Source organism: Hemicordylus capensis, chromosome 15 (genome assembly GCF_027244095.1).
Source record: "Hemicordylus capensis ecotype Gifberg chromosome 15, rHemCap1.1.pri, whole genome shotgun sequence".
NCBI classification, from domain to species: Eukaryota; Metazoa; Chordata; class Lepidosauria; order Squamata; family Cordylidae; genus Hemicordylus; species Hemicordylus capensis.
The window spans coordinates 15,389,961-15,532,220 of NC_069671.1; the positions used below are offsets into that span (position 1 = coordinate 15,389,961).

The 142,260-nt window shown below is 49.8% G+C and overlaps 4 protein-coding genes across 15 annotated transcripts in view; 1 reads left to right on the forward strand and 3 right to left on the reverse strand.

Moving 5' to 3' along the window:
- Nucleotides 1–9,912: 9,912 nt before the first annotated feature.
- SELPLG (selectin P ligand) lies at nucleotides 9,913–18,503 on the reverse strand. Its single transcript, XM_053279905.1, has 2 exons — nucleotides 17,191–18,503; nucleotides 9,913–11,878 (listed from the first exon to the last, which is right to left on the reverse strand). Exon 2 carries the CDS (start codon nucleotides 11,871–11,873, stop codon nucleotides 10,575–10,577), a length of 1,299 nt encoding a protein of 432 aa, XP_053135880.1. The 5' UTR covers nucleotides 11,874–11,878; nucleotides 17,191–18,503; the 3' UTR covers nucleotides 9,913–10,574.
- Nucleotides 18,504–22,353: 3,850 nt separating this feature from the next.
- On the reverse strand, nucleotides 22,354–85,006 carry CORO1C (coronin 1C). 5 transcript variants are annotated; one of them, XM_053279906.1, is made up of 11 exons: nucleotides 84,985–85,006; nucleotides 54,422–54,621; nucleotides 43,706–43,828; nucleotides 37,812–37,941; nucleotides 36,477–36,658; nucleotides 35,315–35,434; nucleotides 33,189–33,293; nucleotides 29,105–29,250; nucleotides 27,996–28,053; nucleotides 27,651–27,896; nucleotides 22,354–25,725 (listed from the first exon to the last, which is right to left on the reverse strand). In XM_053279906.1, the coding sequence occupies exons 2-11, from the start codon at nucleotides 54,614–54,616 to the stop codon at nucleotides 25,606–25,608; spliced, it is 1,425 nt and encodes a 474-aa protein (XP_053135881.1). In that variant the 5' UTR covers nucleotides 54,617–54,621; nucleotides 84,985–85,006; the 3' UTR covers nucleotides 22,354–25,605. The 5 variants fall into 5 exon arrangements, with proteins under 5 accessions (XP_053135881.1, XP_053135884.1, XP_053135885.1 ...); XM_053279909.1 differs by lacking the exon at nucleotides 84,985–85,006 and adding an exon at nucleotides 79,468–79,626; XM_053279910.1 differs by lacking the exon at nucleotides 84,985–85,006 and adding an exon at nucleotides 79,478–79,513.
- A 10,635-nt stretch (nucleotides 85,007–95,641) lies between these two features.
- Nucleotides 95,642–133,566, reverse strand: SSH1 (slingshot protein phosphatase 1). 2 transcript variants are annotated; one of them, XM_053280005.1, is made up of 15 exons: nucleotides 133,350–133,566; nucleotides 127,762–127,802; nucleotides 113,141–113,244; nucleotides 112,513–112,577; nucleotides 110,881–111,002; nucleotides 109,927–109,995; nucleotides 109,575–109,640; nucleotides 108,870–109,064; nucleotides 108,589–108,682; nucleotides 107,216–107,344; nucleotides 107,067–107,113; nucleotides 105,971–106,117; nucleotides 104,571–104,771; nucleotides 103,316–103,859; nucleotides 95,642–101,786 (listed from the first exon to the last, which is right to left on the reverse strand). In XM_053280005.1, exons 1-15 carry the CDS (start codon nucleotides 133,416–133,418, stop codon nucleotides 100,509–100,511), a joined length of 3,171 nt encoding a protein of 1,056 aa, XP_053135980.1. In that variant the 5' UTR covers nucleotides 133,419–133,566; the 3' UTR covers nucleotides 95,642–100,508. The 2 variants fall into 2 exon arrangements, with proteins under 2 accessions (XP_053135980.1, XP_053135981.1); XM_053280006.1 differs by lacking the exons at nucleotides 127,762–127,802; nucleotides 133,350–133,566 and adding an exon at nucleotides 116,710–116,990.
- An 856-nt stretch (nucleotides 133,567–134,422) lies between these two features.
- The window catches only part of DAO (D-amino acid oxidase), a 27,465-nt gene continuing 19,627 nt past the window's right edge, over nucleotides 134,423–142,260 (forward strand). The window contains exons 1-4 of one of the 7 annotated variants that reach the window (XR_008312508.1): nucleotides 134,423–135,497; nucleotides 139,677–139,978; nucleotides 140,068–140,268; nucleotides 142,047–142,260. The exon at nucleotides 142,047–142,260 is cut by the window's right edge and continues 1 nt beyond it. Coding sequence is in view for 6 of the 7 variants with exons in the window: in XM_053280030.1 (XP_053136005.1) it covers nucleotides 140,092–140,268; nucleotides 142,047–142,260 (391 nt within the window). In the remaining variant the exon portion in view is untranslated. The other 6 variants (XM_053280030.1, XM_053280033.1, XM_053280034.1 and 3 more) reach the window with 6 other exon arrangements.

Here is a 142,260-nt window from a genome sequence, read left to right on the forward strand (position 1 = left end):
CTGACAGCAAGGTGCCGTTCACATTTCCGCTGCCTTCTTTCGGATTCTCTCTTTGCGTTATAGCGCTACAACGTTGCACGTGCGTCACAACAAAAATTGCTGCATTTCCCCGTTGTAGGAGTTTGAGATTCGGGGGATCGTTTTCGATACGATCCTGCCAAGCCGAAGCAATCTACTGCTGTTGTGGCGGCAAATCTGGAAAGCGCCCAGTTCAGGTTTATCAACGCGTGTTTTGAACGCTCCAGTTCAGACATGAACTTTCAGACGTGATTTGATACGTGATTTGATAAGCGTCTTCAGTTCAGACACTTCAACCCAGCCTCAAACCACTTCCGATGGACTTTGGGCAGAATCGTAGCAAACCTTTGAGCCTGCAGCGGAACCCTGAGGAATGAATACAGCAATTAGTTCACTCGAAGAAAATGTGTTGCTTATTAAGTGTGTGTTTTTGAAAGCTGTAAACGTGGGTTGTTGTTTTTTACAAACAACACAGACAAAAGGATTGAAAGCAAAGATGACTCAGACAAGGCCATGCTGAGGGCTTGATCTAAAACAGTCCACACTTTCTGTGTTGAGGGGTGTTGATGTGTGAGCACTGTAGGAGATTCCCCTCAGGGGATGGAGCCGCTCTGGGAAGAGCAGAAGGTTCCCAGTTCCCTCCCTGGCAGCATCTCCAAGATAGGACAAGAGTTTTTTAATAGGACAAGATTTTTTAATTGAACCAACAAACTACCAAAGCATACAGTACGTTGCCAAAGCACAATTATCTCCAAGAGAGGGCTGAGAGAGATTCCTGCCTGCAGCCTTGGAGAAGCCGCTGCCAGTCTGGGTAGACAATACTGAGCTAGATGGACCGATGGTCTGACTCCGTATAGGGCAGCTTCCTATGTTCCAATGTTCTAATTCCAGCTAACCCAGCAAAGCTCTCTTCAGGGAGCTTTTGAGATTGCACGCTACCACAGGGTCATGGTGTATCCCTTAAATGACCTTCCATACTGCCTGTGTCTTGACTATGCAGTCCCTGTGCAGTAAACACGGTGCCATTCACATTTCTGACACCTTCTTTCAGATTTTATTGCTGCGTTACAACCCTATAACGTTACATCTGCGTTGCAAAAGGGGGGGGGATTTAGGTCCAAGAAGCGGAAGTACTTTTTCACACAACGCATAATCCACTTGTGGAATTCTCTGCCACAAGATGTGGTGACAGCCAATAACCTGGATGGCTTTCAGAGGGGTTTCGATAACTTCACTGAGGAGAGGTCTATCAATGGCTACTAGCTGGAGGGCTAATGACCACCTCCAGCCTCAAAGGCAGGATGCCTCTGAGTACCAGTTGCAGGGGAGCAACAGCAGGAGAGAGGGCAGGCCCTCATCTCCTGCCTGTGGGCTTCTCAAGGGCATCAAGTGGGCTACTGTGTGAAACAGCATGCTGGACTAGATGGGTCTTGGGCCTGATCCAGCAGGGCTGCTCTTATGTTCATGCTTAGAAGATTCCAAGGGCTTGATTCTGCGGGAGATTTTTCTGGGAGTGGGGAATCTCCAGAGGCAGCTTCATTCAGAATGGACAACCCTCCTTCTTTCTCTTGGGAGTTGCTGTCCAATACCAACGGGGGAGATCCAAGGTTAGAAACCCCTGACTTAATATTATGAGTGCAGGACACTTTCTGTGCCACGCAAGGGGGAGGCCAAAGGAAGCAATGCCTTTTTATTCATTTCATTTCATGACGTGTTGGTTGTAATATTGCAGAAAATCAACATGCAAATGTAATAATTTCTTTTCTTTTTTTACAGATCTGTAAAAATTCAGTGACTTTTTATTTATATTGATCGATAGTTGAATTTATATACCGCCTTGCATTAAAATAATCCCAAAACTGTTTCCAGTATAATTAAAACAATACAAAATAACTTTTTAATCTCCATTTTGCATGTATACAGGCTCTTTGCAGCTAAGGATTTTTTCCTTAAACACCGGGTGTGCCTTATGAGCGTGTTAAAGGAGGCACAATCTATGCACCTTTGCTCCAGTTTAAGAAGGTTTTATGTGACAAAAGGCCAGCCTAAAATCTCACAACTTCTCTTGCCTTAAAAAAAGAAAGAAAGAAAGAAAGAAAGAAAAGCCAACTCTCTGTACCATTGATGGAGGCTGAGTTTGGGCTCTCACTACAAACATCTGGTTTGAATCGCAAGACTGGAATAAATCGGCAGCAGAAAATGTAACAAGATCTGCGCTCCCAAACACAGGCCAAGTTAACGCACAGGATATTACGTGGCAAGAGGAGATCTCTTTCGATAAGAGGCAAAGCTCTGAACTCAGCGCTCAACATCCTGATAATCATAAATATTAGGCACTGGGTCTAGCTCTCTCCTCGCAAGCCACCCTCCCTGTCAGAATTCTCGATTTCAGATCTTTCAAAAGTGTTCCCCAGTGGATGCGGTACTCCCCATCTCCTAGATCACCAGGGAGTGATTCTCACCTGGCTTCATGCTGCGGGGTGAATGTTGAACAAAGCCACTTCGGATCCCACTCGTGGCATCGAGGGAAGCAGCCCCTCCCCTCTGCTCTTGGGTTTTGTTTTGATGCAAGTTCACATGGCCTACCTCCAGGTTTCCCTTCTAACCAATGTGCGGAGGGGGAGAGAGTTCTAAAGAGCTACATCAGCATCTCTAAAGAGGGTATCCCTCTTACCATGCTAATGCTTCTACGTCAGTGTCTCTCCCTATTTGCCCTGGTGTTTTCAGAAAAAGTCGCTTAAAACCAGCGTTTTAAAAACCTGGAAATACACCGAGATAAACTGGAATTCACAAGACAAAGCCCGATTGGTGTGTGGAGTGGGTCCAAGGATCTCGGAGTGACTTCGGAGCAAGTTTGGCTGGTGTGTGAACACACACACCCTCTTCCGGAGGAGATTCGAGGTAGAAGTCCTGTCCGTGAAGCCCGAAGCCGCCTGGGCATTTTTCACACAGCAGGATTTACTGCGAGTTTACTGCAAGTTCGAAGTTGCCCCCCAAAAACAATGCAAAAAGTGGGTTGGGGTTTTTTTGGTTGGATATAAAATCGGGCTACACTCCAACATGCAATGAAAAACCCAAGTTGTGTGTGAAGTGCTCCCGGATAGTTTGCAAGGACTTCAGAGTAAATCTGGCCAATTTAGGAACACACCCCCTCCATTCCAGAGGAGATGCGAGCTAAAAGCCCTGTGTGAAAAACGCCCATGTCCATGTTAATCTGGAAGGCGCATCTGCTTTTCCTCCCCTTGAATATGTGGGCCCCCTGCTGGGTGGTTGGGGGGAGCGTGACAGACACCGCTTTTACCACGGCAAATCCTAATTCTCAGCTCAGACCTATTTGCATGCCTAGCAACCAACTCGCTTACTAAGATGGGGACCAAAGCCTGCTATACTTCACAGAAGCAATCAGCCCAGAGGCACATGTTACTATACAGAGGCAGAGCAAAAACCAGTAGCCATTTCACGAATCATGGCTGCATGCGTGCACCCATTCCAGCACTGAACTACAATGTGCTCCACAGTGTCTGGGGCAGAGCCCTGGAGAAGATGATCAGGCCCCTAGGTTTGCTAAATGCCCAAGGCAGGGTGATGCAAGGCAACCTATCACAACTGAGGACTATGGGCAGAACAAGTCAGTGAGCTGGCAACAAAGTAAGAACATGCAGTGCCATGAACTTTGGTAAGCATCTGGAAAATACAAGCAGGTTTTAGGAAGCTTGCCCTGTGGGCGAAAATACAGCGTGAGCGCACATTTATTAGGAACATAAGAAGCGGCTTTCTACCAAGTCAGACCCTTGGTCCATCTAGCTCAGGATTGTCTACACAGACTGGCAGCGTCTTCTCCAAGGTTGCAGGCAGGAGTCATTCTCAGCCCTATCTCGGAGATGCTGCCAGGGAGGGAACTTGGAACCTAGATGCTCTTCCCAGAGCGGCCCCATCCCTTACGGGGAATATCTTCCAGTGCTCACACATGGAGTCTCCCATTCAAATGCAAGCCAGGGTGGATCCTGCTTAGCAAAGAGGACAATGCATGCTCGCTAACACAAGACCAGCTCTCCGGCTCTGGGGTCACGGGGTATTTATTCTTGTAATTGTTGATTGGTTTTAATTATTTTTGTTTTATTTGTAAACCACCCTGAGCCAATTCTGGAAGGGTGGTATAAAAATTGAATGAATGAATGAATGAATAACCCAGGCAGGTGGCAGCCTCACCGGTAGTAGCGACTGGTCCTAACGAGCCAGGGGGGCACCCAAGGAGGCAGTCCAGGTTGCTCCTCTCTCTCCCACCTGGCCAGTGACCCGCATGGCCTGCAGGGTGGCCATTCATCAGGTGGAGTGCACGGTGCACAGCTCTACCTGATGAATGGCCAGCCTGCAGGCCGTGTGACTCTCGGGCGGGGCAGGAGAGAGAGGAGCAACCCAAGGGGCTTCCTTGGGCACCTTCCTGGCTCCTTAGGACCAGTCGCAACTGCTCACAGGGGTAGAAAACCAGACTCCCCCGAATGTATCTCGACAGGCCAAAAGCGAGAAGCAGGCAGCAGATCAATGCAGCTTTTTGAACACAGTCAGCCTAACGAAGGGTGATTCACCCACCACAATCGGGGCAGTGGAAACAAACCCTTTGGCACCGTTACTCATGAGACCAAAGAACGAAATGGAGTTTGTTTGTTTTTCATTACTAGGCAGTAACAGATGCTGCTTTAAGGAGAGAGAGAAAAGCAGGAGCATCGATCCTGTGGATCTAAAATTCTACGCCACACGGTGGGGGAGGTTCTGGAGCAGTGCGGAAATTTTGCAGAAAATCCGTTAGCCCCAGATACCAGCTAGGCACTTCGCCTGTAGTTTGTTCTGCACCACGAATGCAACAAATATCTATACACGACAAATATTTATAGACCGCTTTTCAACAAAAGTTCGTCAAGCGGTTTGCATAGAGGAATAATAAATAAAGACACGAAATGGCCCCCTGTCTCCAAAGGGTTCACCATCTAAAAAAGAAATATAGGATAGACACCAGCAACAGCCACTGGAGGGATGCTGTGCTGGGGACGGATAGGTTCAATTGCTCTCCCCCTGCTAAATATAAAGCATCACCACTTTTAAAAGGTGCCTCTTTGCTCAGTTAGCAGTTTGTGAGCACCCTCTTGTGGCCAGAAGCATCACTTTTTATAAAAGAGAACCTCTTTAAAGAATTAAACTCTGTTCTCGCATGCCGGGGTCACAAAGGACTCAGTCAAGCTGCTGTCCAAAGACAGAGAGAATGCAACCTAGAATGGGTTGTTTTGTTTGGGAGGGAGGGTGGGCTTTCAGACTAATTGCCAGGAGCTTTTTCAGACAGAAGGCTTTACCAGGAGGCTTTACTGTGAGTTCGGGGCATAACGGGCACTCTGATGCAAAAAGAGGATTTTTATTTATTTTTAACCTTGGATATTAATCAGGCTAGGTTCCAGTATGGAGTGGGAAGCCCAAAATGTGTGCGAAGCACTCTCAGAAATGTCGCATGGACTTCAGAGTAAATCTGGCTGATATGTGAACACACACACACACCCTCCCCAAGTGAACTCGTGGTAAAGTTTTTGTCCTAGAAAGCTCCAGGAAATAAAGGCCCTGTTAACAACAGCATCTTAAACACAAAGCAGCTCGTTGTGGCAGAAGCTCTCGTGGACTGCAGCCCACAGAGTAACATCGGCAGCTTGTGTGTGCATGCGGACGGGTAGAAAGAGATTGCCACCCTTCTATGGGTTTGCGGCTAGGACTGGCCCATCCACTAGGCAAACTAGGCAGGAGCCTTGGGCGCTAAGCGAGGCGGGGCGCTGATGGCCCGAATCACATCCCCCGGTAAGCAAACGCCGGTGCCTCTGGCCCCGCAGGTGGGCACACTTCCCTTCATCCGAGTGGGAAGGCGGGTAGCCAAATGGATGCTCCTTGTTGCCTGCCCGACCCCCCACTTGCTGTCCTTGCTGCCTCTGCCTGCTGCCGCTCCTGCTTCAGAGCATGATGATCACATTGCCAGGCTGCGTGGTGATGTCATCAGCATGCGCCATGGCAGGCTGGTGGGAGGGAGGGCGTACGGACCGCCGCCCACCCAGATGGTAGGGATGGCCTGCCAGTGCCCACCAGACCAGCCGCTCAGATGATAAGAGGTGCCTGTCCGTGCGGGCGAAGAGGGTATCCGGGGCGCCAAAGCCAGGCTTCACCTGGGGCCCCAACATTCCTTGGGCTGGCCCTGTTTGCTGCCCAATTTATTGCAGCAGGGGGTGATGGGAGTTGTAGTCCAACCACAGGTGGAGTGTCTCAGGTTGGCCACTGCCACCTGTCATAGAAAAAGCAGTATATAAATGTTAAGAAAAGCGGTATATAAACATTTGTCATCTTCATATTTGTATAGAAGGTGTTTAGAGCTCACCACTGTGTTTGAGTTCAGGAGGGGAAACTTCACTCGCCATTTCCTTGGGGGGGGGGGTGTTTTAGGTGCACATGAGTCAACCTGAAAGAGCCTTTACATGAAACGGAAGGTTTTAGATCTAGGATAGGGTTTTCTACCGGCTAACCATGTGCCTATCACGACTGGTGGGGTGTGTGTGGATAGACTTTGTGTATGGAAGAGATCTGGAGGCGGAAGCAGGGAGATGGCATGGCAGAGCTCTGTGTGGACAGACACTTTGTGGGTTCTCGCCCCGGATATAAATCGGGCGACACTAACGCCCGACAAAAAACCCGAATTGTGTGTGAAGGGCTCCCCAGTAGCTCTCAGGGGCTTCAGGGGAGGGGTGTGCACAAAACTGCTCCTGGCATCTTTGCTTTTGTGCCCCCAAACGAGAACCCTGTCTCGACTCGAGTTCAGCCCAATTCAGGGTACTAAACCTCAAAAAACCATTTTATTTTTTCCGACTTACCCACAGGTCCGACAGCCTCCAGGGAGCGCTGCCACAGTCATGATCCGGCCACTCAAATGGCCAAGGCACATGTGTGGCAACCTCCAAAAAGGCCACCACGACAACTGAGAGGATCAAAATGGCCCCCAAATGGGCCAAACGGGCCCATAGAAGACCAAGGGGTCGGCGGAGGGGGAACCTCTGGAAACCAACCCCACGGCTGCAGCAGCACCCTCTGGAGGCCCGGCCCCTGAACCGGTTCAGAGCGGAGCCGTCTTGAGGTTGAGCCGAACCGGGCCTCAAGCCGGGCCTCGAGTCGGTTTGCACACCCCTACTTCGGGGTAAATTTGGCCGATAAGTGAACACACACCTCCATTCCAGGGGCTGCCGGGTGTGAAAAGCTAACTCCCTGCTGTTGGAGCATCCCCCAAAACTCTGTGCAAAGACTTCTAGGAACAAAGGAAACATAGGAAACTGCCATATACTGAATCAGACCATTGGTCTATCTAGCTCAGTATTGTCTTCACAGACTGGCAGCGGCTCCTCCAAGACTGCAGGCAGGAATCTCTCTCAGCCCTATCTTGGAGATGCTGCCAGGAAGGGAACTTGGAACTTTCTGCTCTTCCCAGAGCAGCTTCATCCCCTGAGGGGAATATCTTGCAGTGCTCACACATCAAGTCTCCCATTCAGATGCAACCAGGGCAGACCCTGCTTAGCTATGGGGACAGGTCATGCTTGCTACCACAAGACCAGCTCTCCTCCCTGACATTATGACTCATGGTGTTGGCAAAATGTTCTTTGCACAGGTTTTTTGTACATGCATCCACCGGGTACAAGCCTAGAGGCACACTTCCCTGGGAGTGGAGTAAGCTGCACGGAACACAGTGAGGCTTGCTTCAAAGTAAGCTTGTGGAGGATCATGCTGCAGTTTGCAGGGCAAGGCGGCTTCTGCAAGCCCTAGCCTCTTGTCCGTGGTGACCTTCCTGATAAAGGCAACAGAGATACGGCTGCTCAGAAAGGGTGGGGTTCGCCACAGGATGGATCTGGGCCCTCGCTCAGCCACAAGCTTAGGAGACTTTCTTGCATTATGCTGTGCTGTGCAACTGGTTTCCTCTGCAGTTTCTCATCAGTTAGCCAAGCCTGTGACTCATCTCGCTTCTGGGGCAGCCTCCCGGAAAACCTCTCTCCCAGGTTGGTTCTACCGAACTGCAAATGCGAAAGAAAGAAAGAAAGAAAGAGATGCAACAATGTTTATTCCTGCAAGTGGGTAAATTGCCAGGAAAAAGGTTGTCATTCTTCTGTTGTCAGAAAAATGACGATCTCCCTAAGATGCTCTGGAGAGTTTGAGACCCATGGTCGGATGCTTTGGTGGGCATGTGTGAACTCATCCTAGCCACCTCATGGCCTCCCTGGGATGAAAGATTGCCATAGAGACACGAGATGCCTGGAGCTTCCATGTACAGGAGTAGTCTGCCTGCAAAGCCCACTTCCTCTGGGCCAAGAGCGGGGGCAGGTGGACAATGGCCTTCATGCCTATTTGTGGACATCTGGCTGGCCATTGAAAGCAGGGAGTTCGACTAGAGCGGGGTTGGCCATCTAAGGCACTCCAGGCTGTTGTGGGACTACAACTTCCATCATCCACAACCATAATAAATGTCAGCTGGGATGATGGGAGTTTTAGTCCAACAGCAGTGCCCCCCCCCACTGGAACGTAGGAAGCTGCCTTCTACTGAGTCCAGCCCTTGGGCCATCTTGCTCAGTGCTGTCTACACTGACTGGCAGCAGCTCTCTCCGGTTTCAGGCTGAGAGGTCTTTCCCAGCTGGCCTGGAGCTTTTCCGGACAGCAGGCTTTAGCACATCAGACCAGGTTTTCTGCGAGGCTTTACTGCGAGTTCAAAGCTCCTCCCCACACCAAAAAAAGATGCAAAAAGTGGATTTTTTAAACCCCGGATATAAATCGGGCTACACTCTAACGCATTATGAAAAACCCAAATTGTGTGTGAAGTGCTCCCCGATCGCTTGCAGGGATTTCGGGGTTAAGCCCACCCTCCATTCCGGAAGAGCCGCAAACTAAGGTGTGCAAAACGTCCTGGAGATGCTGCCAGCCTGGAAAGGAACCTGTGACCTCTGGCATGCAAGCCGATGCTCTGCCACTGAGCTATGGCCCCATCCCCTAAGGGGAATATCACACGCCGTCGCCCCTCCAAATGCAAACCACAGCAAACCCTGCTTAGCAGAGGACGGCCAATGCCTACACCACAAGCCTGGCTCTCCATGCCGTGCCGGGGGCGACACGGACTCCCAGCCTTCGCAAAGACCAGGGAGGTCCTAGGAAGCCACAAGGATTTTCACCGCTGACGTCTTCAAGAGAGGCCGAAACCCACGGGAGGAAGGAGGGGAGAAAGCAGGTGACAAAAAGGAGGAGGCAGGGAAGGGAAGAAGGGGACCAGAGAGGAGCAAGAAAGGAGGCCGGCAGAAGAAGGCCGAGATCCTGGAAAAGAGGCCAAAGCCCACAGAGATGGAGGAGGGAGACAAGACCACTTCTGCTCCCGGTCTGACAACACGGGGGCTTTTTCGTTTCTGCTGCGAGGTGCCCTGCGGTCAGGACTTCTGTGTGCCAAGCAACTTCTTCCCCTTCATACACTTTCCGTTTTAATCAACTTTTAATTGTTATGTATGAGGAGGTCTTTGTAGCCAATCCATCTTGAATCCCTCGAACCGGTGGGATTTGCGTTACATTTACGGTACGTTTTCCCCTCCAGAGTGTCGGCAAGGACACAAAGCCCTTGGCGGTCTACATGGAAATCCTGTGCAGCTCTTGCTATTCCAGACATTTATTGCCATTCTTCTGGTCTTAGGAACATAGGGAACTGCGGCCTGAGTCCGACCCTTGGTCCATCTAGTTCAGTATTGTCTGCACTGACTGGCAGCGGCTTCTCCCAGGTTGCAGGCAGGAGTGTTTCCCAGCCCATCCCACACACCCCTAAAATAATTCAGTAATAAAACTCCCGTACAATAGATGCAGCAGCCAGAGATATTTTTTTTCCTTTTAAAATCTAGAATGCTTCCCTTTTAGGGAAGAGCTACAATGACATGGTGTGATCTAGAGGCTGATATACAGAATTTTGCGACATTATACGAAAAGTGACTAGATTTGTCTGCTAAAAGAACCCGGATATAGAATGCATCAGATCGGCCTGGGAGATCCTTTCGTATGGGCAGATTTCATTTATGGCACAAATTGCAATTAAAAACACAACAAAGAAGAAGGTGGCCAACTGTTTCAATCTCCCCTGATCAACCGCCAGGGCAGAAACATCCCAGAATCGGTATGTTTTTTATATCTGACGGGAGGGCATTAAAAGAGGCCCTAGAAAAGTCCCACCGAGTTGCTTTTAACACACAGTCTAGCGAGGGTTGCCAACTCTGAATGAAGCTGTTCCTGGAGATCTTTTCCCCAATTCCCCACCCCAAAACTTTCTCACAATATCCGGCTCTTAAAACCTACTGGGTTGCTTTCAAGAGATTGATGCTGATGCCTAGAGACTCCGGATCAGTCTTGAGGGTTGGCAACCCTACCTAGAGTGAGTTGATCATCCCGGAAGATGTTTTGAATTACAAGTTCTAGAAAGATGACATCGACAACGGCACCCAGGATATTCGCCAGTACCATCGGCATGGGTGCTAATGGTCGGGCAGGAAACTATTTAGAGTCAGGCGGTCCATCTCCACCTCGGATCCATTCTCTCCCGGCAACTTCAGCCTCCGGACCCGGCGAGGCTGCCCTCCCGCCTCGTCCGCCTCTTCAGCGGCCAGCAAGGACGAGATGCACACCATCTCCCTCGGGTTGTGCAGGTTCAGTCTGTAGGCCCGTCTCTGGCGCCAGAGCAGAGTGGCAAGGACAGCGGTTGAAACAATGAAGATGGCGGCAACAAGGGCCAAGAGAAAAATGGCCAGTAAGCATTTCCCAACCAAGATGGCAGCAGGGCCAGTGGAAGATGTCTCTGGGGATGGTTTCACCCATTTCATTCCAACAGTGCTGACTGTTGGGACCCCGGGGTTGGCTGTTGTTGATTTTTCTCCCTTTGCTTTAAAGCCATGGACAAAGTCTCCTCCAAAAGTTGCTGTGGCAGCAGTTGAAGTGTCAGTTTCAACTGACCCTGGTTCGGTTGTCTCGTCCAGCTCGTGCAGCGTCGGCTCAGTCGTCTCGTCCAGCTCGTGCAGCGTCGGCTCAGTCGTCTCGTCCAGCTCGTGCAGCGTCGGCTCAGTCGGCTCGTCCAGCTCGTGCAGCGTCGGCTCAGTCGTCTCGTCCAGCTCGTGCAGCGTCGGCTCAGTCGTCTCGTCCAGCTCGTGCAGCGTCGGCTCAGTCGTCTCGTCCAGCTCGTGCAGCGTCGGCTCAGTCGTCTCGTCCAGCTCGTGCAGCGTCGGCTCAGTTGTTTCGTCCAGCTCGTGCAGCGTCGGCTCAGTCGTTTCATTCACTGTCCACAGCGTCGGCTCAGTCGTTTCATTCACTTCATGCAGCGTTGGCTCAGTCGTTTTGTTCACCATCCACCGTGTCGGCTCCGTCGTTTCGTTCACCTCGTGCGGCATTAGTTTAGTCGTTTCATTCACTGTCCACAGCGTTGGCTTGGCCGTTTCGCTCACCACACGCAGTTCTTCAGTAACAGAGTCATTCCTGAGCAGCTGAGTGAAGGCTGTCTTGAGCTGTTCCACAATGGTCTGTGATGTAATCACCATCCGATCATCCCTCTTTCTGCGGGGCAATAATGGAGAGAACTCACGACCTGTGTCTTCTCCAGTCTTCCACTCCCACTGTCCAGGGGTAGCCAAGCGGTTCTCCGAATGGACCCCAAGACGATGTGCCTCCACATTCTCTCCAGAGGCGCCATCTTGGGAAAGGAGTTTTAAGGTTGGGAACTGGTATCCATCAGTGAGGAGAAGGTCGGAAAGAAGCATCAACAGGCAGGGCAAGAGAGGTGCCATTTTGCCTGAAATGGGTGGGAAAGAAGGCCAAGCAGACACATTAATGCTTGTTCACACACTTCCTCCTGCATCTCAAAATGGCTGCTATGAGTGAGAAGCCTTCACAGCCCCTCAAATTTCCACATGTGTTCTCACTAACGAACAGACACAAAGTGGCGTGCCTGTTTCCCATCAACCCCCATGTTACCCTCAAAACAACCCTGTGAGGCGGGCTAGGCCAAGAGAGACTGCCCAAGGTCACCTGGAGTGCTTCATGCATGAACGAATCCATGGTCCAAGTCTGAAACTCTAACCATTACACACCACACTATTGTTTAATTGTACCTTAGAAATGGTGGGGCAAACTGTAACACACCCTGCATGTTCCTGTTTTCCCAGCATTAATTTCTCCTAGGCGGCCAACCTGAGGCTGTCCAGCTGTTGGACTACAACTCCCATCATCCACAGTCACGGCTCTGCAGCTGGGAATGACGGGCACTATAGTCTAACAGCTGGAGCATCATCATCAATCATCATCTTTATTATAGCCACCGGCCAGCAAGAACTTAACACCACATAACATACCAAGTATTGATTGATTGATTGATTGATTGATTGATTGATTAAGTGCCGTCAAGTTGGTGTCAACTCTTAGCGACCACATAGATAGATTCTCTCCAGGATACAAAGTAAATACAACCATTGTTAAGTTACTTCCTCCTAAGGGCTTCTGTAAAATAATATACATACCATACCAAGACTTGTATTACTTTGGAAATTAATTCGTGATTAATTTTGCCCGCTACAAAATTTAGCTACTTTATGTGAAATATCAGAGTCCTGGTCAGAAAGAAGAAAACATACATAATATTCGTCAGATAGGCCTGGCCCGATTAAAAAGGGAGCAAGGAGAGAATTACAAAGATCTCTCTAACACAATATATATAATAGGATGTGGGTTATTGGTTCTGCTGTACCTACACTGCAAGGGCAAAGCCATACACACACACACACACACACACACACACACACACACACACACACAATATACAGATACACACACATATGGTAAAAATATGTAATATATATATATGCATATATGTATATTCAATATACATATATGTATGTATGTGTGTGTATATATACACACACACACAGATAGAAACTAAAAATATGTTATTCTATATACATACAGGGGGAAAAACTAAATTAGCCATTTCTGACCCACAAAGTGTGGATCTAAGTTGCAGCTGTACAGAATCTGGCTAGCTGATGCGAAACATCAGTGTGATTATCAGAAAGAAGTAAGTCTATATAGAACTCATCAGAATTATTTGGATATCTAAAAACAAAAGGAGTAATCTCTAAATCGTAAGTCACAATTAAAAAAGAGAGAGAGAGAAATACAAGAGCATATGGCCTGCGAAAATGGGATTCCCATAATCCAGGTGGGATCATGTAATAATCTCAAACTGATTTGGGGTTTATTCTGTGGCTGTGGAATGCGTCCCTGGTTGAAATAAGAGCCTCCCCATCTCTGACAACTTTTTAAAAGGCAGTCAAGATGCATTTATCCACCCAGGCTTTTAATTAGATACTGTTTTAATTGTTTATTTTAATAGCTTTAACATTGTTTTAAATTTTAGAATTATTCTGTTTTTTAATCTTTTTATTTGTTGTAATTTGTATTGTTTTATTGTAAAGCGCCCAGAGACTTAAGTTTTGGCCGGTATACAAATATGTTAAATACAAATAAATAAATAAGATTCTCCCTCGAACGACCAAAATCTAGAGGCATTTTTCCCCGCCCACCTACAAGCCTGTATCGGCAGCTGCCAGGACTCTTTCACTGGGGTGTTCCAGCAGAAACGGTATCAAGATCTTGGCACACCTTCAAGATCTGGTTTCTTGCCAGAAGCCTCTAGAAAGCGGTACCCCATCCTGGTTGTTTCCGTGGCCCCACATTTCAAGAGCAGAAACACCAGTATTGATGCATGCCTAGAGCTGGACAAGAGACACACCTTCTGGGGTAAGGCCTCTGGGAGCTTCCTGTGAAGAGAGCGTCTTTCTTGGGTCGGAAACGGCAGAAAAAGATGTTGACAGGATAGGCAGGCCAGCTAACCACAGACAGGTACTTATCTTCACTGAACGCAACCCAAGATAAGATTGTTTCCCCCCCCCCCTTCACCAAACAGATTCCGGAGAGCAAGTTCTCTTGTGCACCGTGGCACTTGGTGAGAGGGAGAGGTCCCTGCCCGCAAGCAGTTTCCAGTCTAACACTGTCCATGATCACAAAGGTGGTGGGGGAAAGCAAGGCAAGGGAGAAGAGGAGGAAATCAGTGACATCTTCCAAGAATGGGGAAGAAACATGGAAGTACTTAAATTTACTTAAATTTAAAGGGATGTGAAAGGAGAAGAGAGGTGAGGAGGGGGGTGAGTTTGATGAAGGGAGGGCAGCAAAGGAGTCTTCTGGGGGTTCCTATGAGACCTTTGAGTGTCAGGTAAAAGGTAAGGTGTGCTATCATGTCGATTTCGACGCCTGGTGCCCACAGAGCCCTGTGGTTATCTTTGGTAGAATACAGGAAGGGTTTACCATTGCCTCCTCCCACACAGTATTAGATGATGCCTTTCAGCATCTTCAGCGTGGTGTAGTGGTTAGAGTGCTGGACTAGGACTGGGGAGACCCGAGTTCAAATCCCCATTCAGCCTCATGATACTTGCTGGGTGACTCTGGGCCACTCACTTCTCTCTCAGCCTAACCTACTTCACAGGGTTGTTGTGAGGAGAAACTTAAGTATGTAGTACACCACCCTGGACTCCTTGGAGGAAGAACAGGATATAAAATGTAAATTTTTTTAAAAAAATTAAATATCACTGCGGCCCGATATAGGAGTTTCCCATAGTCTGGGAAACATACCAGCGGGGATTCGAACCGGCAACTTCTGGCTTGCTAGTCAAGCATTTCCCCACTGCACCACTCAAGGTGTCAGAGAAGGGCAGATGTGGAAGAAAGCTGTGAGGATTGCTGCAGCTACTACTGTGAATATATACTGCTCTCCCATAAAAGTGCTCAAAGCAGTTCACCTAGAAAAATAATAAATATGGTAGTGCCCTGTCTGAGCCATTTTTGGAAGGGTGGTATATAAATCAAATAAATAAATAAAATAAAGATATCATTTGATGGATGAACCCAATCTAAAAGAGAGAGTGGACCGGGAGAGTCCCCCCCCCCACTCTCACAACACCCGATGTAGTGGTCATCCCATGAAACCCAGGAAATTTAATGTCCATAAAAGGAAGTACCTTTCCACAAAATTATCTGAGCCACAGGATGTGGTGATGGCCACCAGCTTGGTTGGCTTGATTTGGTCTCGGACAGATTCATGGAGGACAGATCTATCAATGGCTACTAGTCTGGTGGCTGTGGGCCAGCTCCAGCCTCAGAGGCAGGATGCCTCACAATCCCAGTTGCAGGGGAGCAACAGTAGGAGAGAGGGCATGTACATAACTCTTGCCTGTGGGCTCCCCAGGGGCATCTGGTGGGCCACTGTGTGAAACAGGATGCTGGACTTAGATGGGCCTTGGGCCTGATCTTCAGGGGCGTATCTAGGGTAGGGCAGGCAGGGCACGTGCCCCGGGCGCCACTTGAAGGGGGGCTCCATTTTGTAAAATTAAAAAAAAAAAGGCTGCCGAAAACAAAATGGCCACTGTGCATGCTCAAATGGCCTCTGTGAGGCCCTAGGTCATGCCAGGCCTTGCAGAGGCCATCTGAGCATGTGCAGTGGCCATTTTGTTTTCAGTGGCCTTTAAAAAAAAAAAAAGATTATTTTTAAAAATGGCTACCGCACATGCTCAAATGGTCCCTGGGAGGCCCTAGAGGCCAGTGGGGTGAGGGGGAACCTTTGCAAAAAACCCCAGCCTTTAGGAAGCCCCCCAAAGGGGCTACAGGTAAAAATAATATAATTAATATAATATAATATAATATAATATAATATAATATAATATAAGACACTGTACATGTATTCTGATTGGCACTATGTACAGAGAATCAGGGCCTGTGAATACTGAGCTGACGCTTATGAGCTAGGATTGTATTCATTTGCTCTTACTTTGCTTCTTGTGATAAGTGAGTTGAATGTAATGTCTTAATAATATGGCTATTAATGGTGAGTTTGTCTTTGAATCAGTGTGAAATCCTTAATATTAAGGCCCATTGGGAGTTTCTTGCTCTCTTTCTCTCATTTTAACTGTCTTTCTGAAAGACTAGAATATATTCCAAGCAGTGATACAGTTTACTCTGCATATCCTTTAATTATTTTCAGAGTATCTGGGAAAAGCCAAATTCTTGATTTATTTCTAAAGCTTATGTAATAGTGATGCTACAATGCATAGTAGAGAATTAGACAGGCACTTCTGTTTAGTTTTCCAAGTACACCTCCACATAGTATTTGGGTATTTCATGAGTCCCTGCATACTGAAAATTGGAGTTTTCCAGCATTTTTTGGTCTGGCTAAGTCCACTGCTAAATAGTTTTTGAAATATTAAAAGATTAACAAGCTTGACTTGTATTTTTCAGCTGATATGATGGTAAAGTTATCTGAAAGATGGGTGTCAGATGCTTGGACAGGGGGTGCAATTTCAGTGTTTGCCCTAGGCGCTATTTCCCCTAGATACGCCTCTGCTGATCTTATGTTCTTAAAATAGAAGATAGACTAGGGTTGCCACAAAGTCACCTTAAGTAGCGCAGCGGGGAAATGCTTGACTAACAAAAAGAAGGTTGGCAGTTCGGCTCTGTGGGCGCCAGGAGTCGAAATAGACTTGATGGCACATTTCACCTTTTTAGGGTTGCCATATTCTGGCTTTCCAAATCCGGGTGCCTAATTTGCATATAATGTAAAAGGGCTTGAAAATAATGTTTGAGCAGAATAGTGACTGCATGTTTTGCTCCATAACTCCGCTTCTACAAGGTAGTAGTAGTAGTGTTGTTGTGCGGAATGAAAGCTGAAATCCAGGCAAATCTGGGAGGGCTAAGCAATCTGGGTGAGATGCTTAAAATCCAGGTGAAACCCGAAATTCTGGGGAGGCGTGGCTGGGAACTCTAAGGTGACCCCAGCAACAGCCACAGGAGGATGCTGTGCTGGGGTCGGATAGGGAAAGTTGCTCTCCCCCCGATAAAAACAAGAGTATCAACACTTTGAAAGGTGCCTCTTTTTTTTTAGTAGTATTTCTTTTGAGGGTGCTGCTACCCAAACCTTAAAGCCCATCTGGATCAGCACAGGCACACACACAGACACTCACACACAAGCTGCAGACCCTTCCCATCCTGAAAGCTACATACCCAGGTCGCAGGAGAGTCCAGCACAGACACGAATGGCCCTCCGTCGCAGGCACAGGCTGGCAGCCACACAGGAAGCAGACTGGGTGGGACAGACACAGCGCTCAGTGCACGCCACTCGGACCACAGTTTCTCCAGAAAAGAGAAGCAGCGCCCACACGCAGATGCAGCCTCTCCCCAGTTTCTCATCTTACCTGCTACAGGACAGAAGAGGAAGCCCACAGCTGCTGGGCCACATAAGGAGGAAAGGCAATGTCGGAAGGGGAGCCGTGTGTGGTTTTGGAGAATGTGCATGATGCAGCTTCCTCTTGAGGCAGAGGGGGGCGGAATAAAGTGTGTGTGAGAGTGTCAACGCAGAGAGGAGTGGCCACCACGGGGCCCTAAGGAGGCTTTGCCCAGGATCCTTCGAGCATGCCTGGCCTGAGGCTGGCCCGCATTTTTAAAAGGGGTTCTGAATTTGCCATCACAAAATAAGGGAACACCATTAGGGTGCTTTCCAGGTTAACCCTTACCCCAGTGTCACTACAGATATGCTCAGTGTGAGTCTGTATGTCCAGTGTTGTGATTACAGATCTGCTCAGTGTGATTCCATGCGTCCTGTGTCGTGACTACGGATCTGCTCAGAGTGATTCCATACTTCCAGGATTATGACTACAGATCTGCTCAGTGTGATTCCGCACTTCCAGTGTTGTGACTACAGAGCTGCTCAGTGTGATTCCGTGATTCCTGTGTCATGACACCGTAGTCCCTGTGCTGACAGCAAGGGGCCGTTCACATTTCCGATGCCTTACTTCAGATTTGATCTTTGCAATTTAGTGCTACCACGCTGCAATTCCGCTGTGGAAAAATAGCTGTATCTCCCTGTTGTAGGAGTTTGAGATTCTGGGGCTTGTTTTCAATACCATCCTGCCAAGCTGAAGCATCTTACTGCTCTTCTAGGGTGTACTCTGGAGAGCACCCAGGACTTGTTTATAGTTATTAATTTGAATGCCTGCAGACTGGAAGGAAATGGCCCTTGATTGCCAGGAAGTTTTTCTCACCCGGCTTTTAGCTCACTTCTCCTTCAGAACGGAGGGGGTGCGTTCATGTATCAGCCAAATTTACCCCAAAGTCCCTGCGAGCGCTGAAGCCTGCTGTCTGGGAAAGCCGCCAGGGGTTGAACCTGGCGTCTTCTGAATGCAAAGCAGATACTCTACCACGGATCTATTGCCCTGATGTCTTACAGCAGAAGGGGCCCACATGCAGTCACCCATCCAAATGCAGATCAATGCAAGCCCTGCTTAGCAAAGGGGGCAATTCATGCCTGCTGCCACAAGACTGGCTCTTGCACCAGAGACCTTGTTGACAGATCCCCACCTGGCAGCCCTCTGGACTTGACCCCCTTCCTAGGACCACAGCTTCGAAATGACAAATCCAAGCCACATATGGGTCTTCTGGCCAAACCAAGCATTTTGACACTGATGCAGAACTTCAATGCTGAACAGGCTTCATTGCAAGATCCAGCTGACAACCTTTTCTCTGAATGGGCTTTGCAGAGAGCACCGAGGGCTTGGAGGAGGAGCCGGGGGCGGGGGGCGTTGCATTTAATTTCATGTGGGACGTATCCAGTCACTCCGTTGCAGAAGCAAGAGAGGAAGTGGCTGCGAAAAACGTTGCGAAACAGATTCTTGTCTGTGACTGTGTCGGTCGACAGTCCAGAGGTGGTTGCTCTGGAAACTGGTATCTTGGTGGGTGACGGAAAAGACCAGGGCAGAACAAAATGTTCTTTTTCCTGGGGAGGTGGAGGATTTCTCAGAGAGAGATCTAAGCCAGTTTCCCAATGCTTAGGGGCGGGCTGCATCATTCATACTAAGGAGGAGCTGAGGGCAACTTCAGGATGACGGCAGCAAGATGCCGTTCATACCACCAGAGGCATTAATTCACCTTTTCTTGGCTCTTAAGGCATCCCTATCTGCATCATAAAATGGTAGCACTTTTAAAAATGCTTTGGTGGGATACTCTGTTGTTCCTAATAGGCATTCCAAGGATTTCCCCAATCCCTTAACAAAAAAAAATTATTTGGGAATCCCTTGGAAAGCCTATTAGGAATAACGGAGTATCTCACAGAGGTGGCGGCGGGGAAGTAGGGGGTGGTGGCAGCAGCAATGCGAACGGCCCAGATTTACTTTGATATTGGCTTTTTAAAGTTTATATGCCCATTAAGGTGCTTTATATAAGTTAAGCTGCTTGCCACTGAAGTAAAGCTGGCAGTCTGGAAAAGCTCAAGGGTGATCCAGTACGTACCCCCTTGTTTCCTAACATTGCAGCTGGGGATGATGGGAGTTGTAGTCCAACAACTAGTGGTTGTTTGTGCAAACGAGCCGGGGGGGGGAGGACATCAAAGGAAGCATCTCGGGTTGCTCTTCTCTCTCCCACCCCGCCCGAGAGCTGCGCTGCCTGCAGGCTGGCCATTCATCAGGTAGAGCTGGCTCTACCTGATGAGTAGCCAGCCTGCAGGCAGTGCAGCTCTCGGACAGGGTGGGAGAGAGAAGAGCAACCCCAGCTGCCTGGTTTGGGCCCCACTGGCTCATTAATGCGAGCCGTTACTCCCAAAAACCACTGGAGAATTGCAGACTGTCCAGAGTATACCATCAAGACATACAAAGCATAAGGCACCCCAAGGATCTTATCTTCCTGTAGACTGGCCCGATCGCCTGACAGCATTTTCAGTTGGCACCTGGCACTCTCTCTGCCAGTCTCTTAATCTACACCAGTATTCCCTAAAATGTGCGCATGTGTGCACATGCACACACATTTTTTGATGTCTGCTCATTTAATTTTAGGTCCCCCTCAGGTTGAATCATGAAGCCCGCACTCTGAATGCAAATGTGCACACAAAACCTTGATATTGCCACCCAGAATAAAACTCATTCCGTACGCAGATGAATTAGAGGGAACATTAATCTCTGCACCCCAGAAAGTAAGCTCATTTTGGAGCCAAGATGCGTCTGGGTCAATATAACATTGCTTTGTACGGTGCTGGCCCTCATTGGGCGGTCTCCTTGGGGTCGTCATGGAATTGTTGCTAATTGGGCCTTATCTATTTTTCTTTCTATCATCTCCTCTTCCTAGACTTCCTTTTAGCTTCCCTGGAGCTTTCTCGGTCAGCCGGTTTATTGCCAGGCTTTACAGCGAGTTCGAAGTTGCCCCAAAACACCGACGCAAAAAGTGGATTTTTTTCCTACCTCGGACATAAATCGGACCACACTCTTAACGTGCAATTTTAAAACCCGAATCATGTGTGGAGTGCTTGCCGATCGTTCACAGGGACTTCGGGGACAATCTGGCCGATACATGAATGCACACATATCCGGAGGAGATGCAAACTAAAAGCTGGGTGTGAAAAACATCCCGGTAAGGCTGGGAAAGACCCCGGCCTGAAACCTTGGAGAGAAGCCCGAATGTGATGTCGGAGAGTGAAGAGGACTGAATTCAGTGGACCATGGGTCTGACCCAGGAGGTGGCAGCTTCAGACGCTCATCTTCAGCTACTGAGCAGCAGTTTCCTGACAATGCAGTACTGCCATCCAGAGCAACAGCCCAACCCAACCCAACCGGCTCCTTCCCTCCCTTTCCTCTGCCCTCTTCCCTGGGGCAGGTTGGAGACTGCAAGTCCTTCAGGGCGAGGAAGGACCTGCCACTTTACAAGGATGAGGTCCCCCTGCTTCCAAGCAAACGTGGGAGGCGCGGCGGCTTCCCAGGCCCTGGACCCAAACGTGTGTGTTTCCTGATGGAGAATAAAGACAACCACAATGCAGCATGGTTTCGGGGTGCGCTTTTTTTTTTTTTTTTGGTAATCAATGATTTTGCTTTTAATCTCTGAAACTGGAAGCAAATATCTGGACAGAACACCACGACCGCTCTATAAGAGCGCGTCTCTTTGCGTACATGTGCGCGCGGCTGGATCTTGTGGGGACGTCACAGCGAGCAAGAATCAGCGGGCACTGACTCCTCGGCGTGAGTCTGGTTAGGCATCGCCAGTCCTTTTAAATAAAACACAAGCACAGAGCCGGCATCCAAGGCGGCCTCTCCCACCCTCCTCCCTTTAAAACGAAACACCGTTTCCCCAAAGGACAAAACACAAAAACCCACCACGCTAATGAAAGCCAGTGCTGTTTGGGCAGGGCAACGAGGCAGCTGTTGGGGAGTTATTGGATCTGGAATTTCAAAAGGGGGGGGGGAATTCCCCTACTGATTTAAAACACAGAGGACTCCAGAACATAATACTGAAGCACATGTAAATTGAAACAGTAATGGGGGGGGGGGGAGGACAGGGCCTAGGAACTTAGGAAGCTGCCATATACTGAGTCAGACCATTGGTCTCTCTAGCTCAGTACTGTCTTCACAGACTGGCAGCAGCTTCTCCAAGGTTGCAGGCAGGAATCTCTCTCAGCCCTGTCTTGGAGATGCTGCCAGGGAGGGAACTGGGAACCTTCTGCTCTTCCCAGAGCAGCTCCATCCCCTAAGGAGAATCTCTTGCAATGCTCACACTTCTAGTCTCCCATTCATATGCAACCAAGGTGGACCCTGCTTAGCTAAGGGGACAAGTCATGCTTGCTACCACAAGACCAGCTCTCCGCCTGGGACGGAGCACTCATTCCGTCCGAAAGAGCTCCGTGCCTCTTTTCTGGCCACCTAGTGAAACCGATACACCAAACAGCCAGGTACCCCAACCCAGAACCTGCTCTGACTCCTGATTCTCCCGCCAGGCCAGAATTCACCCACAGTGGGCCTGGCACTGCTTTCCCACTCACAGCTTATAGAAGCGACTGCTTCTGGACTCTCTGATCTTGTTCTCCGATGTGCACATACACACGTCCCTCCAGCAACATTCTCAGCAAGACTCCTCCTATCGGTCCCCCGCCATCTAATTTCCCCTCCTGCACGGCACGGAATCCTGACTGCAAAGTTTTGGACATGCAATCGAAAGAGAAAAACAAAAACCGATCACCTTAGAAATCCAAGTTCCTGGAGCAAAAGACGACAGCATGGTTTTTAAAACAAAACCCAAAACCCAAATGAAGCAGCATCAAATCGCCGCATTCAAAAGCAAGGCCGTTGGGGCTTTTTTTAGACATCCGAAGAAGGCGTGTGTATGTGTAAAACAGAGAAAGAAAAAGAACCAAAATATGTACACTTTTTGTATTTCCTATAACCAAGAGCCTTTCAACCTCATCAGCTGTCCCAATGTTAAGGGTTCTTCCAGACTCAGGATTTCCCCAGGTGTCCTTTCCAATTTGATGGCTCGGCGATCTTTGCAAACTGCCGGGGGAGGACGATATAGGACCCCCAGGGCCCGTTCCTGCTAGTCATGGATTGTATGCCATCCCCAGTACAGCCTCCTTCTCCACAAACAGCAAGTGCTTCACCCTCAACTGGCACCCGAGAAAGGGGAGAGGTGATCTCTGGGTACAGTCTGACTGGAAAAGACTGGTACGTACTAGCATGGTGTGTGGAATTTGGCAAGAAAACCTGGCTTTGGGGTTAGAATGTGTCTTTCTGGCCCGGAGAAGCCTCATGTCTGCATTACAGAGTAATGCAGCAAGAAGAAAAGGAAGAGACAGCCCTCACCTCTCCAAGCCAAAAAGAGCTCCTTTGGATTCTCACAGACTTCAGAGAGTGAGCTTATGAAAAGCCTCTTCTGCTATAGCACCCATCCTAAACTGTTGGCAATTTGGCACGGAGGAAGTGGGCATTTTCCTGATTTTTATCCATTGTGTACTAAAGGTAAGAAACTCCTTTGAGGGGCAGGTAAGAATCTTGCCGCTCTTGTAAGCTCAAGGGCGGGTGCAGCTTATTTTCATTAAAGTTCTTTTCTCGCCAGAAGTGGAATTCTGCTGGGGCTGCAAGAGAGATTGTGGCTGATCTTAGTGTAAGATATCAGAGGTCCAGATGTGGAATTCTGGGTAGAGCGACCCAGGTGTCTTACTGCCTTTGGTGACTTGCTCTTGGCCTGATGCCTCTACAGTGCCACCACTGAAAATGGCCAGAGGGCGGTACTACAGCAAACAGTTTAGCAGGGATCGAGTCATTCAAGGAGCCAGACATCTGGCTCTCTAAAGTTGGTTACCCTAGTCCAACTTCTCTAATCTGTACTGGGATCAGTGCCTTTTAATTTATTCATACATTATCTAGAGGATGGGGTGAGCAGGGAGGTGGCCAAACTTGCAGATGACACCCAAACGGTTTAGGATAGTGAAATCCAAAACAGATTGCGAGGAGGTCCAAAAGGATCTCTCCAAACTGGGGAGTGGGCGACAAAATGGCAGATGCGGTTCAGTGTTGGCAAGTGTAAAGTGATGCACATTGGGGCAAAACACACCAACTTCACATATACGCTGATGGGGTCTGAGCTGTCGGTGATTGACCAGGAGATCTTGGGGCTGTGGTGGACATCTCAAAGTGTCGACTCAGTACGTGGCAGCTGTGAAAAAGGCAAATGCCATGCTAGGGATCATTAGGAAGAGGCCTGAAAATAAAAATGCTCATATTATAATGCCCCTTTACTATGGTGCGAACATATTTGGAATACTGGTCACCATACCTCAAAAAGGACATTATAGAATTGGAGAAGGTGCAGAAGAAGGCAACCAAGATGACCAGGGGCATAGAGCACCTTTCTTATTAGGCAAGGCTACGACACTTGGGGCTTTTTACTTTAGAAAAAAGAAGACTGCGGGGAGACATGATAGAGGTCTATAAAATCCTGCACGGTGTGGAGAGAGTGGATAGAAAGTTAGTTTGCTCCCTTTCACATACAAACAGGGGTCATCCCATGAAACCGAATGCCAGAAATTTAGGACCGACCCAACAAAAAACCACTTTTTCAAACAACGCATAATCAACCTATGGAATTCTCTGCCACAAGATGTGGTGACAGCCAACAGCATGGATGGCTTTAAGGGCTTAAATTCATGGAGGACAAGTCTATCAATGGCTCCTAGTCTGAGGGCTATCGGCCACCTCCAGCCTCAGAGGTACACTGCCTCTAAATAAGGGAGCAACAGCAGGAGAGAAGGCATGCCCTCAGGTCTTGCCTGTGGGCTTCTTGGAGGCATCTGGGGGGACACTGTGTGAGACAGGATGCTGGACTAGATAGGCCTCCTTGGGCCTGATCCAGCATGGCTGTTATGTTCTCAGTCCAAGCAAGTTCTCTCTCAAATGCAGACTGAGCATCATCATCAAAGATTTGTTGCCTGCATTCAAAATCCGACACACATCCCTCAGCTCTTGCTTTGATAGTTGACCTGTAACTGGGAATTTCTCAAGCAACGGAAGAGGTCCTTTTCCAAACTCCTTATTTAATGCCCAAGATGAGGAATCCCAGGTTTATGGATAAAATCACAGCTGTGAGCTCTATACCAATGGGAAGAAATGTGGAGAATAATCCCACCGTGTTTCCAAGCATTGTGTAAAATCTGGTGGCCGGACATGTGCCCTGAATGCTTCAGACCCTCCAAACCTGACATCTGGGTGATAAATAGAACTAGCCTCTGCAAAAATCAAAAAAATCAAAACAAAACCCCGACACACAGACCCAGAAATCGGCAACCACCACATGCCAATTGTTGACAAGATTCAGCCGAAGCACAACATGTTTGAATAATGGGAACACTGACTTCCAATAGATGGCTCTGGAGAAAGAAGAAAGCACTTGATCCCTATAACGGCAGGGTGTGGGGGAGTGATTGGACCACTTCTCTCTGAACCCTTGAAGGTGAGGGAACTGGCAGGCATGGAGAAAAGGTCAGCCAGCTTCACACGGCAGTGGGATGATGACCCCAGCTGTTCCAAGATACAAGGCGTATACAAAACAGTTGTTCTTTAAACAGCACAAATACACACAGGATGATGTTCCTTTCAGTTATGGAAACAAAATACTGCAAAATGGTAAAAAGGGAGTGGGAAAGAGGAACCACCCCCCTACGTTTTGATTTTGGCAACTTCAAAGTGTTTTTGTTTCGCTTGTTTTAAAAAGGAAGTTTGAAAAGGCAAAATGTCATTTTGGTCCCGAATCCTAGGAGGCTCAACAGATACCTGGGCTCTTCACTGGAATGGTTGGCTTTTTAAAACCGATTTAATAACACGTGGAAACAGGTTGCAAAAGCAGCAGGTTCGAAACAGCCACAAGGTCACGTTAAAACATCAGGAAATAAAATCTTTTGCTAAAAAGGCTTGGCTTCAAATGGTCATCGGTGTCTGCTGATGCCCGGGAATTTAGGAGGAGAACGAAAGTCCCGGCTGGACCTGGCGTCAAGTGGTCAAGAGGCGGTGCTGAGCCGGCGTCGGCGCGGGGGGGAGGACTATCTTCTAGAACAGCAGTGCCCCCCTCCAGCCCCACAGCTTGAGTTCTGCTTCCTCCCCCTCCCCTGCTCGGTTCTCAGACGGCAATCTTCGCCATCTGGTGTTCTAACTTGGAAATGCGCTCGTCTTGATGGGTGATTGTGTCTTTTAGAGATTTCAGCTCTTTCAAAATTTCATCCAATTTGACTTCGTTTTGCTGGAACAGAAGAGAGAGAGAGAGAGACGGTGAATGCAGAAACAATGGAAAGAAAGAATCCTGCTCAGAAAAAACCCCAACCAAAAGCATGCCACGTAACCTTGTTCCCCAAAGTATGACAGCGGGGTGGCAAAAAGCTCTCTGTCCAACCGCTTATGAATATTCATTCATACACACACACACTCACTCTTAAACCAAAGTTTTCAAAGTGGGTTACATAGAAAAATAATAAGATGGTTGCCTGATGCCAAAGAGCTCACAATCTAAAAAGAAACATCTATCTATCTATCTATCTATCTATCTATCTATCTATCTATCTATCTATCTATCTATCTATCTATCTAATAACTGGAGGGATGCTGTGCTGGGGTTGGATAGGGTCAGTTGCTCTCCCCTTGCTAAATGTAAGGGAATCCCACATTTTTAAAGGTGCCTCTTTGCTCCTCAGGGAGTCCAGCCTTACCAGAAGGAGCTGCATTCTCAACCCAGAAGGGAAACCGGGCCGCATTGCCACAGAGATCACCTCTGCTGCTAAATGTCAATCACAAGAAATGCGTTTGTAGAGCATGCCTTGCAATGAGCAAGCGAAGATGGCCCAGGGCTGCAATTCCTGCTCAGAGTACAAGCGGCTGGGGGTTCACACTTCCAAGGACCCTGTGCCACTCTAGACGCTCTGAGATGCAGGTACCCTAGGGATGGATCTACTCCCATATGAACGTGTCCAAAAGTGAAGATCATTGTTGGAGGCCCATTTCTGGGTACCTGATGTCTTTGAAAGGAAGGCAAGAGGCAAGCAGAAAAGGAGAGCTTTATCAACTGTGGCATCCTGACTGCTGCCCCAGTAAGAGATTCCCCTCAGGGGATGGAGCTGCTCTGGGAAGAGCATCTAGGTTCCCAGTTCCCTCCCTGGCAGCATCTCCAAGACAGGGCTGAGAGAGATTCCTGCCTGCAACTTTGGAGATGCCACTGCCAGTCTGTGAAGACAATACTGAGCTAGATAGACCAATGGTCTGACTCAGTATATGGCAGCTTCCTCTGTTCCAATGTATTTTATTTTTTAATTTACCCAGGAAGTTTTTCAGACAGGGCTTTTAAAGCCCTTTAACTCGCATCTCCTCCAGAATAGAGGGGGTCAGTGTTCCCTCTAACAGGGATTCCCAGCTGTTGTGGACTACACCTCCCAAAATCCCCAGCTGCAATGGATTTTGCTTGGGGATTCTGGGAGTTGTCGTCCACAACAGCTGAGAACCCCTATTAGAGGGAACACTGGAATGGGTGTGTTCACATGTCGGCCAGATTACCCCAAAGTCCCTGCAAGTTATCGGGGAGCAGTTCACACACAATTTGGGTTTTTCACTGCACTTTAGAGTGTAGCCCATTTAGATCCGGGGTAAAAGAAAATCCACTTTTTGCGTCAGTTTTTTGGGGACAACTTTGAGTTCACAGTAAAACCTCCCAGGAAACTTGCAGTAAAGCCTGCTGTATGTAGAAGTCCCCGGTAAATAAAAACATAAGAACAGCCCTGCTGGATCAGGCTCTTCCCTGCTCTTCCCAGAGTGGCTCCATCCCCTTGAGAGGAATCTCTTCCAGTGCTCACACTTCTAGTCTCCCATTCAAATGCAACCAGGGTGGACCCTGCTTAGCTAAGGGGACCAGTCATGTTGACTACCACAAGACCAGCTCTCCTCTCCTAGCCATTTACTCCCATATGAATCTAGTTAGAAGTTGCTACTGTATAGTTTGTGTGTTTGACTGGATCTTTATTTATTTTATACTTCCCACTCGCTATATTTCCAACTGTTCTCAAACATGGTTGAAAGTCACTCTCAAAGCTGCTTCTGAAGGTTGGGCATTCTATGCTCTAGGCACCCACTAGGGGAGATGCGTTCATGGTAGACCCCAGCCACTGAGTGCTAGTTACTCACAGGATTTGAGGTCTCTGCTGCTTTCTTTGGGGCACTAATGAGATCGCTCTTCTTGTTCGCTGCCAGCTTGTTGTCCAAGATGTTCTTCTTCACCACCTTGAGATCCCTGTTTTTCCCGGGAATGTATCCGTGCTTCAAGGAGATGACGATGGGGTCGGCATTCTTTCCCTCAAACCACTCCTCCGCCTCCAGGGCAGCTTCCGGTCCGGCCGTATCCGGATACAGATCGTCTTGGAAGAGGTCAGACTGCAAGGAAAGACACCAGGCCCAAAGTGGTGAGAGGACTCAACAGCGGAAAGCAAGACACGCAGCTATCACGGGTTTAAAAAGGTGTCTGACACTCACCTTCCGAGGGACGGTCATGATGATGGGCTCACACTTTCGCTCGTGAAGTTTGAAGAATCTTTGGAGAGAGAGAACGAAACAAAGAACTTGGCACGTTTAACTCAAAGTCTTGGGTTAATTTCTTATCCCCCTAGAGATCTCAAAACAACTAGATCAAGGAGCAGAGAAACGAGCTGGAACTGAAGGCTACTGTTGGTGTCTCCCTCCACAAGGTATGATACAGACGTCAAGACCTTCACTGCATCATCACCTCTCCACACAAGAGCTTGACTAATGACTCATGAGATCACAAGAGCATCAGTGTGTGGGCCTAAGATGAAGTGAGAGGCAATACCAGGCTCCATGATCTGACCATGAAGAAGCTTCGCTTCATTCTCCCATCTGCCCAGAGATTCAGCTTAGGAACATAGGAAACTGCCATATACTGAGTCAGACCATTGGTCTGTCTCACTCAGTATTGTCTTCACAGACTGGCAGCGGCTTCTCCAAGGCTGCAGGCAGGAATCTCTCTCAGCCCTATCTGGGAGAAGCCGCCAGGGAGGGAACTTGGAACCTTCTGCTCTTCCCAGAGCGGCTCCATCCCCTGAGGGGAATCTCTTCCAGTGCTCACACTGCTAGTCTCGCTTTCATATGCAACCAGGGCAGACCCTGCTTAGCTAACAGGACAAGTCATGCTTGCTACCACAAGACCAGCTCTCTTCTCTCTCCGCAAACGCAGGAAGTGACTTGGCGAAGCTTGCAAGCACAGTTTCATGCATCCCCAAACGGACTCCATGGCGGCCTAAAACAGAATTCTCCCAAGGCAATTTCGTGCTATGTAAAAGCAGCAAATGGGACGAAAAGGTGGTTGGAAAAAGACAGAAGTGAAGAGGTTTTAAGGAAGGGGTTGGGGGAGAGGTCTAGGTGGGGATAGAAAAAAAGCATCAAGGGCTTGGGGAAAGATTAGGAAATGCGGTCACTGTGACGCGTCACAGCAGAAGCAGGGGACCCGTGGGGGAAATGTTGCAACGTTAAGAGCAAGCAGGCTTCGGAACTCAGGGTCCTAAGATGCCAAGCGGCCGGTCTGTATGACCACAGACTGAGCCGTGCCCACGGGGGTCCCCCATTACCTGGCGATCTCACACTTGTTCACATCCAGGCCCCTCTTTGGCATGAAGCCCATCCCTCTCTGCGGCTCTTTGCTGCTGAAGGTGTTGAGGTAGTGCACGTACGGAGACTCGTCCGTGATCTCAAAGTAGCGGATGCTGCTGTCCCCCTGGAAGAAACAACGTGGGGCAGGGGAAGGCATCCTGTTGACTGATGCATGGGTCAGGCCCCAAACCCATCCAGCCCAGCATCCTCTTTCACACACTGGCCCGCCAGATACACCGCCCCCAAACCTACGTCTCTGGGCGGTTTACAAGAAGATTAAAAAGTAAAACATTAATTAAAAAACAAAACCAAAAACTTTTAACTTTTTAACTTTTAATTTTTTTAACTTTTGATTGTTTATTATTTGTTTTAAATTGTTGTGAACCGCCCTGAGACCTTGGGTTAGGGCGGTATAAAAATGTGCTAAATAAATAAATAAATAATAAAAAACAAAAAGCAAAAACAAAACAAAAAACTTAAAAGCAAGAAATTCAAAACACAATTTAAAATTTTAACAATATGCTAAAAAACAACGTTAAAACAATCAAAACACTATCAGTTAAAAGCCTGGGTGAAGAAATGCGTCTTTAAGGACTTTAAAAAAAGATATCAGAGATGGGGAGGCTCTTTATTTCACTAGGGAGCTGCATTCCAAAGCCTCGGGGCAGCAACGGAGAAGGCCCCGTCCGAGTAGCCACCAGACGAGCTGGTGACAACTGCAGACGGACCTCCCCTGATTATCTCAATGGGCGGTGGGGTTCATAATGAAGAAGACGTTCTCTTAGATGCCTCAGAGAAGCCCACAGGCAAGAGGTGAGGGCATGCCCTCTCTCCTGCTGTTGCTCCCCTGCCACGGGGACCCATATGGATGGAAGGGCCACACAAATTTAACCAGGCAGGTTTTCAGGGGCCACGTGAATCCAGTCTTGGTGCCCTCCATTTACTAACAGCAGTTTCCCATGTCTGGCACCTTTATGAAAGCCTCAGGGCCAACAGCCTTGCGCTGAGCGCACTAGAAATGTGAAGAGCTTCCCATTGGGACCAGACCAGAGGATTGTCTCAGCCAGACGCCTCCAGGAAGCCAACAAGCGGGGCCTGAAGCCAGGAGTCGTCTCCCTCTTCTGCCCGCCAGAAACTAGCCTGCAGCGGTATACTGCCTCTGAACAGGGAGGCTCCTCACCGCCTTTACTCTTTTGTCCGAGGTTCTTTTTAAAGCCCACGGCCGCCGCCACACCCAGCGGCAGCTGATCCTGGAAGTTAAATGATGCATCGGGCGGAGGAGGATTTTCTTGGGTCTGCCCAGGAGCCACTGCCGGGCAATTTCATTGGGCAACCCAGAGTCCGAGAGAGACAGAAACACGTCCCCCTCTCGGCTGAAACCTCCCACTGACAGTCACTCACATGGTCCCAACCCAAGGGAAGCCAGCTCTCTCCCCTCCTGGAGCTCGACCTTCAATAAGCATCACATAAAAGGATCGGAGCACCGAGCATCCCAACCCGCTTGGGTAATGGCACATTTGATAGTTCATTTCCCCCGACAAAGCGTGCCATTGATCAAGCTCTCAAGAGGCCTGCTCTAGGACTGCTCCAAAGCAGCCCTGCAAATGGCATGGCCAGGCGATTTAAGCACGGCCCTGGGAGGCACATCGGGTTATGTGGGGCACGACCCAGCACCAGCCCCACTGAAAAGAAAGACATGTGGAGGTGAGGAAAAGAACGATTTGCAAACCAAATGCAAATTGTAACAGCAACAGTTTAACAGGGATTGCTTGATTGAGAGAGAGAGAGAGAGAGAGTGAGAGAGAGTGCAAAACCCATTTGGCATTCCTGGGTGCTAGCAGGCTTTTTTAGGGCCCAGGCAACCCAAACCCTGGCAGGAGTCCAGCTACGGATTAATGCCATTCAGGCCTGGGACACGGAAATTTCCCGTGTTTCACACAGCAGCAAAGGACGCTGTCTCAACAATAGCAGCACAAAACCACCAGAACCTTCTCCTGCACAAAGAGCACATTGGAGAGAATATTATCTGCAAACCGGGGTGTGTGTGTGTGTGTGTGTGTTGAGTTTGGCCTGCTTGTTCTGCCCATCTGGTGTGAGATTCTCATCTCTCGTTTGTTTTCATCCATACATATAAGTGAACACACACACACACACCTCCACCAAAGACAAGGCTGCATGGCTCAGGTATTACTTTCATAAGATGAGGCTGTGGAATATAAGTTTAAGAAACATGCAACGTGGTGGGTTCTCTGATCTTTAATAGGTTCCATATCAAATGCCATTTGTTATATCACCTCCTCCCCTTTCTTGAAATAAACGCAGCCCTTCATCAAGAGGGCTGTGCAATATCTGGCACGGCTGGGAAATCTCAACTTCATTTGGATGTACTGCTCACTTTCTGCTCCTGGCTGCCAGACCCTCATGATTTTGGCTACTCTTCACAGGTGATGTCTGGGCACGTGGGGCTGAAAAGTGCAGTGCTGGGGTGGGATTTAAGAGGTCCACCACAGGGTGGAGGCACCACCAACAAAAACTGGGACCTACCAGTGTTCCATGATTACTGGATATTTCTTAGGAACATAGAAAGCTGCCTTCTACCGAGTCAGACCCTTGGTCCATCTAACACAGTATTGTCTACACTGACTGGCAGCGGCTTCTCCAAGCCTGCAGGCAGGAGTCTCTCTCAGCCCTACCTGGGGATGCTGCAGGGGATCAAATCTGGGACCTTCACCTTCTGCATGCAAGTGATCTATCCTATCTTACAATGCTCACATGTAATCACCCACCAAAATGCAAACTAAGGCAGACCCTGCTTAGCAAAAGGGACCATTCAAGCTAAGACCAGCCTCTTCTTGAACCAACCTTTAAAACCACTATGTGTGTTGACATCTTTGCCCTCAACTCACCCTTGAATCCAGCCAGCCCCAAGTTAATTATGCATTGGGCAAAGGAGCATTTTCTTTTGCCTAGCCCAAATCCTGAAGGAGAACAGCTCCTTCTGTGCTGTCCTTTTAGAAGAGAGAGCCTGGAACCTTTACTTGGTCATCATCTGCCCCATAGCGACATACATCATACCTTTTTGTAGATTTTAGTTTTTAGCTATTTTAGGGATCAACCTTGGTTGAAGAGCTGTATATTATAATACATATAATCTATGTATTAAGTTAAATGATCCCTTTGCAGCTCCTGACCAACATTAGAAGCTATACAGGAGAACCTCGTTACTTGCTGGGGGTTCCGTTCCTCGCCTATTACCGTGAGTAACGGAACCGTGAGTAACGAGTAATTAGGGCTGGGGGGGGGGGTTTAGGCTACACAATGGAGGAAAAAAGTCCACAAACAGCCCCAAACCTACTGTGCGGTGCTCTGTGGGTCCCCTCTATGCCCACACATGATCCCTAAAGGGCAAAATGGCCCCCAAAACCACGAAAAATCATGGGGGGAAATCTGGTTTTTTACCCCCCTGGAAATGAGCCACAAAATGGCTCCTGCTGTCTTTGACTCTCTCTTTTAGACAAAATGGCGGCCAAAAGTGACCTCCACAGTCACTTGTGGCCGTCTAGGAACCACGGGTCCGTGGGTTTTAACCCATTAGTACTCACAGAAGACACCTGTGGATATGCAGAGCCACGAACAGCGGTTCTGCAAATAACGAGGTTCTCCTGTATTCTACTTCTGTCAATCTTGGTCTTAAAAGACAGCCCTAAAAGCCATTCCTCTCCTCAAACATAACCTTAACTTTATGCAAAACAGATGTAGTGTACTAAATTACTGGTCCGAATAACCTACGTAGATGTCAATGACCATACAGAAGTCCTGTGAGTCCTGCAAATAAAGGTGCAAATGAAGAAGACATGGATGTTTACTGCTGTTTTCTCTGGATGTTCCCTGTTCCTTCCTGCGTTTGTTTTCACCACGTACAACTTATGACATGAAGCTCTGTGTTCTTGTTTTCCATACGAAGGCCGGGGCCGGGGGCACTTGATTGAATACAATTATTCCTTGGGAAACCAGGAGACAATACATGATTCCAAGCAAATCTTCATGGTGGCTGCCACCTACCTTGCCACATAAGTAGATAATGCTGGTGTCCGGGTCGTAGAAGGGTAGCAAGACCCCATTGCTGGTGTCCATCTCATGGAGAGCTATGGCTTCCTCCATATTTTTCTGCAAAGCAAGAGTGGAATCTGATCTCAGAGAGCGACACAGTGATCCAGCTAGTCTAGAATCCCTATCCGTTCTGTTAAAACAGGAGGAAGATGTTTGTCTTGAACCAGTTTAACCAAATGCTGATCTTCTAAACCAGGATTACTCAACAAGCTTAACAAATACGAATACGAGGAATATTTATATACCACTTTTCAACAGAAGTTCCCAAAGCGGTTTACACAGATATAAATGATCAAACAAATAAATAAAAATGGCTCCCTGTCCCCCAAGGGCTCACAATCTAAAAAAGGGAAGCACCAGCAACAGCCACTGGAGGGATGTTGTGCTGGGGATGGAGAGGGCCAGTTGCTCCCCACCCTGTTAAATAAAGGGAATTGCCACTTTAGAAAAAAATCACCACTGAGCCTCTTTGTTCAGTTAGCAGGGGGTGTATATCAAATGTATATCAAAATTCTTTCCAAAAGTTAAAGAACAAATACAAAGGCTAAGATTTAGGGCAGCACTGAAGTATGAGTTATCTGAACCTACCCTACCCTGTTCTTGAGAATGCAGTGTATGCAACAGATTGAGTATATATTCTTCATTCACTAATTAAAAAAAGAACAGAAACATGAGGAAGAATGTGCGCAATACTAAAAACAAACATGAATGCAGTGTGCACTACATCAGTCTCACACCAAAAAAGTGAAATACTACAATTACACACAAATATCACCATCATCAGGCATATTTGCAGTGCTTATAATACAGAACATAATATAACGGTAAGATAAACATTATTTTAAAATCTGTCATTCCCAAAATGGATGAACTTCCCCTTTCTACAAAGTTGTCTCCATTTGTTTCTTCCGATGCTCTTTTGTAATATATTGCTTGTCATCAAAGCAATACCCCATATTCTGTTTGTAATACAGGAGACCTTTGTTATCCTCAGTTTCGCGGATCACGGTTTCATATATCCGTGGGTGGGTCTTAGAGACCCAGTACCTTTATGAAAATATATATTTGCATTAAATATAGGCATCTTCTGCCTATCCACAGTTCTTGAGTGGCTTCCCAGAAATGGCTTCCGATGTCATTTCTGGCCACCATTTTGAAGTGCAGAGCCATTTCGTGGCTATTTTTTGTTGTGTTTGAATTTAAATGAAAAATAAGAGGGATTGGGGAGGCATTCCTAGAGACCCGGAGAACAAGATAGTATGCTTTCCTACCCTTATTTCTGCCCCTTCCTTGCTCTTTGAGCATTTTTTTAAAGCTCAAGGAACCTAACCCCTCAATCCCCATAAGGTGACGGTCTCTTTATTCATGATTTTGTTATACATGGAAATTGGTGGGAATGGAACCCCGGAGAATAATAAGGACCACCTTTAATCCTCTTGACCTACTTCTAGGATTTGATTGCACTCAAAATATTCTTTGATAACCAGCCATCACCCCTTGGTTCTTATAGCAAAACTGAATCCAGTATCCACTGTTTACAAGCACAACTATCACAGAGTTTCCACGTAAGAATCTGAATCTTGTGGGGATTCTCTTTATTTAGCAGGGGGGAGCAACTGGCCCTCTCCACCCCCAGCACAGCATCCCTCCAGTGGCTGTTGTTGGTGTCTATCTTGTGTTCCTTTTTGGATTGTGAGCCCATTGGGGGACAGGGATCCATCTAATTTATGTATTATTTCCCTATGTAAACCGTTTTGCACACTTTTGTTGAAAAGCAGTATATAAACTGTTGTCGTTGTTGAGATATGGTCTGCATAGGTCATGCTAATTTCCATTACATCAGCCATGACCCCTGGGATAACGAGAAAGAAATCAGTTTTGGCATAAGAGTTATGAGGATACAAATAAGATGTATAGTCTGTAGGGTTCCTCCATAAATCCGACACAATCTCCTCCATAAATCTGACACAATCTCATTCCCAGAGCCTTCCCACCAAATGGCTCAGATGGTGCTCCGGTGGGGACTTTCCCGCCGGACTTCTCCAAGGCAGAAACGCATGGGTGGGGGAAGCACTTACGGGATTCCAGAGGGCAAGCTGCCTTTCGCTCATGCGGCTAAAGCCGGTCGTGAAGACATTGCCGTCCGAGAGGAAGATGGCTCGCATCGGCCGGGCTCCCTCATGCGCCTTCTCTTTCTCCTGGGTGGGGAAAACAGATCATCAGTCTCCAGGTTGCTCGAGCACAAGAGAAACGGAAGAAGCGTTCATGAGATACCTTTCCCTCTACTTCCTTGACAAACCTCGCACAATTAACGCAGGGATACTTGTTAAGCATGGATGCATGGATACTCGTTATGGATACGATTTAAAGCCCGCAAGCACACATGCAGAATGGAGCTCTGCTACGTCAGACTCAAGGTCCATCTAGTTCAGCATCTGACCTCTCACAATGGGAAGGTTCCCCAGATGCCCTCACAAGCAAGGCTCAGAGACCGCTGCTGAAGTTGCTGCACAGCAACTGGTATTCAGGCGGATGCTGTCTTTGAACATGGAGAACCCACACAGCTGCTGCGTCCACTGATGGCCCTCCCGTCTTCCAGGCATTTTTTCCCAGCCCCCCTTTAAAGTCTTCTTAGCCATAGGAAACTGCCATCTACCGAGTCAGAACCTTGGTCCATCTAGTTCAGTATTGTCTACCCAGACTGGCAGCGGCTTCTCCAAGGTTGCAGGCAGGAGTCTCTTTCAGCGCTATCTGGAGATGCTGCCAGAGAGGTGGCCCGCGGAGACACCAGGAAGGTTCCCAAAGTCCCAAATGGTACCAAAAAGACCCCAAAGGTCATGGATTTTTTCCATTTAAAAAAAATTTTCTTGACGAAATGAGCCACAAAATGGCTCCTGCGGACAAAATGGCAGCCGGAAAGGACCTCTGTGGTCCTTTCTGACCTTCTAGGAAGCACACATATGTGGGTTTTAACCCTTTCATATATGCAGATAAGCAGGCCAGGTGTCTATTTGACACCCGCGGATATGCAAAACCGCGAATAGCAGTTCTGCGTATAATGTGTTTTGCCTGTAGAGAATTTAGGACCCCAAACCTGATGAAGTCACAACTGACATGAAGTCGCAGTTACACTCTCACACCTTCCAACGGCTTCAGTTTTAAGCCCAACAGGACAAAGGCTTTCCAAAGACATCAGCGGTAAAGAAATCCGACGGACTTAGCCGTATAGCACAGACTCACAGCAACGATTTCTTGTTTCCTGGGGTCAATCACTCGGACTTTCTTGTCTTTGGAAGCTGTGCAGATGAGGCTGCCATTCCGGTTCCAACTCACGTTGTAGATCATGTCCTGATGCATGTCGTCCAGGTTGATAAGGGGCTCGCCCGTCCCCACATTCCAGATGATGATGGCGTTGTCACAACCTGGAAAAGGATTAAAAATTAACACGGAGTGTTCAGTGATCGCGTGCCGTGTGTGCATGTGTGCTTTCCCCGGCCAACAAAATCCCTCTCCAAAGGGACCACAGAGAATGGAATACAAGCTTTCCGGTTTCAGCCTTGCTACCCGGAAACAAGAGGATACGATGCCACTCTTTTGCCCTGGAGATGCCAGGCAAGAACGGTTATTCGGCTACGCTTCTATGCTTCTGCTATAGGCAACAGCACAGGGGGTCTCAACTTTGGGTCCCCAGAGGATGATGGGAATTGCAGCTCAACATCCTCTGGGGACCCAGAGTTGAGAACCCTCGCCATAACTCGTTCTTGTTCTCCCTTTTTGTATATTCTAGTTGGCTTCGGTCATGCTGTGCTGAATTATTTTGTTCGATTCCTTTTTAATGCCTCACTGTCAGCTGCCATTGGGGGCAGGGTGGATTTGATTTAAATCAAATCGATTTAAATCACTAGTCAGAAAGGCTAGATTTAAATCATGTTTTTTTACATAAAGTCTCATTCTTGCTGGTATAATCTTAATATTTACAACCAGGTGAAGGTTTCATCTTTGGTCCTCTTCTACATAGAAAAATTGCCCAAAATAATCTTATAGAAACCTCTGGAAGAGCATGACATTGTGAGTGGATTAACGGAATTCATTTACCCAAAAAATTCGTGAACCCTGTCGATAATCTGGAGTGGTCTGGTTATGGTTGTTGCCAGCTCGTTTGGTGGCGGCTGGGGACAGGGCCTTCTCTGTGGCTGCCCCAGGGCTCTGGCATACACTCCCTGTTGAAATAAGAGCATCTCCTTCTCTGCTTGCTTTTAGGAAGACCCTCAAGACGCACCTGTTTTTCCAGGCTTTTAACTGAAATCTAAATGTTAATGTTTTTATTTACGGAGTGTTTTGATCGGTTTTATGGATTTTAACTGTTTTATATTCTTTTTACATTTTTTATGTTCTAAGTTTGTACACCGCCTAGAGATGTCTATATCAGGCAATATAGAAATATGATGGTACCAGTACCCCAAAGCGATGCCAGGCGACGCTAGATACAGGCAGGGGTGACGTCTCACTCTGCTCATGTGACCGGCTAACCTGCATGGACAACGGGCCAGAGCCTTGGGGGCCCGTAGGGCCTACCTGCACTGAGCAGCACGTTGCGTGCCGTGGGGTGCCAGGCCACGATGCCCACTCTCTTCGAATGGCCTTCCAAGACGACCACGGGGTCCGTCAGGGAGAGCGTGAGCCCGTTCTCTGGGATCTGCCAGACCTGCAAGGAGGAAGCGGGGAGACATGGTTACCGGGATGCCATCCGTCGGCAAAAAGTTTTTAAGTTTTCGTTTATGTTTTTAACTTGTTTTATGCTATTGTTAACCGCCCAGAGACGAAAGTTTGGGGGCGGTGTACATATATATATATTTTTTTTAAGCACAGGAGGCACTTCCTGTTGGGGATCAGCCTCTCGAGCCACTGGAGATGGGACAGGCCTAAGGGACAGCAGCCCCACGGGGCACAGGTATGTTCCGGGTTTTCTATTCTGCAGCAAGGGCTGTCCCAGTGGCACGGCTGCCTGGGAAACATCTGGACCAAGTAACGTCTCCAGAGAAGCTGCTCCGTGGGGGTCATTTGCTGAGCTGCACCAGGGAGGGGAAAAGCTCCAGTTCTGCAGCGAGACCAAGAAGGGATTCTCGCCTTCTCTACATTTGCCCAGCCTGGGCTACTTTGCATCTGCCTTCTTGCATGGCCCGGATCTTTAATGGCCCCCAGCGACTCAGCCAGGGCCCAGACACCCTGTTTCTGCTGCTGCTGCTGCTACTGGGGAGTACTGACACTGTGCCAAACACCTGGGGGGTCACAGCATGGGGGGTCACGGTGGGGGGACAAGTTGCCCGGCAACACGCCAGAGTGCTTGGGTTTCCTTTCTGAGTCTAAGAGGGCAGAGAGGTGTGCTGGGGCAAAGGACACAAGAGGGGTGCATAAGAACCAAAGCACAGCCCAGCTGGATCCGGCCCAAGGCCCATCTAAGTCCAGCATCCCGCTTCACACAGTGGCCCACCAGATGCCTCCGAGAAGCCCACAGGCAAGAAGCGAGGCCATGCCCTCTCTCCTGCTGTTGCTCCCCTGCAACTGGGATCGAGAGGCAACTTGCCTCTGAGGCTGGAGGTGGCGTCGTTTGATGTCTACCATTCAAGGTCGAGCCATCGCTGAGGGCATTTGGTGTTTCGGGAGGCAAAAGCAATCGGCAACCTGCACTGCCCTTAACCGGTGTGGATGGCCAACTTGGAGCATCTGCCTTGTACCACCTCCCTCCTCCCTCCCCCCAAGAAAAACCAGCCTCTTAACACCGGCATTTGCAAGGATGGCGAGGCTAATAAAAAGGTGCCTCCTGCGAAGCCTCTCCGTGAGTCATCACTGGCCAATCACCGGGAACCAGAAGTGACCGAAACGGGGGGGGGGGAGCTGAACGCCGAGGAAGCGCAAAGAACCACCAGCAGATGGCATCATCAAAACGACAAAGTGCGTCTCCACGCACCAGAATTTCGCCACTCAAGGCAAACTGGAGGCCACATCATAGGAACATAGGAAGCTGCCATATCCTGAGTCAGACCCTTGGTCTATCTAGCTCAGTATTGTCTACCCAGACTGGCAGCAGCTTCTCCAAGGTTGCAGGCAGGGATCTCTCTCTCAGCCCTGTCTTGGAGATGCTGCCAGGGAGGGAACTTGAAACCTTCTGCTCTTCCCAGAGTGGCTCCGTCCCCTGCGGGGAATATCTTACAGGGCTCACACATGAAGTCTCCCACTCATACACAACCAGGGTGGACCCTGCTTAGCTAAGGGGACAAGTCATGCTTGCTACCACCAGACCAGCTCTCCTGTCCAATCTGTCCTTTGCAGAGCATGAGCCGCGATTCAAAGCTTGAATTGACCCAGCTAAGATCGCAAAGGGCCCACCTGATGATGCAGCCACGGAAATCAACCCTGCTCGGTAGAATGCCCAGAGCACTGGCAGCAAAGGAGCTACAGCCTGGGAAAGGTGAAAGATCAAGGGCGATCCTTCTCATCCATCGCAGACAGCACCCCACGGCTCCTCTGGGGGAGTGGGGGCATGAACTGTCCCCTTTGCTAAGCAGGGTCCACCCTGGTTTGCATGCAAATGGGAGACTACATGTGTGAGCACTGTGAGATACCCCCTTAGGGCAGGAATCGGTTCCCATGCTGGCGGCCACCAGGTGTGGCTGAACGACATCAGCCCCCGCTACAAATTATTGTGGCTGGGGATGATGGGAGTTGTAGTCCAGCCACCTCTGGAGGCCCCCAAGCTGGGAACCACTGCCTTAGTGGTTAGTGGAAACACTGATTTCCAGGGTTTTTAGCTGTTTAATTGGTTTTATTGTGTTTTAAAAGTTTGATTTTAATTGTTAATTTGTTTTAATTGTTTTTATCAAGCTGTAAACCGCCCTGAGCCCTTTTGGAAGGGTGGTATACAAACCCGATAAATAAATAAATAGATAGATAGACAGACAGGGAGCGCACCTGTCTGCTTGCATGCAGAAGGTTCCATGTTCCCTCGCTGGCAGCATCTCCAAGATAGGGCTGAGAGAGATTCCTGCCTGCAACCTCGGAGAAGCCGCTGCCAGCCTGGGCAGACAATCCTGAGCTAGATGGACCAACTCAATACATGGCAACTTCCTGTGTTCCTATTATTTTCGAGCAGCCAGAATTCTCACTTAGGCCAAGGGTGACCAAGCCAGCTCAAACCCAAGGCAAGGAGCCCTACCATCACCCAATTCCGAGGGGGAAGCCCCTGTTTCCACAGCCACCCTTTTAGCTTCCTAATCTGGAGTGAGAGAGCATGGGACACCTTCTGGAAGTCAACGAGCTGCACTAAAACGACAGCTGTTTGAAGCGTAGGCCCCACCCAGTTCTGGAACAGGTCCTTCCTGTTAAGATCAAGTCGTCTTATGCATTGCACCACAAATGCGAGATCACTCTTCCTGCAAAACGTCCCTCCCAAACACCATCCAACACAGGAGTGACTACGCTGAGACAGCCATATGGCCCGCCGGAGGAAACGCAAGGCTTTCATATGAGCAGAGCTGTTTAATTGGATTGAAGCCAGACAGGGAGAAAGCGGGCGCTACAGGCAGGCTTCCCCAGGTAACAGGTGGAGGGAAGATACAGAAGGGGTCAGACAGCACCCCAAGTCATCAATATTTTCTAGACGGTGTCTTCTAAAGCAGTATGTTGCGTGGGTGATTTCAAGATGCTGCATCAACATCTGGCAGAGCATCTTCGAAAGAAAGTTTTGCAGCCGGGAAGCCAGCCACATGGGGAAGATCGTTCAAGCCGTTAATTTCCACAGAGACAAGTTCCGGGGCTGTAGTGATGCCTCATCCTCTGAGCTGAAAGGCTGGTCCCAAATCCCAGTTACGCAGGAAGAGGCAAGGAAAACAGAAGGACGTCTGGCTAAGCCACGGTGCGTCCCGTCTCACACTCAGCCTTGGAGAAACTTCCCTCCCCTCAGTTCTGCTTTCCTCATCTCTTCTCTGGCTTCCGCAATCTTTCAAAAAGGGAGCACGGCGTTTGCTTCAATGCTTTTACCAGCTACACCTCCTTTCTGGGACTTGGGTCACAAGAGAAAATAGTTTCCAGGCTCACGAGGGGTGGAGGTTCCGCTTTCCACTCCGATGGAGACGCAGACCACACCCAACCATCGGCAGGTCATCAAGGTTCTGAGATGACCCTCGTGGGCCATCTACTTTAAGGGCTTCTTTGGAACAGCAGCAGTGATCTGTGTGCATGCGCGTCTGGCAAATCGAGTGCTTACTTCGCAGACCAGGGCCAAGAGGTTGCCTGAGACGGCTGCCAGCCCAAAGCTCGGCTTTTCGGAGCTCTTCGATTGGCAAGCAAAACAGCAGTCCACCTCCTTCCACATACAGACTGACTGGCTCAGGCTGAAATTAATTTCTCCCATCTGAGAAGAGCCACTTGGCAGCCCCACAAAACCCTTATATAACCCAGCGTTCTCCAGCCCAAGAAGAAGAAACCTGCAGTACATTACTGACATTCAAAGAGAGTGCGGAAGAATCCGCACTTAAGCAATTCCTTATTTGCTGGCATGAGAAAACTGCTCTTCAAAGTGAGCATCCAGACGAGGAGGCCACATCCTGAGGCCGCATGGCCATCTTTTACAGCAAGCCTTTCTGGGAGTTGAGCAAGAAAAACCAATGGGGTGGACTGCTCACTTCTATCTTGTGAAAAAGCTCTGTGTGTGTGTGTGTGTGTGTGTGTGTGTGTGTGTGTGTGTGTGTGTGTGTGTGTTTCAAATTATAAGAGACTTGCAAGGCTCATCTCGATTAAAGATGAGGCACTAAACATCAAACACACTAAAATAAACCACAGCACAATCCAGTGAATGTAGTCGGCTGAAACTAAGTGGGTGTGCGGACCTGTTCAGAAATCTGGCTGGGAAGTTGCCCCCCTGCCCCCCAAAGACACAAAAAGTGGATTTTTACACCACAGATATAAATCGGGCTATACACGGATGCACGATGAAAAACCCGAACCGTGTGTGAAGTGTTCCCTGGTAGCTCGAAGGGACTTCAGGGTAAATTTGGCCAATATATGAAGGCACACCCTCCATTCCAAAGGAGATGCAGACTAAAAGCCGGGTGAAGAAAACATCCTGGTGGACATGCCTTCCAAATGCTTACCTCCACCAAGGAGAGGAAATTGAACAGGGCCCCCCGTCTCCTCCTTGCCACAGTTTCAAATGGCTCAGACTTTCCTTTCTTTCTTTTTAAGCCAATGTGTATGGAAAACAAAAACTACCTACTGTTGGATTTTGAGAGCACCCTTTCCCAGGGGATTTGCCATGCATTTGTATACAGAATACTTTAGTACTCTGATCAGCCACTAACTTTATGGAGGAACCATTTGAGGAGACAGCATAAAGTGAAGTGGGTCAGAGCCACCCCACCTCACCCCCAAGTTAGCAGCCCCCAATATCTCCCACCCAGACTTCTGCCTCTGAACTGGCAACCAGGATGGGATGTACACCTGGAGATTTAGCCACGGGGCTGCCAAGTCCCGATCCCCAACTTTAAACATTTCCCCCCATAAGTATCCATACATTCCCTGGCAGTACAATGCACAGAGACTCAGTTCTTCTGGTTTGGGTTTAGAAGTCAGCCCCTATAAGCATCACACCCCTTTCCCCATGCAGCTCGGATCAGAGGGAAGTACATCCCTCTGTCGAAAAAGCTCTGGAGTTCAGCTCTGCCAACACCCCTGATGTTTATGTGTCAGACAGCATTCGTTCCATTTCACGTGCCTTCTGAATTATGGTTTCTTACAGAACATTCCAGCATCCTTTCGGCACACAATTCAGTTTAGCGGTGGAACTTTGAAAACCCAAATTTGTTTCTTTTTAGAAGGATACTGTACATTTGGTTAACATCTTAAAAAAATCTCAAGGGCTCTGAGATCCCAGGAGATGGTGTGGGTAAGGCTCCGCGGGCCAGCCGGGAAATCCCCAGGTCATTACAGAATAACAGATGCGATGCCAAAAGAATGATCTCCTTTGACTTGGCATGGAATACAACTTTGACAGTGCACACACACACACACGGACACAGAAAGATCTCATTTAAAAGCATTTTAGGGACAATCTGTGTTATGTTTTTCTAGGGCCAGACAGAATTCAGCCTTTCTGATCCAGGCTATCTGCAGTTGCTCAATTCAAACGGATGAAGTGAAATATGGAAACCAAAAACATTTAGAACAGGACGTGAAACAAAAGTGCTCTTAGCTTGTCAGCGTGACTCTTCAACTATGTCGATCGAGGTCGGAAATCAACTAGGAATTTTAGAAGTGTGTGTGTGTGGGGGGGGGTGTGTGTGGAGAGAGATGAATTTAAAGCTAAAGCAAGGATTTCTGGCTGTCAGGGAAAAGGTTTCCCACCACATATCCGCGGCTTCCAAAAGATGAAAGTGAGAAACCAATTTGGCAAAGGGCTTCTTGCAGCCACTTACCATAACAGTGCAGTCTTCTGAGCCACTGGCAATGACTTGGTCGTTGTGCGGACACCAGTCGATGTCGAGCACCGGTCCCGTGTGGCCACATACTGTGGGGTAAGATTTGTCAATTCTACCTGTCTGAAGAAGGGGAGAAGAGAGTGCTGTAACACACAGGGCCAAAGACCGCACACCGGTGAGCATTCCGCAGCCTCGTCATTCTCCACAATAGACAACGTGCAGGGCGCACATCGATGCATCTTGCACCAGGAACAGCCCTGACGGCAGTGTTTCACCAAGGGGTCCTAAATGCTATGCTATACCGGAAGGATTTAGGACTGACTAAAGGAAATACTTTTCCCCACAAGGCACAACCAACCTATGGAATTCTCAGACACAAGATGCAGTGACAGCCAACAGCCTGGCTGGGTTTAAGAGGGGTTTAGATAAATTCACGGAGGACAGGTCTAACAGTGGCTACTAGTCTGGTGGCTGTGGGCCACCTCCAGCCTCAGAGGCAGGATGTCTCTTAATCCCAGTTGCAGGGGAGCAACCGCAGGAGAGAGGGCACGCCCTCAGCACTTGCCGGTGGGCTTCTCAGAGGCATCTGGTGGGCCACTGTGGGGAACAAGATGCTGGAGGAGGAGAGCTGGCCTTGTGTTAGAAAGCATAGCTTGTCCTCTTTGCTAAGCAGGGTCTGCCCTGGTTTGCATTTGAATAGGATATGCACGAACCAGTTCGGAGGCCCTTTTATGGGCCTCCGAACCGGTTCAGACCCTGGCTGGCTCGAGGGTTCGACGGCGGTGGGGTACGGCTTTAAGGGCGGGGGAGGATGCACTTACACACACACACCACGTTTCCCCCGCCAGCACATGATTCCCTAAAAGCCTGTCGGGTGCGCACAACACGTGCACTCACAGCTACTTCCAGACATCGGAACGGAGCAATAGGGAGGTACTCTGCTGCTCCGATGGGCTTTTAGGGAATTGTGTGCTGGCGGGGGAAACACGGTGGCGGCGGCAGGGAGTGCATCCTTCCCCACCCTTAAAGCCATCCCCCCCACTGCCGAACCGGCCCCCGCTGGTTCCATGCACATCCCTAGAGACTACATGCATGAGCACTGGAAGATATTCCCCTTAGGAAAATGGAGCCGCTCTGGGAAGAGCAGAAGGTTCCAAGTTCCCTCCCTGGCAGAATCTCCAAAATAGGGCTGGGAGAAATTCCTGCCTGAAACCTTGGAGCAGCCGCTGCCAGTCTGTGAAGATAATATTGAGTTAGATAGACCAAGGGTCTGACTCAGTAGATGGCAGCTTCCTATGTTCCTATGTTCTACTCGAGGGGCTTTGGGCCTGATCTTCTTAAGGATCGTCTTCTTCCTCATGAAGAGGAAGACTGTATTTTTGTAAGTCACCCGGCGAATCTTGAGTTGAAAGCAGGTGAGAAATCAGCAGGTTGTTCCAACTAACTTTTCCCTAAGGAGTTTGCTGGTTCATCCAGGTCATTCCTGGGCAACAGCTGTTACAACAGCCCCCCTCCCACAGCCTCCCAACCCCTCCCACCCACTCCATTATTCCTTGTTGCGTGATGGCAGGCACACCTTCCACTCCATCCCTGCCCACCCAAAGAGACTATTAATAATAATAATTATTATCATCATCATCATCATCATCATCGTCATCATCATTATTTATATTTATAAACCACCCCATCCAGAGGCTCTCGGCGGCTTACAACTAGTAAAAAAAACAACAACATAAAAAACAAACATTTAAAACACACTACTTAAAACAATATAAAAAACAATGCTAACACAATTTGAAACAAATTAAAATACTTAAAAACAATTTAAAAACCTTGGAAGACCAGGCCAAACAAGCAAGTGTTTATGCTAAAGTATGCCATCAGGTCAATTTCGACTCCTGGTGCCAACAGAGCCCTGTGGTTGTCTTTGGTATAATACAGGAGGGGTTTACCATTGCCTCCTCCTCATTAATTAATTATTATTATTATTATTTATTATTATTATTATTACTACATTTCTATCCCGCTCTTCCTCCAAGGAGCCCAGAGCAGTGTACTACATACTTAAGTTTCTCTTTCACAACAACCCTGTGAAGTAGGTGAGGCTGAGAGAGAAGCGACTGGCCCAGAGAGTCATCCAGCTAGTTTCATGGCTGAATGGGGATTTGAACTCGGGTCTCCCCAGTCCTAGTCCAGCGCTCTAACCACTACACCACGTTGGTGTAGCGCTTTTCAGCATGATGCCTTTCAGCATCTTCCTATATCGCCTCTGCCCAATATAGTACCAGTGGGGATTCGAACCAGCAACCTTCTGCTTGTTAGTCAAGCATTTCCCCACTGCACCCTTTAGGGCTTTCTTAAAGGCCAGCAGCAAGCCTAAACTGCGGATATCTGCCAGGAGTGCATTCCATTGGCCAGGAGCAGCTACAGAAAAGGCCCTGTTCCGAGTCGCCAGCAGATGTACCTGGAGACGGACCTCTCCAGGTGACCTCAATGTGCGATGAGGATCATACCGAAGAAGGCGCTGAAAGGCATGTTTTTAACTTGTTTTATGCTATTGTTAACTGCCCAGAGACAAAAGTTTGGGGTGGTGTACAAATTTGATAAACAAACAAACAAACTTCCCTCCCTGGCATCTCTGAGATCGGGCTGAGAGAGACTGCTGCCTGCAACCTCGGAGAAGCTGCTGCCAGTCTGTGAAGACAATACTGAGCTAGATGGACCAATGGTCGGACTCGGTATATGGCAGCTTCCTATGTTCCTAAGGTATAGCAGGCCTGATACAATAACATGTGAGTTGAGGAACAGGGCTCAAGGGATTTTGCATGTCAGTTTACGTGGATGGGATGGAACTGCCCCTTAACCAAATGAGGATTAAATCAAGGTAGGTTGAGTACCAGGACAATTCCAATATTTTTTTTTTAAACATGCAGAGACAACATGCCTTCATGTCAGTCAGGATTTTTATTGCAAGTTTAATATATTAAAATTGCAAATGTCTCCCATGTGTATGATCAAGATAAATGGGGGGAAACCCTAGTTTGCCAACCACGGAGTATTACATTTAACTCCGCATTTTGCGCAAAATGACGGAAATAATTTTTCCCTCCAAGTTATTTTTGTGGCAATTCATTTGCTAAGTCACGAACCTGCAATTGTCTCTCTTTTGGTATCATTACCTCACAGCCCTTTTGTACTCCAAAAGGAAAACCAAATAAAACCGCATGGGCATTTGTCCTAGTTGTCGCTCTGTTTGGGATGCACCCAACAGAGTCTGTTCCATTTACATATAATAACCACTTACTGCACGCTTGGTAAACAACCTGGGAATCCGAGTGGAGTTTTTCCTGCTTGATGAGCAGTTCCAGTCACAAATGGGCACGGCTCTCTTTGAGCTGTTATCTCTGGTCACTGACTTCCAATTAAACCCTCTACAGGCTCATCGGGATGGGAGAAATGGGAATGACAGGTACACAGAAGCTAGCAACCTGGCAACCGCCTTTGTGGCCAACAATATTTGGGGGATTCAGGCTGGAGAACCGCTGGACTAAGGGTGGAAGCATGATTTAAAATGAACTTGGTGGTAGCCCTGAAGCAACGATCAACCCCGTTAAAAACCCCTTCACGTTTCGAAATGAGCAACAACCACCAGCATAGATCGTGAGATTGCAAACGGATGTTGTGGATTTGTGGCAGATGCTCGAGAACTTGGCCCAGGTAGGCCGATTTCAAGTGTGGAGGAGGAAGCGTGCTGCACAAACCCTTTTGCGTCAGAGCGTTTCGGCTCGCCCATTAAGACCACTGCACACTTTCAGAGAGGCCAAGACAGGTCTCTATGTGGAAGTCCTGACGGGGGGCAACGGAAAACCCATGCCATTTTTAAAATCACGACTGACCCTGCCTCTTTTCTAGGAAGAGGCCACTGATCACAGCACAACACTTTTAGATTACTACGTGCCAAAGCCTGCTTCCTTCAGACGATAACCCAGCAGCTAAAAATGAAAACGCAAATTGACCATTCTGCTATGTGGATGCTGAAGAAGGGAACATAGGAAGCTGCCATATACTGAGTCAGACCCTTGGTCCACCTAGCTCAGGATTGTCTACCCAGACTGGCAGCGGCTTCTCCAAGATTCTCTCTCAGCCCTATCTTGGAGATGCTGCCCGGGAGGGAACTTGGAACCTTCTGCTCTTCCCAGAGCGGCCCCATTATCCCCTGTGGGGAATCTCTTGCAGTGCTCACACTTCTAGTCTCCCATTCATATGCAACCAGGGTGGACCCTGCTTAGCTAAGGGGACCAGTCAGGCTTGCTTCCACAAGACCAGCTCTCCTCTAGGGTTGAGGAGAGCAGAGGGGAAGAGGGAGCAGAGGGAAGAAACTGGACTGCCGAACATGGACCGGAAATGCAAACTCGGCTCTCGACAAGCACTGGTTTTTCTTTCTCTCGGGCCTGACATCTCCACCCTGGCCCCGGCCCCACTTCAAAACCCGGCTCCTGCTTATCATTTAACAAGGACGGCTGCATCCACAGAGCATCCCCACACCAGATGGTTCATACCCCAGGCACTGGGCTCAGGGGAGGAGTGCCCTGCTGATGGAGACCATGACAAAGGAGTCATTAGTCACCCAGCAAGCTGGCCAGGCTCTCTATGACTAACCCTTGTTAAGATAAGGAGGGAGAGATCACAGCAACACTCCCAGCACCAAAAGCCACTGACGTCCTACTGGGGAGATGAAGCCGGCCTCTGGGACAGCAACGGGTCTTAGGCGGTGTGAGTCGGATAACTCTGGAAGCACGATACGCGGCCTGCAATGGTCATGGTGGAAAATTGAGCGTCTTCTTCAGGGGGGCAGTGCGGAGATAATAGGAGAGAGAGAGAGAGATCTGGGGAAGGGGAGGGAGATGTGCAGATGGAACATTCTTTATGGGAAAGTGTGTTCTTGTCTTTATCTTGTTTGCTTATCGAGAGCCGCTTGGATTTGTTCCGTCTTAAAACAAAATAAAGCGCGGCTCTCTCTAGCGGATCCTACGGGAACAGAAAAGAGGGGAGCGGGGTTGCGGATTCGAGGAGACAGTAAAAGGGAACAAAATTATGCATCCCCCCCCAAACGAACTCATTCTGATTGGCCAACTGCAGGCTGCAGTTCAACAGGAGCTTGATATTTAGCAAGGGGAGAGCAACTGGCCCTCTCCAACCCCAGCACAGCACCCCTCTTGTGGCTGGTGTCTGACTTATGCTTCTTTCTAGATTGTGAGCCCTTTGGGGACAGGTGATCATCTTATTTATGTATTATTTATTTTTCTATGTAAACTGCTTTGAGAACATTGGTTGAAGAGTGGTACATAAATATCTGTAGCCGTCCTCCAATTGGAATAAAGGGAATCTACAGAATTCTTTAAAGTCCTGTACGCTTTAGGTCCGGATTACCGTAGAGCGCACCTTTTTCAGCATGATTCCCACCACACGTTAAGGTCATCTGAGGAGGTCCGTTTCCAGTTACCACCGGTCCGTCTGGTGGCGACTCAGAGGCGGGGCCTTCTCTGTAGCTGCTCCTGGCCTGTGGTATGCCCTCCCGGCAGAAATCCATAATCTGAATTCATTATTGGCCTGGCCTTCCAAGGTTTTAAATGATTGACTAATCGTTTTAAATTGCTGCCCTGATTTCCAGGGTTTTTAGCTGTTTAATTGGTTTTATTGTGTTTTAATAGTTTGTTTATTGTTTATTGGCATTTAGGAGAGCCCTAAAGACCTACCTGTTTGGCTTGGCCTTCTAGGGGTTTTTTAATTGTTGTATAGGTTTTTAAATCAGCTGTAACCTGGCTTTCCAAGGTTTTAAAAACAGTGTTGGATGTTTTAACTGTAAATTGTTTTATGGTGTTTTACAGTCTCTGTTTTTAACTGTTAAGTGATTTTAATTGTTTTGTTTTAATGGAAACCACCCTGAGCCATTTTTGGAAGGGCGATATAGAAAATGAATGAATGAATGAATGAATGATCACTCAGCACTACGGTTCGAGGTTCTTGGGGAAACCTAAGGATCACCTCCAGGCTTGTGGAGTTTGCAGCCATAACAAGGCTTGCGTCTCATCCCAACGAGAGACCAGAAACAGCAGCCAAATGACTTAATGCCCGGCATTTCCAGCTGAACAGAGAGAAGAACTGGGTGCAGCCACAAAAGGCTTTGTGACAGCCACCGTCTCCATGGAATATCTGCCCTGGAAAATTTACAGCAATGCACAGAAACCCACCGCAAAAATCAGCCACGACAGCCACGAGGCAGACAGAGGGGAAGAGACGGCCAACTGCTTTGCCAGAGCAAAACTGAGCGGCTGCCACATTTCCGCTACGGAACAGCAGCGTATTGCTACTACTTGCAGTGTCGCCTCAAACAGGGATTCCCAGATGCTGTGGACTACAGCTCCCATAACCCCCAAGCAAAAGCCACTGCAGCTGGGGATTCTGGGAACTGTAGTCGACAACAGCTGGGAACCCCTGTTGAAAGGAACACTGTACTATTCTATACTGCTGCAAAGCAAGCTGGCATTCGCAGGATGTTACGAACTGAACTTTCCCCCCCACCAGTAGGTCACTAGTTTCACACACACACTCTCTCTCTCTCTCTCTCACACACACACACACACACACACACACCAACATCTGGACTATGGCTTGATCAACAGAATGTCACTTCTGTGGATGGTGCGACTGCAGGGCCTTCTTCCGCTAGCGAGATCCCCTCTGCTCTCAAAAATGACGCGCTGCTGGTGACCCCTCTGCCTGGATGTCGGTCAGCGGACCAGGGCTTATTGAGGACAGAAACTTGGGATGCCTTTAAGGACATACCGGCAATATTCCGCCATGAAAAGTGGGGGGAAAGGCTGAGGAATTAATTGCTGTTACGTTCCACAAGAAGTGGTCACGTCTGGGCGCGGAGGAAGGGTTACGTTGCAGCAGAGAATTTCTAAAAGCCACGATACTAGCTGGGTGACTCTGGGCCAGTCACTTCTCTCTCCGCCTCACCTACTTCACAGGGTTGTTGTGAGGAGAAACTGAAGTATGTAGCACACTGCTCTGGGCTCCTTGGAGGAAGAGCGGGATATTAAAAAAAATATTTTTTTAAAGTGTCCATAGACTGGTAGAAACAATTCCTCTTGTCTCGGCCCAACGGACCTTTCATATTTACTTAACGTTTGCATTTCTATCCTGCTCTTCCTCCACAGCACCCAGAGCGGTGTACATGGTTGTGTACAACAACCCTGTGAGGTAGGTTAGGCGGAGAGAGACGTGACTGGCCCAGGGTCACCCAGTGAGTTTCATGGCTGAAGGGGGAGTTGAACTCCAGTCTCTTTGGTCCTCGTCCAACACTCTAACCACTACACCACACTTCTTAACACTCTGAAGAAACCCAAGCCTCGCAGTTGCTTCCAGCAAAAACAAATATTTATATACTGCTTTTCAACAAAAGTTTCCAAAGAGGTTTACCTAGAGAAATAATAAATAAATAAATAAGATGGGTCCCTGGACCCAAAGGGCTCACAAACTAAAAAAGGAAACATAAGATAGGCACCAGCAGCACCAGTCACTGGAGGTCCTGTGCTGGGGCTGGAGAAGGCCAGTTACTCTCCCCCTGCTAAATAAAGAGAATCACCATGCTAAAAAGGTCTTTGTCCAGTTAGCATTTCCATGCTGCTCCTGTGTCATAAGTACATAGGAAGAGCCTTGCTGGATCAGGCCCAAGAAGGCCCATCTCGTCCAGCATCCTGTTTCACACAGTGGCCCACCAGATGCCGCTGGAAGCCACAGGCAGATGAGAGCATGCCCTCTTTCCTGCTGTTACTCCCCTGCAACTGGCACTCAGAGGCATCCTGCCTTTGAGGCTGGAGGTGGCCTGTAGCCCTTCTTCTAGTAGCCGTTGATAGACCTTTCCTCCATGAAGTTATCCAAACCCTTCTTAAAGCCATCCAGGTTGTGGGCTGTCACCACATCTTGTGGCAGAGAATTCCACAAGTTGATGATGCATTGTGTGCAAAAGTATTTCCGTGTGCTGGTCCTAAATTTCCTGGCAATCAATTCCATTGGGATGACTCCCGGTTCTAGTGTGATGGGAGAGGGAGAAGAATTTCTCTCTCTCCACTTTCTCCACACCATGCATGATTTTATAGACCTCGATCATGTCTCCCCGCAGTCGTCTTTCTCCTAAACGTGTTGTCGCGACACATTTGGCTGGTCTCCATGGAGGTTCTGCGAGGAGCGAGCGAGCGAGCAAAAGAGGCCGTCTCGAATGCTGGGCTCTTCCCAGCCAAACAAGAAACTGCAGCAGCTCCGAAGGAAGCGAGGTTTCTCCTCCCAAGCTACCAATTTACAGGCCACGTTTCCGACCAAAACCAACATTTTCACAGGCACGGCTGACGCTGGAAGTGCTGACAGCCGTTCTGCAGAAGCAAAGTTAGGTGAGGCTTTCTGTTAGCGGTAGAGAAGACTGTCAAGGGATGACTGTCAAAGCTGCTGGTGTATATACACACACACACACACACACACCAACCAGTTCAAAGGGATGCCCCCCCAGGAATTAGGTGCCAGAAAGATGGATGGAAAGGGGCTGAAGTTTCACACAGCCTCTACCTGCCACCGCCCAGAGATTTCCCTTACGTTTGCCGGCCTCCGGAGAGAAGCCCGTCTCAAATTTACAGATTCGGCACCCGACCGTCCAGAAAGAACCATTCCCGGGTCTCCTGCTTTCTGCTTGCACACGCTTCCTGTGGAAACACTGGCTGGGCCCTTTGACAACGGGCCACACAAAACCTGAGCAGGCAAGGAAGCAAATGAAGCTTTCCTGGGAAAGGGGCGGAGGGCAGGGAGAAATTGGCCACAGCAACACCCAGGGGAGAAAAGCAGGCCTCGCGTTCTCGGGGGAAAGACCGAGGCGGCCTTCGTTTGGAAAAACCGCGCGTGCCACACGGTCTCGCTCATTGCTTTTTGAAAAAGGCCAACGCTGGGGACAGCAGAGGGAGAGCATCCTGACACCCGAGAGAGGTAATGAAGCTCCCGAAGGAAGCAGCCCTTCGATACGGCCACAGCAGCGGAAGGGGAGAGGAGAACTGACTTCCCCACTACCTCATTTTCGTCACTAACGGCCCAGCTATTGCTTTTATTTGCTACTTCCCTATCCCGCTCTGCCTCCAAGGAGAACAGAGCAGTGTGCATGGTTAGTTTCATCCTCACAACAACCCTGCGAGGTAGGCTAGGCGGAGAGATACAGGTCTCGTTGACTGGCCCGGCGTGTTGGGTTTCTTCTTCCCTTTAAAAAGGAACGGCCCTGGCAGGGTGGGTTTTACCGCCCGGAAGAGCTGGGAGGCCGAAAGGGATCAAAAACAGGAGGGAAGCAGCCACGCACACCTGCGGCCCAACTGGCTGGGGGCGGTTTTTGCTGGTACCCAGACACGGACAGTGGCTTCGAGACGCCAAAAATATCGCGTTGCCGGGGAACTGCGATTCTCCGGGGCTCTCTCAGCACTCACTGAATATTGGGGCTTACCCCCGAGGACAAATCCCCCAAAGTTCTCTTTCCGCCCGCAGGCCAGCTTCCTCGTGGACGGACACCACAAGGACTTGTGAAAAATGCTGCGCGCACGAACAAGACGGAAAGAAAACGGCAGCGCGGATGACTGGAAGAGCCAGCTCTCCCTGCGTGCTGCCATCGGGCACATCCCTCCCTTCCTGTCCAGGGGGCTGAGCCAAGAACCAAGCCCCGCTGCTTTTTCCAGTGCCTTCCATTCCGCGCAGAGCGCATGACGGCCACGGCTGCCGAGAGCCGCGCACGGGATCTCTCCCCAGGTGACAGCCAGCCCAGGGTGATCTGCAGCCACCCGCTTGCCCAGGCAATCCGGAAAACGGGGACGGCCAGGGGGTCTGCCGGGCGCGGGCAGGGCCGGGCTCCGGGCGGCGAAGAGTTAATCACCCTTTCCACTTGACTCAGAGCCGGGCGCTCGGAGGGAGAGCTCCTATCCCACCGCTCTCCCCGCTCAAAGTGGCCAATCAGCGCCGAGGGTGGAAATGATTCAGGACGGCTCCCAACCCAAAGAGCTGCAATGGCCTTATATGGTAAAAACCACTGTCAGCGCCCTGCCGATGGGAGCTGCTGCTGTTCGGCATATCGGTGCACAATGCAGCAAACCGCCGTGGAGGCCGGGCCAGAAAACACGGGGGGGGGCGGGGGGGGAGAACACAAACACTCACACGCAGCAGCAACCTTGGCTTGCTTTCCCTTTTTCAATGGGCTGTGGAGAGTGCGAGGCCGGCATTCGTCAGCCAGGGCACCATCCCGGCTGCAAAGCTTCAGTGAACACACACAAACACACACACAAACACACACACGTTGGTCTTGGGGTAGCAAGCAGGACTTGTCCCCTTAGCTAAGCAGAGTCCACCCTGGTTGCATGTGGATGGGAGACTAGAAGTGTGAGCACTGCAAGATATTCCCCTCAAGGGGATGGAGCCGCTCTGGGAAGAGCAGAAGGTTCCCAGTTCCCTCCCTGGCAGCATCTCCAAGAGAGATTCCTGCCTGCAACCTTGGAGAAGCCGCTGCCAGTCTGGGAAGACAATCCTGAGCTAGAGAGACCAAGGGTCTGACTCAGTACGGGGCAGCTTCCTGTGTTCCTGATCCAGACCCCGCCGCAGCCCCCTCGGAGGTGGGTTAGGGGAAGCACTTACCTTGTGTAAAGGCAGAACCAGGAATGCACCGCCACCACTAGCCTCTATTATTATTGCCACAAATCGGGGATTGACTGCGCAAAATGAACTGTCCCAGGTAACGCGGGAAACTCTAATGTCATCGTAACACTGGTCGTTTTTCACCGCCTGCCCAAACACGTGCCGGAACTTGCTCTGCCGTACCACACGCCTCATTGTTTCTGCGGAAGAAGAGGACAGGAAATTCAGGACATGCATCCTCCCGCCACTCGGCCCAGCCTGCAGGACACCTCCTGTTCTGCACTGCCTATTTGCGGAGAGGAGAGCCGGTCTGGTGGGGGCAAGCAGGACTGATCCCCTTTGCAAAGCAGGGTCCGCCCCGGTTTGCATATGAATGGGAGACGGCATGGGTGAGCACTGGAAGACATTCTCTATAGGGGAGGGGGCCGCTTTGGAAAGAACAGAAGGTCTCAGGTTCCCCCCACCCACCCCCAGCATCTCTAAGATAAGGCTGAGAGCAGTGTCCCCTCTAACACGGATTCCCAGATGCTGTGGACTACAACTCCCAGAATCCCCAAGCAAAAGCCATTATAGCTGAGGATTCTGGGAGTTGTAGTCCACAACATCTGGGAATGCCTGTTAGATGGAACACTGCCTCCTGCCTGCAACTTTGGGGAAGCCACTGCCAGTCTGTGAAGACAATACTGAGCTAGATGGACCAAGGGTCTGACTCCGTATGTGGCAGCTTCCGATGTTCCTATCTCTTTCTTTCAACAGGTTTCCAAAGGCCTAGTTTGGGGCCTTTCCCAGCCCGACGGGAAGAGCACTAGTAACAAATGAAGGTCAACATGCACAACCCATTCCTCTCAAGTTTGGACCAGACTCATTGTTTTGCTTCTAAAAATTGCAGTGTTTGCCATATTTACCCAAATACAAGATGACTCCAAATTTAAAACAACCCAGTATTACCTCTAACAGGGATTCCCAGGTGTTGTTGAATACAACTCCCAGAATCCCCAGCCAAAGGCCATTGCAGCTGGGAATGCTGGGAGGTGTAGTGAACAACATCTGGGAATCCCCGTTAGAGGGAACAGTGAGACGACCCCCATTAAAAACAGAGGTTAAATGCAGGTTATACCTGTATTAACCCAAAAGGAAGAGGACTCAATTTAAGACGACCCCCCAATTCCTAACAGCAAAGAATTGGGGAGGGGGAGCTAGTCTTGGATTCAGATAAATAAATACTGCATTGGATTTTAGGCATTTATTTTACTTATTTATTCTATTTCTATACCCCCCCTTCCAAAAATGGCTCAGGGCAGTTTACACAGAGAAATAACAAATAAATAAGATGGCTCCCTGTCCCCAAAGGGCTCACAATCTAAAATTACTGTCGTTTGTTCAATTGTTTACTGTAATCTGTGATGAGAATCCAAGCCGTATTCCCTCTAACGGGGATTCCCAAGTGTTGTTGACTACAACTCCCAGAGTCCCCAAGCCAAAGTAATTACAACTGGGGATTCTGGGAGTTGTAGTCAACAACATCTGGGAACCCCCTGTTCGAGGGAACACAGAGTCCAAGGCCTATTTATTCCCCTCTTTTCAGCCAAGATTGGCTCCCAAAGCGGCTTACAATCAAAACCCAAACCAAGGCACCATTCTAATAGGGATCCACGACCGAGTCTGTTAATTCCTGGCACATTATGCCATCCAGCGGTCTCTCGAACGTTTTTCATCTGTGTGCAGGAGTTGTTTTGTTTTGGGTGGCAGTCTCAAGGCAGTGTGTGCGCACCTTGCATTGAGAGTGGGGCCTTCCGGATTAAACCCGAGTCGGATCAAAAATGAACTGAGCGGACATCAAAAAATGTGTGAGTGTGCGCGCATGCGCATGCCTTAGAGGGGACACTGATGCCATCGCTCAGGTCCCAGGCTCTTCCCTCCAGAGGGAGAGGGCAGAAGGCACTGCCAATGGAGTCAGCAAAGATACCCACCCGCAGAAGCATCCCTTGAGTTAGCCGCGTAGAACATACCTCTTGAAATAAAACTAGCCCCCACCCCACACTCAAGCATAACTGAACTACTCTGGAGTCAGTGGACTGTTGCTTGGCGGACTTGGTTTCCAACATCGATTCCTGTATGTTTCAGGATGACCATTTCCTCCAAACATCTTCGGTACCTCGCAAGGTCTGCATTACCCAGCGGGAGCTTGGAACACAACAACTGTTTTCCCCGTAGAAAGAAGGAAAGTCCACCTAATGGCGCAGCGGGGAAATTGCTTGATTAGCAAGCCAGAGGTTGCCGGTTCGAATCCCCACTGGTATGATTCCCAGACTATGGGAAACACCTATATCAGGCAGCAGCAATATAGGAAGATGCTGAAAGGAGCGGCTACAGAGAAGGCCCGCCTCTGGGTCGCCACCAGACGAGCCGGTGGCAACTGGAGTTGGACCTCCTCAGATGATCTTAGCGTGTGGTGGGGATCAGACCAAAGAAGGCGCTCTCTAAGGTAACCTGGACCTAAGCCATTCAGGGCTTTAAAGGTAATAACCAGCACTTTGTATTTTGCCCAGAAACGTATTGGCAGCCAGTGCAGCTGTTTTAAAACAGGCATGATATGGTCTCTCCGAGTTGCCCCAGAGACCAGCCTGGCTGCCGCATTTTGAACTAACTGAAGTTTCCAAACTATGTACAAAGGCAGCCCCATGGAGAGTGCATTACAGTAGTCAAGCCTGGAGGTTACCAGCTGGTGCACCACTGTTCCGAGGTCATCCTCCTCAAGGAATGGACGCAGCTGTCGGGTCAGTCTAAACCGATAAAAATCACTCCTGGCCACAGCCTCCACCTCAGATACCAGGGTGAGGTCTGGATCCAGGAGTACCCCCAAGCTGCGCACCTGCTCCTTCCGGGGGAGTGTAACCCCATCCAGCACAGGGAGCTCTAACTCATCATTACACACACATCTGCTCGCAAACCAGGATTAAGGCCGTCTGCGCAACACACAGGTCCCATTCGTCATTCTCCACCGCGCCACGTGCAAGTACACAGCACAGATAACCTTCCGGCTAACCGATTTTGTAAGGTCTAGAATCTGAGAAGCTAATGACCTGCACATCTGCAGCTGAAAAAGGTGGAGGATCAACCAGGCAAACACTTTGCTGAAGCGGGGCGGGAAGACACACACAGATGAAATGCTGGATCACAAAGGGTCATCTCCACCGCCTGCTACATAATAAAGAAGAAAACCGTTCAGCGTTTTTGTCCGCTTCGACCCAAAATCCATGGTTCCTGGTAGGGACGTGCACGAACTGGTGCGGCGGTCCTTTTGTGCCTCAGAAAGTCCGGTTCGAACGTCTGGCGGTTCGGCCGGTTCGGCAGCCGTGTCGTGGAGGTTACCTTTAAGGAACAAAAAGGGTGCGCTTACCCCTCCCCCGCTGGCGCGGAGCACACATGCATCGGGCACTTCCAGTTTGACGCTGATCGGGGCGGCAAGGAAGTACGCTGCCGACCCACCCCAGCCATTTTGCAGGCAGCACCAACGGGGAGAGGGGTAAGAGCACCCTCCCTGCTCCTTAAAGGCAACCTGACCCCCAACCGGCCATCTGCGGTTCCGTGCACATCCCGAGTTCCTGGTTGTGTCGGAAAACACAGAGGCAATTCCTGTAACAGCCAGGCTTCCAAGCATCGCTCTGCCTAGTAGGTTTGATCCGAGTCGGAAAGCCAGACATGCAGAACAGTTAACAAGCAACAGGAAACCCCGTTAAAGCGGCCAGGCTGACCACGATGGGAGAGTGTGCCCCAATCTGCAGCAGACATCTCCAGAACCTGGCAACCACCATGTTCAATGGTCATGGCCAGGACTGATGATGACAAAAGGTGTCCATCACAGAGCGAGGGTTTCTGCAGGGCCGGCGTCTGCCCACCTGGGACTGGGAGAGAGACAGCCAGCTGCTTGCAGACAGGCCAAACAGCTGCCAGATGAGACTGACATTCGTTTCGGAGTGACCTGAGCAAAGTTCAAGACAATGATCCAGACGCGACAGACTCCATCTATCTCACTCCAACGGTCTTAGGCAATCCAGTAGCACTGTTTGTTTAGACTACATCACTGGGCCTCTGCCGATGTTCACAAGCAGCAAAAGCAGATGGCTCCCGAGAAAAAGGAGAAGAGCAGCCTTTATCGACAGCAAAGCCAGGCAGAGAGAAAGCAGCCTAGACTTCTCTGCAAGAGAGAGGGCGATCCCACGACGAATCTGCTCACAGCTTCTGGCAACCTTTCCCCGCACGAGTCTGCACTTTAGTAACAGTGAAATAAGCCAAGCACAGACGTTATAGAGCCAGAGCTCTTCCTCAGAAAAGCTGTCAAGCAACTATTAAGGATTCGTGGGATACAGACCTTAACAACGTTGGGAAAATCCCCTTATGCAACATCCTGAGCAAAGATTCCAGGCCAGATTTCAGAACAGTGTTCAACAACGAATTATTCAAAATATCAGAAATGACCAAGGAATGACAGCATTTGTTTATAAACTGGGAAATGTTTAAAGCTCTGTGAATTTCTGGTTCATATATTAAAAATTAAATATTTTTATTGTTTAACTGTTTAATCGTTTTATATTGTTCTAAATGTTTTGTAAACCGCCTTGGGATCCTTTTAATGAAAGGTGGTATAAAAATCTAACAATAAATAAATTAAATAACAATAAACAGGACGTCCTATCAACCAGCGGGCATATCTGGACCATTGATTTGACTGGTAGACTATATCTTCCCATGGAACCTGGAAAATTAGAATTGGGGTATCTCAGATATTAGAGTTGGGGGTATCTTGCTGCTTGACCAGCAGCAAGAGGGATGGACTCAATTTCGACAGCCATGAACGCACCACTGAGAGACCTTCAAGGCCAAGTGGAAGACAGATCCTCCTGGAGAGAATCTATCGATATGGTCGCTAAGAGTTGACACCGACTTGACGGCACTTACCTGCCCACACTACCAGAATTCTTTGGGAGAGGTCAAGACAGTTAAACTGAAATAGAATACTACCACGACAACTAGATAGGCCTGGCTGACATCCCATCTGCGGTTTCGGACTGCAGCTCTCTCTAGTCCATCCCCAAGCATTTACCTGGCATGTTCTCCTGAACACATTCCAAGGTATCTGGGAGGCCCAGATACCTTTTTGTTTATTTCTCCTTCGGCTATTGCTCAACCTTGAACATCCATTTTGGAACACCACCACCTCTTTCTTAGCCTGAAGCCAATTCCCTGCTTGCAAGAATCCATGTTCTCCAGATCACCCAAGTGAGTGGGGGCGGTGGGGTGGGGTGGGAGAATGGGGAAGAGAGACGGGGGGGCTGGAAACTGTGCAGACAACCCTGTAGAATCACAATGGCCAAGAGCAGCAGAAGCTGCACCCAGGCAGCTCTTTCCCACTCAGGAACACACCGACTCGACAAGGCCAGCTTTCGGCAGCAACACCCTGCTACATTCCAGCTCACCTGTCTGATGAGTCACTGGTGAGCTTGTTTTGTCATCTTGATAAGACAGGCAAGGCGCGGTACCTGTACGGGGGGCAGGGGGGAGCAGGTTTTCAAGGCAGCTTTGCAAGAACATCCACTGGTTCAATTTCGTCCCACAAGGCTTGCCAAAGGCTAGACAGATCCGATGCCTTACAACAAGCGGTTCTGAAATAAAGTCCTATGCTAGCAAATCTAAGTCTCCGTGAAGTTTATATTAATTACAGAAGGGAGGAGTGGGGGAGAGAAAAGGCGCGGCACTCAAGAGGAGGAGAGCTGGTCTTGCGGTAGACAAGGCGGCAGACGAGGCGACAAGGTGGTAGACGAGGCGTTAGACAAGGCGGCAGACGAGGCGACAAGGCGGTAGACGAGGCGGTAGACAAGGCGGTAGACGAGGCGACTTGTCCCCTATGCTAAGCAGGGTCTGTCCTGGTTGCATAGGAATGGGAGACTAGAAGTGTGAGCACTGGAAGATATTCCCTTTAGGGGATGGAGCCGCTCTGGGAAGAGTAGAAGGTTCCAAGTTCCTTCCCTCTTATCTCCAAGATAGGGCTGAGAGAGATTCCTACCTGCAGCCCTGGAGAAGCCGCTGCCAGTCTGTGTAGACCAGGGTTTCTCAACGTGTGGGTCCCCAGATGTAATTGGACTTCAACTCCCATAATTCCCAACCAAAGGCCACTGGGGCTGGGGATTATGGGAGTTGAAGTCCAATAACATCTGGGGACCCACACGTTGAGAAACCCTGGTGTAGACAATACTGATGGACCAATGGTCTGACTCGGTAGAAGGCAGCTTCCTATGAGATTTTCGCTCTAGCTTGAACAGCATTACTAGTAAACAAGCAAGAGAATCAGGGCGCATTTAAAAAGTAACGCATGCACACAGAGCGATCTGACTTGAAGCACACCTCATTTCTAGGAGCCATTTAACACATGAGACAGAGACAAACCTGGGCTCACCACTGAGGAAGCTGCCATATCCTGAATCAGACCATTGGTCTATCTAGCTCAGTATTGTCTTCACAGACTGGCAGCGGCTTCTCCAAGGTTGCAGGCAGGAGTCTCTCTCAGTCCGATCTTGGAGATGCTGCCAGGGAGGGAACTTGGAGCCTTCTTTGGACCTGCGAACAATCACAGCTCCCCAAGTGTACCTGCATGATACTCAATTATCTATCCATGCATTATATTTTTAGGTGCACACTGCAAACACTGTGTGCGAGGAGATCCTAGAAAAGCATTTTTGTAAAAAGCAATCTCTGACTTCTCCATGGTATTTTCGAAAGACAATGGCCTTTGGAGGGGGAAGTTATGAGCAAGGGTCATTTCAAACAAGAGGGAAGAAATTTTACCCATTAGTCAGATAATTTTTGTTTTCCCTACCTTGCTTAGGCTCCCCTCCCATACAGCTGCATCATTCTCAACAGAAACTGCACCAGATGCACGCACACATGCACACGCGAAGCCTTCATTCCCATGGCCAAGCGAGTGCTTCTTGGCTCTGGGTCACAGCCATTTTGATCTGGCTCTCTTTCCGAACCAAAGAGGTACAGGGAGGGAAGTGAGAGCAGACAGAACGCCCATGCAGGCTCTAGTCAGGAAGGCAGGAAGGATGGATCCCCTGAAACGCACCCCCACCAAAAAAAAGTGGTCAGATAACCCGAGCAAGGGTTACCTTGAGCCTGAAAGTGCGAGAGAGGCGTGCACTGCCTCCATTTAAAGGCCGGAAGACCATTTTCTAACCTAATGAGGTTTTCCATCTTGCAAAACACATAGCCCTCCCGCCATTATGGTGAAGAAAGCAGAGACAGCAGTTGACCCCTAAGGGCCACCGATTTGCTCACCGTTATCAAGATGAGAAAGAAGGCCGGACAAGCTGAAGGAGGAGACCGAAACGGCCACTTGTTCCAGAGAGAGGCTTTGATCAGAGAGACAGAGAGAGAGAGAGAAGGAAGTAGATGGGGGGGGGAGGGAAGGCGGGTGGAAACCAGACATATCTGAAGGCACTTCCTTTTTGGAGAAAGTGGTTTGGACCCTTCGCGAAAAAGCACCACCTCTACACGCTTGCAAACGTTTCTCAACATTTGGCTGAAAAGTGGAAAGCAAATCGAAGTGTCCTTTGTTTCAGTTTCCTCTTGTACACTTTAAGCTGTCAGAGGAACAAAGCAGATACTGCATTTTAGGGCTCCAACTGCCGGAGTAGGAAGCCACAGAAGACACACAAAGAATTATTCGTCGGAGAGAATGGAGAAGACCTTCAGACAGGCCCACACAACTGGCCACCCACCCAGCACAAGCCAGATACAGCTCACTAGCCATGGATGGCAGGGCCATCAAGGAACAAACAGGTACTCTGTGCTAACTACAGTTTTAACTTCCGTAGGCAGGCCCATTTTAGATATCATGTTTTGATTTCCTAGGCCATGATTTGGAGGATCATACACACCACAGACAAACTCCTTTCTCCATTTCTGGTTGTTCTGACCATATGTTTCCACTTACATCACCACTGGGCAAACTATGGTTATTACTATCCTCCAAGAGATTATTTGATACGAGTTTGCAAACCATGGTTGGAGCCGCTAACCATGGTTTGCTCCGTTTGGACAGCATGGGGAACTGTAGTTAGAAGAAACCCAAAATGGAAGAGGGAATCAACATATGAGGAAGGAGGAATATGCTAGCCAGCAGCATTCCAAATTATGGTTTTCAAGGCTTCCTAAATCGAGTTAAGACTCTCTCAGTCTTAAGCTACTTGCAACCATGTTTAGAAAAGAGTTTGGAAATCAGCACTGATCCTAAAGAAGTCTCCCATTTTGGGTTTCTTCTAACGACAGTTTCCCATGACGTCCAAATCAAGCAAACCATGGTTAGCAGCTCCAACCATGGTTTGAAAACTCATACCCAATCATCTTTTGGAGGACAGTAATAACCATATTACTAAGCCCAGTGTTAAAGTATGAGAAAAGTACTGATAGTCTAGTCCAGGGATTCTCAACGTTGGGTCCCCAGATGTTACTGGACTTCAACTCCCACAATCCCCAGTCCCAGTGGCCTTTGGTTGGGGATTATGGGAGTTGAAGTCCAATATCATCTGAGGACCCAACATTGAGAATCCCTGGTCTAGTCTGTCACCAAAAAAGGATCCAAAGTTGGCCCATTTCCCTGTTTATAAGGAGTGCCAAGCAGATGTACTACCTTGGAGGGGTTTCAGTCTATTTATGCAAGAGGAAACACATCCTGCTAGGGAACGCTTACAGGAAAAGTCAATGCAAGAGTAAAATCCTGCTTAGCCCACTAAGATTGAGATCCTTACAGAGAGCCAGGCACTTAACATGGACAGACAGCTAAATATCTGCATCCACCTTGAGTAACGTTTTGGACAATCCCAATGACAAATCAACTTGATAGAACAAGCCACTTCTTCACAACATCTCCCCAGCTCTGTTCCTGGCAGCATGTAGTTCTGTGTGCTACCTAATCGTAAGGGCGTCTCAAAGGGTACTTTCAGATCATGCATGGCTGGTGAGCACTGGATTCCCTGGATGCATCTTGCTCGCTCAGTAACACATTATGGGTCACTTGCTTCTTTGATGTGTGAAGAGGAGCATCTGTTTTTGTCAGGCTAAAACGTTAGCGGATGTGAGGAGGAGGCAACACTTCAGAAACCGCCACCCAAAAAGGGAACTCAGGAATATTCTGCTGCAACAACATTTCCCAACAGGCCCTTCCCGTTATAAAGATGAGACCAGACGAAGTCTGTTGGTTAAGGCAATTTTTGGTATTAGCATAACACACACTGACATATGATGATGCAAAGAGCATGGTCTTCTGGTCAGAAAAAGCAAAGGGCTTTTTTCAATGTGGATGGGCGAAGCCAGTAGTTTTCAAAACTGGATTCTGGGGACCCCTGGGCTCCTCAATGGAGGGACCCAGGCGTACCACCAGGTTAGGAGAGGCCCAGGTGTGTAAATATCTTACAAGCAGTGTGTAACTGCAGTTCACACAGAGTTGTGGTGAGCCCCCAAAAGCCAGAACATGCCCTTCTTGAATGAGCGGGCATACTCCCCCAAATCCTCAGCAACGTGCAGAAGTTCCTTGGTGGGACAGATTCCCTGTAGGTAGTGAAAGCCACAGAGGAATGAACAATGAATCAAACAGGCAACAGAACAAAATCCAAAACTTTCAGGCTTTTCCCAAAAGCCTTCTTCCCATTCCCCTATAATGTAAGTTCCACAGACGAGATATTCCACGATTGCCTCCAGCAACACGGGCAAAAATCCCACCCAACATTCAGAAGGTTTACAATTTAAGAACCGGCATATCATTGTTTGCTGAATATTGTTGCAATGCTGGCACTTGAGATCATCTAACAAGGATGGTTTGCCTATTATCGGAGCCTGAAGATCAAGAAAGATCTCCACACTTCAAATGTCAGTTCCTTCTACAGGCAGAGTAGGCCTGTAAGCGGAAAAAATATCATCTGCCAAGAACTACGGACATGAATCTCTTTTGCACAGAGAACCTCACCCAGATCAGCTAGCAGGGGGTGAAATGAATTCCACAGTCAATCTTAATAAGGTCAAAAAGTGAAAGATATGCTCAACTTTTTTAAAAGCACAGATCGCTTCTTGGGAGGCAGTTCTAACCTGTGAATCCATTTCCGGCAACGGTTTAACCCATCCATGCTGAAAAGCCCTTTGCTTTTTTTTAATCAGAAGAGCATGAATCATAACCTTTTAATCATCCTATGTCAGTGTGGCATACACGTGAAGACACGGAGGCTGCCACAAATACAGTGATCAGAGACTTGTGTTAGAAAGCAGTTTGCAAAATATTGAACTCCGACAGACATGCAAGCAAGCCGGCTAACTCAGAGAACATCTTACACTCTCGTAGCCAAGTTCTCTAAAGCATGTGCCACTTTTTCAGAGACCGAGAGCTTCCATTACAGATTTTTCCAACAGAACTTCCTGTTTCTTGGTAGGCTCCCACATTCTTAAATGTAGGTTGCTTGTGGTCAACCACATGTCCAACACGTGGCCTGATAAACAGGCTTGAAACGGATCGTCTTGCTGGCCTAAAGGCAAAAACAACGAGCACAAGAAGGGATCTGTCTTCAGCAACATACTGTTAAATGGAGAGCTTAAACAGCATGAAGTGCACACAACTACCAGCAGTCCCAACTTTTCAAGTGCCACAAATGTGAAACAATTGTGCAGGTGGAGATTTTGTGCTTGCTTGCTTTTGTTGTTGATATTGAAGAATGGGGTTAGCGGGGGGGAGAGAGCATCGATACTTGAAGGGAAAGCTCCTAAGTTCCTGGAAGCATTTACACCTGAATCAAACAAGGGAATGAAGCGCCGAACCGGCTCAGGGTTCGAACCGGCTTGGCGGAACGGCCGTGTGTGTGGAGGCTGCAGGGGACAGAGCCACAACCGTGCCACTGTTCCTTCTAAGGCGTGCACATGTGCACGCGCACACACATTTTTTGATGTCCGCTCCGTTCATTTTAGATCCCGCTCAGGTTGAATCGGGAAGGCCCCACGCTGAATGCAGGTGCACACACACTGGCCCAGAACTAAACTCATTCCGCGCAGAGATGAAAAAAATTAGAGGGACCACAGAACCACACACAGCCTTTAGGGAGGGGACGGGCAGCTATGGCGCTCTTTGATGGCTTTTTGATGGAACTGCTCCTCGCCCTGCTGGCCGCTGCACGAACGGCTCGTGCACATCCCTAACCTGGGCAAATGGAAGATCGGTCAAAAGTGCAATGACTGAGCATTCACCTTTATGATTTCCTCTTGTCCACTCCATCTGTAAAGAGGAAATGCAGGTCCGAGGTTGGTTCCGTTCAAACTCAACGCTATGAGAGGGAGCCGGAGAGACTTCCCAGAGAACCCACCACAAAGGGAGAGAGATTGGGACAGAAATAAACTTGGTGAAGCATTTCAGAGGGCCACTGAAGGCAAGTGGCTGGACGGTTAAAAGGGGGAGGGAGTCTGTTAGGGAATGGTTACTCCTCAATGGTTACTCCTCATCATCAGCCGTTTCATTTCTGACCCTCCCATTCAAAATGCTCACACTAGATCAGAAAGGTCTGATGTATTTGAGAAAGAAGGAATTGCATTTGTTCGCCTTATGGCTAATGATTCAAAAATATTTTCTTTGAATTGCAAGGGGCTCGGCCATCCCATTAAAAGCTCTAGAGCAGGCCTGCTCAACTTAGGCCCCCCAGCTGTTTTTGGACGACAACTCCCATAATCCCCAGCCACAGTGGCCAATAGCCAGGGATTATGGGAAGTGAGGGCCAACATCTGCAGGAGGGCCGAAGTTGAGCAGCCCTGCTGCAGACAATTCTGAGCTGGATGGACCAAGGGTCTGGTTCAGGATATGGCAGCTTTCTATGTCCCTGTGTTCTACTCGAGGGGCTTTGGCCCTGATCCAGCTGGGCTTCTCTTACGTTCTTAAGGATCTTCTTCTTCCTCACGAAGAGGAAGCCTGTATTTTTTTGTAAGTCACTCGGCAAATCTTGAGTCTTGGCGGGGACGGAGCACCCCAAAAAAGAAAGCACACAAGAAATCTTACGTCAAAAGCACACAAGAAATCGTTCCAGCTAACATTTCCATGGCAGCTTCTTATGCACCCAGAGCAATTCACAGCACCTGGGGCTTCTAAAGCTTGCGGAGTGGCTGCCATTATATCTAAAAACCCCTCACACACCCCCTCACGCACGCGTTTCCCCCGCCAGTGGCCGCTTAAAAACCGTTCCGGCGGAGTGGCAGCATACCTCCCTGACACCCCGCCCGCTCCTCGAACCGGAAGTGACCGGAAGTGCTCATGGGCTACTTCTGGTCACTTCCGGTCCGAGGAGCGGACTGGATGGCAGGGAGGTACACCGACACCCCACTCGAATGGTTTTTAAGTGAGTACCGGCGGGGGAAACGCGGCGGGGGAAACGCGGCGGGGGAGGGGGAAGTGCACCATTCCCCGCCCTTAAAGTTATCCCGCCGCCGCCTTCGAACCGGCCCCCGCTGGTTCCGTGGACATCCCTAACAAGGATTTCCGATATTCTTAACGCTAAAAGTGACGCCATGGAGCCTACTCAGAGGAAACACAGACCGGCTTCCTCTAAGCATGAAACAAGGAGGGAAATCCATACATTCTTGGCATGAGCCCAGCACTTGAAAGACCCAGCAGCTGAGCTTGCATCTCGGGAGACACAATGGCTTCTTGTTGCCAGACCACAGCAGCTGCCCTTGGACTCGCTCCATCCCGTCTTCAGCGATCCGAGCACACCGAATCGGCTGGTGAGAATCCTGGGTCAGCAGAAGAGCCATGAAATGCAGCCGAGGCCTTTGAGCAGCATACCTGCCTTCTGCTTAGACTTCCAGGGCCAGGGTCTTTTCTTGGCAGGATTGGGTTGGGTGTGTCGCCCGGTGTGGGGGAAGGACCGGGTTCTGGTCTGTCTCTGGTGTGTGTTCTTCAAGCAAGAGAGGGGATGGAGCTAGTCCCGAGGGTTTCGGCGACGGCAGGGACAGTTCAGTACTCTGAACTGCGGCACTGTTTGGTCCTCACCATCAACATCGGCTCTTGCTGCTATAGAATGAGATCCAGCCAACACGGGGAATTAAACTCGAGGCCAGCCCTTCTCCCCAAAGCAAAACGATAAAGATCCACCAGAGGCTGACCTGAACCACTATGGCGGTTCTCATGTGCTTACCACGGCCCAGGGCAAACGCATCTCCAGATTCTCTACCACCCCGGCTATCTGGGGCCCAATTCAAGAGGAGACGCAACCCTTCTAAAAATTTGGAGCCTGTGAAATGCAACTGACGCGCTGCAGTGGAGGAAGTGGATGGGAGATTAGATGGCAAAGACGGTTCAAAGGCAAGGGCCAACAGCTTCGGCCTGTTGGAACTGAGCTCCTTCCGCAACACACGCAAAGTTCCTTTCTCCAGCTCTGCAACCGTAAGCTGAACTGCGATTTCAAAGGAGAGCATCACCGTCCTGCCCTGCTGCGATCATATATGCAACCTGTAACGCAGACCCCAAGACTGACATCGAGATGTTTCAATCTGTTGCTTTCGCTTCAAATCCCTCCCTTGTGGTACCAATTACAGCCTCTCCAACATCTGTTTCCACAAATGCTTTCAAGATCAACCACACTTCCCCTCTTGTACAGATGTTCTTTATCTTCAAGGGTGATCCCTTCTCATCCAAGACTCACTATTCCAAGCTACTGGGGGGGAATATCGTTCGCTTAAGGGGTCTGTAGCCTATGCAACTGCACATCATGGTGAGAACAAGCCCGCTGACAGGATGCAAAGGGAAAGGGAGACACAGGGATACGCTGGCTTTAATTACCAAGGTTCCTCAACAATTCAGTGCTACTCAACTTTGGCCCTCCTGCAGATGTTGGCCTACAACTCCCATAATCCCTGGCTGTTGGCTACTGTGGCTGGGAATTATGGGAGTTGTCGTCCAAAAAACAGCTGGGGGGGCCTAAGTCGAGCAGGCCAGCTACATGGTATTTCAGACAGCAGTGTTGAAGTGTTGCCTTTTTCTATACCCTACAATAAACCCTCACCCTTCCCTAGAATGCCAAGACAAAAATCCTCCCTTTGCCCTTCCTGTCAACCCGCTCTTGCATTTTACAACACACAGAATCGTCGATGGCACATTACCCGCTGTACGCAATAAAAGTCCATGGCTTTCGAAAGGGAAGCCTGCTCCATGCACACCCAGGAATTACCCTCTGCGGACGGACGCCGCCACATTGCAGAGATGGATGGCGACCTCACAGAGGTGCATGGCGATCTCTCTCCCTGCCTCTGTGCAAACAGGAAGTCCGCAGTTCATCACGAGTTACTCCTCCACTCCGAAGACGCGGCTGCTTCAAGGCCTGCGACCGAAGACTCTCTGTGGTCCTAGAATCGCAACAGGCGCTGGTACATGCTCCTGCTCTGCATAGCTTGGCCCTTCTTGACGAGCAGGGGGCGCGCCGTCTGCCTCTTCTGCCACAAGATGTGGTGGCAGCCAACAGCCTGGATGGCTTTGAGAAGGGTTTTGATAAATCCACGGAGGACACGTCTATCGGTGGCTACTAGTCTGGCCCTCTCCACCCCCAGCACATTACCTCCAGTGACTGTTGCTGGTGTCCATCTTGTGTTTCTTTTAGATCGTGAGTCCTTTGGGGGCAGGGATCCATCTTACTTATTTGCTATTTCTCTGTGTAAACTGCCCTGAGCCATTTTTGGAAGGGCAGTACAGAAATCAAATTATTAATCATCATCATCATCATCATCTGGTGGCTACAGGCCACTTCCAGCCTCGGAGGCAAGATGCCGCTAAATCCCAGTTGCAGGGGAGCAACAGCAGGAGAGAGAGGGCATGCCCTCAACTCTTGCCTGTGGGCTTCTCAGAGGCATCTGGTGGGCCACTGGGGGAAACAGGATGCTGGACCAGACAGGCCTTGGGGGGCCTGATCCAGCGGGGCTGTTCTCCTCCACTCGTGTGTCACAATTCCTACCTTTGCCTCCCGATTCTTAGCAAACCACCCTTTGCCGTTGCCTTTGAATGCGGCAAACTATGGCTTGCACAAGAGTCCCAAACCACTGTTTGATCCTGATGGGGGACCAAGCTTTAAAAGGCAGACTGTGGTTTTTGAAGACGATCCAGCCCTCAAATGCAACTGCCAGTCTTGAGGACCAAGAAGTAAAAGGTGGAATTCGTGGTACACGAGGGGAGAAAAGAGCCCACGGCCACCGCTCCTCCAGGCTTGTTGATGTAGCACCAGACACAGCCATATGAACTCTCTCTGAAAGCAACAATCAGGGAGCGTTTGAAGCTTTAAAAACCACCTCCCTCCCTCCATATACATAAGCCAAACCACATATTTTCTTGCCCTTCTTGAAACAAAGCCATGGCAGAAGTCACTTCCATTCTGCCTTTCTATCAATAAGATATACACATTGATCAGAAGGGAAAGTCTGTTGTGCTCCTGTGGATTCTGTGGCTGCTTCCTTGATTCAAGAATCAAGAATCCCAGCAGGGAAATGCTTGCCTAACAAGCAGAAGGTTGCCGGTTCGAATCCCCACTGGTACTATATTGGGCAGCAGTGATATAGGAAGATGCTGAAAGGCATCATCTCATACTGCGCGGGAGGAGGCAATGGTCAACCCCTCCTGTATTCTACCAAAGAAAACCACAGGGCTCTGTAGGCACCAGGAGTCAAAGTCAACTTGACAGCACACTTTTTTTTTGGAAGAAGAGAGAAGAGATCTGGCCTTGTGGTAGCAAGCATGACTTGTCCCCTTAGCTAAGCAGGGTCTGCCCTATTTGCATATGAAAGGGAGACTTGATGTGAGAGCACTGCAGGATATTCCCTTTAGGGGATGGGGCTGCTCTGGGAAGAGCAGAAGGTTTGTTTGTTTATTCATTCGTTCATTCATTCATTCATTCATTCATTCATTCAATTTCTATACCGCCCCTTCCAAAAATGGCTCAGGGAAGTTTACACAGAGAAATAATAAATAAATAAGATGGATCCCTGTCGCCGAAGGGCTCACAATCTAAAAAGAAACGAAAGACAGAAACCAGCAACAGTCACTGGAGGTCCTGTGCCGGGGGTGGATAGGGCCAGTTACTCTCCCCCTGCTAAATAAAGAGAATCACCACTTTACTCTCTTTGCCTAAGTTAGCAGATTCCAAGTTCCCTCCCTGGCAGCATCTCCAAGATAGGGCTGAGAGAGATTCCTGCCTGCAACCTGGGAGAAGCCGCTGCCAGTCTGTGGAGACAGTACTGAGCTAGATGGACCAAGGGTCTGACTCAGTATACGGCAGCTCCCCATGTTCCTAAGAAATCCTTCTGCGGCTGCTTCCTTGATTCAAGAAATCCTTCTGTGTCTCAGACGAAGGCATAAACTGCCAGTCCATCTTGGCGCCCTCGAGACGGAACAGTCTCTCTGTGCTCTCAACCACTTATCTCCTCGTAATCTCCAGCAGTTTTAATTACATCCACTACAATCCGTGCAGTTTATCAAACGTATGCAAGATCCATGCTCAGTTTCCTGCAAAGTTCAGCAGGCCACATTTCCAGCGAAGGCAGAGGCATATGAATGGTGCGTTGGTATGGCAAGGGTGGGTGGAAAGGCATGGGGATCAATTTATGCCAATTACAAACTAGTTACGAAATGCTGGGGGGGGGAACAGACTGTGATGCTTTAGAAGAGCTTCCTTCCATCCATTTCTTCCAGAATATTAATGGGGAGCTTTCTTGGTCCTCATTCCCAATGTCTGAATAGCACCGTGTTCTTGAAAGGGGACCTTATCTGCACATCAAGAATGTAACTCTTCCTGACACACGCCCGACAATTCCATGCAAAGACTCCTAATTCCCTCCTTTGGACACCTGATTATACTCCATTTTAATCGGTTTAGGGCTCGTGCTGGCATTATTTTAATTTCATTGCCATTGCTTTTTAAATGGAATTATTGGGGGGGGGGCGAGGGCAGGGAAGGAAAGGGAAAACTAATTACATTACCCGAGATTAAGGCAGTCCCGGCTCACTGTCAAATTGAATCATCATGGCTCTTTCAATCACAGGATACCAGGGGCCAGCAGAATGATGCTCGCTCCCACCACATTCCGACAAGATGCATCCTGTGCCCAAGCACACTGGAATGCCTCCTATAGAAGCCTTACATTGGACACCCTACAAGAGGAAGCACACATCCCCAATGGGGGTCAGAATGTGGATGAAACGGGCTTCTTCGCCGTCCGTTCCACACAGGCGAGCGCTTGCCAATGGCAGAATTACAGTTTCAAATCTGGACTGAGACCAATTTTCCTTCCTTCACCTGGGCGTTTTCCACACAGGGCTTTCAGCTCGCGTCTCCTCCAGAATGGAGGGGGGACGTTCACCTATCGGCCAGATTTACCCCCCCAAACAGAATTGCCAGAACCTAAGGGGTATACTTGTGGGTCAAATGAGCCGTAAGCCAGATTTTGGCTTTTTAAAAGCCAAATCTGGCCACCTAGCCGCAAAGTCTCTGCGAGTTCTCGGGGAGCACTTCACACACAATTCGGGTTTTTCATGGCACGTTAAGGGTGTAGCCAGGTTTATATCCAGGGTTTTTAAAAATCCACTTTGGGGCGTCTTTTTGTGTGTGGCAACTTCGAACTTGCAGTAAAATTGCGGTAAAGCCTGCTGTGCGGAAATGCCCAGGTGACTGCTTTTAAAAACTTGGAACGAGTACAATGAAATTCCCATTTGTCCCTCTACATCGTGACAGAGATATTAATCTTATTGAGCTCATGGTTATCTCTTTCTGAAACAGGCCTCAAAACTCCCCCAGTAAAAAAGCTTGCGTAGAACATCTCAGTTCCTCAGCACCCAAGATTTGTATTCCTTCTCTCTATGCTACCGATCTATATTTTGCTTTATATCAGTTAAACCCTGCGATTTCACCCGGAAAACAGTAACAAGCTGGCAGTACCATTTCATATCCATAAGATGAAGAGAGATGGGGCCGGAAGCTATTACCTACCAATTCAGAACAATGGCGTGGCAACTCTCAGCAAAAGGAGAGCTGGTCTTGTGGTAGCAAGCAGGACTTGTCCCCTTAGCTAAGCAAGATCTACCCTGGTTGCATATGAAAGGGAGACTTGATGTGTGAGCACTGCAAGATATTCCCCTTAGGGGGATGGAGCTTTTCTGGGAAGAGCATCGAGGTTCCAAGTTCCCTCCCTGGCAGCATCTCCAAGATAGGGCTGAGAGAGATTCCTGCCTGCAACCCTGGAGAAGCCGCTGCCAGTCTGTGAAGACAGTACTGAGCTAGATAGACCAATGGTCTGACTCAGTATATGGCAGCTTCCTATATTCCTGTGTAAAGGCACCCTGCAAACTGCAGTTCTGTGAGGGAGACTGGGAATCTCTAACAAGGAATTCCTGCACAGCGATAGGAACTACAATTCCCAGGATTCTCGGGGGAAAGTCATGACACATAATCTCTTTTCATATGGGTTTAAGTTTGCAGCAGACGTGGGCTTTTACAAGAGAGATTTCTGGAAGGGCGTTGGAGTCAGCGGGCAGAATCCTCCCACCACCCACACAGAGACATAACCCAACCTCTCACAGGAGCACCCACACAGCTGGTTTCCAAAGCAGATCAAAAGTTAAAATGGGTTTATTGTCATGTCAACCAAAGGACAGTATGGGATAATTAAAACATATTTAAACAAAGCCTCGGACCATCTTAGCAGGCCAAGTTCTCTCTCTTCCAATTAAATTAGCCATTTCATGAAGGGATTATCCATACAGTATATTCCGTTCCAGCGTGAGCGCAATAAATATGCAATTATTACACACCACGTGCCCCTCCTCCTCTTCCAGCCTGTATCGCTAAGATACAATTTTAGCTTCCTGGGCCTTCCATTTCAGCTACATCCGCTCTCTGCCTCGTGCTTGGAGTGCATCCCAGAAGTGACAGATGCAATAAGCATGAAGATTCCACTTGAAAAATCCAACAATGTTTGAAAAGGCATTTCACCAGGAGACAGAACAATCCCAACGTAATACATTTTTTAAAAAGAAGAAGAAGAAGCAGCAGCAAAAAAGCTACGAATGCCAATTAAAGCTATCTGGCTGCAAGTCCACAGATGACCATTAAAGGTTTATGGCATGAGACAAAATCAAGAATGCACGTAGCCATGTGTGTGTTTGGGGAGGCTGAACCTTATTGTCAAGTTACTCCGCTTGATCTTTCACCTCGCTGTGAACACAGCCCTTAGCAAATATGGCTATCAGCAGGGATAAGATAACGTCAGCAAGTTACAGCGACTGGTTTTCCCATCAACGATGCTTGCTTTTATGTCTCCCCGCGACTTATTTTCTGTTCTCTCTACCAGACAAAACATCTGTGACGGGGACATACTTATCCAGTTGGTTTTCAGAGCAGATCAAAAGTTAAATGGGTTTATTGTTAGGTCAACAAGAGAGAACTTGTGTTTTGGGCGGTATAGAAATATGCTAAATAAATAAATAAAAACATACACACATACATACATACTGTATTCTTCACTTGGTCTATTCCAGTAGCTTTGTCCCAATACAAAATTGCATTAATCCCATACTCCATGTCCTGTTTCTTAGCTCAGCCTCTTACCACCAACACCACTCTTGTGTGCTACCTACCATTTCTCAACCAACCTATTTATTATTTCATACTCATACTTAAATGGCGCAGCAGGGAAATGCTTGACTAACAAGCAGAAGGTTGCCGGTTCGAATCCCTGTTGGTACTATATCCGGCAGCAGCAATATAGGAAGGTGCTGAAAGACATCATCTCATACTGCGCGGGAGGAGGCAATGGCAAACCGCTCCTGTATTCTACTAAAGAAAACCACAGGGCTCTGTGGGCGCCAGGAGTCGAAATCAACTTGATGACACCACTGTTCCCTCTAAGGCATAGGCATATGCACGCGCTCACAAGTTTCTGGATGTCTACTCAGTTCATTTTAGATCCTGCTCAGGTGGAATCACGAAGGCCCCACTCTGAATGCAGGTGCGCACACACTGCCTTGATACTGCCACCCAGAACAAAACTTATTCCGCACAGAGATGGAAAAAAAACTAGAGGGACCACTGGATGGCACACTTTACCTTACTCACACCAGTATTCCCTCTAACAGGGATCCCCAGATGTTGATGACTACAACTCCCAGACTCCCCAAGCAAAATCCATTGCAGCTAGGGATTCTGGGAGTTGTAGTCAAAAACATCTGGGAATCCCTGTTAGAGGGGACACTGACTCACACCATGGTTTGTTCTCTCTCTCTCTCACTCACACACACACACGGCAGGCTGCGTGTTCCATAGCATGCACCCCCAAATGTGGAAAGCAGCCCCAGGGGAAATAAAGCATGTGGCTACACAGGTCTCTTGTGCTGACCTCCCATCACCCTGCAGTGTGGAACGCCAGGGAGTTGCAATGGGTTGTGCACAGACCAAGAAACTCCACCACAAGGAAGGGCTCTTCTGGCCCACACCACCCTCTGGTTACTGCCGTATCTTCCGACCAATTAGAGAAATGCATGTATGCATGAAGCAAACAAGTGATAACTATAGCATCCGTTGTACAAGCACAGGAGACTTCACTCCACCGTACAACACGACAACGGTAATTATGTCCGACAAGAGAACTACACTATCCGTTCGACTTCTGCTCCTAGCCAGCTTCCAGTCCATTTCTTCATCCCGTTTCTCCTGCTTTATCACAAGGGTGCATTGTTCCATGCGACAAGAGAACATCCGTTTGCTCAAGACTGACTAGGGCACGGTAGAGAAGTGCGAGCCGGCTTGGGCCGAACCGGGTCCAGTCTGGTGCGGCCATCGAACCGGGCCAAACCGGTTTGCGGGTCAGTTTGGGGCATCCCTAATACAGTACCTATCCTAAAGGTGCTGGGGGGTGGCGAGAAAAAGAGGCCTCTGTACCTTCCGCGGACACGGCAGCAGAGACATCGGAGGCAGGGGGTGCCTCCTCCAAGCCCCCCCCCCCCCGCTGGCCGGCTGAATGACAACCCAGTTCAGGCCTCTGCACGTGCATTTCCATGACCTCCACGTCTGTGCGGATGCCATTTGTGTCATCATGCAAGAGAAGTTTATTATCACGCATTATTACCTAGCACCGTCTATATACGCAGCATTTTACAGAATAGCATAAGCAAGAAGACCGGTCCCTTGCAATCTACATTTTTGACCAAGAGGATAACAGAAGGAAGAAGTGGGGGAGACACGAAAGACAGAGGCATAGTTATCAGGGGAAGAACATGCACAAATGCAATTTAGGCTTATTGGTGCAATCCTGGGCATGTTTCCTCAAGAGTAAATCCCACCCAGGGCAATAATACTCCCTCCCACCAAAGGGAGGTGCACAGAACGGCAGCCTTCATTCAGTAGGGAGGGAAACTGTAACCTTCGCCATGCCACTAGCAGAATTTGCACAAAGCATGACTGGACTGAACCCCTGATGATGAATCCCAAACTTCAAATATGCTACGACGTGAAGAAACCGCTTCTATAGGTTAGAGTTCCAGACTCAGGTCCAAGAAAGCTTAGGTACGGCTCTTGGCCTTCTTATTTATTATTCATTCATTCATTCATTCATTCGATTTCTATACCGCCCTTCCAAAAATGGCTCAGGGCGGTTTACACAGAGAAATAATAAATAAATAAGATGGATCCTTGTCCCCATAGGGCTCACAATCTAAAAAGAAACCTAAGATAGACACCAGCAACAGGCAACAGTCCCTGGAGGTACTGTGCTGGGGGTGGAGAGGGCCAGTTACTCTCCCCCTGCTCAATAAAGAGAATCACCATGTTAAATGTTAAAATCACCAAGTTAGCAGGGGCTCTTCTCTTTGAGGTCTACCTAGAATGTGCATTCATCAGGCACACAGTCTTTTACAGCCAACAAACACAATACTATTTTTTTAAAAAGAATATCTTAAGGGCATCATTCTGGAAGGGCAGTGCAGTTCTGAAATGCTGATTCAGAAGTCAAGTCCTACTAAGCTCCTTGAGGCTGCCTACAAGTGTTTCCTCTAACACCGATTCCCAGATGTTGTTGTTAGACTACAACTCCCAGAATCCCCAGCTGCAATGGCTTTTGCTTGAGGATTCTGGGAGTTGTAGTCAACCACAGCTAGAAATCCCTGTTAAGAGGAAACACTGCGTGCCTACCAGCTAGGTGTGCTTCAGATGCAGCCTTAGAAATCTTTCCTAGGGCCACAGGAGGCTGCCTTCTACTGAGTCAAACCCTTGGTCCATCTGTAGTACTGTCTTCACAGGCTGGCAGCGGCTTCTCCAAGGCTGCAGGCAGGAGAAGTCGCTCTCAGCCCTATCTTGGAGATGCTGCCAGGGAGGGAACTTGGAACCTTCTGCATCCAAGCATGTAGATGCTCTTCCCACAGCGGCCCCAACTCTTACGGGAAATATCTGTTAGTGCTCACACGGAGTCTCCCATTCAAATGCAACCTGAGCACACCCCGCTTAGCAGAGGGGACAATTCATGCGTGCTCCCATGGGACCAGCTCTCCCCCCAACAACTGCACACTCTCACCCAAAGCAGCCCGTTTGGCCGGATGACACACAGTATGGAACTGACTAATACTGTAGCTTCCCCCCTGTACACCGTCAACAATTGGGGGGGGGGGGAAACAAAAGAACTGAATTGCAGCCCACACAGAGAAGCGCTTGCATCATTCCTGAAGCGTGAAACGCGCAATACCGAATGCCTCCCGAACCAACTGTTCATACGCAAGCAGCATCTGTACGAGCAGAAGAGAAGAGGCTGGATTGTGGGGGGGCGGGGGGGGGGGGAGGCGGTGAAGAGGAAGCCTTCCGCCAGCCTCCCTCTCCCCAAAAGATGCCCAGCCCTCCTCCGCTTCCTTTGTGAGCCACAGACTCGGCGGCCAAGCCCAGATGCTCCGCAGAATGCACCACACATGGACAGAGGGCATCTCTGACTATTGCATGGTCTCCCGGTGGCCCCTCCCTTCCGCCCTCGGCTTTGTTCTTCAGCTAAGTTCTGGAAGGGACTTGAGACCACCGCTCCCCCCTTGCCACTCTCTTCAAGGTTAAGAAGCCCTGTGTGTGTGTGTGTGTGTGTGTGTGTGTGTATGACAGCATCCTCCGCTGACGGGGCTTCAGACCCCAGGAAGAGCTCGCCGATGCCAAAAAAACACAAGAGCCCCGTTCTTCTTCGTCCTCCAAGCTCTCTTTATGACTCCCCATCATTTCCCGGTGCTTATGATTTAAAAGCTTTTTTATTATTATTATTTTTTTTACAAAATCCCACATACAGGCACACGCATATTGTTTCCCTAGCCGGAAAGCCTGGTTTCCTGGCAATCCGTTTCCACATACGTAACATCGGCTGCTGGCCTCTGCCGGTCATCACCGCTAGACACACCACCCCGCCAGCCCCTGCACGCAGGCATGAACAGCCTCCTCTTCCTCACCCTCCAGTCTCGCCCCAGTTTGCACTGGAGCCCCACGGCAAGCACCTGTGCCCAGCTTGGGAACCGGCCTCCGCCTGCATCTGGCTCACCCCACCACCTGGCCACACCCGACCTCCTCCATTACCGGCACCCTGTTCACAGGGCAGATGAGAATCCGCAATCCACCGCCTGCACCCCGACAGACTCCCGCCCCACACACAACTCCCCCTGCTAATCCCTCAGGGGATGGAGCTGCTCGAGGTTCCCAGTTCCCTCCCTGGCAGCTCCTCCAAGATCGGGCTGGGAGAGATTCCTGACTGCCACCTTGGAGAAGCCGCTGCCAGTCTGTGAAGACGATACTGAGCTAGATAGACCAAGGGTCTGACTCAGTAGATGGCAGCTCCCCATGTTCCTCCCTCTAAGCTGTCATGCCACAAACTGCCCACAGACCACCACATATGCTTCCTCTCTCACCATTCGTCCCCAAATCATCCTAGCCCCCAACAGCCCCTCTGATGGAGATCCCAACACCACCACCACTGGGCTGGATCCTTCATCGCTGCTTTCCCAGGAGAGAGAGCTCTCTCCAGCATAGTCTTCGGTGAGTCCAAAGAGAGGGCAGTTAAGTTGACAAGCACAACTCCGGTTCTTATCCCAGGCTCGGCTCACAAGCCCCCACACACACACACTTTCCCCACTCTCTTCTCCTCCCACGCAGTGTCTAAATCTGGCACCTCGAATCTCCCCCCACACCCACCCCAGGACCTTGCACCCACAATCTCTAGCAATATGTATGTTACAGAGACAGGATTTACCCTCGCTCCCTCTCTTTCTCTCACAAACACACATACACGTGTGTGTGTATACTTACTGTTTGTGTGTGTATTTATATATATATACACACACATACATACATATATATATACACACACACAAATACATATGTGTGTGTATTTACACAAATGCATATATACCTATAAATATATATATTAATATTATACATTATAAATAATACACACACACACAAATACATATGTGTGTATACACACAAATGCACATATATACCTATAAATATATATTCCTGTTATACATTAGAAATAGCACAGGTGTCTATAAACCTATAAATGCATGCCCACGTGTGCATTTATTCAAGAACAAAATAGACCGTCCGCACCCTAAAATTGCATCAATCTCCACACCCACTGCATTGTATTCCTGAACCACACTTGAGGATCTTCCCCCGCAAGCTACTGGGGAAGGGGGTGCGGTGTTTTTGCCTGTTTTTTTGGGGGGGGGGTCACAAAGGGGGGGGATGGAGCGATCAGCGGAATGGGCGAGCGCATCAGAAGCCTCCGAAAACCCACAACGCGGAGGAGCCACAGTGCTAACCAGACCGCCAATGGGACTCTCCCGGAGGATGAGGATCCCAAGCCTGCACCGCCACTCGCGTCCCCCTCTCACCCCGCCTCGGGTCCCCCATGATCAGCCCCACATGCCCCCAGCCCCACATGACCCTCTCTCCCCTCCCGTTCCCCCATCGCGTTACCTTGCCTCACCCGACGCGCTGCCGCTGCTGCTGCCGCCTCCCGCCGCCGCCGCCCGAGTCGGACTGACCGACACGCGCTGCGATCGGCCGCCAGGGGCAGTGGGCGGGGCCGGGCCGAGCCAATCCCCGCCCGCCGCTTCTCCCTCCAGACCCCGCCCCGATCGCCTCGGGGCGGTTGCCTAATCCAACCCCACTCGCCAACTCCCGAGAGAGAGAGAGAGAGAGAGAGAGAGAGAGTGACAGGATGGGGGGGGCCGGGAGGAAGCCGCCAATCGTATCCCAGCGCGGGACCGGAGAGACCTAAGCCCCGCCCCTCCATCCCTCCTGAAGGAGGGGATTGGGCGGGGTGGTGGTGGGAGCCCACGCGTGAGAAGAAGCGGGGGGGGTGGAGCGGTTTTCGCGGCCGCGCGCACGTGCACGCCCTTGAGAGGCACCTGCTCCCTCCGACCCCCTCCCTTTTTTCCCTCCCTTCCCCTCCAACTCTCGCGTCTGTAAAAAGAGTTATTTGTGTATCTCATGATTTATTATATTTGTACACCGCTCCAAACTTCCGTCTCTCTGGGAGGTTTGCAGCAACATAAAACCAATTAAAAACCTTGGAACAATTGAAAACCACAAGTCTCTTTAGGAACATGGGAAATTGCCTGCCTGCCTGAGTCAGACCCTGGCTCCCTCTCGCTCTGGGCTGTCTACACAGGCTGGCAGCGGCTTCTCCAAGGTTGCAGGCAGCAGCAGGAGTCTCTCCCAGCCCTATTTTGGAAATGCCAAGAAGAGGGGAACCTGCTCTTCCCAGGGCAGCCCCGTCCCCCAAGGGGGATATCTTAACAGTGCTCACACATCTGGTCTCCCCTTCAAATGCAAACCAGGGCAAACTATGCTTAGCAAAGGGGAGCATTCATGCTTGCTCCCGCAAGACCAGCTCTCCTCTCTAACATAGGAAGCTGCTATATACCGAGTCAGACCTCTGGTCCAGCTAGCTCAGTACTGTCTACACAGGCTGGCAGCGGCTTCTCCAAGGTTGCAGGCAGGAGTCTCTCCCAGCCCTATTTTGGAAATGCCAAGAAGAGGGGAACCTGCTCTTCCCAGGGCAGCCCCGTCCCCCAAGGGGGATATCTTAACAGTGCTCACACATCTGGTCTCCCCTTCAAATGCAAACCAGGGCAAACTCTGCTTAGCAAAGGGGAGCATTCATGCTTGCTCCCGCAAGACCAGCTCTCCTCTCTAACATAGGGAGCTGCCATATACCGAGTCAGACCTCTGGTCCAGCTAGCTCAGTATTGTCTACACAGGCTGGCAGCGGCTTCTCCAAGGTTGCAGGCAGGAGTCTCTCTCAGCCCTACCTGGGGGACAAACGAGGGATTGAACCTGGAACCTGCTGCATGAAAAGCAGGCGCTCTACCACTGAGCTTGGAAGAATACATGTGTCTACAGAGACTAATTAGTGAAATTAGTCGGTAAAAATATATTAGTCTGTTAAAAGGGAGCCAGCGTGGTGTAGTGGTTAGAGTGTTGGACTAGGGCCAGGGAGACCTGAGTCTGAATCCCCACTCAGCCAAAGAAACTCACTGGGTGATTCTGGGCCAGTCACGCATCTCTGGGCCTAACCTAACTCACAGGGTTGTTGTGAGGATAAACATAACCAGAACAGGATATAAATGCAGGGGGAGAGCAACTGGCCCTATCCATCCCCAGCACAGCATCCCTACAGCGGCTGTTGCTGGTGTCTATCTTATGTTTCTTTTTTAGATTGCGAGCCCTTTGGGGACAGGGAGCCATTTTTATGTATTTATATCCATGTAAACTGCTTTGGGAACTTTTGTTGAAAAGCAGTGTATAAATACTTGCTGTATTCGTATTCCATTTGCTTGTTGGTTTAAAAATATCTGCATATCACCTTCTTATCTGAGATACTGACCTGAAGTACCTTACATTGGAAACAATAATAAAAATAGTACCACCACTCTTAAAAATACCTCCGAACATAAGTTTTACAGTCCTGCTTTAGTATTTTCAACAGTGTTTTATAATTAGTGTGTTATACTTTTGCAGGATTACAGCATTACAGATTTTAGGATCTTGAGATTTTAGGATTATGGGATTTTAAGATTCTGATCACCATTTTTAGCCATTTTTATGTATGTAATACATATGCAGTCCAGTGTAATCTAATATAACCTACTTCATGCTGGTCAAAGTCTGTAATAAATATTTATTTGCTTTGATTTTCCACAGGACACAACACAAAAAACCCACTTTTTGATGTTGAAAAATATATGTCCCAACTTTCAGTAGAAAGAAGAGCCTATTATTATTATTATTATTATATTGTTAATTAAACTTGTTTTGAAGAGCGTCATATCACTTACAACCACCTCCTCCAAACCAACCAGAAGATAAATCACTCCGAAACAGGCACTGTTACATTTGTTTATTGATTTTAAAATATTTACATCCCATCCTTCTGTCTATTTGTGGCCTTGAGGTATCTTGCCTCAAAATTAATAATACCACTACTATCATCAGAAAAAAACAAGGATGAACAAATCATAAAAAGAATACAATTAAGGAAGACCAGTGGCAACTTATAACAAATAATCCAAAGCTATCCCACTGTGAACGCCCTTTCCACACAAAGGTTCTGGTGAATATTTTTCACCCAAAAGATATCATTTAAAGTGCCAGGCAGACACTTTTGTCATGAGCATGTCAAGGTGCCACCCCAGAAAAGGCCCTGTCCCCAGGAGATACTGCTTTTGAGAAACGGTATCTATTTCACCCTACTGTTGTATTCAGCTCTTGACCAGGAAGGGGAGCTACAGATTTATAAAATGGAGGCATGCCAGTGCCTGGATTTAGTTGGCTTTGTTTTAAAGGAAAGAGTCAGAAAATCATTTGTGACTGATTTATGATTATTGCTCATAATATTTATATAACCTACTTGTGAAATACCTGTTATTGTTTGTGAGTGGGAGCAGAAAGGGGGCCTGCACACACATATATACACCCATACGGTCTCCCCCAAAGCAATGCTTGTTCCCTTTGACCCACAGAATGCCAAAAGAGTCAATGAGAATGGAGCTACCTGATCTGCATAGCCGCTCCCTCAGTTCTCTTGGTCACATTGTGGTGTTACAAAGAGACAATTTATATCAGAGAGAGATGTGATTTATATCAGACCATTTATATCACAGAGAGAGAGATTTTCCTTGTGAGTGTTTTTCTGTCATATTCTATAGCTATGTTGTGTAACGATGAGAAAAGACAAAGTCCTGGTTTAAAATATTCAAACATCTTTTTTTAAAAAGGCAGCAATTAGCTAAAAGTAAGTAACAAATGGGCCTTTCTTTGTGATCTGATCTTACATTATTATTAACTAAGCAGTGAGAAGGGTAGGTGTGTCATCTTTATAAATGGGTATCTTCTATTCACAACCGAAATATCTTGGTACAAATATTTCTCTCCAGTGACAAATCATTCAATGAATGTGGGGTTTGGAGGTATGGATATATTGAACATTGACTGTTAAATGTAACATCTCTACAGCATATCTTACTTTGATCATATTATTCAGAAATCTATGCATTTTGCAATTTCTTGCCATCTGCCAACAAATCCAGATCTGATACTCTGTTTTGTTAAATGAGAGAATTCCTCCAAACTGAAATCCCAGATAAGTGGTTCCATTTCCCCAGCTAGCAGAAGATGCCCAATAAAATGAGAGGTGCGCTAGGGCCTTTATTTGTTTAATAGGGGATGCAAGTAATTTTTATAGAGTTGGGCTGTTTTATAGAGTCTACTCTAGAGGGACTATGCCCTCGTGATACATTTGACACACGGAGAGTCACTAAGGAAGATTACGAGTCGAAATGTGTCTGACTTTATAAAGATCTATAAGGACTCAAAATCACTAGGAATCACAAGATTACATGATTTAGTCCACATATGTCTGAGGACTTTTATAATATTTGAACTAATTACCTAACCAGCATATAAATGATGACTTTTAAAGTATTACTTTTTTTTTTTTTTTTTTACAAAATCCTTATTAGGTTGTATGCGATTTTATGCAGCATCATTAACCTTTATTATTAAAATACCCATTTATATTCTTATCTTTTGTAGTGGTATATGATTAACCTAGGACCATATTGCAGTTGTTCCTGATCTTTTTGTATGGCTGTGGTTTACCTTTTGGATCAGGTTCATACCCTGCTTTGTTTTGTGTACCGCCTTACCTAAATAATTATCAGAACCGATTACTGTTTGCTTGTTTCTTAACTGATTATCTACTCCATAGTACCTGTTCTTCTTCCCCTTCCACAGTTTATCTCACCTGTCCCAAGAGAGTCATCATACCGGCCACAGTTTCATCCACAATGGATTATCTTCCCCACAGTAGCACACAAACTCACAAGACAACTAAAACTGGGGAACCAGCTGATAACGGGAACACAGTTGGTGTAAGGTCAACAGGTCAAGCTTGGCGTGAGGTCAACAGGTCAAGCTCACTCATCAGGGATTTAAGACATGGGCAAAGTAAGTGAGGTGGTCAGTAACTAGAGGTCTGCATACAGCTAGTCAGTCCAGTTACTCTGCGAAGCAGAAGCAGTCCGGCCAGATCAGACCCTTTCTCCCAGCATCTATCTGTCCAGGAAGCCACAAGTGGGATATGAAGGGAATTTGCCCTCCCCTGCTGTTTGTTCCCAGCACCTGGTATTCTGCGGTACCCTGCCTCTGAACATGGAGGTTCCATTTAGCTATAATGGGTTGTAGCCTTCTGCATGCATTGGGGTTCTCCCACCCACACCCCACCCAAGTCAGTTACAACAAGTGACCATCATCATCAACACAACATATCATGTGGTAGCAAATTTCATTGTTAATTAAAGAAATATAAAATTTGAATAATAATAATTATTAATAATAACAACAACAACAACAATAACGTTTGAGACCTTTTTGGCATCACTGTGTGCTATGCTATATTATTACCCATGAAACCGGCAGGGTTTCTTGGATGCAATATAATTCTGTACCCTTCTTGGAATAAGAGGACCTCTTCACAAGAATAAACAAGGTCTGTTTTAACTTAAAAAAATTGTAGCATCCCAGCCTGAGATAGAGTTCTGTGTAACCCAAAAGTTGGCACCCAGTGTTTTGAACACGAGCTAAGCTAAATACAAGCGATTGCCTTCTCGTTGTTCTTGTGCTCCTTGGGAGTAAAGACAGCTGCTAAGCCTGTAATCAAACCTTCTCAGTAACCCTCAAATAACCAAGGCCCGGTTTAATGTAAACTTGTAACATCCCAGCCTGAGATAGAGTTCTGTGCAGTCCAAAAGCTGGCATCCAGCGTTTTGAACACGAGCTGCCCTAAATACAAGCAATTGCCTCCCCTCCCCTCCCCATTGTTCTCATGCTCTTAGGGAGTAAAGCCAGCTGCTAAGCCCGTAATCAAAGCTTCTCAGTAACCCACAACCCTTAGGGACCCCTGAACTCATCACAGCATTTCCGTCTCACCTTTTCTAGATGGTGGCGCCGTCTTCTCGGTGGCAGGCTTCTGCTTGGCTTTCTCAAACGTTTTCTTCACGTCGGCCACTTTCAGGGCTTTCTCGTCCTCTTGCTTTTTCTTCCTTTGCGCCCGCAGCAGCAAATGGTCTGTATCCCCTCCGGGAGACTCCCTTCCAGTGGCTTGGCCTAGGCCACCCTCTTCACAAGGCTCGCATGCCTTGTGAGCATCACCAGGGATGCTCCGCGGGGTCACCATCATGGCCGTAACTGACTGGGTCCCCTCTGCTGCCTGTGCCTCTTCTTCGGGGGTACGCCAACAACCGGCCCGGCTGGTCAACTCCAATCCCACTTCATCCCCGACCCCAAGGTCTTCCCCACTCCCGGAGGACGGGCTGGCACGCTCCCCGGATGGCTGTCCATCCTCTCCAGAAACCAAAGTAAGGCTCAGAGCAGTGGACACATGGATCTCAAGGCCCCTTGCCACCTTATCACTCACAGCCGCTTCTTTGGCCGTCTCCTCTGCGCCAGCCAGAACGACGTGGCCACCGTCTGGAGCCCTTTCAGGCCAAAAGGCCCACTCTGCAAGAGGCCTGACGTCCCCTCTTTGATTGCCCGGGGGTGTCGTCGGTTGTCTTTCCCTTTCTCCATCGCTGTGCAGCCAAGGAGGAGTCTCCATGTCCCCATTTGGTGGCTCTTCAGAATCCAAGCCACTCAAGATGCCGGCCTCGCTCTCCTCCTCGCCAGGGGAGTTCGCCGTCAGCCTGCGCACTTGCCGGGCCTCGACACTGCTTTCGGAATCAGACCGCCTGATCTGTCTACACAGCAGCCCCTGAAACGTGTTGGTCATCTTTGTGCTCCCTCCTGTAGCCTCCCTCTCAAAACTGTCCCGACGGCTGAGGTTCTTTCTTTGAGCCGGCGGCCGGCGGGGCTCTGTCATTTCCCTTTCCCTTCCAGATTCTGGAAAGTCAGCTGGGTGGATCTCTCCCGCTTGGGTCATAACTCTGAGCTGGGTTTCCTCCAGCCGGTACAAAAGAGCACTCACCTTCCTGACGTTGGCTTCTTCCGACCGCTGCCGCTTGAACACCTGCAAAGCAACTTGGCTTCCAGGGCCCTGGCTGTGCCCTTGTGCAGCAGCTGGGCCTGATGCCTCGGTCCCTCGCCCCCTTGGGCCCCACTGGCATCCATCTCGGCTCAAGTGCAAGTTGCTTGTGGAGACATGAACGCCACAGTCCAGATCCAGAGACCTGCTTCTCCTCACAGCCTCACGTTCAGCTTGCTTTTCGGTCAAGAAGACATAGTCATCACATGTGACCGTGGAGGTCTTTCTGATCTGAGGAACCTCTTCCTTTTTCATCGTGCCTTTGCTGTCAAGCGAGAACCCAGAGTGATGCTAGGCAGGGACATCCATTCTCCGCCGGGCAGTGGGAATCACTTAAGCCAAACTGTGTGCAGGCAAAAGCCGAAAGAAACCGCTTCCCCAAATGCCAAGTCCGTCTGTTTAGAAACCTTTGACATCAGCTGTCCCTTTTATAATGGTAGGGTTGCCGGTGAAGCAAAAACAGAGACCATACGGAAACCTCTACCACTGCCTTGCGAGAGCTGGCATTATTAACATTATAGTGGTCAAGAGTGGAGAATCCCTAGTAAAGTCACAGCATCCATCTCTATACCAGGACAGAATTCATATATACTTTTTAAAAAGAGAGAGAGAGAAAGAAAGAATGTACTACATAGATTTTTTTTCCCACCTGAGTAGGAGTAACTACATCCAAAGTCCAATAAATTCCCCCGTTTGAAACCTCAGACCACCTTGCAGGGAGGAGGAAGTACTACATTCGAACTCGTTTCCCCTCCAGTCCTTTTCTTCTTCTTCTCATGAACAGGTTGCAAGACGCTTCTTGGCAATTTTCAAGGATTTTCCTTTTCTGGCTGACCACCCCACCCCCTGGCCTGATGATTCGCAGCCCTGCTCTTGCAGTCATTTATGGTCACGATTGCTATCGCTGCTCATCTGAGTTTGGGCCGACCGTCTTCTGTGGCTTTTGCAGAGGAACTGGATATCGGCACCCACACTTGGCCGTGTGTTCCCAGTTTTCTTTGGGTTTTTGTTTACAGACAAGCTCCCAAGTGGCAAATCCCCTTTCACCCAACCGCCCCTTCCTTCGACGCGGTGTGGCTGATAGTCCGGTGGTGCTGAGACCTTGGTCTGTCTGGTTCCAGTGTGCTTAGTGGAGATAAGGCATTCAGGGCCAAGAGAGATGGTGGTGCGGGAGGGCACATCTACTGCAGGACAATGTTATTGTGAAGTGAGTGACTATGGCGTCAAAAGTCTCCAGCAGGTAAACAGAGGAGCCTAGTCTAAAGAAGAAGACCCCTCCCCAACATCACACTTGTCAAACCCCTTGTTTAAATGCTGAGCATGATGGTGCTGAAATATTCCCCCCCACACACACACTTTGGATCAAGGCTCTGCTAATAATAAACTCCTGGAAATCATCCCAAAATGGGGAGAGAGATTGCATTCAAGATCCTAACACCGACTTATATTTGACATTGCAGCTAAATAGGGAGCTGGTGGCAGGCCTCGCTTCCCAACTCCCACCCCACAGGCTTCCCTTCGCTCTTTGCCTTTTATGGCTTGCTAGGTGTAAGGCTGCCCTCCCAAGACTCCCAGCAGAGGGATAGGACAACAAAGATCCATTGAAAACTGTCCGGGCGGGCCTCGGTGGTGCTGGTGGGAGGTCTGGCCATTGCTAGGGAAGCCGGAGCAGGCAGCTCCCAGAACGAAGGGAGGAGAGCTGGTCTGGTGGTAGCAAGCATGACTTGTCCCCTTAGCTAAGCAGGGTCCACCCTGGTTGCATCTGAATGGGAGACGTGATGTGTGAGCACTGGAAGAGATTCCCCTCAACAGGGGATGGAGCCGCTCTGGGAAGAGCAGAAGGTTCCAAGTTCCCTCCCTGGCAGCATCTCCAAGACGGGGCTGAGAGAGACTCCTGCCTGCAAGAAGCTGCTACCAGTCTGTGAAGACTGCCACTGCTTGCCTTGCCACCGAAATGTGGGACAAACGCGGTCCCTATAGGGACCCACATTTCATCCCTGAAATGAGGGACGTCCTGCAGTTGGCAACCTTAATTTAGCAGAAATAGTCCAACAGGACCACCTTCTGTAGACAAAGCATCCCATAACTGTGACCCTTCTTTTCTATGATATGCTGAAGCCGCCAATGAGAGAACCAAATTAATGCTGCTCCCCGATATAGGTGTTCCCCATAGTCTGGGAAACATACCAGCAGGGATTTGAACCGGCAACCTTCTGCTCCCTAGGCAAATTACTTCCCTGCTGCGCCATTATGTGGCTACTCCAGGCTGCTTAAATTTTAAGTAAAGGTAAAGTGTGCCGTCAAGCCAATTTCAACTCCTGGCGCCCACAGAGCCGATTTCAACTCCTGGCGCCCAAAGAGCCCTGTGGTTGTCTTTGGTAGAATACAGGAGAGGTTTACCATTGCCTCCTCCCATGCAGTATGAGATGATGCCTTTCAGCATCTTCCTAGATTTCTGCTGCCCAATAGAGGTGTTTCCCAGCGGGGATTCGAACCAGCAAACCTTCTGCTTGCTAGTCGAGCATTTCCCCGCTGCGCCACTTAAGGTGGTTAACCAGGCCACTTACCCCACCCATAAATTCTCCAACACCTTTGAGAGGACAGCAAATGCAGAGCCCACTTTCCTTTGTGCCCAGGAGGGTGGTGGATACCCCAGTTTACTTTGTTTAAAGTACACACTCAGCGGAAGAAATATCAGAGAAACTGGTCCTAGGAAGGAAAACCCTTTTATTTAGGTCACGCTGTCCCCCCAGGGGGGCTGAAGGAATAGTTTCCATAAATCCAGCGTTTGAAGAAGCTGCTGCCGTGTATGGTGGCCGGGGTTATCGGCATATTCCTTCTTTACTCAGTATCAGCATTATAGCAGCCGCAGCAACCACAAACACCAGCAAATATTGTGTAATTTGCTTTCTACTTTGTATTGGGCTAATAGGATGCCTGCCTTTATTTACTCAGGGGTTATTAAGACTCTTCTGGTTCCTCCTGGTTTGCATCCGTCCTGGGGGCCAGGGCGGCGGTGGTGAGCAGTCGAATTAAGAGCTTTAAAATGAAAGCGGTTTTTAAAAGCTTTTTAATTGCAAACCAGAACCATAGTCCATCTTCTTGTATTTAACCCCTGCTAACTTGGCAAAGAGGCACCTTTTAAAGTGGTGATTATCTTTATTTTGCAGGAGGAGAGTAACTGGCCCTATCCACCCCCAGCACAGTACCCCTCCAGTGACCGCTGCTGGTGTCTATCTTATGTTTCTTTTTAGATTGTGAGTTCTTTTTAGATTGTGAGTCCTTTGCGGACAGGGAGCCATCTTATTTATTTATTATTCCTCTGTGTAAACCACCCTGAGCCATTTTTGGAATGGCGGTATAGAAATTGAATTATTATTATTATTATTATTATTAATAATTGCAATAAGAGCAAAAGTAGAAAAATCAACAACAAACAGCAAGTGCCATTTTTGTAAAGAAGCGGATGAAATACCAACAACAACAAAAACAAACAACAACAAAAGAAAAGAAATAACAACAAAGAATATTCAAAGAAACATTCAAAGAAATAACATTCAACATTTATATTTTATTCAACATTCAAAGAAACAACAACAACAACAGTGGACCACCTAATCAGCCGTTGTAAAAAGATCGCACAGACTGACTACAAACAAAGGTATGACAAGGTAGCAGGGATGATACACTGGAACATCTGCAAAAAATACAAGCTACCTGTAGCCAAAGATTGGTGGGACCATAAATTTGAAAAAGTTGAAGAAAATGAAGATGCAAAAATATTATGGGACTCCGACTACAAACAGACAAACATCTGCCACACAATACACCATATATAACTGTAGCCGAGAAGAAAGAAAAACAAGTCAAAATAATCAACATAGCAATACCAGGGGATAGCAGAATAGAAGAAAAAGAAATAGAAAAAAATCACCAAATACAAAGATCTACAAATTGAAATTGAAAGGCTGTGGCAAAAGAAGACCCAAATAATCCCAGTGGTAACTGGCGCCCTGGGTGCAATTCCAAAACACCTTGAAGAGCACCTCAACACCATCGGGGCCACAGAAATCACCATCAGCCAATTACAAAAAGCAACTTTACTGGGAACAGCCTATATTCTGCAACGATATCTATAATAATAACAGCAACAACACTGATAATAAAATCCAGCCATCCCAGGTCCTTGGGAAGGACACGATGCCTGGATAAAACAAACCAGTCAACAACACCTGTCTGACTGTGCAAACAAAAATAATAACAACAATATATAATAATATATATATATAAATATATAAATATATAAATATCTATCTATCTATCTATCTATCTTGCCCTGTCTATCTATCTATCTATCTTGCCCTGTCTATCTATCTATCTATCTATCTATCTATCTTGCCCTGTCTATCTATCTATCTATCTATCTTGCCCTGCCTCCTCCAAGGACCTAAGAGCCATGCACAGAGTTCCCCCCCATCCTTATCCTCACAACAACCCTGTGAAGTAGGTTAGGTTGAGAGTGAATGATTCAGAGGCAAGATGCCTCTACAACCCAGTTGCAGGGGAGCAGCAGCAGCAGGAGAGAGGGGATGCCCTCACCTCTTGCCTGTGGGCTTCTCAGAGGCATCTGGTGGGCCACTGTCTGGGGGAAACAGGAGGCTGGACTAGATGGGCCTTAGAAGGCGGTTGTTTTATTAACATGCTAACCCCAACATCACACTGACTCTCTTCTAAACCAGCATCGCTTCCTCTGACGGGCAGAGGCTCTGAGCAGCTCTCCAATGAAGTGTTCACATGATGGTCCCAATTTGCGCGCCGTTTTCTCTCCTCCTGTGGGACCAGCCCTGGCGACTGAGGAACCTACAGCAGGATCTCACCCTCCACATCAGTGGGAACAAAAAAGTAACACAGATCCCCAAGCAGGTCTGTATGTTTCAGGGCTGTTTTTCCTTCCACCGGTTCAAGAATTTGCTTGCGGAGGAAATCTCTCTCTTGCCCGTCGAGCAAAACAGAGGGAGTATCTCTGGACACGGACTGTTGTCTGCTTTTGCCATGGTAACCTTCATAACAGGATATAAACTTTCAATCCTCATGCACACACACACAAAAACCCCATTCCTAAAAAAATAAAAAATAAAAATAAGGCTTGCCAGCAACTGGAACACGGAACATATTGAGTTTTAATGGTGTTGTCGCTAACAAAATTATTTTCAGTGCAAACATTTCAAGGAAGTATTGGGCTGGGAACGTACGCTCAGTGCAAATCCTGAGAGCAAGAGAAGAAGCATTAGCCGAACAAGGACTTACCTGTGAATCTCCTTTTTTATCGCATTAGAAAGAAATATTTCCTTCAGTAGAAGCTCAGTACCAAGTCTAGTCTGCAATTCTAAAGACACATGTGAAAAGGGACCGTATGTGACACTGATTCAGCTTCGGAGAACCACAGCTTTCATTTCTTTTAAAAGAGCAAGTTTCTAGTCCTTATGGCAGCAGAGGTATGCTTGAAAAGACTTGGGTAATGCCTGTAGAACTCTCAGCAACAGAAGCAGCAGCCAGGCTTCAAGGGCAGACAGAGCATTTCAGCCCTCCCCCACGACTGCCAAATCATAATGAATTATGCAAAATAAAAGAAATCACCACCAGAAGTTTTCTTTAGCACAGAATTTGATTGCCTGGAGAATGGTATTTATTTTTAGAGCAGAGCACACAAAGCACAGCAGGGAAATTACTTGTCTAGCTAGCCAGAGGTTGCCGGAAGTGGCCTATAGCCCTCAGTCTAGTAGCCATTGACAGGCCTGCCCTCCATGCATTTATCTAAACTCCTCTTAAAGCCATCCAGGCTGTAGGCTGTCCCACATCTTGTGGCAGAGAGTTCCATAGGCCGATTATACGCTGTGAGGGGAAAATACTTCCTTTTGTCGGTCCTCAAGTTCCTGGCAGTCAGTTTCCTGGGATGACCCCTGGTTCTAGTGTTACAAGATTGCTGCTACGAAGCAGCCAGATCCGACGTCAGCAGGTGGTCTGTATAAAGGCAGGCAGGGGTTCTGGCTGCCTGTTATGCCTGGCCCAAGGAGGGATGACTGAAATCCGCCTGCTCCCAAGGGTTGCTGCCCGCTTGATGAGGACATCTGAGGGGGCTCTGCTCCGGGTGCCGACAATGAGGGATGCCCGGCTGTCGTGCACTCGGGACAGGGCCTTCTCTGTTGCTGCCCCCAGACTTTGGAATGCTCTCCCAGTGGCCATTCGCTCCTCGGACTCCATCACGGCTTTTAGAAAGCTTGTTAAAACTTGGCTTTTTATCCAGGCTTTTACCATCATTGTTTTATTGGGGCTTCTATGTGTTTTTAATCTGTGTATTGCTTTTATGCTTGTATTTTATAGGTTTTAAATTTGGTTTGTTTTGATATTTTTAGCTTAATACTTTTATTGTCGTTTTATTGTATGCTTTTTAACTTTTGCAAACCGCCTTGTGATTGTTTTTAATGAAAGGCGGTATATAAATGCAACAATAAACAAACAAAACAAAATAAATGACTAGGCTAGAGATGCAAGCAGCGTTCCCTCTGATTTCCCAGATGGTGTCAACTACAACTCCCATAACCCCCTGCCAAAGGCCACTGCAGCGGGGGATGCTGGGGGTTGTAGCAATTGGCCACGACAGGAGGTCTACCACGTTGTGCTTCAAGAGCTACCAGGGAATTTTGGCTAGCCAGGCCTTGCCCACTTCCTCACTAGGGGCCATGATGGTGTCCCCTCCGCCCAGAGGTCGGCGAAAATGGAGGGTACAGACGTGCTTCTCACCCACAGATCGAGACCAGTCTGCAGGGCTGCCAAACGCTAGTCACCTCAGCTCCAAAAGTTTAATTAAAAGCATTCCTTCTTCCCATTAACGGCTTTTTAATAGGCAATTAGACTCCGCCAAGGACAAGACCATCCCTTGGCCAGATCCGCTGCTGCTGCTCTGTCTAAGATAAACACTGACAACTTCTTTCCCTGCCGTGGCTTTCCAGGAGGAGAACAATTCCGGGCAATGCAAAAAACCCTTTCCAGGCGCTGGAAGCGAATGGCTGGCTGGTGGCCTTTAAAGGCAAAAGGCGGAGGGACCCTGCAAGCGCCAACTCACCGCAAAATGGAACAGAAGTGACTCATCCTGAAACTTTGACGAGTCCGTTTTTCATCCACTGATGATTTACAGCAAAGGAGCCAGAACGCCTATCATTTGTCTGCACGGGGCACGCACAGGATGCATTTTGACTGGGGTTAAGAACCTAGGAGGCTGCTGCATACTGAGTCAAGCCACTGGTCCAGCTAGCTTTGGATTGTCTACACTGACTGGCAGCAGCTCTCTTGAGGTGTCAGGCAGGAGTCTCTCCCAGCCCTACCTGGAGAGACCAGGAAGTGAACTTGGGACCTACCTACAGTGAGGGAAATAAGTATTGGATCCCCTGCTGATTTTGTCCGTTTGCCCTCTGACACAGAAATGACCAGGCTATAATTGGAATGGTAGGTTTATTGTAGCTTGAGAGACAGAACAACAACAAACAAACCCTCAAAAGCCCAGTGCCCAAAAGTCAGCGATGGATTTGCATTGTAGTGAGGGAAATAAGTATTCGATCCCTTCACAAAAGATGTCTTGGTGGCAAAACCCTTGTTGGCAATCACAGAGGTCAGACGTTTCTTGTAGTTGGCCACCAGGTTTGCACACAACCCAGGAGGGATGTTGTCCCACTCCTCTTTGCAGATCCTCTCCAAGTCAGAAAGGTTTCGAGGCTGATGTTTGGCAACCCGAACCTTCAGCTCCCTCCACAGATTTTCTATGGGATTCAGGTCTGAAGACTGGCTGGGCCACTCCAGGACCTTCATGTGCTTCTTCTTGAGCCACTCCTTTGTTGCCTTGGCTGTGTGTTTTGGGTCATTGTCATGCTGGAATACCCATCCACGACCCATTCTCAATGCCCTGGCTGAGGGAAGGAGGTGCTCACCCAAGATCTGACGGTACATGGTCCCGTCCATCGTCCCTTCGATGTGGTGAAGGTGTCCTGTCCCCTTAGCAGAAAAACACCCCCAAAGCATAATGTGTCCACCTCCATGTTTGACGGTGGGGATGGTGTTCTTGGGCTCATAGGCAGCATTCCTCCTCCTCCACACACGGCGAGTTGAGTTGATGCCAAAGAGCTCGATTTGGTCTCATCTGACCACAACACTTTCGCCCAGTTCTCCTCTGGATCATTCAGATGTGCATTGGCAAACTGCAGACGGGCCTGTACATGTGCTGCCTTGAGCAGGGGGACCTTGCGGGCACTGCAAGATTTCAGTCCTTCACGGCATAGTGTGTTACCAACTGTTTTCTTGGTGACTATGGTTCCAGCTGCCCTGAGATCATTGACAAGTTCCCCCCGTGTAGTTCTGGGCTGCTTTGTCACCGTTCTCATGATCATTGCAACTCCACGGGGTGAGAGTTGGAGCCCCAGACTGAGGGAGATTGACAGTTGTTTTGTGTTTCTTCCATTTGCGAGTTATCGTGCCAACTGTAGTCACCTTCTCACCGAGCTGCTTGGCGATAGCCTTGTAGCCCAGTCCAGCCTTGTGCAGGTCTACAACCTTGTCCCTGACATCCTTCGACAGCTCTTTGGTCTTGGGCATGGTGGTGAGTTTGGAAGCGGAGTGATTGCTTGCTTCTATGGACAGGTGTCTTTTATACAGGTACTGTAACAAGCTGGGATTAGGAGCACTCCCTTACAGAGGGTGTTCCTCGTCTCCGCTCGTGACCTGCATATAGTGAAAAGACACCTGGGAGCCTGAAATCTTGCTGGTTGATAGGGGATCGAATACTTATTTCCCTCACTACAATGCAAATCCATCGCTGACTTTTGGGCACTGGGCTTTTGAGGGTTGGTTTGTTGTTATTCTGTCTCTCACAGCTACAATAAACCTACCATTCCAATTACAGCCTGGTCATTTCTGTGTCAGAGGGCAAACGGCCAAAATCAGCAGGGGATCCAATACTTATTTCCCTCATAGTAAGATGCTCTTTCAGCGATACTTCCACCTCCCTTGGAGGAAGAGCAGAAGATGGATATCCAAATAAATAATGAAGATGCCTGGTGCAATTTCCTACCACCCTCAGGTTCCAGAAGCAAGGCAGCAAGGGCAAGAGAGATTCGAAAGTGCTGGTCCTTGCTCGGCTTACAAACAGCTGCACAGATAGGAGCTTGGGGAAGAGTGAGATTTGTGTTCGAGACCAGTTCGTAAACTGGAAGGAAGCCGTTCTCGTCACTTCCTTTCAGGCTGCCTATGTGCCCTGAGGGACCCACCTGGGTATATGTACGCAGCTCAGCTAGTCTTCATGTAATATGTAACCACCCCTAATACTTTATGCTGGTCTATGACCGTAATAAAGACTGGTTGGTTGGCTGGTCTGATTGATTTTACAAAAGTATCTTTGTAAAGTTCTTGACGGCTAGGAACTTCCGTGGACCTCTTTGACCGCTGCTTTTATGTGACTGAAACGTGTCTTCAAAACTCTGAGCCTCCAACAATCGCTCTAAAAAACAGCCAACACCCAACTTGTAAACAACCTTTTGTTTTAATTGTTTCCTCACAAGAAGCACGTAATACAGTACACTTTTACCCACAAAAAGTAAAAAACAAAAAAAACAAAAACAAAAGTGCATTATGCATCCCCCTACTGTGAATGTACAGTACAAAAAAAAATCCTGCGTCTTTAAATATAAAACACAATCAGAGTTGAGAAAACAAGGAGTCAGTAACACAGTCTGTTGTGGCCAATTTCTGTCCACGGTCTCTCACCGATACCCCCCGTGGAGATGCGGATGGGCTCGCTTATAGCCGACATCTTTGCGGCAAGGTACCACACTTTGAGGGATCGTGCCCATCCGTCTGCCAATTTATGAAGTAGCACACGTCTCAGCCTAAGCCGCGCAGGAATCAACATGGACCTGATTGATCTCAGTCATCCTTCCTGCACTCTTTTGCCTCCGTCTCTCTCCGTTTTTTGGGGAGGGGGGGGTACGTACGGTCCTGGGGCCCCATCCCACATGGCCAGTGTCTGGACCAACCCCCAGTTTTAGAAACAGGGGCTCATCCATGGGCTTTGATTTACCTTCTGGCGAAAAAAGCCAACCTATATTTGCAACTCAAAAACGTTGCAATTATCTGAGAAGCAAGCGGAGCAAGAAACCGGAACCAAGATGGGGCTTCTTATGAAAAGCATTCAGGAAGCATTTCGTCTCAATGGTTTGTGCATTTTATTTTATTTTATTTTATTTTTAGCTGGGAGGCATGTTGGCACAAAGGTCCAGGTTCCATTTTCATCAGGTGGAGAGGGCAAAGGTTTCTCCACCTTTGGGAAACCTGAGGTTCCCTCGGTGTCTGCATAGATTAATCCCACAGTGGTGTATGAGGACAGCCATTTTTAAAAACAAATTTCAAACCATCCCTGACAGCTTCTTAAAATGACACCGGTTAGCAATTCCAAATGGAGAGGATCACCCAAGGATGCAAGCATGATGTGTACCATAATGGCACCATGATTACCAAAGTACTAAGATGAGAACAAGAGCTTCACATAAATACACAGTATTTGTAAACCATTTGCAAGGCACTCAATGATAAAAGAAAAAGAAAAGGGGAAACCTCTCTACCACCGATACGGAAGAAAATAAAGCAGCTACCTTTTCAAGCATCAGTCTGCACAAAGTTCTGCTACTTGGGGATAAAAAAGAAATATCCTGGAAATGGCATGCTAAAGGGTAGATGCTTCCATTGGCTTTAAAAAGTTTTTGTTTGTTTGTTTGACGTTCAATGTAGACCTGAGATATACTAAAGCAGGCTTGGACCTTCAGTTGAACAGGAAGAGAGCATCAAACACAGCCACCTTCCAAAAGAAACAAAAATATATATTGGCCCATGCAATTAGTGCTTGCAAGAACTCCCTGGAAACGGAAGTCGCAAGTGGAGACAGAGGACCACAGGATTTGGCTCTCAGAGCAGCCAAGTCTGCCAGGTCACAAGAGGGCTCCTCATATTGTTAAGATTAAGTGCCCGACCTTCCTGGAGGGGCATTTCTAGATTGGTTTCCTCTCTCTGTTCACAAGCGGCACAGCAGAGGTAGGAGTAAACAGAACCCTTGGACTGGACTCCTTCATGTCCTGTTTCCAAGATGTATTGGCAAGCCGGGTTGAAGATAACCTGGAGAAAACCCCACATGTGACAGCTTCTGAAGACAGAGAGCACACCAACCAGACGGACGTTCACCAGGGGACCAAACAAGGAACACTCAATGGATTTTGCTTTGCGTATTACAAGGATCTCCAGCCCTGAAAACACCATCTACAATGTTTTCATCACATGCCTGCAGAGAGGCACAGGTGAGGATGCTGCGGGCATGGACCCGAAGCGGGGCACCTGAGGCCATCACCTCCCAAAGGGGGACACCTGTCGTCAGTAGGTTATCATAAATTTAGCCCCCCTCTCCGCCCCCACAACCCCCAGCGGCAGTGCTGGATGCCTCTGCCCCCCGCCTGCGATGAAAACAATCAAGTTGAGGCTCCATCCCGGCCACCCGCTGCCACACCAGAGCAGGTCCAGCTCCCGGGGGCAGTTTCGGATCGGGTTCTGGCCATATTGAGAGGATATTTTGAGCCTCCAGGGGGACAACCCTGAAGACTGACCTATCTCCCCAGGCTTTTAACTGAAATCTGATTTTTGAAATTTCATCGTGTTCTTATCGACTGTGATTGTTATTTGTTTTATGGATTTAAAATGTTTCATATTTTATATTATGTCCGAATCTGTACACCACCTACATTGGCAGTATAGAAATTCAATAAGATAAGGAAATAAATAAAATACAGTACTTGGACACGCTAGATATGAAGTCGCTCTGCACAACCAACCCCTAAACCCCAAATCAACATAGCCAGAGGTGATGGGAGGGGCTGGTTGTGCGCTGAGCTGCCGATCAGCAGATGCGCCAAGGGCGAGCTGGCCAGAACTCTGCCACCCAGAAACAAGGATCCTGCTGCTGGGAGAAAGCACTCCCAGGCTGATCGTCTGAGGATAGCACAGTTCAGGAGAAGGTTCTGAAACCGATTCGGCATTTCTTAGCATGGACTACAAACGGGTTTTGTTTTGAATTTTCCCCAAACAGGATGCACTCTGCTCCTTCAGAACCACTGTGCGCAGGTAAACTGCCACATCTCTCCCAACACAGACACTTTTTTCTTCTCCCTGAAGCCAGCCACGACCCATGGCAACATTTTCAAATGCAGAAATTAACCGATCAGCCCGTCAGAACTTGCCACCGCCTTAAGTGTCCCCTTGACACAAAAATCAGTACAGTACAGAGAGCTTGAATCTGGCATCAGATGCCTTCGTCTAAATATACTCCTCTCTCTCTCACACACACACACACACCCCACACACGGTGGGGTCCAGAGGAATGTGTGTTCAACTGCAGCAGTGATTTTTCACATTGAGTATTTGTCATCTAAGATTGTTGGGAAGAGAGCCCCAGATGTACACAATCCGAGATTGTTCTGTCTTGGGAGAGGAAGAGAAACCTCCCACTAACTTGGGAACGGGAACTTCTCCGAACACACATGCAAGCCTTCCTGGTCTGTCCCTGCCCCGCACTCCCAGGCAAGGGACGGTGTTCTTGGCCGAACGCACCTGGGCACGGGTTCTCCCAGCTGCCTCCTCGTGCTTTGCAAAGAGAAAGGAGTCCCGAAAGTTGTGCCCTGGCTCTCCCCTCTGAAAAGAGGACCGTGCCACCCCCGAGTGGGAGGTCTTTTTGCGTGCCCCCCCCCGCCCCCCAGAGCTGCAAGCGGCTTCGCCACCGACTGGGGAAAGCAGGTCAAGGATATGGGTTTGCAAAAGGATCTATGATCATCACAGGGCCTCAAGTAGCGATCCTGTGATTCCCCCCGCAGCCTGACCCCCAGATAGTCTTGGCTGCCCTAAGCAAACGCAACCAATGAAAGGCAGCACAAGCTATACTGGTTCGCCAGAAGCACTTGCCTACCCGCCCGGAGCCAGGAAATCACCCCTTGGGCCGTGGGTGGGCTGTTTGGATGGGAGGGGCGGGTGGCTGTCATGGCCAGGGAAGACCTCCGAAATAATATCGGAAGTGCTCCGGTCCTCCTTGGCACTCAAGTCTGGCTCGCAGCCTGGAAACTGGCTAGCTGCTGGCACCCTTGCTGTGATGTGTTGCTTGCTACGAAAAGGTCTGGGGGTTCCCAATAGTGTCTCCTTGTGGCTGGTGCTGAGGAATTTAACTCCAGTGTAGGAGCAAGAGTGATCAAAGGCCCATCTTTCCCGGACCTTCGCACCGTACTGAACACGGCTGACGCCACACAGCTGCCCTTGTTGGGAAGTGCTTCCAAACCAAGAGAGACCTCGGCTTTTGGCCCCAAAGACACCCCCCCCAGCCTCTTTGAAAAGAAGAAGTGCTTCAAGTAACATTTGCCCCATCACACCACAGACGAGACACGGACCCCCAAAGCCAAGAAGAGCCCTTCGTCCGCTCTGCTACCCTGCCCAGGCCCATGGCACCTAAACAAGAGAGGAGAGAAAAACCACCCCGTCGGCCTGGATGGTCCACAGGCCAGAAATGGATTCCTGAGATGACCCACAACTTTCTTATCTCTGCGGCAAGCTGAAGAAAGCACGCCATGTTTGGTTCTGGATGTTAGAACCAAAGAGATCTACAAGGATTCTTGGTCACCACCTCATCGGTACGAACGGAACAGCTCCACACCAGCCCGATCACCTGACCAAGGAGACGCCTCTCTGGGAGAAGAAGGCTTGGCATCACAGCACCTGCGCACAGCACTAGAAGCGACCCAACCGTCGTCCAGACAGTCAAAGAAACCCACCGAAGCGGAATCTTGATCATCTTTTTGATCAAGCTTTTACAGACAGCAATGGCAAGCGTTAACTGACAAATGACTGTTCTCGGTTTTTAAAAAAAATCAACTTCAGAACAAGATTTTTTAAAAGACCCAACTATATAAATACATGGAGGTAGCAATTACTGTTGCCCTCTTGGGCGATTTCCACCAGGGTCTCTTGGAGATTAAACTTCTGTTCAGCTGAAGCTACCGGGGGGGGGGAGGGAATGGGGGGGAGGGCGCGACTCGGAGGTGTGGAGAATGTACGAAGCGATGCTGCCCCGATACGGCTGTGGAGGAACAGGAATCCACGCTCTACATGCCGGCGCCTTGCGTGCTTTTTTCTCTCAGGCTTCTTTGCCCTTGTCGGAAAGTACCCCACGGCCTGGTCCTACCCTCCGCTTACAGCACGGAACGGGAATGAGCAATCTCTTCTTTTTTTTTTTAAGATGCTAAAATTGCATTTAGCGGAGACCAATATAAAAGGAACAGCTTTTTTTAAAAAAAAGGTTACAAGTGTGTCAGCTTTTCCCCATCCACAGCATGCTCCTCAACTGCCCCGTGGTGGATCTGGCCAAGAGTTTGGCGCCTGCTCCCGTGTCCTTCAGAGGGGCCCGGGGATGATCACAGGGCCCCGAGGAACGGCTGGGCTGAGCCTCTCTCGAGTCCGTCAGCGCAGAGAGGTCCGCGTCGCTCGTCAAGTCCTCGGAGGAGAGGTCGAGGCTCCCCAGCTTGGCAAGAGAATTGGAGCGCTTCAGAGGGGACGAGACCGTCAGGCCGGCCAGCCGCAGCCGGGTCTCGATCTCCTGGGTGCGCTGCTTCACCAGGCCGGGCTTCCCGTGGACGCTGTGGATGCTGTCGCTGCTGGAGCTCCGCGTCAGGTTGGAGCTCCGCGAGGACGACGGCGTGTAGCAGATGGTCTTGAGGAAGTCCTTCGTGAAGCTGCTCATGTGGTCTGTTTTGCACAGGACGGGCGTGGAGGTCTTCTGAGAGACCCCTCCCACGAGGAGCGCTTTCTGCAGCTTCTGGGCGTCCAGCTCTGCATCTGCAGGGACGGAGAGCGGCGGCCCCAGGAGAGGGAGCTGGCCCTCGTGGGCCATCAGCTCTTGGCTCTCCTCGGGGATGGTGGCGTCTGCCAGGCCGCCGGGGCTCTCCCGGGCCTGCACGGCCGTCTCGGGCGGCAGGCTTTTCAGGCGCTCCAGTTCTTTGGTGTGCTTCCGGACCAAGCCGGCTTTCTGGAGCTGAAGGAGGGACTCTTGATGCTGCATTAAGTAACTGTTGGCGGTTGGCTTTTCCAACTCCTTACTGAACAGCAAGTACTTCAGGTCTTTCGTCTGCCGGAGATCTTTCCTCGGCGGAGAGTCCTCTTTCGGCACTTCACTGAGGCTCTTCTCGCAGAGGGAATGCCTCTGGCCAGGCAAGGCCCCGGCGGGCGTCTTGGGCAGGTCTCTGACCTTCTCCAAAGTCTCACATTGCCAGCCGGCGGCGGGCTTACCAGCCTCGATATCCGGCACGTCCCCAGCTGCCAGCACCGAAGGCAAGCTGTGGGTTTTCGCTCTGCGGATTTCCCTGGCAGAGGACTCGCAAAAGGTCTGCTCCAGAAAGGCGGGGGCGCCGTGCGGGAGGAACGAGGGCTGAGTGCAGACGGTGGAGCTGGGGCATGGAGGAACTGGACACGGGCCCTCGCGGGGCTCTCCAAAGGCCTCGGTGGCGGAGACGCCGGTGGAGGCATACATGCAGTCGGCACAAGACTTGTAGGGAGGCTTCACCTTGCTGAGGATTCCAAAGATGGCGTCGTGCTGAAAAGGGGCAAGAGAGGAAATTCAGAGGAAAGGAGAGTTCTGACAGACCTACGTCACCCGATCAAAGACATCTGAGTCCATTCGTGATGTGCATTTTAGTCCCTAAGCCAGGGGTTCCTCCAGATGTGGCTGAACTACAACTCCCAGCATCCCCTGTAAATTGTAGCTGGGGGTGCTGGGAGTTGAAGTTCAGCCACACCTGGAGGAACCCCGGTGGGGAAGCACTGCCCTAAAGCTGCCAATCAACTGATTAAATCTGCATGTGTGAGAAACAGGATGCTGGGATGGGGCCCAATCTGTGACCCATCAAGTGGGGGGGTACCCACCTGCTACTTATGGGGGCCCTCCAAGAACCTGGCAGGCCCTCCTGGTTTTGCTGCCTGCCTGGGAACACAAGGCAGGTAGGGTGGGCATCCATCAGGCCTGGTGGGCTGTCTCTGGCTTGCTGGGCAGTGGAGCAGAACTGCTCAGGATGGACTCTGAAGCGTCGAAGCCAAACAAGGGTCCATCCTGTCCAGACCGTTGGAATCTCAGCAAGCCAAAGACAGCCTCATCCCACCCCCACCCCCAGATGAATCAGGAGAAGAAGAGAAAGGCAAAGAAGTCCATCCTAACTGGAAGGCCAAACTCAGCACGAGCGGAACTGGTTTGCAGAGCCTGCCATAGTCAGAGGCAGCCCAGCTTGGGGACAGGATCGGGGAGGGTTGGGGTCCAAGCCCCTCCTTGGGAAGCCCCGTTCCACCTTTGCCAATCAGAAAGTACAGCAGCCCAACTTCTGGCGAGGGCCAACGCAGCCCTGAATGGCTACATAAATTAGTAGGAAGCCATATGCCGTCCAGGAGGGTTTGAATGGCTCAGAGAGTATTCCGCCAAAGCAGAAGCCGGGACTCTCGGAGAGAGAGCGCCACCTAGAGGGGAGGGAGGGAGGGCGAGAAAGAGACCCAGGCAGGCGGAGGGAGAGGCTGGCGGGGAGAACGAGGGTCACCGCCAGTCAGGTAGGTGGGCCAGTCCACGGTGCTTCTGTGGACACGGGACTGTGGATGCCACCCCAGGGTGCAGAGAACTGCACGCGCGAGAAGTGTTACAGCAATTAGCCGGACTCTGCTCCTTCGCAGAGCCAAGGAGGAAGAAGAGGAGCCGGGTTTCTAAGAGGCCTGGCCACCACCGTGGCGAAAAACAGCGGTGGAGAAAAACAGCGTCAAAGCATCCAGCGTCCCGCATCCTCCCGATGAGTCAGGATTTCCTCCTCCCGGCTTGAGCCAGCCACAGAAAGCGGCCTGCCTGGCTAGAGCAGCTGGCCCCCCAACACAGCCCCGCTGCTTTCGGAGCTGGGTGGGAGACCTCCCTCCCTCCCTCGCCTGCCTGCCTGCCTCTTCCTGCCCCGGCTTCGGTGCCAGCCTAGCCACTGATGGGAGTCCTGGATGTCGGGTGCCCTCCAGGGACACAAACTGGCCCTGCCCGGGGACAGAGGGCTCCCTCTCGCCCACGCAGTGCCACGGGCAGCTCTTCGCTCGGCCCACGCCTACCTCAAAGTCCTCCGGGCAGCTCCTTTTGCTGCTGCTGCTGCTGTTGTTGTTGAGGTTCTCGCAGTTCAGCCGGCTCTCCTCCTGCTGCCACCTCTCCACGGGCTTCTCCTCTCGGCCGCCTTCTTCCTCTGAGCCGCCAAGCCGAGGAAGGGCTCCATCCTCAGGGGCCTTCTCCCCGACCGCGGGCCCTTCCGCTTCCTCCCTGCCCGTCAGCTCTCCTGCTTCGGGCCGGGCCGAGGGCTCCGGGAGGGGCAGGGCAGCCGCTGAGCCGGCCTCTTCCAGGAGCACGTCTCTCTCCAGGTCCTCCACCTGGAAAAAGGAGTCCCTGCTGCCGGGCAAGGAGTCGGAGAGGCGCCGGAAGCAGTAATGGAAGCCCACGGCTTCCGGGGGCGCTCGGGGGTCCGCGCAGGGGGGCTGGCAAGCAGGGTCCAGGTCCACCTCCAGGCCCCCCAGCAGGAAGCCGCTCGGCCCGCCGGGGCCGTCCAAGCTCTGGGGGAGGCTGTCCTCCGACTGCTGCTTCCACAGCTTGTTATGGCGCTGTTTGCTGTGGGAAGGGAGACAGAGAGAAGAAAGAAAAGAAAGAAAAGAAAGAAAAAGAAAGAAAAAGAAAAGAAAGAAAAGAAAGAAAGAAAAGGAGGCCGTTACTGCAGCCGAGGCGCCTCCAATGCGGGTGGCAACTGTCGATCCCTGCTCCAGTCGCTCGTGGAAAACACCACCTCGGGCAAGCAGTGTTCCCTCTAATTTTTATTATCAGTGAGTGGAAAGCTCACTTTTTGTTCTGGGCAGCAGCATAAAGGCAGTGTGTGCGCACAACACACACACACTCTCTCTCTCTCTCTCTCTCTCTCTCTCTCACACACACACACACACACACACACACACACACACACACACACACACACACACACGGAAATAATAAATGTGTGGTGCAAAACACAGTGCACACATTTTTTAAATCTCCCACCGGTCGGGCTCTTGTGAAACTGTTCACTGCCGCTGCCACGTGGGATCGGCAGCAGCAAATGGGACGTGGAGGGAGGCGATTCCCTCCTTCACAAGAGCCTGAGAGCGGGAGGTGGAGGGGCGATGGGGAAAGAAGGTGGGGGGGGGAGCAGCAGCAGCCGCCACCAATCTTTTTAGATTGTGAGCCCTTTGGGGACAGGGAGCCATCTTATTTGTTTGTTGTTTCTCTGTATAAACTGCTAAACCGTGCGAGAGCCAACGTCCACTCCCTCTCCGCTGGGCGCGGCCTTACCTGGCATCCAAAATGCCCTCGTATTCGAGGAGCTGCCTCATGAAGCCGGCGTTGGGCCTGGCAATGCTGCGCTTCTGCTTCACGTAGTTGTAGGCTTTTTCCAAGGACCAGTCAAACTCCTTCATGGCATACGCAATGACTGTGGAGGCAGAGCGGCTCACACCCATTTTGCAGTGCACCAGGCATTTGGAGCGGTTTTTCCTAGCCGAGGAAGAGAGGTTGCAGCAAGGTGAGAGGAACTGCGGTTTGGGTTTCCAAGGTGCGCGGCATGCTCTGCCTGGAATGCGCTTTTGAAGGCTTTTTGTGACCAAAGGGATGAGCACGGATCTCGCTCTAATCGATTCAAGTTCAAAACCATCGAACAGAGTGGAGATTCACTCCAATTGATTCGATGAGGCCCAAAGCCTAAGCGAATGCACTCAAATTTGGACAAATTCAATTCTACTTTGGGCAAAATCGAATCGATGGTTTTGAACTCGAATCAATTTGAGGTTCAATTCAAATCCGAATCCATTCGAGCAAGATTCGTGCACATCCCTAAAAAGCAGTAGTGGGTGAAGATCTATCCACCTCTTGGGCATACCTCAAGGGACATCCTCACCACCTCCACTGCTCCGCCCCACCCATCCCATTCTGTACCACCTCTGAGCAGGAGGGTGGCCTGCAGAAAGCCCTGTCCTCTGAAGAGGAGCCGGGGACTGATTGTGTACAATGCAGCCTGAGTGCATGTTTAACAGATGTTGTTTCTACAATGTCATAGGAACGTAGGAAGCTGCCATGTACTGAGTCAGACCCTTGGTCCATCTTGCTCAGGATTGTCTACCCAGACTGGCAGCGGCTTCTCCAAGGTTGCAGGCAGGAGTCTCTCTCAGCCCTATCTTGGAGATGCTGCCAGGGAGGGAACTTGGAACCTTCTGCTCTTCCCAGAGCGGCTCCATCCCCTGAGGGGAATCTCTTACAGGGCTCAGCTCACACATCAAGTCTCCCATTCAAATGCAAACCAGGGCAGACCCTGCTTAGCTATGGGGACAAGTCATGCTTGCTACCCACAAGACCAGCTCTCCTCTCCTGTTGTTTTTATTTCATCTGGCCCTTTTCACCCCCTAAACCTGGGTTCCTTCAACCTGGGTTTAAGATGTCGAGCCACAACTCTCATCCTTGGGGGACCCAAGTTGCCCTAAACGATTTACTTACTTAAGCGGTCAGTGCTGTGGGAAGCATTAGTATCTGGGGAAAGTGCAGTAAGTTGTTTGGAGCCTGCAAGGTAGGAATCTAAGGAGCAAATAAAACGGAAGCAGCCAGCACTCCTCCATCGCCTCCTCTTAACCGTGGAGCAATTCTCGGCATCTGCAGCAGACAGGTCTGTGGTTAACCAGCGGCGCTTCCGCGCCTCAACTCACTTGGCTTTGTTGATGAAGTGGTAGGCCTCATTCCAGTGGGCAAGGAGGTCTGTCGTCTCTTCGTCGTAGACTCTGATGTTGTGGTAGGCAAACAAGCCCGGGAAAAAATTGTCAATCTCCCTGGTGACGTTTAAGATGTAGTCGACGCTGCAAAGACGGGAACAGATCAAGACCAAGCACTGTGGTTTTCAGGGGGCGGAGAGGCCAAAATGCTGCGGCTCCATTCTCTCTCTTTCCTTCAGCCCGGCAACGAGACTATCGCCAATTCCGCATCTACTCTGCGCTATGACAACCTCCATGCTGCTACCTACGCAAAGGGGGCAAACGGAGCAGATCTGACTCGCTCCCCCTATTTTCCTGCCGTTTCTACAGTCACCCCTCGCCATCCACGAGGGTTCAGTTCTGGCAAACTCTCGCAGGTGGCGAGCAACTGAAATCAATGAGGGGGCATGGGGCATTGCGGTCGCAAAAGAGACCGAAAAAAGTCAAAGAAAAAAATATTTTTAAATTGCCCAAAATCACCCGGAATCCCTTACAAATCACTAAGAATATGCAAGAGGAGTGAGCAAATTGAACTTCTGGAAAAATCTGAACTCCCCAAAATAGCTTGAAGACTCCTTGAATCACAAGGTGTTGGCAGGGTCAGCAAGAGGAATGAGTGGCTTGAACCTCTGAACCCACCCACCCCCACCAAAATTGCAGGAAAACACCCTAAATCACTAAAAAAAATCTCACCAAACCGTGAATACTTGGGTCGCGGTTGGCGAGACTGGTCACCATTTCCCAGTCGCAGATACTCAAACTGCAACTGGGGAAACCACCGCTGGCGAGGTAGGACGGCACCGGTTTGCATAAATCATTCCGGTTTTCTCAGGCTCCCAGGTGTGCTGACTTGAGGCTCAAAGTTCCCAAGTCAAGGCAAGGGAGGGCGGGAGGAAAAAAGGAAACTTCTAAGCACCACCACCGAGCATCGCAGAGCCAGCATTACACTTTCAGTTGCTGACTTGATTCGGAGTGGAAGCCTTTCCCTTTCTTCCCGCAGCCACGGCTGTCGGTGAGCAAGGAGAGACGAGCCGACGGAAGGCCTGATACTCACCCAGAGACCCGGAGCTCCTCCAGGTTGGAGGCGTTCCACTCAGACCCCTGGAAGAATCACAGCAGAGAGTCAAGACCCACAGGCCGCAAAAGCAGCGCCCGGGGCAGGAGGCTTCTTCCAGAGTCCGGCTGGCCGGCTCTGCCACCTACCAGGTAGAGGTGGTCGAAGATGAGGGAGGGCTTGTCCATCTGGCCCAGGATCAGCAGCATCTCGTTGTCAATGAATTCCTTGAACTCTTTCAAGTTGCAGCTCATGTGCTTCTCCAGCTCGTTCCGAATCTGCAAGGCAGGCAGAGGTGGAAGGAGGGAGGACAGTGTCACCTGGACAGGCACCGGACTGAGACCAAGACAGACCACTGTGACCACCGAGTCAGGCCCTTGGTCCATCTAGCTCAGGACTGTCTACTCTGCACTGACTGGCAGAGGCTTCTCCAAGGTTACAGGCAGGAGTCTTTCCCAGTCCAACCTGGAGATGCTGCCCTAGGACTTTCTACACGCAAAGAAGGGGCTCTGCGACCGAGCTACAGCCCATCCCCTCTAAACCAGGGGTCATCGGCACATACTGTGGCAGAGAGTTCCATCAGCAAGTTCTGCATTGTGAGAAGAAGGCCCTCTCTTTTGTCTGCACTGAATCTGCTCCCAAACCATTTCACTGGGCGGCCCTCAAGTTCTGGTGGCATGACATGGGAAGGAGGAGGTTTCGCTTTCCATTTCCCTCACACCATAAGGAAGACGCCTCATGCCCTCTCCGAAGTGGTGCCCAGATGGGACAGTCTCGACTACTAAGACATAGGAAAGCAACACATCCCGATGCCTCGCCACCACAAGACCAGGAGAGCAGGTCTAGTGGTAGCAAGCATGAATTGTCCTCTTTGCTAAGCAAAGTCCACCCTGGCTTGCATTTGAATGGGAGACTAGAAGTGTGAGCACTGAAAGATATTCCCCTGAGGGGATGGAGCCGCTCTGGGAAGAGCAGAAGGTTCCCAGTTCCCTCCCTGGCAGCATCTCCAGGATAGGGCTGGGAGAGATTCCTGCCTGCAAGCTTGGAGAAGCCGCTGCCAGTCTGGGTAGACAATACTGAGCTAGATGGACCAAGGGCCTGACTTAGTATATGGAAGCTTCCTATGTTCACTGCCACACTCAGTGTAGTAGTAGTAGTAGTAGTAGTAGTAGTAGCCATAACACAACATTAACAAAGAAAAAGGGGAAAGAAAGAAAGAGGTTGAAACAAAACCCACCATACAATAAAATTCAGCATATCATGATACAGAATTAGTTAAGCTGAGACCAGCACTACAGTTTGGAGCAAAGCATAAATCCCTTGCTACGTTTAAAGGAGAGCAAGGCAAACGTGGCAACTTGGTAGCTAACATATGGGACCTCATCAGTAAGAAGGTAAACCAAACATTCCACATTTGAGCCCTGGAATTTGTGTAGACAATACTGAGCTAGCAGGACCAAAGGCCTGAGTTGGTAGAAGGCAGCTTCCTATGTTCCTACAACCCTCAGCAGACTTTGCTTACTTCTTTGGAGGTGACGTTCTCCAGATCTTTGCTCATCATGATACTCCGGAGTTTGGCCTTGATGAGCCGTTCTGCCCGCTCCCTCTCAGTTGGCCTGAAAAACAAAGCAGCACATGGAGGTTTTTTGCTTGTCACTCTACCACCCGAAGGAAAAATACACAAACACACAAACACGCCATTTCGCTCCAAACAGGGGAACCACAAATTGATTACTGCCAGAGCTGGGCTCTGACTCAGATTTTCCCCACCAGACCGAAACGAAACGAATCGGGGCGACTCACTTGTCCACGTATAAAGCTGGTGAGTCGGGGCGGGTGGACTCCAGGTCCTGCATGGCGTTCCACTCGTTGATGCAGCTCTGGTCGGAGGCGATGCAGCTCTCGTAGTACGTGGCCCAGACGAGCGCCATGCCGCTGGGGAAGTAGTTGTGCCTCCGAGCAACTTCGCAAGACTTGTGGAGGATCTGCAGGGCAGACCTGCAAGCACCGAGAGCCACAGAGTAGGAAGCTCAGCCCAGGTGCCCAGAGACCAGGAGCAGGGACTGGGAGGGAGCCTGACCAAGGTTTTGCGCCAGAGTAAACTCCCGGCCTTCAGTCTCATGGGACGAGCCCTGGTTCTAATGTTGTGAGAGAGGGAGAAACATTTCTCTATCCACTCTCTCGATTCCATGCAGAATCTTATACACCTCTATCGTGTCCCCTATGGATGAGGAGGAAAGACGTCCATTTCTTCATCTCAATAATCTAACTTCCTCTCTACACTGTTTCCAAAGAGTGTAAAGCACTTCTGTACAATCCTTTACTGCTAGAAATTGGCACACAGAGACACCCCTCGTCCAACAACTGCAGCTACTCAGTGATTAAGTTATTTGGCTTTGAGCTGGGGAACTGTTCTCCAAATGAGGGCACCCCAAGGCCAGGTGGAACGCTACCTGGGCATTTTTAAGAAGGTCTTTAATTGAACAAGAGTGGGGGAAAGCCACTCACCACATTGCTTGTACCGAAACAGGCTTGAAGATGTGCATCCTCCCTGCGGTGCTGACACTAAACCCGCTAGCAGGGAAACAGACAGAAGGAAGAATCACGACATGCTGTCAGCGTGCATCTTAAGTTGCTGCTGTTCTTTCTTAAAAGTATAGAGACTATTTCTCAAAGCAGCTAACCAGAAAGTATTCTACCAACCACCACCACGGCTGTACTTCACTAAGTGCCCAAAAGATAGGCATCTGGCAGTATCGAAATATGCATGCGCTTCTAAATTAAAAGGGGGGAATCCGCCCCATCGACCCACTAGCCTTCCTTTCCCCCTGCTAGCCACCCAAATGCGCTCAGTGCTTACCCATCACCATCCAGGTGGATCTTCGTGTCGCTCCACAGCCGCAGAACCATCCCGATGGTGCAGCTTTTGCTACCGAGAGAGAGCCAGGGACGCAAGGTCAGGGATTCAAATATGAACAGCACTTGAGATCATCTCCAAAAAGATCCATCATCCATTCATTTCATGTTTAGTCTCGTGGAAGTTTTTCCACACCTGGCTTTTAGTTCGCAGCTTCTCCAGAACAGAGAGAGTGCGTTCACATAGCGGCCAAATTTACCCCGAAGTCCCTGCGAGCGATCGGGGAGCACTTCACACACAATTAGGGTTTTCCATTGTGTGTTGGAGTGTAGCCCGATTTATATTCAGGGTAAAAAGAATCCATTTTTTGAATCAGTTTTTGGGGCAACTTCGAACTCTCAGTAAAGCCTCCAGTCTGGGAAAGCTCATACGAACAGCCCTGCTGGATCAGGCCCAAGGAGGCCCATCTAGTCCAGCATCCTGTTTCACACAGTGGCCCACCAGATGCCGCTGGGAGCCTACAGGCAGGAGTTGAGGGCCTGCCCTCTCTCCTGCTGTGACTCCCCTGCAACTGGGACTCAGAGGCATCCTGCCTTGGAGGCGGGAGGTGGCCTGTAGCCCTCCAACAAAAGTGGAGATGCCGGGGATTGAACCCGGGGCCTCATGCGCTCTACCACTGAGCGACATCCCCTCGCTCCTGTCTGGCTTTGCCTCCGATTGCCATTTGCTGCTCTGGAACTGGACCCACCGGCTTCTGGTCTTGTGCCCGCTTTGGGGCCACTTGGGCGGGCAGACAGCCAGCACCCCCACCCCCGGAACCCAACTGCCTGAAGCTAGACCTTTGCGAAGGCCTGAAACTCTTTCACAAGGGCTGAGGTCCCTCAAGGTGATGCCAGGCGGATGATGATGCCACCTCATTTCAAACCCCTCGCCCCAAAAAAGGGATTTAGCACTTACCTCTCCTTGCTGGAAAAGTCCACTCCCAGCAAGATGTTCTCTTCTGTATCTTGGCGCCCACTGCTATAGACAACCACCATATACCTCACTCGGTCTGTCCACGCACTTTCTAAACGAACGGCCTAAGGACCAGCAAGACGGTGCTCAGCACTGATTGGGTCAGGATGGCTCCTGTCTCCCACCTTCCGCTCTAGTAAAATGAGACTGTGTTCTCCCTTCAAGCCAATCCCCCAAGATTCCTAGAGGCTGCTTATGAGTTGGGCTGTAACTTCTAAGAGATGTATCTGTTAATGCGAATGTTTATTTATATAGCACTTTTCAACAGAAGTTCCCAAAGCAGTTTACACCACTATGAATGAATGAATGAATGAATAAAATGGCTCCCTGTCCCCAAAGGGCTCAGAATCTAAAAAAGATACATGCCAGCAACAGCCACTGGAGGGATGCTGTGCTGGGGGTGGATAGGGCCAGTTGCTCTCCCCCTGCTCAAGAGAAAGCACCACCACTTTTTAAAGGTGACTCTTTGCTCAGCCTCTTTTAATCTATTTAAAACCCTCTGAACAGGCTAAAAAGGCACACCCAATTAATCCAACATGTTTGTTTTTTGTAATATGTTAGTTACTTTTCATATGAGCACTTATAAACACTACAGACACTGCAGGTAGCAGACACCCATTTAGAAAATGCCTTTCCTTTCGAAAATGAAGAGAAGAATGCCAGTGCAGATTTTCAGGTCATCATGCAATCAGATCCATCATCATCTTCTAGTTCTAATGGGATTCCTCGTATCAACTGTGTGCTGGATCATGGCCCTAACCTGGCAGGACAGTTATTCCGAAGGCTGCTCTGCTTCCAAGGTCACTTTTATCATCATAGGATTTACGATTTGCCCTCCAGGGTGTCCTGCCAACTGCTGAAGTTCACCTGGCAGCAAAGCATGATGGGAATAGCAATGCATGATGGGGCCTTTTCTCAAAAGGAGGAAAAGAGGAGAGCTGGCCTTGTGGTAGCAAGCATGACTTATCCCCTTAGCTAAGCAGGGTCTGCCCTGGTTGCATTTGAGTGGGAGACTAGAAATGTGAGCACTGGAAGATATTCCCCTTTAGGGGATGGAGCCGCTCTAGGAAGAGCAGAAGGTTCCAAGTTCCCTCCCTGGCAGCATCTCCAAGATAGGGCTGAGAGAGACTCCTGCCTGCAACCTTGGAGAAGCCGCTGCCAGTCAGTGTAGAGACAATACTGAGCTAGATGGACCAAGGGTCTGACTCAGTATATGGCAGCTTCCTATCTTCAAGCTGCTCTGGAACTGCTCTGCCTTGGGAGGTCTGCCTGGCTGAGGACATTTCAGCCCAAACTGAAAACCTTCTTGTCCTGAGAGTCCTTTGGCCTGCTGGGCATCTGATCTGATTTTGTTCAACTCCTTGCTTGCTATTGTTTGTTTTTATCTGCTCTCGGGTGCTTGTCTTGTCTTGCTCATTTTAATTTTATTTTTTTTAAATGTTGATGTAAACCACCTTGGGATAGAAGTGTCCTTAATAAATATTCTCACTAACAGTTGCCTTCCAAAAGGCTTGTTTATAAGGAAAGCCCAGCTCTGCGGGAAAAACCAGGAGTGGGGAGAGGAGGCGTGCTTACCAGTTTGATCCTGTCTTCACAGCGAAGGAGGTTGATCATCACCTGAAGGTGCTGGGGCAAGTCACCTGGGGACCCCCAAGGGAGAAATGATTAACAGATACCAACATACCCCCCTGCACTATTAGCTGTGAGATATTCCACAGCAATTATATTATTATTCACAACATTCCTACCCCGCTCTCCCTCCAAGGAGCCCAGAGCAGTGTACATGGTTATATTCATCCGCACAACAACCCTGTGAGGTAGGTTAGGCCGAGAGATACGTGACTGGCCCAGAGCCACCTAGTGAGTTTCATGCCTGAACGGGGATTCGAACCCGGGTCTCCTAGTCTAACACTCTAGCCATCATACCACACTGGCTCTACACTCAACCTACGTTGCTTCCAAGCACAACGGTGGAGTCTGTTGGCGGGAGCCGTCTCTAGACCTGCGAGAGTTCGCCGGCTTTCCCCACTGCCTGATCCCCAAACTTCCCCCCTATGGCTCCCTGGAAGGAAGAATGCCATACAGCCCATTCATCAACACCCGTGAACGGTCCACAACATCCCCAGGATTTGTTTGGCCCAAGCTGGGACGCTTCGCTGATGGCAGCTGGCCAAGAAACAGCTTTCATCAGGATGATGCTTACCTGCATGTTTGTGAGGGTGAGGGAGACTCCGCGGGCCTTGTGGACTGTTTCCTTGCTGGAGGAAGAGCGCGGCACCCTTCACCATAAAAAAGCTTTCGCTCAAGCTGGAACACAAAAAGAGACACCGAAGGTAGGAACAGAGGGAGCTGCCATATACAGAGTCTGACCCTTGGTCCATCTAGCTCAGTATTGTCAGCACTGACTGGCAGCGGCTACTCCAAGGTTGCAGGCAGGAGTCTCTCTCGGCCCTCTCTTGGAGATGCTGCCCGGGAGGGAACTTGGAGAGCTTTTGTGTGAAAAGCAGAGGCTCTTCAACATGCTATGGCCCCGTCCCCGAAAGGGAACACTTTACAGCAGACAGTGCGCATATGTGCATTTATTTATTTACATTTCTATCCCGCTCTCCCTCCAAGGAGCCCAGAACGGTGTACATGGCAATTTTGATCCTCGCAACAACCCTGTGAGGTAGTTTAGGCTGAGGGTTAAGTGACTGGCCCAGAGTCACCCAGTGAGTTCCATGGCCAAATGGGGATTTGAACTCGGGTCTCTCTGGGCCTAGTCCAGCACTCTAACCATTACACTACACTGGCGCTGTAGTCACCCATCCAAGCAGTGTTCCCTCTAATTTTTTTCATCTGTGTGCGGAATGAGTTTTGTTCGGGGCGGCAGTATCAAAGCATTGTTTTGTGCACGTGCATTCAGAATGGGGCCTGCCGGATTGGAAGGGTGGGCCACTGTGCGAAACAGGATGCTGGACTAGATGGGCCTCCTTGGGCCTGATCCAGCAGGGCTGTTCTGATGTTCTTAACCTGAGCGGGAACTAAAATTAACTGGGCGGACATTTAAAAACTTGTGAGCGGGAGCACATGCGCACGCCTTAGAGGGAACACTGCATCCAAGGCCAGCCCAACTTAGCAAAGGAGACAATTCGTGCTTGCAGCTATGAGACCAGCTCTCTTCCCTAGGAGGAGGATCAGGCCAGTGGGGAGAACGGCAATGATCTGGGAGGGAGGGGAGCACTAGGAGGCTAGAACAAAGGTGCCACTGGGTGGGTCCCACATGTCATCCATCCCAGCTGGTCTGGGAGATGGCCTTGCATCCCGGCCAGACACAGACTGCCACCTCCTTCACCCTGCCCACCTGTCAGAACGGTGCCAGGTCCCACTGAAGGCTGCATTCGTCTTTGCGGCCCTTCTGTTTGTGTATTATTGGAGCAGAGGGAACAAAAGGCACCCTCTCCCCCCAGATAAACCTGGAAAGAGCCATTTCCCGGCTTGTTCCTGGAATGTGAACAATGAACTAGGGCAGAGGTGCTCGACACACTGCTTCCCAAACCCGCCCAAAGGCTGCAAGGCAAAGTCAGTGGCAAACGGGTAACGCAAACCCTGCAAACATTTTAACCTCCCAACCTGCAAAAAACCCGAACACAAACATACACACACACACACAACCTCCGAGTCGCCTTTCCAGGAAAAAAAAAAGTGGGTCTGCCATATTTTTAAAGTGTATGCAAACCTCAGGACGTGACAACCACAACGAAGAGGATTGTGGTGTATTGTTCTCCGCAGTGCTGGCGTCTCTTCTGCCACATCCCCAAGAGCCAGAAGGAAAGTCCCCGAGCTTAAGAAGAATGACTAGGCGCCCGTCCTCGCTGGCTGGCTGGGGACGATGCTTAGCTGCAAGCAGGGCTCCAGGTGGAGGCAGCCTCTGTAATTCCCCCACAGGGCGATGCGTTTGGCTGCCCTGGTAATTACTCTTATGAGGGTTTGGTTTTGTTTTTTTACAGCAGAGGAAGTGATCCTTGCATGCAAACACTCAACAATTGTTGGCTATTAAAAAAACAATCGCACAGTCCTCTGTACTTGAAGAACAGTAGTCTGTCAGAACTGTAAATGGAAGAGCTTGCTAAAAAGGCAAAAGGTAAAGTGTGCCGTCAAGTCAATTTCAACTCCCGGTGACCACAGAAACTGTGGTTTTCTTTGGTAGAATACAGGAGGGGTTGACCATTGCCTCCTCCCGCGCAGCATGAGATGATACTGTCATTAAAACACACTATATGAGATGATACTGTCATTAAAACAGCCCCTGGTGGCGCAGTGGTAAAACTGTCGCCCTGTAACCAGAAGGTTACAAGTTCGATCCTGACCAGGGGCTCAAGGTTGACTCAGCCTTCCATCCTTCCGAGGTCGGTAAAATGAGTACCCAGAATGTTGGGGGCAATATGCTACATCATTGTAAACCGCTTAGAGAGCTCCGGCTATAGAGCGGTATATAAATGTAAGTGCTATTGCTATTGCTACTATTGCTATATGCAATAGCTTCTTGCAATACCGACATGCATATACAGGAAACTGAACAGTTAGGCAGTCAAAAGGTGAGCTACTTGTTAGCTATCAGAACTGAAACTGGCTGATAGTCCTAGAAATGATGTGCAGAACACGAGTGCATTCATAATGGAAAATAGCCGGTCAATACACAACGGCACAAGATCACGTAAGGGCTTTAAAAACACGACTGAAATCCAAGAAACAAAGAGAGGTCTTCTCTGTCTGCCATTAACCACAGAGCCTGATGGGCAATCTTTCCCGACATTTCCGGCCATCCTCAGAATGGCGACACATAATTCCCGTTTACGATGATGAGGGGGGAAATTGCCAACTGACCGCAAACTTGAATGCGGCCTTATCTATCAGCAGTGAGCTCATCCCACAGTAAGGCCAAATGAAAGGGGAGTCCACTGACGACTGCTCAGTTCTGTGGCTGCAGATTCAGTGGGCGAGACAAAAGGTGCTGGAGACCTTTCAAAGAGCTCGTTAACCGCGAGAAAACGCAAGAGATATCCAACATGCATTTCTTGGCCTCACCAAATGGCAAAGCCTTCAGAAGCGGACAACATGCCTCCCTTCCTCCAGAGACCCCAACACTGTTCCAAATATGGCAACCTTCAACAACCCAACATGGTAGCATTGTTGGGGCTGCCTGTTGGTCACCAAAGACCAGGCGGACTTATGTGGCCAAACACAGGAAGCTGCCTTCTGCTGAGTCAGACCGTTGGTCCATCTAGCTAAGTATTGTCTTCCCAGACTGGCAGCGGCTTCTCCAAGGTTGCAGGCAGGAGTCTCTCTCAGCCTGATCTTGGAGATGCCGCCAGAGATTGAACCTGGGACCTTCTGCATGCAAAGCAGATGCTCTTCCACTGAGCTACAGCCCCATACAATTGCCCCCCCCTCCACAAACACTCGTCACACTGCCTGCCAGCAAGATAATTTCCTCGCCTCTTGCCCCAACACACAACTGACAGAGAAACCACAACTATTTAAATCAAGCTTGCTTCCACATTTCCCATCACTTCTAAGTAGTTCTATACCTCAGTAATTCCATAAACAGCTCTCAAGAAACCACCATGCTGTTTAGACTGTAATCTCAGGCAGAGATTTGGAAAACCCGAAGATCTCACTCCCAGAAACCACTCGCCACCTGCTTGAAAAGTCTAAACAACACGAAGAGAGCTCTAAGACAAGCAAAGTTTTGATCAAGGTTGGAGGAAAGAAAGGTGTGGCAATACGTACTGCTTGGGACGGGATTTCTTGGAGCAGCAGAAGCATCGTGCCGGCCCAAACGAGAAGCAGAAGTCAGCAAAATCAGAAAGGTTCATAACCAACGGTCCGAGTCACATCCTTTTGCTCCGGAACGTTTTTTTGGCAAGATAAAAGGAGGAGGAGGGAAGGCTGGCCAATTACTCCAAGAAGGGAAAGAAAGAAACCTCCAAGTTTGCGGAGGCTACTTACGGGAACACGGCGTGCACCCCCCTCCCCAATATCCTGCCTGGAGAAAGCACTTGCCCTAACAGATCCTGATGAAAGAGGGCCTTTCACGCAAGGGGGGGGGCAGGAACCAGCTGAAGCTCATCAACTCATTCCCTCCTACGGCATTTTCTTTCCCTTCGCAGGCTCTGCAAAGCAGCAGAGCCTCACATTATCAGGAAGCAGTACGGTCCAACAGCTGGGCTCCAAAGCACACTCCAAATTCATTGGGACCTCACTAGATTAAAAAGTGTCCCGTTGACAGATGAGTGACTGGAGTTCTCTCTTTCTTTTAAGAACTCCGCACCGCACGCCAAGAGAGTGAAAACAGCCTCCAGGGAATCTGCCTTCTGTTAGATTTCACTTCTCACGCTTCCTCAGTGGGCACAACTGCAGGGGGCAAATACACACACACACACACACAGGGCTGTTTTCCAATGAGCAGGCTTTGCCATAGCCCAGGGGTGCACAACTCAAATGCCCCCCCCCCCCCACACACACTGGGCAGTGCTCCCTCTAAGGTGTGCGCACATGCACACGCTCACAAGTTTTGGGATGTCCGCTCAGTTAATTTTCGATCCCGCTCAGGGTTGAATCGGGAAGGCGCCATTCTGAACGCAGGTGCGCGCACACTGCCTTGAGACTGCCGCCCAGAACAAAACTCATTCCGCACACAGATGAGAAAAAAATGAGAGAACATTGCCCCGGGGCGTGTTTGTGTGGAACCAACCATAACTTGGTGTGCGAAGGCCAAGGTAAGTTTTCAGTGCATTGTTATATTAACGTTAATTAACAATATTGATGACTGCAGTTGTGGATCTTCCCCGCCCCGCACCCCACAATCAAGAGACCCACAATTTTAGCCAACAGTGTATAGGATGGCGTTGTAAGGCAGTTTCCAGAGAGGACCAAATATAGTCCCCCTGAGAGAAGAGGGAACTGGCTGGCTGAAAGAGTGACCTTCTGCCGTCCTGGGGTACATGCTGTCTGTACCTGTCTGCTGCTGCTACAACAACAAATATTTATATACTGCTTTTCAACAAAAGTTTCCAAAGCAGTTTACATAGAGAAATAATACATAAATTAATAAGATGGCTCCCTGTCCCCAAAGGGCTCACAATTGAAAAAGAAACACCAGCAGCAGCCACTGGAGGGATGCTGTGCTGGGGCTGGAAAGGGCCAGTTGCTCTCCCCGTTCCAGCCCACTCCACCCATGGCTGCAGCAACTGGCCATCCCTGGGCCATCCCTGCCACATGCGTCTCATCTGGTCTCGCGTGCCTAAATGCATGGAGCCATTACTGTCAGCCAGCGGGACAAGCCGAGATCTCTTCATGGCTCCTGCTGCTACCGGGGAGTCAGCCAAAAAGGCCTTGAGGGCCGGATCTGGGCCCTGGGCCTTATGTTGTGCAGGCCTGCTATAGCCTATAGCAGGCCTTGAAAAGTTTCCTTTTGATTTAGGAGCCAGAAAATGGTCCCTTGACTAAATCACCTCCCTGGCCTAATGCAATTAAGTCAAAGGTTTATGGGATGGCAACACACAACGGAAGCCTAGAAGTGGGGCGCAGCATGGATGCTGCACGGCTCTGCGCAGGCAGGCACATCCAATCCAAACCATGCTGCAGTGCAGAGCATGCAAGCCGGTTCCACACACGGCCAGTTGCAGATTTTGCCCCCAAATGCAGCCGGCCATGGGGAGAAGGGTGAAAGAAAGAACTGGACGCCTGCAGCATCAGTGATCTTGAAGCATGCAAGCTCATTTCCCCCTCACACTGTTCCATGTTGGAAATGCACAAGGGAATGCGCAGAGCACCCTTCCCAAGCCATTTGCTTCTCCATTTCTTCGGGGAGAAGCTGCCAGCCCGGGAGAAAGCACAGCAGCCCCTTCACAGCTGAAGGCAGGAAGCAAGGGAAACCGTATCAGACTGGAACTGCGGGAGGAAATGAAGACACGGGAATGGAATCGCCAGAGCTCACATTTGGCCACGGCACCTTGAAGCCCGCCAAATCGCGTGCCGGGGAGCCGGAGGGCTTCGGCCAGGACGCCGGATGACGTTGTGTTCCGTTGGGAGGACCCACACAGCAAGAGATGGTGAATTACTTATCAGTGTATCTACTCTGCAGATTTCCAGCAGCCTTCTTGCTGAGAAAGGAAGGCGCCTGGAGGACCACTCTGACCCGGTTTCTTCAGTGCCAGTTCCAACGCTCATGCTGGCCCTTGGGCTTCCAGGCTTTCAAGACGTCTGCCCTGTTGGCAGCTTCCTGGAGAAAGGCAGCTGAGCTCCATCCGCTCGGCAAAGCGGAAGGCCTTAGCGCCACCTTAGCTCCATGGGGCGTTTGGTCTCAGAGGAGAAGCCACAGCTAACTGCCTGCGATTCTGGTGGCTGTCGCCTCGGATAGTTCAATGCCGCCTAAGGGACCTGGTCGACCTAGCGGAGGAGCTTCTTCACCTGAAGAGCAGCATTTCGGAGAGGCTAACTGCTGAGCAAAAATTATACAGATGTGCAACTCAGGCTCACTTCAGACCCCCCGTTTCCTTTTTATTCTGCCTGTCTTCCAAGGAACTGGTATGTGTGTGTATATATAGACATGGCTTCCCTCGTTTTAGTGACACAGCCGGCCGGTAACGCGGGTTAGGCTGAGAGAGAACGACATGTCCAAGGTCACCCAGTGAGTTTTATGGCTAAGGAGGGATTTGAATCTGGGCATCCCAAATCCTGGGCGGACACCCCAGCCCCTCTCCCTATCTTTTCTCCAGATGAACTCGGAAACCTAAGCAGTGTCTGTCCTGGGCGAAAGAAGAAGATACACGTCCATCAGCTTCGGCATGTTCACCTGGATATGGTTGACTTTTGGAACTCACTGCAATGTGATATGCCAGAGAGAACTGGCACAGATGGCTTTCCAAGCAGGTGAGACAGATCAACAGAGGAGAGGGCTAGCCATGCGAGAGAAGCAGAACCACAGGAACGAACAACACAGGAGGCCAGCTGCCTTGAGGCCCTGCTTGGATGCTGAACTAAAATATTTTTTGTTCTGGCTCAACAGGGCTCTGCTCACATTACGTTATTTAATAAACTCCAATTTATTATTGTTTATTATTATTTACTTATCAAATGTGTACACCGCCCCAAACTTTCGTCTCTGGGCGTTTAAAACACGTACAAAAAACTTAAAAACAATTTAACAATTAAAAAATAAACCAGAGATTAAAACCCCCAAATTTTTTAGGAAGCTGAGAAAGCTTGGACGAAAAGATGGGTTTTAATTTATGCATTGATTTGGTGCTTTTTTTAGTCACCCGATGAAATACACACAGTTCAGAAGTCTGAAATGTTAAAACAGCTGGTCCAAGAAAAGGCACACTTTTTCTTGCTCGAAAGTATCATAAGAACATGTCATGACAAAGGGAGATTGTTCCAGAGAGAAAGGCGTCATCTCCCCTTTGAAAAGAAAAAAGAAGCTAGCAGCACGATTCCTAGGAGGAAGAGTTCTCATTAGGCTTCAACGCTGAAGGGTTTGTGTTTCCTACCAGCGGTGGCCTGCTGTTGGATTTCCGGGGGAAGATTCAACCACTTAAACCAACGGCAGGGATCATTCTGGAGGGGAGCGTGTCGCCACTCTGGCCGGGACAGTGCCCTTTCCAGAGGTAGTGGCCAAAGGGGTTTTTAAAGGAAATGCAAAGCCCTCCGGTGCATTTCGGCTGAAAGGGCAGGCGGTGAGCAAGAGTGGCTGGCCAGCTTCGCTCCAAATGTTTGCAGCCCCGTTTGCCAACAAAAGTTGCTTCTGAGCGGGTATTGTTTGGCCAAGAAGGCGTAGGCTGCACTCACTGGCCAGGAATTCCAAGCATAATTGGGGAGACTGTGGGCCATTCAGAGGGCCAGATGCAAAAGCTCCTTCAGGACAAGGAGAGGGGGGAGAAAGAGAGAAGGGAGAATCAATCAGGGCGCTCACAAAGGCCGATTTCCCAGCAGGAACAACTGCCCGTGATGGATCCCTGGGCTGCCCTGGTGACCTTGGTATCTGCTTCATCACGATGACGATCTGCACGCTTGTGCTGGGAACCTTGGCCACGAGACTCACCACGAGGGGACAACCGCCTCCGAGACTATACAGCTGTACAGATCTGCAGGGGGTGGGTGCGGTTTGGGTTCCACCTCTGATCCCCCACACAGGCAGGAGGTCAGGGGCCCCCCACACAAAGGAGCCATTTTCAAGAGCGGCCACTTGAATGCAAGCAAGAGCAACAGGCTGCACAGAGGCGGCACAACCCACAAGGAGGGTCTCCTGGGTAAAAAGCTCGTCAACGCCAAGGGGGCTGGCCGAGGAGAAGCAAGTGCTCCAAGTGGTTTGCCTACCATGCAGTTCATAGGAGGATGGGAGGAGAACACATGGCACTTACACAGAGGAGGGGAGGGGTGTGGGTCTTGCAGCAGCAGCAGCAGCGAGCAGGAATCGGGCCCTTTGCTAAGCAGAATCTGCCCTGGTTTGGATTTAGGTGGGCGACGACATGTGAGTGCTGAGTGCTGTAAGATATTCCCCTTAGGGGACAGGGACAGTGCTCAGGGGCAGAGCATCTGCTTTGCATGCAGAAGGTCCCCAGTTCATTCCTGGCAGCATCTCCAGGGAAGGCTGGGAGAGACTCCTGCCTGGAACCTTGGAGAGCCGCTGCCAGTCAGTGTGTAGGCAATACTGAGCTAGAAGGACCAAGGGTCTGACTCAGTAGATGGCAGCTTCCTATGTCCGTAGTAGTAGAAGTAGAAGTGGAGAGGGGGCCACACAGATCTCCTGAGGCAGCAAGTTCCAAAGAGTGGGCAACACAACGGAGAAAGCTTGTCGGCACCACACTGATCTTTTCGCCACGTTGACCCAAGCACCAAACTTCATCTGCCCAGCCACGAATGCTCCAGACAGCTGAAAGAGACACACGGAATGAAGCAGCCCCCGTAAGAAAAAGCAAGGATGTCAGGAGATCCTGTCTCTGAGCTGCCCACTTAAAGCAGGCGGGGGTCCTCGGTCACAGCACCATTCAAACAGGGAACCCTTCCTCAAAACTAATGCCCTGATTATGGCCAGCAGCATTTCTGACATTCCTGCCAGACCAAGAAGAAGGCATCATTTGTGTGGCATCCACTGCCCCAAAGTTCTCCATCTCAAACATGCTTCCTGCAATCATATGAAGAAAACTCACTTTCACAAACAGATTGAACAGTATACTAATCCGTGCCAAGACATTTGCCATGGTATTCACCGGAAGCGTTTCTGTACCAGCTATAAACTCTGAAAGATACGAGAGAAGGTGCTGGCTTGTTAAGCAGCACCCATGCAAATCGGCACTCAACTCTTGTGAGAATCCCTGGCTGGAAGCAGAGCAATTGGACTCCGAACCTGTGCTGCTTCCAACAGAGATTCCCAGATGTGGTTGACTACAACTCCCAGAATCCCCAAGAAAAAGCCATGGCAGCTGGGGATTCTGGGAGTTGTAGTGCACAACAGCTGGGAATCCCTGTGAGAGGGGACACTGCTCCGAACCTCAGGCCCCCAGATGTTGGAGGAAGACAACTCCTATCATGTCCAGGCACAACCGGCAGAGGCCCCTGGGAGGTATAATCCAACAACAGCAGCTGGGGACCCCCAGTTGAGAGCCCCCGAATGGCATCGCCAAGCTTTCGGGAAGACAGAGCTGACTATCCTGAGACTTGCAGGAGAGACACTCCAAGGCGGCCCGGTAAACAAGTGGAGCTCTTGGCACAGCCTGATGCAACAGCTGAGCAATTTGAGGATTTCTCAGGCAGGGACCTGTCAAGAAGTATGTGAAAAGTGCTTCTCACACCTTCCACTAACTGATGTTTAATCCTTTCAAATATTTGATCTTATGCACACTCCCTCGCCTGTCCAGAGACTCTACCCGAAGTCACACAGCTTAAGGCTATAGCTAAGGCCATGGGGGGGAAATTGACCAGAGAACCCACAAGGTTTATTTATTTGATTGTTTATTGATAAACCGATGCCGTTAGAACAACCTCAAGGCAGTTCACACAAAAGCTAACATAAGACTATAAAAATCGCACCATTTTTATATTAAACTAGAATATAAAAATACAAATCTGATTAAAAGATTGAAAACCAGCACATATAACCATAAAACACACAAAGCAGCAGCAACAGAAACTATCGTATAGAAGCCTGGGTAAAAAGCCAAGATTTCACTCGCTTTCTAAAAACTGTGATGGAGACCGAGGAGGGTCCCTATGATCAAGAGGAGATCAAATGCACCAACCACAGTGTTGCCCCAAAAGATCAGTGGGGCAGAAGCAGGGCTGCTCAAGACCAGCCCAACTCTCATCATCCCCAGCCACAGTGGCCAATAATCAGGGATTATGGGAGCTGCGGTCCAGCATGTGCAGGAGGGCCAAGGTTGTGCAGCCCTGGACGACAGGCACACTTCTTAGTGATCTAGGCAGCTGTCTCAGGAAGCCGATACGGACCGATTCGGGATCAGCGGAGGAGCTCTGCTGGCTGCTTTGCAGGGGCATCACTATAACTGAAGACAGTGGGACTAAGTCCCTGGGCCCCTGAGGGAGGGGGCCCCACTGGCTGGCTGACAACTTCCTCTTGTACGTAGGGAGTGTGTGATAGGATTTGCATCGGAATGAGAGAAAGGGGATGCCGAGAAGGTCCCATTTCTAGCCACATTTTTGCGGTTCTTCTGCAGCAAAAACATGGGGTGTGGGGGAGGGAAGCAGGGGCCCATTTTCACTTCTTGTCCCAGGGCCCACTCCGACCTTGCGACACCCCTGCGGCTGCTGCTATGGTTCATTCCTACACTGGACCCCCCACCCCACAAAGCCGCTCCAAAACCCAACTCCAGAAGCGACACGAAGGAGGCCTGGCACAGAGCGGAGCTGTGTTACTGGGGTTGCGATCACAGGCCAGGCCCAAACATGCCGGAGGGTGCGCGGACGGAGACCGAAGGGGGTGGCCGGGCGTCTGGCCGCGAAAGCGCGAAGACAATGGCTGGGTTGTGCAGCCACCCACCCCACGGGCGACGGACACGGATTGTCTTGCCGCTGAAGTCAGCAGGAGGACGGGAGGCACAAGCTGCTGACTCCATCAGATGTTTCAAAACAGGATGTTGAATCATGTCCTGGCAAGGCTGCGGCATCCTGACTGTGGTGTGTGCAGAGCACTGGGAGGCGACTCAGCGGGCCTGTAAATGCCTGCTGGGAAGGTGTGGCCTGGGAAAAACAGATCACACTCCTGCTCGGCCCTGGTGGGCCATGCACAGCACTTGCATGGAAAGCAGCAAGCAGAAAGCGGAGTGGGCTGGGGGGGAGGAGAGAGTCTCCCACTCTGCGGGCGAGAACGAACAACAAGCCCAGGAGAAGCGCTCAGCTCCACCCAGACTTCTCCTGGAACACGCCAGTTCACCAAACAGCCTCGGACCGAGTGGATGCTCCCATCCTGTTGGCAACAGCCCGTGTGTTAACTTGCAGCCTGGATATCAGCCTCGCGGCTTTCCATCTGTGCAGAATTCTCTCGTCACTTTGGTTGGCCTGCGGCACAGGTCTGGGTCTGCGCAGAGATGACAGCCCGGGAGTAAAACCAGCACTTTGGCCACAGCGCTGGATTTTAGCGCTTGGGAAAATCTCCCCTCGCCGCCTCACTTCCCAGGCCCCAAATCCCACCTAACATAGGAACATAGGAAGCTGCCGAGTCAGACCCCTGGCCCATCTAGCTCAGGACTGTCTACACAGACTGGCAGCGGCTTCTCCAAGGTTGCAGGCAGGAATCTCTCTCTCTCTCTCAGCCCTCTCTTGGAGATGCTCCCAGGGAGGGAACCTGGAACCTTCTGCATGCAAGCAGGCAGGCCCTCTTCCCAGAGCGGCTCCATCCCCTGAGGAGAATATCTTACAGTGCTCACATGGAGTCTCCCATCCAAATGCAAACCAGGGCAGGCCCTGCTTAGCAAAGGGGACAATCCGTGCAATAATCTTAAAAACTTGCTGTGTCTTTTCATTTGAGAGTAGCAACAAGGTGGATTTTCAGCCCCCTCACCCTTTGATATGTTTAGTAGGAGGCAGAAATCCTAAGGCATAGCAGCGATTCTGTGCACAGGTACAGCAAGAAAAGTCATCTCGGGATTGCTGCTGGCTAATGAAGGGCAGGAATTGTGACAGGGACAGAGAAAGAAAGTGTACATGAAATACAGAAAGAACACTTTTCGGGCAATGGATCAAGGGGCTATCAAGTTGGCCTTGCAATTCTCTTGCTTGTGCCGTTTTATTTTAAAGGAACCCACACCAAGACCGAAACCCAGATTCTCCCAATCTCTCCTGCACAGATTTCCTGTCTCAGAGATGGTATCTGCAACTGGCACGGTTTCTTTCTTCCATTTCCATTATCCTTTTCTTGTGTCCAGTTGGGAGAACCTCTCACTCCAGCCAGCTTTCATGCCCTCTAGAAATAGCCCGGCCTTTCCCACAGCAGCCTTGCTGGTGATCCCCTGGGAAGGGCACTCTAGGACCTGCGTAAAAGCGAGACAAAACCATCTCGCAAGGAAACCAAACCCCCAGGACTCGGGATCCGTTTCAGACAAGAAGTGGAACATGACTGCCCCCCAATGGGCCCAAAGCCACAGCACAACCATCATCTAAACAAAGGCATTTCGAGAGGAGCTCTAATACCGAAGACGCACCAAAAGTCAGGTCCAAGATGTCCAGCCATCACCTTTCCCCCCCAGGGGATCGGGAGGTTACGGCAAGCAATTATGACGTGTTGCCAGCAAAGCTTGGCTGCATCCACACTTCACGGGCAGCACAGTACGACACCCAGTAGTTACCTCCCCTCCGGAGAAGCATCCTTGCTTGGTCACCTCTTCTCAGAAGCGGAGTGAGCTGGCAACGGCCGCCGGGCAGGGAGGAGCCGTCCCACAGAAGGGCTGCAGCCTCTGCACGGGGCACATCGGGGATTCGGAGGCGTGGGCTGGACGTCTCCACAGCCTGAAGTTTGGGCCCTGCCAGTTCTAACAAGCAAGCCGAGCCACACAGGAAGGTGCTCAGACCAAGTCAGACCGGTGGTCACTCTAGTCCGGTACTTTCCAGGAGATGGTGGCTCTCCAAGATCTCCGGCAGCGGCCTTTCCTGGACCAGCTACCGAAGATCTGTTCACAGGGGTTGCCGAGGACTGGACCTGGGACCGTCCGTGCGCCAAGCATGCGTTCTACCCTCAAGGACCTCGCCCAGTTAGTGAGCTGGGGCTGCATGGATTCGGCTGCCGGAGCCATCTCCAGACACAGACGGAAACAAGGGTGTGCACATAACACCAACCTCTGCAGTTGGCCGGCAACATGAAGCCTCTGGACTGGCCACGTCTGGTAGAAATAGCAGGCGGAACAGAACACAGCCATCTGCCTGCGGCACGACTAGCTCACACAGCCAACTCCACGTTTCAACTGGGCCCTCGGTGTAATACTGGCACGGCGGGCACCATACCTGACCAGGCCCCAGATCTCTTGTGTGCTACTGCTGCAGGTCAAGGGGATACAGGGAGCGGATCTCATGCCGAGTCGGAGCCTTGGTCCGTCCAGCTCAACTTGGTCTACACCGACTAGCAGTTGCTCTCCAAGGAGGAGTCCTGGAGCAACTCCTTTCCCAGCCCTGCCTGGAATGGTCAGGGATTGAACCTGGGACCTTCTGCATGCGAACCGTTGCTTTACCACTGAGCCCTGGCCCCTTTCCCTAAGGGGAATATTTTACAGAACTCAGTGTTCCCTCTCACAGGGATTCCCAGAGGTTGTTGACTGCAACTCCCAGAATCCCCAGCTGCAACGCCTTTTGCTTGGGGATTCTGGGAGTTGTAGTCCACAACCTCAGGGAATCCCTGTTTGAGGGAACACTAGTGCTCACCCATCCAAATGCAAAGCCAAGGCAAACCTGCTTAGCAAAGGGGACAATTCACACAGCAGGGAAATGACTTGCCTAGCAAGCCAGAGGTTGCCGGTTCGAATCCCCGCTGGTATGTTTCCCACACTATGGGAGACACCTATATTGGGCAGTAGCAATATAGGAAGATGCTGAAAGGCCTCATCTCATACTGTGCGGGAGGAGGCAATGGTCAACCCCTCCTGTATTCTACCAAAGACAACCACAGGGCTCTTTGGGCGCCAGGAGTCGGCACCGACTCAACAGCACACTTTACTTTTACCACAAGACCAGTAAACCACCCTGAGCCATTTTAGGTGGGGCAGTACATAAATCAAATCAAGAAAGAAAGACAGGTTTGCATCCCAATTTAAATGTTCAGCCAAAGACACTCTTCCGCCCTTGTCATGTTTTACTCCGTACAAGGCACAACTCTCCGTTATGGAGCCCACCAGACGCACCGCTCCTTCTATTCAGGATGGCTTTCCCAAATCAGCAAGGACACGAGGCCAAGGTGCTGCCGCCACCAAGATGAGCAGAGGGGCCCATGTGGCCTCCTGGGCTGGGGAGAGCGGTGGCCCTAGACAAGACACTCCGGTTCAAACGATCCGGGCAGAACGCCACATGGGGTGTGTTTGTCTTCTAGGCACAGTGTTCACAACTGGGCCTCAGATGCACCCAGGTTGGGTCGGAAACCTGGCAAGCTCAGACTGCATCACTTGCATGGCAGGGATTCAGCCCCTCACAAAACTCAGCCGCAGTTCCCGCCCCCTTGGAATTCCCCTGTGCTCTTCAAGGACTTTTACACAGTATCAAGGCCTTATGTGGCAGGAGAGAAATTCAGAAAAGTGCCAGAAACCGCTTTCAGAGCAAGGAGTTTAAACAACTCATATTTACCTCAGGTTCAGTTTGCGTTCTTCATCGCTGCCAACCTCCAACTAAAAGGGGGAGAGAGAGAGAGAGAAGCCTTAAGCATTTAACATGTTCATCCCGAAAAGCCCCAAAGAGTGTTTCAAAGAAAACTCCTCTTGTGTTTTTAAACATCCACAATAAAATGAGCACATACATCGCTTTTATTACAGGGGTTCTGAACCTTGGGTCCCCAGGTCATGGACTACAACTCCCATCATCCCCAGCCACAAAGACCAAAGAATTGTGGTCCCAAAACACAGGGAGACAGAAAACCGATTTCTCACATACAGAGCTCCCTTGATACTCACAACAGCCCTGTAAAGTAGGCGGCAACTGAAGAGGGTTGTGGCACCCCATCTACAGAATGCATTCCCAGAGAGGAGCACCTGGTGGCTATTCCAATGATATTTTTGGCACCAGGCAAAGAACGGGTTTTCCTCCTAGATCTCTCAACTTGAGTTATCCGTTATGGTGCTTTGAACACTTCCGATATTTTTATGCGCCTGACACTTTGTTGTTTTGGAGAGGGCTGTTTTAGTTTTGGTTATACTGCTTTCTTGTTAAAGACTGGAAGCTGTCCTGGAGGTTTATTAGTGAAGGGCAAGGCATAACAGTATAACAAACAAAGGTCCCCCATTCAAATGCAAACCAGGGTACACCCTGCTTAGCAAAAGTCACAATTCATGCTTGCTGCCACAAGACCAGCTCTCCTCCTTGTTGACTGACTGGCAAATCAATTAGTGGGCCTGAGAGTTAATAGCAGACTGCTTTACTCGTCTGGAGGTTATTTTGTTTCTGCAGTGTTATCGTAACTGGGAATTTAAAAAAAAACAAACATTACAGATGATCTTTCCCAAGTGGCAAATTTTGTTCATTCCATGGTAAACTACAGTCCTTTTCTTTCTATATTTCAAAAAAAAAAAAGGCCCTCGTGTGGAGGTTTTGGGAATACACATTTATTTCATTTTGCTCAAGCAATTAGTTATCATAAGAACAGCCCTGTTGGGTCAGGCCCAAGGAAGCCTAACTAGTCCAGCATCCTGTTTCCCACAGTGGCCCACCAGATGTCTCTGGGGAGCCCACAGCCAAGAGGTAAGTGCATGCCCTCTCTCCTGCCGTGGCTCCCCTGCAACTGGGATTGAGAGGCATCCTGCCTCTGAGGCCGGAGGTGGCCCACAGCCACCAGACTAGTGGCCATTGATGGACCTGTCCTCCATGAATTAGTCTAAGCCCCTTTTTAAAGCCATCCAAATGAGCGGCCATCACCACACCCCATCACCCACAACAAGTCAGAAGGCAAGTGATGCATCAAACACTTTAACACTGGTTACTGTTTCAAATCTCCCCTAATCAAAGGGAGCTGTTTGTGAAAATAAATTTGCCTTTAGAATCCAATCACTGGGCTGCTCTGAATGAAATCCAATTAGCCGGTTGCCCCACATGGCAAGCCATACAGGTCCTATGCAAAGCAGCATCCTGTGAACACAGCAAGCAAACTTGAAGGTGCGGGTACTCAACACACAAAAGCAGGGTCAACAACAACAACAAATATTTATATACCGCTTTTCAACAAAAGTTTCCAGAGTGGTTTGCAAAGAGAAATAATCAGTCGAGTGGATCCCTGTCCCCAAAGGGCTCACAATCTAAAAAGAAACATAAGATAGACACCAGCAACAGCCACTGAAGGGATGCTGTGCTGGGGGTGGATAGGGCCAGTTGCTCTCCCCCTGCTCAATAAAGAGAATCACCACGTTAAAAAGGTGTCTCTTTGCCCAGGTAGCAGGAGTTAGGCAGAGAAGCCCTGACACGCTACTCGTACACACTCAATCACTTTAATCAGGATTAATCCCAATTTACTACTGTGTAAATGGGATCAGAATGAGTCATATTCCTCTCTTTCTCAACAACCCCAAGCGCGTGGCTTTTCAAACTGAAGTTCTATGCGCCGCAGGAAATGATCTTTTCCAAAACCCTCACCAAGGCTGCAATCCTAAGTGAAAGCCCCACTGAACAGAGCAAGAGTTACTTTCCAAGTAAACATGCACAGGATTCTACTGGAAGTCACAGACCAGACTCAAAGCAGCAAACACAGCTAGAAGGCCATTGGCTTTTCTTTGCAGGAGGAGGAAAATAAAATGCCACCAAAGGGGAAAGAGGCAGCGGCAAACGAAGCATGGAATGAAACTGAACAATCTAGTTCAAGCATGAAATACATGACTTAAGTGAGGAGCCATTTCAATCAACCAGTATTGCACACAGAATTCAGCAGAAGTTGGGAGAAGGGGGGGGAAGGAAGGGGAGAAAGCAAGGAATTGTGGTTAATTTCATATTAAGCTATGGAATTCTGTGCCACAGGATGTGGGGATGGCCACTAGCTTGGATGGCTTTAAAAGGGGCTTAGACAATGTCATGGAGGACAGGTCTATCACTGGCTACTAGTCTGGTGGCTATAGGCCACCTCCAGCCTCAGAGGCAAGATGCCTCTGAATACCAGTTGCAGGGGAGCAACAGCAGGAGAGAGGGCATGCACACACCTCTTGCCTGTGGGCTTCCCAGAGGCATCTGGTAGGCCATTGTTGAACCAGGATGCTGGACTAGATAGGCTTCCTTGGGCCTGATCGGGCAGGGCTGTTCTCCTTAGGACATGTTATGGGACAGGTGACAAACAATATTTAACCTGACAGAAAGAGGCAGGCCTGAGAATATACCACAGGATATAGTGACAGGTCTCAGGCCAGGACTATGATCAAGGTGTTGAGCGGGTGCTTCAGGGACCTTCCAGAAGTTACAAGGCTGTGGACTTGATTTAAAGGTCAGAGGAAAACAAGGGAAGACAGAATCGCTCTCCCTTGGTTCCCCTGTGCAAGCCCTAGCAGTCCTCTTGTGCTTTGCAAAATGCCATGTGCAGTACCCAGAATAAAGGAGGTTGTGAAATGCATGTGGAGGATGGAGGCACGGGACATCCATGGGCTAAGAGTGCAAGGCGATAGGAGATGCGGTTCAAGTGAAGCAGGAGGCAAGAAAGACATCCTTCCCACTGGAAGAGGCCAATGTTTCCAAGGAGGAATTTTAAGAGCCAATATGTCCCACCTCACAGAATGAGGTGGCAGAACGGACCATGCCACTTACACAGGAAGCTGCCTTCTGCCGAGTCAGACCATTGGTCCATTGGACTCAGGATTGTCTTCACAGACTGGCAGCGGGTTCTCCAAGGTTGCAAGCAGGACTCTCTCTCAGCCCTATCTTGGAGATGCTGCCAGGGAGGGAACTTGGAACCTTCTGCTCTTCCCAGAGTGGCTCCATCCTCTAAGGGGAATCTCTTCCAGTGCTCACACTTCTAGTCTCCCATGCATATGCAGCCAGGGTGGACCCTGCTTAGTTAAGGAGACAAGTCATGCTTGCTACAAGACCAGCTCTACAAAGGGGGGGGGGCTATTTCTGAATGTTCCCCATCAAAGGGGGGGGGGAACCTTGTAAATTAAAAAAAAAACTAGCCCAGCCCATTTCGGCAACATGGCTCTGCTAGGTTTCTACTCACAGGGCGTTTTAAAATTTGCCTTTTTAAAAAACACACAGAAGAGAGCATACAAAAATATGAAACACAGACACACAGACACCGCCCCACAGTCCGAAATGCTGCAGCCCATTCTACGCCCTCATGCTGCTGCTCGCATGGACCCAGGCGTCACTGAATCCAAGGCCACAGCAGGCAGCAGGCACAGTTTGCCTGCCTTGCCTGCTCTTTGGATGGCTCTTTTACACAGCCAAGCCTTGGAATATGCGAGAGTGAACTTGCCCTGAAAGGGGCTTATTGAGAGAAAGCCAGGCAGGGAACAGAGGAGAAACACTGCTGTGGCCAGAGTGGGATTCTGCAGAATAAAATGATGCACAAAGAGCAAGAGTCATGAAGCGACAGGCAAGAGAGGGGGAGACTGAGGCATCTTGCAGAGCCTGGGAAGAGAAGCGAGAAGGCACAGGGGGTGGGTTATGTGGAATCTGGCTACAGTGCTAATATGAACATGCCCTTGTACAAATCGGTGGTGTGGCCACATCCGGAGAACTGCGTACAACTTTTGGTCACCGTATCTTAAGGAGGATATGATTTATTTATTTATTTATTTATTTAATGCATTTTGATACATTGAAATCTAATACATAATATATTCTACAATACATATTGTAGAACAGGGGACGGTGCAGCAGAGGGCACACAAGATGACCAGGGGCCTAGAGCACCTTCCTTAGGAGGCAAGGCTACAGCATTTGGGGCTCTTTACCTTGGAAAAGAGGCAACTATGGGGAGACAGGATCGAGGTGTATAAAATTATGCATGGCGTGGAGAGGGTGGACAGAGAGAAATTTCTCTCTCACACACACACACTACACTGGAATCAGGGGTCACCCGGTGAAACTGAAGGTGGGGAAATTTAGGACCGACAAGAAGTAGTACTTTTTCGCACGGCGCATAGTTAATCTATGGAATTCTCTGCCACATGATGTGGCGATGGCCACTAACCTGGATGGCTTTAAAAGGGGGCTTAGACAGATCCATGGAGAAGAGGTCTATCAATGGCCACTAGGGTATACTCGTGGGTCAAACGGGCCGTAACCCAAAATTTGGCTTAAAACGAAATTAATTAATCAATTGCCCCAAATCTGGCAACAAAGTGGCTGCGGGCGACCTCCAGCCTCAGAGGCCTGATGCCTCCCAATCCCAGTTGCAGCGGAGCATCCTCAGGAGAGGAGAGGGCAGGCACATCCCTCTCCCCTGCGGGCATCCTGGGGAACAGGCTGCTGGACTAGCAAGGCTTTTGGCCTGACCCAGCACCAGCAGGGCTGTTCTTAGGTCCCTATGTGCAAAGCGATGGGGCAGAATTTAAGTTGTCAAATCATGGGGGACCTCGTGGGTTGGGACCAGAAGCTCCAAGTCAGGCAAGAGGGGGAGGGAGAGAGAGAGATGGACCCCAGGAAGAGGACCATGGGGAGAGCAGTTGGGGAGCTGGGGCTTGGAGGCTGCAGGCAGAGGGGTGGCAGGCAGAGGACTTGGGGGCCCCACTGTGTGGGGGGGGGAGCACAGGGCCTGGGAAGCCAGCCATGGTGGGGGTCCTGTATTGGGGGGGTCTGAGAGTGCAGGATCAGTCCCTGGCAGGGTGGGGCTGGAGGCACCAGCCCCCAGGATGGGGCCCAGCCCTAGCAGAGCAGGGGCGGGGTGGCTGCAGGCAAGAGGGGGGCCCCATTTGCATGGAGGGACCTGTGTGGCCCCACGGAGGGAGGGAGGAGGGAATAGGCGGAGCCCGGTGACCCAGAGGCGGCCTGACAGCCCCAGGGGCGGGGGGAAGGGAGGGGGGCAAGCAGACCGACACGGGAGTTGTGGGGCAGCCGGAGGAGGGGCGGGGCAGGCTGGCCCGCGCGGGGGCCCAGCCGCCGCCACCGCCGCGACTGTGGGCGGGGGGCAGCCCCGCCACCCAGCTATGGGGCCTAGCCGGGGAGGGGAGGGAGGGGAGGAAGCGGGGCGGGCAGGAGAAGGAGCCTGGCGAAGGAGGGGACGGGGAGGGAGGCCTGGCGGGGCTCACCTCGCTGGTGCTGGCCGAGGAGGAGGCGGCGCTCGGGGTGGGCGAGCGCTGGAGGGTGACCAGCGCCATGGCCGGGCCGGCGGCGCCCGCGGGGGAGCCTCAGCCGCCGCCTCCCGCCTCCTCCTCCTCTTCCTCCGGCAGCTGCTCCCGCCGCCGCCGCCGCTTCCCGGCCCGCCTCCTCCGCCTCCTGCTGCTGCTGCTGCTCCGCCTGAGCGCGGCGGCGGCGGCGGCCGCCTCCTCCGGCCGGGGTGGAGCCACCCAGGGCCCGCCCGCCTTGCCGCCTTGCCGCCTTGCCCGCCGGCCTCTGCTCTGCTGTTCCGCTGCTCCGTCCTCCGTCTCCCCGGCGCGACTCGCTCCCCTCCTCCTCGGCGGCAGCATGGTGTCTCTCCGCGCCCGCCAGGGTGGAGATGGGGGGCCTGCCAGGCTGCCCCCTTTAAGGGGTGGGGGGGCTGCCTCCCGCCTCAGCATGGAAGCGGGCGGGCCCCGAAGCCCCACAGAAGGCCGCCCACCCCGCTCCTCCGAGGCTCGGCTCCCTCCCCTCCCCACAAGATGCCCCCCCACTCCAGGAGGACTGTCAGGCGCCACCTGGCCCCCTCCTCGGCCCCACAGGGAGCCAAGGGAAGCCGCCCCCCCGGCCTGTGCCCCCCCTCGAAAAAAGAGAGGCTTGCACCCCACTGCTCCCCCGCCCCCCACACACTTCTGTTCTTCTGTGTCAGGAGGAGTCTGAGATCTGTGGGGCACATAAATAGGGTTTGCCCCTTTGGGGAGCCTCCCTCAATTTCTTCCTTTCGGGGAGGAGCCCCCCCCCCACAAGGAAGGCAGCCCCACAGCTGAGCAGCGGTCCCCTCTCAGGCCCATAGAATCCCTCCTCACTGAGCACATTAAAAACTCTGCCCCCCATAAAGCCCCACAGAAGAGCCTGCCCCCCTATAAAGCCCCATGGGAGAGCCTAAGAGGCCCCCCATTGGAATACATACAAAAAATCACACAAGATGGAAACATCATAAGGAGGTTTTCATTGTGTGTGAATTTTGTAGGTGTTCCATGGGGGGGGGACTCTTAGGCTCTCCCATGGGTCTTTATAGGGGGCAGAGAGTATAATACCCGTCAGACCCACAGGATCCCTAGAGTTCACATGCAGCTCTGGCCCCCCAAAGGCTCCCTCAAATGTTTCCTTAGCCCCGCATGGACCCACATATAATATGTCGAAAATACAGCTCCTGTTGAAGCCCCTTAGAATTTAAACCCAGGCTTGTTGAACCCCCATATTACGTAAGCAACTGCAGTCCCAACCGGTTCTGCTGCTTTATAACTGCATAGGATTGGAGTCCAGGCTTTATAATCCCAAGAAACACCCGTCCCCCCATTTAGGAGATCCCAATAGAGTCCCCTCTCCAATTACTCCAAAGGGGCCAACCTTTAAGGCAAAATCTGTCCCATTATCTTGAACCCCACACCAACTCGCTCCCTTGATCTCAGGCCCACACAAGAAAATGCAGAGGATGCAAATGATAATTGCTCGTTTCACGGGCCTGGTTTTCAATCTCCTGGCTCATTTCATAAAGCTGGCATTTAGGCATGAAATAGAGGGCATGAAATAGACAGATCATAACACCAACATCAGCAACAATTCAATTGCAGTAGAACTTAGGGAGACACATCTGGTTCTGAATTGCGGCTTCTAATTTAAGTCTTCTAGAGAGCAATCCACTGAGATTCTTGAATGACTAGGTCTTGTGAGAGAGCAAGGATCTTCTTTATTTTGCCAGGACTCATGCAAAAAAAGGTTCCCAGCAGAACCGGCTCCTCTTTCCTGCACCTTTTCCAATTCCACGATAAATTATTGGGGGAGGAGGAGGGACCAGAACTTTACACAATATCCCTAAATGCTGCTTTCACCATTGATTTGCAAAAGGGCTCTGTTACCATACTGGGATTGTGTTCTTACATTGCACAATCCATGTAATCTGGACCCAATCCTGTCCAGATGGAGAGGTGATTAACACCTGAGGCTGGCGAATCAGCTGATGGTTACAAGATAAGACAAGAGCCATTGATCTATTTTTCTCCTTTTTAGACCACCTCTCCAGTGAGTGGAAGGCTAGTGGCGATGGATGGAGCTCAGACTCAATATGGCCATCTGTCAGTGTAAAGAAATAAAGATCTTTTTAAAATCTTTAATCTTTTTTAAAGGGGTGGCTCCCAGCATTTCGGTCACGCTGCCGTGTGCCCAAGACAGAGGAGATATGCACGCACTTGCAGATCATGTGGTAGCGAGGCCTCTTTCAACCCTTGTCCTAGGTAGTCGGTAGGGATCCCATGCACTTGTGCACGTATGCTCCAGGTCTGTCTGTCTACAGGACTGCTGAGTGGTCTGTTCAGTTTATTGCGATCTTTCATCACATACACAATGCAGATCAAATAAATCTACCCTGAGGGTAGATATCAATATAAACACATACATGCATATACATATTAAAAAATCGGTTAATGGTCCATTCACAACCAAGAACTTCCGGGACTGTTAATGAAGGATATTTTTCCTAGCTGAGTATATTAAAGGGTGCAGTGGCTAGACTGCAACATGAGATCAATTTCCTGCAAATTCTCACACCTTTGGGATGGTTAAAGATAGGGAAAGGGGTGGAAGTGTGGTATCCCAGGCTGCAACTGGGAGAGCTGGTCTGGTGGTAGCAAGCATGTCTTGTCCCCTTAGCTAAGCAGGGTCTGCCCTGGTTTGCATTTGGATGGGAGACTACATGCGAGCACTGTAAGATCTTCCCCATAGGGGGATGGAGCTGCTCTGGGAAGAGCAGAAGGTTCCAAGTTCCCTCCCTGGCAGCATCTCCAAGAGAGGGCTGAGAGAGATTCCTGCCTGCAGCCTTGGAGAAGCTGCTGCCAGTCTGTGCAGACAATCCTGAGCTAGATAGACCAATGGTCTGACTCAGTATGTGGCAGCTTCTTATGTTCCAACTTTAAATTCCACTGAAATCAAGAGGACATCCAAGGCTTGCTAGGTGACTTCACCATACACCTTCCTCTCTACTCCTTCATCAGACCCTCTCCTCTACCTCTACCTCTGTCCTGCCCATCAGAGACCCAGTCACTCCTGCCCCAACATTTAATTTACTACTGGCAAGTGACAACAACAACATCCGTGTTAAAGGAGTAAGGCTTCTCTTACAGTTGTAGAGAGGAGTTTTTGAATGTTTTAAAGAGATTCTGGAGAGAGGCGTGTCTCCGGTTCAAATCAAAGCACCTCCTTCGTCTTGTACATGAACGTCATTTCTGCACATTTTGTATGTAGCAATGCATCGTGGTAAAATCTCACTGTTGCCTACCTTTAACCAGCTCGATTGTGAGAACAAGGAAGCTATTAGAATGCAGAGTGCTTGTAAGAACTGGACCACAGTGGCTTCTTAGGGAAGTCTTGAGTACTCGGGTGAATACTGGGCGTAGTACAAAAACTCACCTTGACAGAGTCCCAAGAGCTGAGCATCAGCAGTGAAGCAGAAAGAGCTGCACCATTGGCAGGCTAAAAAACATGGCCAGGCTGTGAAAGTGTGAGAGGCCATCAGCAACACTAAAAGCAAGAGACAGGCGAGTAATAGAGTAATTAATGTAATAGGCTTTGCTGAGTGTCAGTAAAGCCGTGGCCATGGAGGTCCTCAGGTGACCGCTCTCCTCCCTCGCCCCAAGGGAGGCTGCGGAGGTTTCCTCGTGTCTGTTTTCAGCGTGTTTATTATTATTATTGACGGATTGTTTTTAAATTTTGCAGTGTACACTGCCTTGAGGGCCTCTGATGGAAAGGCTGGATACAAATATTTAAGTAAACAAATGGCACTGAGTCACAACAAGCCGTCAAAATGTCATAGGAACAAAGGAAGTTGCTTTATCCTGAGTCAGACCCTTGGTCCATCTAGCTCAGTATCGTCTTCACAGACTGGCAGCGGCTTCTCCAAGGTTGCAGGCAGGAATCTCTCTCGGCAACGTACTGTATGCTTTGGTAGTTTGTTGGTTCAATTTAAAAAAAAAAAAATCTTATCCTATTTAAAAAATAAATAAATCTTGTCCTATCTTGGAGATGCTGCCAGGGAGGGAACTTGAAACCTTCTGCTTTTCCCAGAGCGGCTCCATCCCCTTGAGGGGAATCTCTTCCAGGGCTCACACTTCTAGTCTCCCTTTCATATGCAACCAGGGCAGACCCTGCTTAGCTTAAGGGGACAAGTCATGCTTGCTCCCACCAGACCAGCTCTCCTCTCCAATCATGTCCATCATTAGCATGCAGAGGCGTAACTAGGGAAAACGGCGCCCGGGGCAAGCACTGAAATAGCGCCCCCCCGCACCCCCCCCGCCCTCCCAACATACTACATTATACTTAGGTTTTTCCTCACAAGCGCCTGCCGCCGCCGCCAAGCCAGGCAACTGACTGGCCGCCAGGCGCCAGCAAAGCAATGGGGGGGGCGTGGGTGGTGCGGAAGGGACCGCTCGTGGGGGAGGGGGCGCCGATGCGCTCCCTTGACTGCTGCAGCACTGCTGCACTGAGCAGGAAAAATTTGTATTAACAATTTTTTTTTATTTTTTTTAAATGTTGTCATGGCGGCGCCCCCCACGTGGCCAGAAAAGATGGCGCCCGGGGCACGTGCCCCCCCTGCCCCCCCTATAGTTACGCCTCTGTTAGCATGTATGTCTGTGTGCGCAGAGGGAGGACTTGTGTATTGCTGTATACGTTCTGCATGTGGAAACGCATCGCACCCCATATGCAGGCTCTCTGTAAGGAAGGTCTAGGCCACCCCGTGACAGGGCGGGGGGCGGGGGGAGCAGTCCCTCCAGGTTCTGTGTCTTGGCCATACTTCCATGTGTTTGAATCCTAAGGATCAGCTGTTATATTTAGAGGCGTTTGGCTCACACCAGCCTGAGACAATTTGGGTACCCAGACAGGAAACTGCGCATCTCAGTGAGGCTTATGCAGGAGATCTTCCTCGGGGATGCGTCTGTCTCCCATTCTGACCAGAATCGCCTGGACATTGGGGGGTGCCACTGACTGACTCACTCTCCCCACCAGCAGGAATTTTAGGGGCAGACAATGCCCGGTCTGTTCCCTTTGGAGGAGAGAACCTTGGAGACTGTGGGTGAAGAGGTGCAGCTGGGAAACCTGGAGAATTATCAAATGCTTAGGACAGTGGCCTTCATTGTATTTCAAGCAGGGGCCGCTTTGGCAAAAAAAAGCCCTTACGTGTGCTGACCTCTGCAAGTGCTATACTTTTCCCAGCACTGGGTGCTTGGTGGGGACACGCAGGGCTTTAAGAGCAACACAGCCCTCTGAAGCGCCAGTATCCTCTTAGAAGGTGTGCACAGACTGCTGGGGAGTGTAGTCTTTCCCAGCGCTTTGCCCATAAAACTCTGTGGGGAAAGTGCTGGGAAGGATGACATTTCCCGGGGCTTTCTGCACACTTTCCAGTGGGTATGGTCACCTCTGCACAGTGTGGAGTATTTGACGTTGGCTAAAGCTTTGCACAGACCTAATAGGCCGCCTAATGGCGCAGCGGGGAAGTAACTTGCCTAGGGAGCTAGAGGTTCAAATCCCCGCTGGTATGTTTCCCAGACGATGGGGAACGCCTATATCGGGCAGCAGCGATCGAGGAAGATGCTGAAAGGCATCATCTCATACTGCGAGGGAGCTGGCAATGGGAAAGAGAGGAGAGGAGAGCTGGTCTTGTGGTCGCAAGCAGGACTTGTCCCCATAGCTAAGCAGGGTCTGACCTGGTTGGCTATGGATGGGAGACTTTATGTGGGAGCACTGCAAGATATTCCCCTCAGGGGATGGAGCCGCTCTGGGAAGAGCAGAAGGTTCCAAGTTCCATCCCTGGCAGCATCTCCAAGATAGGGCTGGGAGAGATTCCTGCCTGCAACCTTGGAGAAGCCGCTGCCAGTCTGTGAAGACAATACTGAGCTAGAAAGACCAATGGTCTGACTCAGTATATGGCAGCTTCCTACGTTCCTATGAAACCCCTCCTGTATTCTACCAAAGACAACCACAGAGCTCTGTGGTTGCCAAGAGTCAACACCAACTCCACGGCACAACTTTACCTTTAATAAGCAATTAGTCAGGGGGCCACACTTAGGGTCAGTGGGACCGGCCACTGTCACTGGGGCCTTACAGTGAAGAGCACTGTCTTAGAACCTATCTTTGATGTATCTCCAGTTTCTGATATATAATCGCTTTAAAGATCTCCGAGTATCCATGCTTATTCATTGTTATTCATGCTTTGTAAAAGCACCTTTTTTCAGCATCCAGTTTGCTCTGTGGACCTTTTTCTTTTCCAGGCTCACAGACCCACAAAAGGAGTCCCGACAAGCAAAATTCCCTGTTTCCACGGTGGCCGATGCCAGACGTCTTGTTTTGTGTCCTCTGTCTACTGAACAGCTCTTTGGGAGAAGAGAGTTCTCCAGGAAAGATGCCAGCTCTCCACGCCTAGCAGAAGAGAGTTCTAAGCTCCACCTTCATGTCCACAGTACGGGGAACTTTGACCCCTTCTTCCTAGCTGCTGGAATGTATAAGCAAGCTCTTCCCAATCTCCTTCCCAGTGAACTTCAGGACTTTCCTCACACACCTGCTGGTTAACAACGTGAGTTTAGTACAGAGTTTGAAACCCTTCCTAGAAACTGGTCTTTCGCCATCAAAAGGGTAATGCTTTTTCTTCTTGTTGTTTGCTAGAACTGTTTCTGCCTGGTGGTTGCCATGTATTTGTGGAACACACTCTTCTCTTTGCCTGTGTCCGAATCCTGCCATTTGAGCAGGCAGGCTGCAGTGGGAACCGAGCAAATGACCCAACAGAAAGGAACTGGACACGCTACGCTCTGCTATCTGTATTTAAAGATCTCTGCGACACTGCTGCTATCGTATAGCAACAAATTGGTGACATATGGCTTCAAACACTGACATGTAAAGGGCAGAGGAGGGGGAGAGAGACTTTTTTAAAGTCCTTGTGTAATTGTAGGGAGGTGGGGGGAACTTGGCAGTTATGGCCACTTCCAGAGGTGTAGCTGTCGGTTGCAGCAAAAGCAAGAGGTTAGTCCTCAGAAGTTCATACTGCAGTAAACTTGTTAGACTTCAAGATGCCAAAAGACAATCAGTTTATTTTTGTATTGCATTTTTAAGCTGCTTTTTGTCTTAAAACCGGCTTACAAAAGGCTAAAACGTCTTTTGCCATTTATGGTTAGTTTCCTTTCAGGGCTTTAAATGCAGAGGATGATGTCTGTGTAATAATTCCAGTTCTCAGGAGTTGGGGCTGTCTGGTTTTCTTGAAACGGCTGTCGGCAGCCCCGTCACCCTTCACCTCGCCCTTGCTGCTGTTGCCTCCTACCTTCCCAAATCCACAGCTAGCTCTCAGAATGGCATTTCCCCAGACATGTCCCCTCAGCTAAGCAGGGTCTGCCCTGGTTGCATTTGAATGGGAAACTAGAAGTGTGAGCACTGGAAGAGATTCCCCTCCAGGGATGGAGGCTCTCTGGGAAGAGCAGAAGGTTCCAGCTTCCCTCCCTGGCAGCATCTCCAAGAGAGGGCTGAGAGAGATTCCTGCCTGCAACCTTGGAGAAGCTGCTGCCAGTCTGTGAAGACAAGACTGAGCTAGATAGACCAAGGGTCTGACTCAGTATATGGCAGTTTCCTATGTTCCTATGTTTCTAATAAGCAAACTTCTAAGTGGCCAAAATCAACTGTGGAAGTCCCAGGACCAAAACTCCAGGGCTTCCGGAAGTCTGATTTCTGGAAAAGCCAGCATTTTTCTCATGTTATATTTGGCAAGAAGCCTTTCTACCATGCCTAGAGTTTCCTTCTGCCACTGTTTCACACTGAAAGAATCCGCTGCGAGAATACAACAGCTATTCAGGACCTTGTAGTGAGGGAAGCCAAGTTCTCCCAGCAGTGGGCGCGGAGTTTGGAGAACCGTAAAGCAGCCTTTTCATCTCGGCATTCTCCTGGCACACAGAAGGCTATTGTTAGCCACTAGCTCAAGTGGCCACCGCTCTAGGGTGCACCAGGCTCATAAGGTAGATGGAGAGTAACTGGTGTCTGTCTGATGTTTCATTTTAGTTTGTGAGCCCTTTGGGGACAGGGATCCATCTTATTCATTTATTATTTCTCTGTGTTAACCGCCCTGAGCCATTTTTGGAAGGGCGGTATAGAAATAGAATGAATGAATGAATGAATGATGAGACTGCTGGAGTGTGACATAGTGACCTAGACCCTGAATGGTAGCTGGTGGCCCTTACCCCCAGAACATCGCCAGGCCCCTCTGAATTCTGGCCGCAGAATAATACTACTCCAAAGAAACATATGGCACAGTGGGAAAATGCTTGACTAACAAGCCAGTTCAAATCCCTGCTGCTGCTATATCGAGCAGCAGCACTCTAGGAACTGGAAGATGCTGAAAGGCATCCTCTCACACTGTGCGGGAGGAGGCAATGGTCAACCCCTCCTGTATTCTACCAAAGGCAACCACAGGGCTCTCTGGGTGCCAGGAATCGAAATCAACTTGACGGCACACTTTACCTTTACTTTAAAGAGACATATAATCTAGTCTCTAGCCCACACTGAGTAGTCCCAGCATGCTCTCTCCAACCGTGGCCAAGCAGGGGCGCCTGGAAAACTCACAAATCGGTGTGCCCAAGACTGCTACCGTTTTGTCCCTACAGGAGACACTCGAAGCATCTGCCATGCGTGTCGCTGTGATTGGAGCTGGTGTGATCGGCCTCTCCACGGCCCTCTGCATCCACGACCGCTTCCACTCAGCAGTCCAGCCGCTGGAGATCGAAGTGTACGCCGACAGATTTACGCCACACACCACCAGTGACGGGGCCGCAGGGCTCTGGCAGCCATACCTGTACAACCAAGGAAACACTCAAGAAT

Coding starts and splice junctions, on each gene's coding strand:
- SSH1 (XM_053280005.1), bottom strand. CDS start 133,418: ATGGCGCTGGTCACCCTCCAGCGCTCGCCCACCCCGAGCGCCGCCTCC. Junction 112,578..113,140: donor TCACCCTCACAAACATGCAG/GTAAGCATCATC, acceptor GGGGGTCCCCAG/GTGACTTGCCCCAGCACCTT. Junction 111,003..112,512: donor GTGAAGACAGGATCAAACTG/GTAAGCACGCCT, acceptor GCTGGTCCTTAG/GCCGTTCGTTTAGAAAGTGC.
- CORO1C (XM_053279906.1), bottom strand. CDS start 54,616: ATGAGGCGTGTGGTACGGCAGAGCAAGTTCCGGCACGTGTTTGGGCAG. Junction 29,251..33,188: donor TTATCTACTTATGTGGCAAG/GTAGGTGGCAGC, acceptor TGTTTCTTCCAG/GGGGACAGCAGCATCCGCTA. Junction 28,054..29,104: donor AACAAGTGTGAGATCGCCAG/GTAATGGGGGAC, acceptor CTCTCTCCAAAG/ATTCTTCAAACTTCACGAGC.
- SELPLG (XM_053279905.1), bottom strand. CDS start 11,873: ATGGCACCTCTCTTGCCCTGCCTGTTGATGCTTCTTTCCGACCTTCTC.